At 36.2% G+C, this 139,333-nt stretch overlaps 1 long non-coding RNA gene across 1 annotated transcript; it reads right to left on the reverse strand.

Moving 5' to 3' along the window:
* LOC110259429 lies at window positions 10,278-119,391 on the reverse strand. Its single transcript, XR_002341835.1, has 3 exons — window positions 115,768-119,391; window positions 97,568-97,667; window positions 10,278-12,384 (listed from the first exon to the last, which is right to left on the reverse strand). It is a non-coding gene; the product is annotated as an uncharacterized LOC110259429 (long non-coding RNA).

Below are 139,333 nucleotides of genomic sequence, written 5' to 3' on the forward strand. Positions count from 1 at the left end.
AACAAAAACAAAGCAAGGTAAAGCCTTTTCTCATCTTGCATTGGCTAAACTACCTCTTCTGCATTTTTGTTTAACTTTTGAGTCAAAAGCATCTTACCAATAAGTATAAATGTTTTATACTCCATTATGAAAATAATACTGCTATGAGATAATAACCCATATATTAATGTCACATACAACTTTAGAGTTTACGTTTAATCCTAAAGTCTTTACCTCCTTTCACATCTATTTACACTATATTCCTATTTACCAAGTGGGAAGGGGGCTTATTTGTCTGGGTTGAAGTAACCTCATTTTAGCCAACAGCAAAGCTAATGATTATGATTAGAGAGAATGAATTCTTAAAGAACATTATCAACAAACCATTTGAAAATTTCTAGAAGCATCAAATTACATAAATATAATAGTAATACATTTATTTCTTTAATAAATTTAAATAAATTTATAAATTTAATACATTTATTAAAATCTTTTCTATGCTCTTTTATAATCATGGCTTATAGATTCCACAAGGCAAATACTTTGTTAGCTTGGCTTGAATTATGGCATATGCTCCAGATAAGCAAATTTGTACTTATTTTAAATTAGCATAAATTTCATTTTTTCTAACAATTTTAGGTTACCTCTATCTACATGGTAAAATTAATGATATTTCATTTAACATCTGTATATATTTATTTTCTATTCCTTAAACATTTCCCAGAACATATTTTGGCTATTTATGAACCTCAAACTTCTAATTGCTACTGTTGTCACCATTTGTGGAAAGAAGGCAAAATTTTTTTAGCAGTATGTGTCAACCAAACTACCAGGGCACATCTGATTTCTAAAAATGTTCGGTGATTATTATCAGTTATACTAGATGTGAAACAGGAAGAACAGCTTCATTTTTAGAGTGAAGACTGAACTTCAACACTGTCAGAGCAGAAAAAAAAATTGTTTCGACTCGTACAGGGAGCACATTTGCTGTGTAAGACAAAGATAGAAAAAAATTTAAGAGATAGAAGAATGTCATCTTAAGAAGTCCTTTTTTGACCAAGACCACATGGAAACCTCTTTACTGCAAAATTGTGAAATTAAAAAAAAAAAAAAAACAAAAAACACACACATTAATTCTTGGGAGGAAAGAAATTGAAATTTAATTATCCTCACATTTCTTTGTGTTGGATTAGTTTTGTTGTTATAAAAATGACTGTGATTCAAGAGAAACCTGGAGTTGAACTTCTTGTCTGGCGGACAGAGGTAGCAGTGACAGCCTCCAACAATATGAACAGCATATCAGTCCAATACTGATTACACTCTGGATAGTTCCTTATTTTCTACATATCAAAGCACCTTACCATCCTTGGCTTCAGTTGTAAACACTTGACTCATGAAACTGCCTGCCTAAGAATCCTATTGCAATTATAACACATCACTACATATTCAATGATTTAACACAAACTTATTATCTTATTGTTCTAGAGGTCAGAAATTCAAAATGGATTTTACAAGGCTAAAATAAGACGTCAGCGAAATTCACTCCTTCTTGAGGCTCTAGAAGGGAAATCCCTTTTCCTGACTTTTCCAGCATCCAGAGGCTGCCCAAATTCCTGGGCCCCTTTCTCTGTCTTCAAATCCAGCAGCGAAGAATCTTCAAATCTCTCTCAAGTACTCAATCTCTCTCTCTCTCTCTCTCTCTCTCTCTCCCTCCCCACCTCCACCTCTTCATCTCCTCCTTCCTCCCTTGATGTCAGCACTTGTTTAAGTGACTCTCCTGTCTTCCTTTTATAATGGCCCTTGGGATTACATTGGGTCTACACAGATGATCCAGGTTTACTTCCGCACCTCAAAATCTTTAATTTTACCTGCGACGCTGTTTTTGCCATGTAAGTTAACATGCTAACAAGTGCTGGAGTTTAGAAAGTGGTCATCTTTTGAGGGTGTTGGTATCCTGTCTACTACAATGTGCTTCTAAAGTATCAAAATATATTCTTCTATCATCCATCTATCTATCATCCAGCCATCATATATCTATCACCTACCTAACTACCCATCTATCTATTCATCTATCCATCCATCTTTATTTATCTGTCTTCAAAATGAGTCTTGTTTTCCTGTTAACATTTCTTCTAAGACTGTTTCTGATCATACAGAAACTGACTCTACTGTAGCAATTTTTTTCTGACCCAGGATCTATGAAGAAAGTCCTAGAATTTAAGCAAACTATTTTGCAGATACGGGATACTGAGCAGATTAAACTGTGCTTTTCAGTGGACCTGTGACTCGGGCTCCCAAAGGGCCTCGTCTGCTGCCTTATCATCTGAATTGGCTTTGGAATCTTTGGCACTGTTGCAAAGCCTCCATCTCCTCTTTCCGGATCACTTGACTTCAGGGCAATTATTAAAAAATTTTAAAAAATGAATTAACTAATTAGTTAAATGTCTTTTTTAGGAAAGGGCTTTTTTCCTATTATAATCTCCAAGTAGTGGGGAAAGTCATGGTCTCTGAAAATCAAGTACATTACTGTTCCCTCTGTTTTAGCTACAGTAGCAAGGCCAGTTGTGTAGACCTTGCTTGTGGGGAGGCTGCACTCCTACCATAAGGAGGTTCACTTGATATTTTAATTTTTAATGTTCTAGTTTATGGAATAAGTCACCAAAGGGGGAAAATTACTTTTTTATACATATGTATATTTTAATTTATAACATTATAGTTTTAGTTTATCTTTTTTACTCAATTTTAATACTTGAAACGTGTCAGTATTTGAATTTATAAAAAACACTTTCCCTTCTTTTATGACACCATACTCTATTAAACTTCAGATCAGAAAAAATATTCAACTCAGTATTACAGATGAGTAATTGATGGCACAGATAGGCCAACTGTTTGATTCAAGTTCACACTGTTAATGAATATTCATTCAGAAAATAAGGCCATTATTCTAATTCTCCAATACTGGGAGACTTCAGGAGTCCCATAATAATTATGCTTTAATTTTTACATACTTTTGTTTTTTGGAAAATGAGAAAATATTATCTTATATTTAGTGTTCTAAATAATTTTTGAGCTCTTACGAAATATTGTTCTTTTCTAAGCATGTATCTGTCTACTTTTTGTGCATTCAAACATTTTGTGTGCTAAGCATAAAAATATTTTTAGAGATTGGATTACCGAGGAAATTGTTAGAAATGTTTATGCTCTATCATGGGACTTCAACACTGTGGTCAGAAATTTCATCTGAAAATTCCAAGCTTATAAAATAAACATATATGCAAATCAGTAGATAAGAATAGATTTTTTTAAATGTTTCATCTGACTCATGAGAGCTAAGTGAACCATGAAATGTGAAAAACTGAAACAAATGAAACTGAGGAGTAAATTCAAACATGTATAGGCTAACAAATGAGAGTTTTATATTTTTTGTTGCATTTATTGGTTTTTATTTTTTACTTCTGTCTAAAGTCTACCTTTAGTAGTGGAGGATGATATGACAAAATAATCCTCACTGATGTCGACAGTCTGAATCTTGAATAAATTAGACATGTAGATACTTATGAAAATTTCTGGTGACAGTGCTACGGCCCTGCTTCTTTGTGGCCCTTTTCTCTGCTTTTGTTTTCCGGCAATGTTCAAATCTCTCTTGCTCATTGGATTTGAAATTTTTGAGAAATAGATACTATGTCTTAATCTATCTTTTTATTTCTGGGTTCTAGCACAGGGTTTGGCTTGAAATAAACAGTCAGCGAATTGTTGAATGATTAAGTGACTTGGAAAAAAATTTGCATGAGGACTTGAATGTTAATAAATCTTTTAGCAAAATTACTTAACTTCAAACCGTTTCCTAAGACTCTTCTCTAACTACTCTCTATCTTAATGGAATGGAAGTTAAAAGGGGAGAGGATATACATTTTAGCTTTGAAATTAAAGGGGAAAATAAGGATATCTTTACGAAATAGAAGCGACATTTTTAAATGGAGCTTGAAAGATGAATAGGGTTCTGAAAGCATAGACTGGAGCACTTAGGCTGGAGGGGAAAAACACAAGCAAGATTTAATAGCATAAGATGAATGTGTGAAGCAATAGCAGTAGATAGATTTAATTGGGGCCTAGGATCATTATATGGGAAGACCTCTGCAAACTAGGGCAACAGCCTTGAAAGCCAGGCAGATGAGTTTACCCTAATTTGTTAGAGACTTCATTAAGTTTTAAAATCATCTTTGTCTATACATACACTACTTTCTTTTTATTTGATTGTATTGGATGCACTTGTACGTAACTATAATTCTGAATACAGGGGATCCTTTCCTCATTTACTATTGAACTAGCAGTACATGATCTTGATTCTAGTGTAGACAGACATTCTTGCCTTTAAAATCTTCTTTCGTTTAAAAAACTGTTTACGACTGCATTTTTTTTTTTTTTTTTTTTTTTTTGCCTTTTGTCTTTTTAGGGCTGCACCTGCACATTGGAGGTTCCCAGGCTAGGGTCTAATCAGAGCTGTAGCCATTAGCCTATGGCAGAGCATAGCAATGCCAGATCCGAGCTGCATCTGTGACCCATACCACAGCTCAAGGCAATGCCAGATCCTTAACCCGCTGAGCAAGGTGATGGACTGAACCCACAACCTCATGGTTCCTAGTCGGATTCATTTCTGCTGCGCCTCGACAGGAACTCTATGACTGCATTTTTAAAAGGAGAAACCATTACATGTACTCTCATTAGTCTGTGATTAAACTATTCACATCTTCTTTCTCTAAGTAAATGAATGCGTCTTTGTTTTACTTCCTGACTCCTTAAAAGTCAGAGCCATTTTTATATTTTAAGCTCTTAGATTTAATGAAATATAGATAATGCCAAATTAAATGGTTTTCTTCACATGCTAGTGAATTTCACCTTGAAATATTAGTTTCATTTTGATTCAGTTATGGAGATTTCAGAACCCAGTCTACTGAGGTATGGAGTGGTTCAAATCATTCTGTAGACTCTTAGAATAAGTTTTTCTATGTTATTTTTAATTCTGTAGGTCCAGGGAAGCCAAGATCCACCACCTTAGGATTTGGAGTGGTCCCTTGGGTCATATTTTTAAACCAGACATTTCTTATACCTCTCCTCAAGACAACTACATGAGGAATAAAACTATTGGGTCAATTCCAAGATACTCTAAAATGGAATTGAACCGAGACTTAATTCTCAACAAAGGTAAGCTAGAATAAGGTCATTCTTAGAAAATCAGAGTAGGAACCATTACTCTTAGCATTATTCTTCAGATCATTTTTGTTTAAAAAAACTGATAGGGAGTTAAAATAAAAGAAATTTTAAAAGGTAATTTTCCAATTTCATGGCCATATTGCTCTCACTGCTGGTGTCAGAAATTGAAAAATGAAGTATATGCAAAATATCTAAGAAAGTGGTACAATAACAGAAATACTATTTCAAATTTACCCTGTTAGAGTTTTAAGCATTGCATTTTTCCCCCGCCCCTTCACTGATCTGGTTATTCTCTGTACTTGGCTACTTGATGGTGATCCTCTAGCAAGGTCAGCTGCTGACCCAGACCATGTAAGCTGCTGTCCCACACTTTAGCCATCAGACCCTTTCTCCTCTGACACTTCAGCTTTCATTTGCCCTTTAGCCTGCATTCACCAGACATGAAAAAATGACTCTCTCCTCAGATATGACAGGCAGAAAAGCCACCACTTACTCTAAGTGCACTTTGAATCCTTACAGAGGATTCAAGTCAAGGGAAATCCTTCTTGCTCTTTGCTGCTAACTTAGATGTCTGTTTATCCTTCATCTTCACAGCTGTCACTTTTTCCAACAAATAGTTACAAGAAAGACTGTGTGAACTCAATCCCAAGGGTTAAAATATTTTCCTCATTGTATTCTCCCTTTTCTTTTTTCTTGTCTGTTAAGTTTAAAACAGATTTACTATGGAAAAAAAATGGACTTCTGACAACACTCTGAAGTTTGAACTTTTTATTATTGTTATATTTTCTTCTCCATTAGGGCTGGATCCTGTGTCACTATGCCTGCAGTGAAGAAGATACTGCTCAAGCAGGCATTGTTATTATTTGGGGTTATAATATATCCTTTTTATGGGTTATTTTGCATTTATTTCCTGGAGATAATAGCAATATAATGTTGAAATATTCTTTAGTAGAAGTTTCTATTTATTATCCTCAGTGAGAGGAAGAATTCTGCCTGCAGTGGTTGCTCTATTTATTATATCTTTGGTTACATTCACTCAGCAAATGTTTATTGGAAGATGGGTTTAGTTTCCTGATATTTTTCCTTAATGATTTAGATGAGAATAATGGGAATTGTTAAATATTGAAGGAAAGGTTGTTTGAGGAGTGTGAACTTTTATTGCACATCTCTCTAACATTCCCTTATGTGCGAAAGCACAGGAGAGAAGGTGACAGACTTAAAGGTGCCACAGCCCCAAGAATCAGGAAACAGTTTTGACTCCCAGTCCTCCTACTACCATGCCCAAGAGCAAGACATTCCATTTCATTCCTTCACCCTTCAAACTCTTGGTCCATAACATAAATGAAGGGCTTGGCTATCTCCAATGTCTTTCTTAGGGGAAAAAAAAAAATTGCCTAGCAGTGTCAAACATTTTAATTGTGAAATCCTTGCTTAGGAATATAAATGGATATATGGGAATACATACAGAAATATATTGCTGTTCAGGAACATAAATGGATGGTATGGGGTAAATAACTGGAGCTATGATTTTACAAATCTCTAAAATATAGAATCCTATCTGGAAAAATAAATAAGGTGAATCTGACATAAATGTATGAATCATAGCTCCTGCCATCAGTACCATTTTTACATGAGAAGATTAGATTGAGTTGCCACCACCCAGAGGAGTCAAGTCACTTGCTATGTCAAGCTCACTGATGAGAGTGAAATGCAGTACACTCGGTGAAAATAAAGGGAATGCTTTGAAAATAAACACTGGAATGACAAACCAGCCTTAGGGAGGATAGAGGGCTTTACGTGTCACTTGACTAAGCCACAGTGTGCCTGGATGTTTAAAGAGATATTATTCTGTTGCCCTGTAAGGGCATTTTTGGACAAGGTTAACATTCCAATTGTTAGGCTAAGTTAAGTAGAGAGCCCCCCATCCCCTAATATAAGTGTACCACATCCAATCTATTACTTGAATAGAACAAAAAGGGCTGACCCTTCCCTGGATAAGAGAGAATTTTTCCTTTCTGACTGTTTCCAACTGGGACAGCAGCTTTTTCCTGCTTTCAGACTCAGTCTGAAACACTGTCTTATTCAAGGCCTTGAGCCCACTCTACAGTCTGGAACTCCATCAACAGCTCTCCTGGGTCTTAGGCCTTTGGACTCCAGACTGGAACTCCATATCTGGCTCTAATGTGTCTCCAGGTTGCTGACTCACCCTGTAGATATTGGGACTTGATAGTCTCCACAATCATCTGAGTCAAATTCTTTTAAAAAATCCTTTCCCATGTATTCTGATCTATTCCATATTTTAGAATATATGATGCATATCATATATGTGATTGCATGTGTATTTATACATATACAGTCTGTCTATTTATCTATTTATCTATCTATCCATGTTTCCTTTTGGTTTGTATCTCTAGAGAATCCTGACTAATATAATGGTTGAGGATAATATATGCAAATAAAAGAGATATTCATCTATTTTTAAAACTCCTCTAAGATTTACACAAAAAGAATAGAGAGTTGGTACAATTGACTTGATTCCTATGAGAAACATTTAGGCTTGCCTTATTTCTTCATAACCCAGGAAAGAATATCTAAGAAAGACAGTAAATTAGTACCTCACACAGGCAGTGTGGAGCCATTGTGTGGTCACTTTTCAACTTAACTATTGTGTTATGACAAAAGGACAATGCAGATTGATTATGCCATTATCTCTCATTGTGCGCCTCAAGGCTGGATGGCCAATTTGGGATGACTATTCAGCTTGTCTTTAGAGTTTAAAATGTGTTACGTGGCCTTACTGGGAAACACAACTGTACATGTGAATGAAAGTGAGTCAGAGGATATGAGTGGGAATATGTTTATCACTTCACTTTTGGAAGTCCTGGAAAGTATTCTAAATATATTAACCACTCACTGCCTTTTCTGAAAGATATGAATAAATCAAGGTAAGAAGATTAAGGGATGAAGAAGGGATAGTTGGGGAAAAAAGAGATATTTTACTACATCTGCTACAAAAAGCTATGGAGTGTGTTTTCAGTTTTTGAATAAGAAATAACGTTAGACTGTTCTCCATTGCGCCTATGTGGAGTGCTGATAGGGCTACAGGGTGAAAGGAAATATTTTGTTATATAATAGCTCCTTACTAATTGATAGCAAAGTTGTTTTAAAGTTGCTATCAATGAAACCCCTAAAATTTCTGCAGAAGAAAAAGCCATGTTTTCTCATGTGAAATAGGTGGGTCTAGAATCTAGCCCACTCAGCAAACTGCACCAACTAAAGACTGTATGTGTTATGTCAAGAGTAAGACGCTGAATATCTATAATGTTCTGCTGGCACAACGTTGACACAGAACAGTAGAAAATGAGCTCTTGGCTTAAAATACAGACCGGAAATCATTAGTCTGGAATACTGATTCTTTGAAAGGGATCCTGAACCACTGATAGACAGAGATAAGAATCAACCCTTGGAAAACTAAAAGTAAAGAGACATATATCTATTATAATTTCAGAACCATTATGTATCAAGGACTAAAAACAGCAATAGCAGCAGCATCACAGGCAGCAGAATGAGAAAGGACAACAAAAATCCTAGGTGCCCAGCACAAGTTGTTATTGCCCTGTTGTGAAGCAATAACATCCAACATAGCTGCTGCCGCTTGGTACAGGAAAGTGGTGAAACAGTCCCTTGAGAATCCATGTCCAAGACAGTCAAACTTCCTCTAATTAATATCAATCAATCATCAATCAATCTTTCCTTCACTAACAGGATTGCCAAGCCAGGCAAGTAGGATGTGTTGCATCATTCAGGAAAATGTGACCCCAGCTGTCATGACAGCCCTTGGGCAGTTGGTACAATTTGGAAACATGCTGTGATACTGTCACCAGGAATTCACTAAGTGCAGAGCATTTCCTGGAAAATGTGGATGCAAAAAATTAAGTGGAAAGGAGCAGATTCAGCCCAAGAGCAAGGCACAAACCTGGAACTAATGATCCAGTTAGGTTAAAACATAGGATATAATGGCCAGTGTTAGATGACTCACATGGTACAGCTCCTCAGCCATGGCAGACCCTGGCACAGGGACCTGTACACTCAGACAGTAAATCTCAATGCTGCCAACACAGGAGCCACTTGAGCTCTGTCCATTCTATTACAGAAAACCTTATGTGGTCCCACTTTGTACTTTGGATTTCTTAGAATCATATCCCTTCCTGTCTACCTTACTTAATAAGTAATTAAGCATTTGCCAAGAATTTACGAGCAAAAAAATCAGCACAAGGATATTCACATGGTTTCAAGGTATCACTGCACAGATCACTTAACAATCACAAAGGGGAAAACACTCAGCAGAAAAAAAGCAATGCAGGAGTACCCTGCATGGCTCAGTGGTTGACAACCCAACTAGGATCCATGAGGACACAGGTTCAATCCCTGGCCTCGCTCAGTGGGTTGGAGATCTGGCTTTGCTGTGAGCTATGGTGTAGGTCACAGATGTGGCTCAGATCCAGCATTGCTGCGCTGTGGTATAGGCCAGCAGTGTTAGCTCCAATTCGACCCCTAGCCTGGCAACTTCCATATGCCACAGATGTGGCCCTAAAAAAAAAAAAAAAAAAAAAAAAAAAACACAATGCAATTTTTCGTTGGCTCAAGAACAATGAGACAAATCAGCAAAACTGACTTATGTTTGCATTGATGTGGTGCTTTATGTTTGCACTGATGACAAAATTCCTATTGTCATCTATTTAGTACTCTTACCAAAAAGTCTAAAATTGAATTTAAATGTGAAAATAATCAAATAGGGATTGTTACAATACCCTACAATACAACTTATCCTAAACAGGAGTTCCCTTCGTGGTGCAATGGTTAACAAATCCGACTAGGAACCATGAGGTTGCGGGTTCGATCCCCACCCTTGCTCAGTGGGTTAAGGATCCGGCGTTGCCATGTGCTCTGGTGTAGGTTGCAGACACGGCTCGGATCCCGCGCTGCTGTATGGTGTAGGCCAGTGGCTACAGCTCAGATTAGACCCCTAGCCTGGGAACCTCCGTATGCCTCAGGAGTGGCCCTAGAAAAGGCAAAAAGACAAAAAAAAAAAAAAAAAAAATTATCCTAAACAATGAGACAAATCTAGAATGTACAATATCCTACAATGCAATTGACCTTAACTTTTCAAAAAGATCAATGTTCTTAAAGAAATAAGTGGGAGGACACCTGTAGATTAAAGAAGCATAGAGACATGATAATCAGAAAAAAATGTATGATCTCATTTACCTACATGGAAAGTTAAAGAAAAAAAGCTATAAAGATATTTGGGGAATGATTGGATACCCCTGACTCTGTAAATTAGAAAACATTCTCTCCCTACCTTCCCCATTTTGGGCTGCCCCACAGCATGTAGAGTTCCTGGGCCGAGAATCAGATCCAAGCCTCAGTTAGTTATGACCTAAGCTACAGCTGTGGCAATGCCGGATCCTTAACCTATTGTGCCAGGTCAGGGATCAAACCTGAGACCCAGCGCTGCCAAAAACACCTCTTATTCCTTTGTGCCACAGAGGGAGTGCTGGAAAATATTCTTAAACAGTGTTAAATTTATAGGATGTGAAACCAGGTAATGTGAAAAAAGACATGGTTGCAATGCAGTCAGAAGTAATATGGCCACAGGGGTTGGTGGTCAAACATTATGACCACAGATTTCTCATGCAGGGAGCACTCAGACCATTCTCTGTGATTATTGGATTATTTCTCCTGCCACCAGATGGGGCACCCACTGGGTGTGGGGGAGATTTCTCCTTCAAAGAGAGAAAGACAAGATCCTAGTTTTGTGGACCCTGAAGCTTAGACAGTTTTGAGAGCTATCTTTTATGAACAAGGATAGAAAAATCATGGATCAAAAATTAGGTAAAACATATAATATTTACTTCGAATGAGAAAAAAAATTTTTAAAGACTACAAACTAAAACAAATGAAGTTTATCAGCATCTTAAATTACCTTAAAATGAATTGTGTAGGACAATCTGGGGGAGTGTTCTAAGAAAAAGCATGTGTGAGGGAGGGCAGGCATCAGGATTAAGAGAAAGAGAGTCTGAAATGCAGCGCATCCACAACAAGGGTCATGGCCTACTTGACCTGGAGCTCTGGAGCTGGAATAGTCCCTCTGCACTGGCCCCATGTCAGGCAAGGGGCAAGGGAGACAGATACCCGGCTAGGACCTTGCTTGTCACCTGATTTGGGATATGGGCTGCCCCCAGAAGGGGGAATAATCTTAGATAAAGCAGCTCCCCTCAGGCTGGACAATTTCTGGAAAGTGCTGCAGCCATTAGCCAACAGCAACCACTATTCCCCACAGCTGGAAAAATGAGAGCTTCTGTTTGGAGAGAGAGATCTGGGAATTGTACCTCTATACACATTACAACCTAGAACAACACAAAATTCAAAGGGGATAAACTACTATACTTTTTATTAATTACTGAATTTTATAATATAATATTTTCCTTTTATTTTTTTGTTTTGGTTGCACACATATTATCTGTTTGCCAACTATTTATTAAATGACTTTCCTTAGAGACAAGAGAAGGATAATTTAGTTTTACCTTTAGAAAGGCTGTTCAACATAGAGCTTCACTACCTATATACATATATATGTTTATAATTTAGAAAACTATTTAGTTCCTTTCATATTTGAACTCTAAAACTTTAGCTATCTCAAGGTGCCTTAGGCAGTGATGAAGATTAAATATGGTTTGTAATGATGATGCTTATAAATCAATTAGTATTCAAATATTACTTGTAGTGAAGGTTATGAGTCTTATGTTAGGCTCTGCACCTTCATTTCGGGACACAAAGAAATTGGCACAGTGGCTGTAGGAATATTTGGAAGCCAGTTTGACACCAGATTGAGCAATAACTTAACTATAAATGGAAATGATTGCAAAGCAGAGATATATACAAATTACTAAATCCAAATTAAATTGATCTTAATTGCATCTCCATAACGCCTGCAGTCACTCAGAAGAAACCCATACAGAGAGGCTGGTGCAAGTGAGAGTTCCAAATCTGAAGCTTCTGTAGTTCGAGGTAAAACTGCTTCCACTCCTTGGGTTCCCAGCTTTCTGAGGTTTTCATTTCTTCATTGTCCTTCTATCCCATGATGCTTACGGTGCCCTTCACACACAGTCAACCTACACAGTGAGCAAACTACTAAAGTGCAACAAAATCTTGGGTTACAAACTCAGTGATAACAAGTAAAACAGGATGTAAACTCAAATCAGCTTGAGCTAAAGCACTGATCATTTTCATTCAGGTATTCCCAGCCCACGGCCATTTCTCCAGCCCTTCCTAAAAACCCTGTTGTGTGTCCTTTTCAGTTAGGTCACAATTACACTTTTCCCCCAGAACTATTGTTGTTTCTTTGGATTCAGTTTATGTCTAAAGAAACACAGCATTTTCTGTTTATTCTCTCTGTACCTCCTTAAGTTCCTCTAGGTTTCACAATAAAAGTTTTTCTCAAAGTCACCTGGATTCTCATTCCTTAACATCTTTGTGCATTTCTCAGAATTCTCTTTCAGGGAACATCACCCTCTTGCTCAGCTCCTTTCAGTGTTACCTGCATACACAGTCTTTCTCTTTAGTGAGTCCTAAAAGTACCAACTGTTTTAATACTCAGATTTCTAATGCCCATTAAGTATAGCTATAATAAAACCTATAAAAATCAATCACCAAGATTCCAAGGGAGAATCTAAGAGTTGCTGCAAGCAAAGAGATCTGTGAAATATATCCCTTTTAGAATTATGCTTAGAGTCAGATGGCTTTAAGAAATTTAATAAATTACTTCTCCAAAACTTTTAACAGTAGAGAATAAAAGAATAATTATACTTTATCCAAGACTCATCAAATTTGAATTCTGTATGAGACACTCAGAATAATGACTTTTGATGGTAATGTTTACCAGGATGCAGGTACTCGATGCAGTTCTTTTGCTCCTTGCAAGGAGATCTTGCACAACACTTTTTTTTTTTTTTTTAACATTCATTGTTTTGAGTCAATGAATATGGCTAGGATACAATTATTAATGAGCAAGATTAGTAACTGATTCCTTCCTTTTCTCCTTTCCTTTAATTTGCTAATTTTTATCACATTCTATTTGATATCCATCCTTCATTCCTCAAATAAAAGCACCAGAGAACTGGATGTGGGTTGTTTTCAATGAACAGCCTTCCTTGCTCTGAAAGTTTCTTAGCTGCTATAACGCTGAGCTACCAATTTGCCCATCCTACCTAAGGGTACGTGAAATGACTAGACCTTTCATTTGGCTACCATGCAGAAAACAACTGAATGAGAACAGATTTTAAAAACCTATTTTATGCTGCTTTAATCAGAACTATGATTTTCTGAGTTATTTTAACTTTAATACTGTTAGTGTGAGGCAATTTGTAGGAAAAAATTAAAATTTAAAATGAAAAAATACATCAGCTGGTCTTTCTGTTATTTTGAATCATTTTACCACATATCAGCATCACTGACATAAGATGTTCCTTCAGCCCCCTAGTTAAAAAAATTTTTCTTATTTATATATGCAGGGTGGGGACTATTTTAGCAAACCTAATACTATATTCACAAATAAGGAATATTAGAATTGTAGTTACTGCAATGATAAACCCTATGGCAAGTTAAAAAGTCTTTCAAAAATAACTTAATTATTAAGTTATGGACTTAATAATCAATTAACAATGAACAAAGGTCAATTAACTGCTGTCTCTCCTCTCCTCACCTTCCCCTAAATCCCCATACTGTGCCAATTAATATCCTTAGAACAAAACCAAAGAGGTAAGAAAACTGCTGAGTTAGCCTGTGCTCACCTGGGGGAGGGAAGACGGTAGGGAGAGAAAGGAGAAAACTATCAACTTTTTTTTTTTTTTTTTTTTTTTTTTTTTTTTAGGGCCACACATGTTGCATATGGAGGTTCCCAGGCCAGGGGATGAAATGGAGCTGTACCCACTGGCCTACGCCACAACCACAGCAATGCCAGATCTGAGCCACGTCTGCAACCTACACCACAGCTCACGTCAACGCCAGATCCTTAACCCAATGAGCGAGGCCAGGGATTGAACACGCAACCTCATTTTTCCTAGTCAGATTAGTTTCTGCTGCTGCCACAATGGAAACTCCTATCAGCTCTCTTTACTCTCCCTAGAGCTTCTCATGGATAAGGATTCCTCACGGGCAAAAACATTTAATGGACCTCTGTGTTTAATCTGTCTTCTCAGAATTCAGTCTATTAAGAGTCTCTACTCTGTCATTTAACTTCAGAGGTAAACTAAGGAATACTTCCTTTTGAGATCTTAATGGTAACTTAGCTTGAGGCTCTTAGGTAGGAAATTTTCATTTCAAAAGCCTGTCTCTTTCTTCTTCAACATGTTTAACATTGGATTATTTCCCCGGCTATCAGAGTTTACATGGGTTTGGCTGATGGTAGGCTGGTAAACTTGTTAACAACTGGATTTCCCCACCACAATTCCTTTTTCCCCTCTCCCTCAAACCCCAATTTGTAGTGTTTACTGATTCCATGGTGTAAATGCTCCCACTATGACTGATTTCAAGCTATAATCCTTGATGCTACTGAACCCAGAGTGGAAAGAGGAAAGCACATTCAGCTCTCCTCTGCCAGTATAAGCTAGCCCCAGCATGCATAGGTTTTGGCCCTTGACTAGAAAGAGATATGGAAGCCCATTAGAAGTTCCTATAGTCTAACCCTGTAAAGCCAACTGAGTCTCTTATTATAGACATCTTATTAGAAACTGACATCCTGGCAGACCAAAGGAATTTCATCTTCCAATAAATAAGAACCATAAGTTTTAGTCAAATCAGTTCATGAAATCTGTTTACTGGATTGTCTTTTTAAATTTTCCCTGGAGTTTTATAGAAAGAATGTATTCCTCAGTTAAAAGGGGAGTTATGTTTGATATGATTGCATGAAAGATATACTGCCAGGAAAGAAGATATGTTCTAAAAGAAGGTATTGCTTTTTTTTTCCTTTACAACTTCATTAAATGTTTTATATTAAATACCCTGGTTAATTACAGTTGTCAGAGACCTTAGACTTGGAAGAGACTTTAGATGATGAGGCAATGCCGAATAAAATTTCAAAAACTCTACAACTGTTACAGCTATACAACTATTTTGTTTAAATCATCACTACCATAATATACTGTTAAGCTCAATAATTTTACAGAGGTGTTAAATGAGTAAATACTGAAATAAAATTTGAATATTCTATATATTTGAGTGAGTGCTCTATAAACTAAAATTCTCCAATTTTACCCTGTATCTCAATTCACAATTAGATTCTGAGCCTATTTTTGTCACCTCTAGCATGCTGTTATCTATTTAGAAACTTTACCTTACTTAATTTTGGTATGGCATATAGTATTCCTAGATTATTATAAGGCACATCAAGGAAAATAGGAGATGCAATTTGTTTTAATTAAGAAGAAAATTAAAATCATTAATTTTTTCTTATTAAAATGAATAGACATTAGTCATGCATACACGGTCAATTCCTTTCTTTCCATATTTTTAATCAAATTACTGTCATACTTAGCATTCACACGGATTCTTAAGTTGACCTAAATCAACAGATTAGCTGTATTTGGTTTACCTTTATTTTACAGATATGACGTTAGTCTTCAGTGATTTGCATATGAACATATTATATGGATGGGTAATCACAAACTTTAAAAATTACTCAACAGCTTCTAATGTCTTTAGAACTATTATAGTCATTTTTCTTAGTGACAAATTTTAGGGTTACTATTTCATAATTTCTTAGATAACTTTCATGACAGAAAAATGTCATTAAAAATTCTATGAGATTTTTTTCATAAAGAAATGGTAAAATTTTGCAAAATAAATTTCCTAATTAGGTCATGATATTATAAAGGCAATGTTTCCCCAAAATATATTTAGGTATTTCTATGATTATCTCCCTTTTCTTTCTCCCTCTACCTTGCTCTCCTATGATACAGAATTTGGGATATACTGAAATCTAGCATGTAATTTTTTATGCTAATAATAAGTATCTGAATGATTATAAAGATTTGAGAGGGTATTATAGATCTTCTTTCCCCTTCTATTTCCATTTCTTTTTTCAGTTGCTAAGAGTCTTTCACAGACATTTGTTTTATGATACATGGGTCTAAAGCATTTCCCACTCTGAATTGCTACCATCAAAATGCAGCTGGAGTGAATACTTTTTTGCTTGAGATCTGGGCATCATAGTCCTCCTCTTCAGAAGAGTGCTATTTGATATTTAATACTTATATCCAGAAGAAAACACTTTAAGGTCTGTTAATAACATCAGTGTTACAGTACATGTACATTTTCCAATGAGTTTCATATCCAGTACTATATTAAAGCCATCAAAGAAGCAATTTAAAGTAGAATTATATATTTTGTGAATATTTTATAAGAATACAGAGCAAGAGACGTTAAAGTAGAAATACAGAAAACTGCAAGAAATCCAGAAGATATTTAGGTAAAATGATACCTAAATTTTAACTAAATGCATGAGTACTTTTTAAGTATATATGGCTTTCAGAATTTTTAAATCACTATTCTATTGATTTCCCTAGATACCATCCACATTTATAAGGCTTATGTTAAATTGCCTTGAAGGAAGTATATCTGTGAAAACGGTGGAGTAAGAAACTCTGAAACTTATCTCTTTCATGAAAGTAATGAGGGAACTGACGAAAATTGTTAGAGTCAACTTTGTCAGAATTCAGAATATTAACCGAAAGTTTATTTTTGGAATCTATTCTGTTTCCTTCAACTTTCTATCCATTCCTGAGCTAGTAACCTACTACTTAATTATTCTAACTTAAGAGTACACTTTGGTACCTAGCATGGCATATCTCACGTTATTATTCTTTTCCAAATGTTCTTGGGTTTTTATTAGGCTTACATTAGATTACTATAAATTCACACATTATTTTGGAGAGAATGAATATCTGTGATCTTAGATCTTACCAATTCAGAAATAATGTATAACTTCACATAATTCTGTCTTATACCCTTCTGCAATGGTTTATAATTTTTTTCATATAGGGTTGCATAGTTCTTGTTAAATTTATTCTTTTATTTTATATATTCTGTTGTGGAAAAGAGATTTATTATTTTATTTTAAATTTGGTTTATTTACTTCATGGACCTATTTTATATATATATATATACATATATATGTATATATACATTTATATGTATATATACACACACACATTATCTTTTTCCATGATTTTGTATTTATGCATATTGTCTGACAGTATTTATTTTGATTTTTCCTGTCATATATTCATACCTCTCATTTCCTTTTCTTGTGTTATCATACCAGATAAAGTCTCCAGATTGATGTTTGATATTTATTCACAGACTGATGAAATTTTTACAAACAACAGCAAACATCTAATCCAGCCATTTAAATTTAGGTATGTTAGAACATAGAGCTGGGTAACAAAGTGACTTGCTTAAATACATACAATTCATTAATGATATAACTTCTAATGTAAGTCTCCCTTTGGCATGCATTCAAGCTCTTTATTACTCTATTCTGCTTTTCTTTATGGGACAACCATTTAGTCCAGTGTGTACAGTGTCACTTTGCTTTATCAAAATATTGTTATTTAATTTTCACTCTGTTCAAGCCTGTCAGGTGCACAAAGCAGAAACTTCCCTCTCTACCACCAAAGTTGGTACTTTTCGGGGTTAGAAAAAATAAATGGTCAGGTGTATTCCGAGGTATTTGATTTTGTGAGGTACAATTTTAAAAGGTATCATTTTTTTGTATTCCTTTTCTAATGTTTCATTGCTGGTATACAGAAATGCAACTGACTTCTGAATGTTAATCTTATATCCTGCCACTTTGCTGAATTTATTAATCAGTTCAAGGAGTTTTGGGGTTGAGTCCTTAGGGTTTTCTAGGTATAATATCATATCATCTGCATACAGTGACAGTTTGATCTCTTCTCCTCCTATATGGATGCCTTTTATTTCTTTTGTTTGTCTAATTGCTGTGGCTAAGACTTCCAAAACTATGTTGAAGAGCAGTGGTGAGAGTGGGCATCCCTGTCTTGTTCCAGATTTGAGTGAGAAGGCTTTCAGTTTTTCCCCATTGAGGATTATATTTGCTGTGGGTTTCTCATAAATGGCTTTGATTATATTCAGGAATGTTCCCTCTATACCCACTTTGGCGAGGGTCTTGATCATGAATGGATGTTGAACTTTGTCAAATGCTTTTTCTGCGTCTATTGAGATGATCATATGATTTTTGACCTTTTTTTTGTTAATGTGGTGTATGATGCTGATTGATTTGCGTAGGTTGAACCATCCTTGTGAACCTGGGATGAACCCAACCTGGTCATGGTGTATAATTTTTTTGATATGTTGTTGGATTCGGTTGGCTAAGATTTTGTTGAGAATTTTTGCATCTATATTCATCAATGATATTGGGCGGTAGTTTTCTTTTTTGGTGGTATCTCTGTCTGGTTTTGGAATGAGGGTGATGGTGGTATCATAGAATGTCTTTGGGAGTATTCCTCCTTCTTCAACCTTTTGAAACAGTTTAAGGAGGATGGGCACCAATTCCTCTTTATATGTTTGATAAAATTCACCTGTGAAGCCATCTGGTCCTGGACTTTTATTTGTAGGGAGTGATTTTATGACCTCTTCAATTTCATTTCTAGTGATCGGTCTGTTCAGTTGGTCTGTTTCTGCTTGATTCAGTTTTGGCAAGCTGTAAGATTCTAGAAAATTGTCCATTTCTTCCAGATTGTCAAACTTGTTGCCATACAGTTGTTCATAGAGGTAAAGGACCTATATGCCGAGAACTATAAAACTTTAATCAAAGAAATCAAAGAAGATGTAAAGAAATGGAAAGATATTCCATGTTCCTGGATTGGAAAAATCAATATTGTGAAAATGGCCATCCTACCCAAAGCAATCTACAGATTCAATGCAATCCCTATCAAATTACCCATGACATTGTTCACAGAACTAGAACAAACAATCCAAACATTTATATGGAACCACAAAAGACCCAGAATCGCCAAAGCAATCCTGAGAAACAAAAACCAAGCAGGAGGCATAACTCTGCCAGACTTCAAGAAATACTACAAAGCCACAGTCATCAAAACAGTGTGGTACTGGTATCAAAACAGACAGACAGACCAATGGAACAGAATAGAGAATCCGGAAATAAACCCTGACACCTATGGTCAATTAATCTTTGACAAGGGAGGCAGGAACATCAAATGGGAAAAAGAAAGTCTATTCAGCAAGCATTGCTGGGAAACCTGGACAGCTGTATGCAAAGCAATGAAACTAGAACACACCCTCACACCATGCACAAAAATAAACTCCAAATGGCTGAAAGACTTAAATATACGACAGGACACCATCAAACTCCTAGAAGAAAACATAGGCAAAACACTCTCTGACATCAACATCATGAATATTTTCTCAGGTCAGTCTCCCAAAGCAATAGAAACTAGAGCAAAAATAAACCCATGGGACCTCATCAAACTGAAAAGCTTTTGCACAGCAAAGGAAACCCAGAAGAAAACAAAAAGACAACTTACAGAATGGGAGAAAATAGTTTCAAATGATGCAACTGACAAGGGCTTAATCTCTAGAATATACAAGCAACTTATACAACTCAACAGCAAAAAAGCCAATCAATCAATGGAAAAATGGGCAAAAGACCTGAATAGACATTTCTCCAAGGAAGATATACAGATGGCCAGCAAACACATGAAAAAATGCTCAACATCGCTGATTATAAGAGAACTGCCAAATTAAACTACCATGAGATACCACCTCACACCAGTCAGAATGGCCATCATTAATAAATCCACAAATAACAAGTGCTGGAGGGGCTGTGGAGAAAAGGGAACCCTCCTGCACTGCTGGTGGGAATGTAAACTGGTACAGCCACTATGGAGAACAGTTTGGAGATACCTTAGAAATATATACATAGAACTTCCATATGACCCTGCAATCCCACTCTTGGGCATCTATCTGGACAAAGCTCTACTTAAAAGAGACACATGCACCCGCATGTTCATTGCAGCCCTATTCACAATAGCCAGGACATGGAAACAATCCAAATGTCCATCGACAGATGATTGGATTCGGAAGATGTGGTGTATATACACAATGGAATACTACTCAGCCATAAAAAAGGATGACATCATGCCATTTGCAGCAACATGGATGGAACTAGAGAATCTCATACTGAGTGAAATGAGCCAGAAAGACAAAGACAAATACCATATGATATCACTTATAACTGGAATCTAATATCCAGCACAAATGAACATCTCCTCAGAAAAGAAAATCATGGACTTGGAGAAGAGACTTGTGGTTGCCTGATGGGAGGGGGAGGGAGTGGGAGGGATCGGGAGCTTGGGCTTATCAGACACAACCTAGAATAGATTTATAAGGAGATCCTGCTGAATAGCATTGAGAACTATGTCTAGATACTCATGTCGCAACAGAAGAAAGGGTGGGGGAAAAAACTGTAACTGCAATGTATACATCTAAGGATGACCTGACCCCCTTGCTGTACAGTGGGAAAATAAAAAAAAAAAAAAAGAAAAAATAAATGAATCAATCTATGATAAAACAACACACTCTCCAGTCTGGCCTAGGAGTCAGTACATATAGTTATTTATTACATATATAAGGTTGCCTACACAGTCTTTGCTTTACATATATTCAGATCACAAAAATAAGATCAAATCTTTTTCTCTAGCTGATTTTCAATTTAATGCAAGTTTAGACATAGAGTTTAAAAACTAATATTAACCTTTTTTTTAAACCTTAAAATGGTCTATCTGTAAAATTAAATAAGTGAGTAATTAGTGATGATTTCAGATTGTTGACAGCTTCAAATACTACATGCCTATGTCTAGGGAGAACAGAAATAGGTAGAGAAAGGAATGCATAAATCTGAGGTACTTAAGGAAGAAAGCTAATCCAAATCTGCCTCCTGGGGTATCCTGAAGATGTGGAATAAAAGAATGATTCTCTATCCTTATTTTACTAGTCAAGTGCTAAAATGTAAATAAATTATATTTTTATGGAACCAGTATTTTGTCCTTGAGATTTAACATCCAGATGCTCTTCATTATACTAATTCACTGTATTTGTTAAAGGCAGCAAAACTTGACCAAATTTTATGACATTGTAACAAAAATCCACCTAGTTGTAGCTGGCTGTTAGAATAATAATATACTTTTCAAACATGATTGAGAAAATATAAATGGACTGAAAGAGGGGAAGTAAATACTAGTAAATACTAGGTATTAACTTGATCCCATTAGAATTTTTTTTCTGGGATTCTAGGTTTGTCCATATGACATCACTTTTATATTCAAGGAAGTAGATAATTTGACTATAAGAAGTCTTTTTTTAAAAATGTGTCTAATGATTTTTGAAGTTCCAAAGACAATATTCTGCCTGCACCTGTGTGAATGTTTTGTCAGAGTCAATTATGGAATATGTAATTATATGGATATTCACTAATTAATGCAAAACCCAGTGGAACTGCCAGAGTGAAACAAGTTCTTTCTAGTACATGAGGACAGTTGTACTGATGGGTCAAGTTTCATTAAGCTAATGATGTTGATCATATGAAGGGTCTTTGGTGTATTGGGTTGTACTTTCACATTTTAGACCATGAATCAAACATTGTTCCATGCCATCAGAGCCACATTTCACTGTGACGGACAACATGTGCTCCAAGATACTCAGCAGTTTCTTTCAGTACAATTGTGCATTCTAATGAGACCCTGCAGTCAAGATGGCTATATTTCATGCAGTTGGTGTCTCTATCTTGCAATCATATCTCACTGGTGTTAGCAAAAATCTAACAAAGATAGTCATAGTCTACTTGTTCCCCATATAAGAGAGCATGATATTTGTTAAGATAGAGTTCAGAACCACAAACAAAATGGTAATGAACAAAAATCTTTTCTATTTCATTTCCTATGTACCATTTTCTAATCAATTAAGACCTGAAAAATTATGATACTGTCCCACTAGACTCTAAGACGCTAAGTTCTATGGCAGTAGAGACATTCTGTGAGAGTGCTGTTCATCACTCTGTCATCATGAACAATAAGTAAAGTCAGAGTGTTAAGATAGAGTCCCCAAACCATGTCTTTATAGGAAGTGTGGCATAGCGATAGTACTACTTTCCTACGCTGAAGGAGGAAAGAAATACTACTTTCTTAGTGCTTTCCACTATTCCTGTACATAACCACAAAGACATTTATGTAGCTTTCTATAACTCCTAGACCTGGGTAAACTATTAAGAATAGGGGCTCACTGTAATACCACAGTGAAAAACATGCTCTCTTAAGAGCCTTTTTTAATAAGTATTATTTTGTATCACTTTATGAAAATTTACTTCTTTTTCAGTCCATGTATATTTTTTCAGTCATGTTTAAATGCATATTTTTATTCTAACAGCCAGCTATAACTAGGTGGATTTTTGTTACAATGTCATAAAATTTGGTCAAGTTTTGCTGCCTTTAACAAATACAGTGAATTAGCATAATGAAGAGCATCTGGATGTTAAGTCTCAAGAACAAAATACTGGTTCCTTCAAAATATAATTTATTTACATTTTAGCACTAGGCCAGTAAATAAGCATAGAGAATCATTCTTTTATCCCACATCTTCAGGATACCCCGGGATACAGATCTTCCTTAAGTACCTCAGATTTATGCATTCCTTTCTCTACCTATTTCTGTTCTCCCTAGACATAGGCATGTAGTATTTGAAGCTGTCAACAATCTGAAATCATCACTAATTACTCACCTATTTAATTTTACAGATAGACCATTTTAACGTTAAAAAAAGATTAATTTTAGTTTTTAGAATCTAGGTCTGTTTTTGTTCATCATTTTATCCCTCTTATCTAGCACAGAACCAAGCATACAGAGGATCCTCAATTAATATTTGTGAAATGAATAGGGAAATGAATAGAGGTATGTTGAATAAAGACATTGAAAGAAAGCAGAATTTCCTGGCTCTTTTGCTTAAAGTTTGAATATGATCTGTGAGCCAAAGTTCATTAGTGGTTAAAAAAAAAAAAAATTGCTGGCAGCATAAGAATATTAGAACTTCTGTTAGCTACTGTATCTTTCTCAGCATTATTACTTGATAACCTTAACAATTTTCCCTGGGAAGACATCTTTTAGCACCATTGAATTGTGCTATATAAAGTCCAAAATTGTCATTGATTAGACCAATTATTATCTATTAAAAGTACTAGGTCAGCTAGACCTGTGGAAGGAAGTCCTGCTCGGCTTTTGTTCACACCAGGTTAGTAATCATGGTACATTATTCGATATTAATTTTCTTAGGTTCCTCCAAAAATTATTACAAATTGAAGACTTATATGGGTACCTATGTAGTACACATCATATGCAGAATAATTCTCAGCCAATGCAAATTTAAATATTATGGAAGAATTTCAAGGGTCCTTACTACAACTGTGCTAGTGGCAATAGTAGTGTTCATTTTCTTTTTGGTTCAATTCAAGACTTGAAGATAGAAGCAAAATTATTCCTCAAAATGTCAAACCCCAAAAATAATATAGTGATTAAATGAAACATTTGGGAAGGTTTTTACCCTTTGTGTCAATTGGCACACATACGTTTAACTGACTTTTAGGTGTTTATTTAGGAAAATGACACAAATAGCTCTCAGACTCTTAAAGCCTTGCTAGTTCAGCTCTCTGGTTACCTGGTAACTTTGTCAATTTAACCTTAATGTTATTAACTTTGTGTGACAATATTTACTAGACTATTGTATTGGAAGCTAAGAGGAAATATTCTCTCCTTGACCAGTCCTGGAACCCTACGTGAATGAATTAATTGATTGGTTTATTTACCATCTCTGCAAGGTATGAAAGTTGAGAGGGTTATCTTGTTTCAGAAGTTTAGAGCAGCAGTTTATGCAGAAGTCTGCTAAGGGCCACCATAATTATTCATGTACATCATGCATGTATAAGCCTTCCAAAAATAGTTTTCCTAGTATTGTGCAGTATACAGTGTGCACCATTCTACAAAGAAACCATGGGTCCCTTAGCTCTTGAAATGACAGATCCATAGATATGTTTTTATGGGGATCACAATCATTTAAAATGTATGGTCCTTTATGTTCCATTTCCATTACCTTAGATTCCTGAAGAAGGCAAGCTATGAATTTTAGATGCACGAAGATTGCAAGCTATGTGTTTCTGTACTTAGATCTGCTATCCCAGGTACACACATTCTTTTTGTTCACACCTTTTCAATGTAAGTGAGAAGCACTTCATTCCCATTTTCACTTTTTGTAGGTCTCTTATCTGTGGAAACTTACTAAATAAATTCTGTGTCTTTCAGAAACACCTACACCAAGACCAGAAATATATCTGGACAAATCTATATGGTGACAGAGGTCTAATGACAGAGTTTTGAGGATTAATGGATTTACTTATCACACATTTTTTTTTAGTAATTTATGAATGTCTGTTTACCTTACAAGACTGAAGCACTATGTAATTAGGAATTGTGTCTGTTTTGTTCACCGTATCTCTAGAATTTCCCAAAAAGAACTTGCCCAAAGTTTATTAGAAGAGGAACTTGTAGAATGAATTTTTAAAATATTTTAAAGATACGTAAGTTGTAAACAGAACAGTACTAATAGTTTAAGAGAATATCTAGCAAATCATAATATCCAAAAATTAAAGTGCTGAAATTATGGAATTTAAATATGTGAAATAAGTACACCTTTATGTATATTTTCTTTTTGTGTATATTATCTAATTATTCATATAGCTGTGGTATGGAGCAAACCCCATTTGAGGATTATTAAAATCCCTATCATTTTGGATTTCTCTATTTCTGTTTCTAGTTCCATCATGTTGTAATTAATGTATTTAGAAGTTCTTTTGCTAGTTTCATAATCATTTAGAATTATTATATTACCTATTTTATCATTATAAAATGATCTTCTTTGTTTCTAGAATTATTCTTAGCTCTAAAATTTATTTTTTATGATAATACAGCCATTTTAGCCTTCTTTTTATTTAGGATTAACATTTGTTTTGACAGCCTGGAAACTATATTTTTTAATTTTTTAAATTTTTTATTGTTATTTTTTCCATTGTACAGCATGGGGAGCCAGTTACACTTACATGTATACATAATTTTTTCTCTGATTGTCCTGCTGCAAAGTAAGTATCTAGACATAATTCTCAGTGAGGATTAACACTATATATTTTTCCATCCTTTTCTTTTTAACCAATTTGTATCTTTAATTTAAAGTGTGTTTCCTATAGGCAGCATAGAGTTACCTCTTGCTTTGATATCCAAGGTGACAATCCCTAACATTTAGTTGTGTTATTTAGCCCATTTATGTTTATTGTAATCATTGATAAGAAGAGGCTTAAGTCTATTATGTTTTAATTTTTTGTCTTATTTTTTCATTTTTATATCTATTTTCTGCTTTCATCTGCATTAATTTGTTAGATATAATTTTATCTTTTTTATGGTTATTTGTCTTTAAACTATCTTTTTAATGGTTACTTTTTGGTTTATAGTAAACACTTTTTCCCTGCTAATCAAAAGTACAGCATTCCTATGACACTTCCCTAAGTTGAAATAGTGTAAAGCAAAGAAGCAATTACCTTAGGACATATCTTGCTAAGGGATGCACAAAATAAACCAAGATAAAGCATGTTATGATCACAAACACAGTTCAAAATTATGGTAGCTTGATACTGAGATGATGAGTATAGTTCCTGAGAAAGGAGCTTGGCAGTGCCACTCTTGCTGTTTCAGGTGCCCCTGCCTATTTAACAGCTCACTGTAAAACAAATGCAGAATGCTATTTTTGCTTTTCACCTTTTTTTTTTTTTTTTTTTTTTTTGGAAAAGCAAAAAAATCCTCTTTGGATTTCTTTCCATTACTGAAAAGAGGTATTAATATAGGTCTTTCATAAAATCAAAGTAGCCTAAAATGAGCTTTTGAAAAGTGGGGATACATGTACATGCTTAGTTTATCACAGGCTATGTTCGTGTGATATTGTACCCATTTAGATATGCTTAAAGAAGTTAATAGTAGTATACCTTTATTTTTCTCCTTATCTTTTTGCTATTTTTGTCAGAAATTTACATTATATTATGAAGTCCTAATATATAATTATTATTATTTATTAAACAGTTATCTCTTAGGCATATTTAAATAATACTAATAAAAATTTCTGACATATGTGCACATGTAATTACAATTTTTGGCTCTCCTCTTTTCTGTGTAGATCCTCATTTTGATCTGGCATTATTTTCCTTCTGCTTAAGACATTATTTACTGTAGTGGAAGTCTTTAAAGATGAATTCTTTCTGCTTTTTCATCTCTATTTCACTTTTGTTTTGAAGAGTACTTTAAATGGGTATAGGAGTCTGTGTTAATTTTTTTTTTTTTGTCTTTTTGTCTTTTTGCTATTTCTTTGGCCGCTCCCGCGGCATATGGAGGTTCCCAGGCTAGGGGTCTAATCAGAGCTGTGGCCACCAGCCTACGCCAGAGCCACAGCAACGCAGGATCCGAGCCGCGTCTGCAATCTACACCACAGCTCACGGCAACGCCGGATAGTTAACCCACTGAGCAAGGGCAGGGATGGAACCCTCAACCTCATGGTTCCTAGTCGGATTCGTTAACCACTGCGCCATGACGGGAACTCCTGTGTTAATTTTTTTGTTTATTTTTCCTTTTAGTAATGTAAAGATATTGTTCCACTATCTTGTTTTCATTGCTTTTGGCAATGTCTGTTTACATTATAGTTTTGCCTCTATATGTAATATGCTTTTTTCCTTTGCATTCTATAAAGATTTTCCTTTTATCTCTTTGAGCAGTTTGATTATTATTTTAGTTTTCTATTGCTGCTATAACAAACTACCACTAACTTAGTGATTAAGAGGGTATAATTTTATTGTCTTACAGTACATCAGAAATTTGGTATAGCTCTCACTTAACTAAATCAAGGGATTAGCAGATAGCATCTTGTCTAAGAGAGAATCTATTTCCTTTCCATTCTGGTTGTTGGCATAATTCAGTTACTTGTGGTGTAGACCAAGGTCTCCATTTTCTCAGTGACTGCAATTGAGTGTTTCTACCTTCCAGAGGCCACCACATTCTTTAACACATGACCTTCATTATTTTTGTATTCCTATACGTATTACATAGCTCTGTACTGGGTCATAATCGAGTAGCTGGAAGTACTTTTGTCTTTTCGGGTCTCACTTTTTAGGTGAGATCAGAAAATGCTGAGTATAGGTTTAATCATTCTATTATTGAGGCAAAAATATTTGCAGATATTCTACTCAATGCCCATGAATTATTCCCCTTCTGGCTGGTGGGAACAAGCATTTTTCCCAGGTTTGTGAGAGTAACAGGTAGTATTATTTCTTTTCTTTCTTTTTTTTTTTTTTTCTTTTTTTTGCATATATTTCTTCAGTCTCAGGTACTTTCCTCGTATGTATTTGTTGATTAGTTTTCTGCTCAGTAGTCAATTTTCAGAAGACAGGAGAAAATGTTCATGCAGCTTTTTCCTGTCCAGTACTTTGTCATGTGAACTCTAGCCACCTTGGTTTCCCCAAACTCACAGTTTTGCCTCTTTACCTCAGGAAGCCCCTGGGATCCAATGGGATTAACTCCTTCTGATGCTGGCTTAGAACTCTCCAAGAACTGAGATGAATTTTAAGACTCATTTGTTTCTTGTTTCCAAGAGAGCATGTCAAGTGTCCCAAACGCCATTATTTCATAAATATTGTCTAGTTTTTAACTGCTAAAGACAGAAGAATCAGTTTTCAATTATTTCATCTTTGAGAATTATTGCTAGAGAATCAATGCAGAACTGTAGAGCACAACTTAAAGAAACCATCATGTCCTTATTTCTTAATTCATAATAATTTATTTTTATTTTTAAAATCTTGTTCTGATCATTTTTAAAAAGTAGGATGCTTGCTGAAGAAAGAGAATGAGTATATGAAAATGAACAACTCATGGCTTTATAGCAAAGACAGAAAACCTGAATCTGATGCATTGCTGAGTGATTATGTCTATGTTACATAGTAATAGCAATAATCATCATTATCTGAGATATCAAGAAAAGGCTTGTTTTGTTTTGTTTTGCTTTTAGGGCTGCATCTGCAGCATATGGAATTTCCCTATTTTCCTGGCCAGGAGTCTAATCAGAGTTATAGCTGCAGATCTACACCACAGCAACAGCATTGCAGGATCTGAGCCACATCTGCAACCAATACCACAGCGTGGAGAAACGTCAGATCCTTAACCCACTGAGCAAGGCCAAGGATCCAACCCACAGCTACATGGATACTAGTCAGATTCATTTCTTCTGCACCACAAGAGGAACTCCCAAGAAAGTTTTGATTGTAACCAATATCCTCTCTTTATAAAATTGGGAGTGTGAGATAATGTAATCTGTTTTTAAAGATTTGTATACATCAAAATGGATGAATCCCTAATAGTAGAAGAGGTTCAGATGCAGGTTTACCAAAATGAAAGACAAGTGGCCTCTATATTGGATAAAATATGGCTTAGATACTGGTACCATAATAAAAGCAGGAATTTCATTTGGTAAAAAGGTTTGAAAAAGGAAATGGATTGATTCTATTCAGAGTGGCAGCTAACAGAGTAGCTTTGGGGGAAATCATTCCTAAGTGCATTGGGCTGCTTCTTGCTTGCAGAACAGAAATTACTGACTATTGGTTAAAATGCCATGTGAATTAATTTTCAGCCTCATTTATTCTCTGGCTGAGCATAAAGGCAATTTCAAAGAGAGAAAAATGGCCCCAATATGTGTTGCCACAATCTTTTGAGAGATGAGGAATATTAGCAACTAGTATAATTTAATTCCTGATTCAAACAACTATCACTATTGTAGTTAACAGTTCTGGGTGTGTACATTTTCAGATTCATAAAACAGACTATTATTTAATCTTAAATTTGAATTATTTATTTTCAGATCTAATTTGCTTGTAACTCCTGTGGCACAAGACAATGTATTTAATCATTGAAGCTACCCTCTGTAAACCTCACCAGGGCCTTTGCTGGATAATTTTGTTAATTACCTTTTCTAATTAATACATCTCTCATTCCACTGTAAGAATCATTGTTAACTGTTAGTTACTGTTGTTGTTTTCTCTGACTCTCATGGATGAGTGATGGTTTCTCTAATTACTGAAAATAATTTCACCATATAGGATGATTCTTATGAAGATTAGACAAAGTCTAAAAATTATGATGAAGCAGGTATACTTATTTCAGCTCCTTAAAATAGGTGAAAAAGTGATATGGCAGTGACAACCTTTGCATATTTCATGCATGCCTCTAATAGTGAAGGAAATTAGGATACACTCATTTCTGTGTAATTTCATGGCAGTAAGTTAAAGATTGAAAAGAAGAATCTAAGATGATGTTTACCTTTTGCAGTCACAGAAGAATCCTCTGGGTAGGATAATTCTTCTCAATTTTTGATATCATTTAAGTTAGATGACTAATTCTTTTAATCTCAACTTCACCTTCAAGAACAAAAGCCCACCTTTTATTGGGCTGGTAGAACACTTTCCGTGAACTTTTGTTCTTCACAACCTGCTCTGCACTGAAGTGATGGAAAAGACTGAAAATCTTTAACTGTCAAGTTACAGTGAAAAATAAAGGAAATAAGATTCTTAAGTTGTTTGTACCTGTACCACCAAGTTTATTTCCATACTTCTATTTTTTTTTTTTAAATGAGGACTACAAATTGATTTCGCAGTCACTTTTACTATCAGAGTCCTTGGATAATCTGAGAGGTAATTGCAATATTCCCCTAAATTGCTGCATGGCTCTACAGAAAGCAATTTAACCATTCTAATTATGGGGCATTATAAAGGAGATTCTGGTGTGTACTGATTGAGGCATGAATGATCACAATTCTATATTCCTTTTAAACAGTTTTTATTTGTTTTCTTTCTGATGAATCTTGCTAGTTAGTAAAGTTACCAGTTACATGATTTGATTTCTGGCTTTGCCCTTTTCTACACACCCCTCCTCCCCAAATTTGTCCTCCAATTCATGATAACAGGAACTTCCGCTAAAGAACCTTCTTGTCTCCCACCAAACTAGTCCTGTGAAAAGATCTTGGCCTTTATAGGTAGACAGACTTATATTCTGACCTCACCTTTCCCAGTTCTCTAAGTTATTTTATTAGACTCTAATCAATCTGAGGCCAATTTTTCTCTTTGTAAAACTGGACTGGCATGCATATCAGATGAGTTAACATTTGTAAAACACCTAGCTTATGTCAGGTAATTTATTTAAATATTAACTGCTACTTTCTATTGCAGCTGAAGTAAACTGCTATTTATATTTTGCCCTCTGGATTTTCCTCTCTCCACTTCTGTGATGTTAGCCAGGGCTTTGTGCTTTCTTACCTCAGAGGAGTAATTGAGGCCAAGAAGTTACCTGGAATCAAGTATACTTCAATTAAAAATTAATTAAGTACTTTTTAAAGAAGTTATCTGAATATATTACTGGTATTACAGAGTATGAAATGGCAAAGTTCTGCAAAGTGGCTTAAAGATGTTATTAGAGTGTTAGTTATAATACACACTTTTCCTCTAGATACAATCCATATAGATGCCATATAATTAATGCAAACTTCATTATCAATCATATGTCTACACATGTATTTATATACACACACTCTATAAATATGTAAAATACCTCTAAGGAGCTCAAAGCCCATTTTAGACTTGGTAATTAATTCCCATGATGTAATCCTGGATCTGATGCCATGATGTTTTGGTCCTTACTGTTCCTCTCACTAAAGGATAGTTCTGGTCAGGTGTACTCTTGGAAATGGTGAGAAAATATGTTTTCCTCCTTGCCTTTTTGAGAGAACTCTTGATCCATATCCTACTTGAAGAAAATGGTATTGGAGAAGCTTCCACTAGAATTTCATGCTTCTTTTGACCTGTTCACCTGTAAACTGACATGGACCAATTTGGACAATCTTTAAATTCAATCTCATTAAAACCTGCTGGTCCAGCCACTGAACTCACTTTTTAACCTGGCATTTCAGTCAAAAATTGGCAAAGGAGACAGGAACTCAAGATTTTTACCCTATTGAGAATATCATCGTAATTTACCCAAATACCTCTGTGCATAGGAATCAGTGGTCCAGATTCTAAATCACAGTTGTTGAGGTCTTTACAGTATGATGATTTCTTTACATCCATAATACTCATGATGTTTCAGACTTTTCGGTTCTTACTGTCATCTATTCTGCCCATGGCTAAGTAACCAATAATTTGTGGATAAAGCTTAAGCTAGTTCTATCCTCTTTCAAAGAAGAAACTTCTATAGTTTTTCCCCCTTATTTTCCTCGATTTTTGGTACTCAGATTCTGTTCTCTTTTCTTGGTATTTCCTTGGAAAGTTGACCCAACTTTTTATGATTTTTCATATATGACAACTCACTGACTAAAATCTATGTGCTAGATCACTTTCAGCCTCTGTCAAGGGAAAAAGATGGAATATGATGTAACCTGAGGTTTTATATCTTCCCACCTCTGCTCAAACATTTCCCTTTATTTATGCCCAAGTTAATCATGATTTGCATTCTATTTGTTTGTTTTTATTTTTAACATTCCATTTGAAATGTATTTTCATTAGTCTGGTTTTTGAGATCTTTCTTGCTAGAGTCAGAAGTGATCATTTCTTCCATCTTATGAGATTTTTATATTTATTGAGCACATACTGCACATCAATTATTTTGTTAGACACTTTACAAATATCATTGCATTTAACTTTCCCTAAAACCCTGAATCAGTGGATTTCAGTCCTTCCAAAATCTATGTCCTGTTTCACAACATGTTATATAATGACGTCCTTACTGTCCCAACATTGAACTCACAGAAAAAGCAACATGCTTATACACCTAATTTGAAAAATTCAACATAAATTTATATAAAATATAGATAAAAACTATCAAAATATAGATTAAAAAACAAATTTATGTATATTTTAATATGTAAGCATTTCATAATGAACACAATAGATGAGTTAAGTAGTCAGATTCTTTCACCTATTTACAATCAATAAGATTTGATTTTAGAGAAATAAGATCAGAAACCAACTCCATGCATGCACTATAGAAGAATCCAAGAGAAGAGATATTGTTAGATACTAATATGAAAATAAATGTTAGGATTAATGTTCGCAGACATTGAATAAAGGATAAACATAGTAAAACAAATTACAAACTGAACTAGAGAAAATGAGAAAGTATGATATAATCCTGACAAATTTCACTGTGAATTTGACATTAAATTTTGGTGGGTTTTTGTTTTGTTTTATTTATTTTGTTTGTTTTTTACTTCATTAGGAAAATAAAAATCTTGACAGAAGAGCCATAAATTTGATTGTTGGGCAGTACTATAAAACAAAATTTGAAGTACTTATCTAACAATTGAGTTTTTCATGCTACTAGATACTTTCAAACAGGGATACAAATGTAATTATCTTTATATTATCTCTCTCCTGTGGATACAACAGGCACAAATATAGACATAAGAAAATGTATGGTTTTGCCAACTTGAAACTATTTTGCCTTTGGGGCTGTTATTTCTGAAATGATGAGCCATTCCTAGTAAAGTTAAAGAAATAAAACTACAGTCTTCCCTTGGCTTGCATATTAAAAATGGAAAATTCAGTGTAAATCAAATTTGTGCAAAAAATATTGGCTTATATGTATAAACAGAGGTCCAGACTCATATGATTGTAAACAGATTTTTAAACTACATTTCCATTGGGACATTCAAAAATCTGGAGAGATTCAGAATCTTCTCAGCACTGAAGTCATTGGCATCACTGTCCCTTCCTCTCAAATGCCAGCAGTGCCTCCAACCACTAAAGCAATCACTGCTAATATTGCAACATTCAAGTCTTTTTTCCCACTAGAATATAAGTTTAGAGGCACACTATCTTGTAATTATCTTTCTATGCCCTAAAATTACCTAGCAGAATATCTTATATATATGGAGATATATATCATAATTTTCCAATTAATTAATTTAGAATTTAATTAATCTATTCATTGAATAGCTTTGTCCACAATGGAGAATAAAATTTGTCAAACACTATACTTATGACATAACCCTGTTTCAGATAAGACCCCTAGTCCTATCTACGTTTATCAGCCATCAGATCTTTTTAACTCTCAGCAGATAGTATAAAGTGTGAGACCTGAAGGGTATTTTAAAAAATTATCTTTTCTCCAGAAAATTTGATAAAATGGGAATGTGTTCAAATACATCTTATCAGTTACAAGAAAGCAAGATATCATCATATTTGCCAAGCATTCCAGTCAACTGGGACCCTTCTTGATTTTAAAGGTGTATATTTTTCTGCTGCTCACAAATCTATGATCGCTCCCCCCTCCCATTTTGCTCCTGGATTAGAAATCCAATTATATTAATTCTTAGGTGATCATATTTTCTATAGTTCAAGACTATAAATATTAAAGAAGCTCTATACACTTGTTTTTTATTAGAAGTTACTCTAAGAGCTGTCTATGCCAGTGGAGGAGCATCATATAAGCACATGGAAATAGAATTGGCAGAGAATTGATTCATGGCTAAGAAATGGAGGTAAGGCCTTTCCTTGTTCCTACAGATATAAATAAGTGATTTTTAAGCTACTAGACTCTGTTGCTCAGACATTGGCAACAATGCTGCCACAGATTTTCCCCTGAGGTTCCTGTGGTAACTGTAGCTTAGTTTAGTGTCCAGTGTGGGTTGGAACATGTTAAACAGCATCATGTTTTTCTTTCCAGCATTTGACCAAATAAGTATCACTTGACTATCCCCCTTCTCCCTCTAAATACACTAGCATCAATCTGTAATTGTGGGCACGATCACTAACATTTTATTTCTACTCTCTTCCCCAAATTTAAGTTTCCATCATGGGCTCCACAAAGCATATCCTGTCAAGACCAGTGGTTAAGCACTTGTGGTGGTTTTCATTTGAAGTGTGCAGAAGATTTATAGGTTTTCATTAATGCTAATGGTTCATTTGAGTGGAAAGTGTTCTTAATCAAGCGCTTTTGAGTGGATTTCCAGATCTCACTCAAACACAGCTGGTTTCAAGGCAGAGTAACTCAGACTCCTTCTGCCAAAGTATATATGTTTCATGCAATTAAGGTGGGGTTCTAGAAGTACTGACACATTTTCTAAAAACCAGATATATTATTTAGTTTGCTTTTGTATATGTAGTAATTGGCAGGCTAAAAATGACTGAGGATTTTTTAGTCATCTTTCTCCCTTCTGGCTTGGCACTGACTGCAATAGCAAATGAATGGGATGGTGGGAGTTTATCTCATCTTGCAGCTACAAGGGCTTCTTGGCATTAGTTTCATAGATACCTAATTGTTGTTGCTATTCTGCCTTCAGGGTTAAATAGGTTCTCAGAAGTTCATCTAGAAATGGTAGTAGTCCAATGGAACATTTTAGTGGCAATTGGATCAGTTCTGCTTGACAGGTTATAAATTCATTTTTATTTCTAGATATGATATCAGATACTATGTTCCTGATGCTAAAGGTTAGAAAGCATGGTCATAAAAAAAACCTAATATGTTTTTAGTTTTCATCAGAATATCATATGCCCTTTTCGTAGCTGATGTAAATTGAGCTCTTAAAGTTGCAAGTTCAAAAATATACACTCAAACTATCTTAAGCAAAGAGGAAACATATTGGTTTACATAAAATAAAAGTTCAAAGGTAGAAGTGACTTCATGCATGTCTGGATCTACAGTCTTGAACACTGTTTCCAAGGTCCATTTTTCTTCATATCTTGGATTTGCCTTGCTCTATCTTAGATCTATTCTCAAGAAAGCTCTCCTTTGGGTACAAATATATATGCCAGCTGTTTAGGCTTATGTCTCCACAGTTTAAAATCCCCAAACAAAATAACAACAGAAAGAAAGAAAGAAAAGAAAGAAAGAAGGAAAGAAATGGAAGAAGGGAGGAAGGAGGAAAGGAGAGATGGAAGGAGGAAAATGTTCCTCTTCATAATCCTAGAAAAGATTCTAATAGTGTGTATTACTGGCTCTTAGGAGCTCATGTATTCATCCCTGACCCAGTCACTGTAACCAGAGGCATGATTCTCTGATTGCTCATCTATGGTGCTGATACCACCATAACTGCTTCATCTAAGCATCATGTAGTGTAGTCCTGGAGGAAAATCAAGGTGGATGAATGAGTGAATGAATACTGCTACCAGTACTCCAAGTAATCAGAAGAACCAAGAGACTTTTAACATATAATCATTATTCATATACTAGTTCAGTTAAACTATAGTCATTTTTTTAATAGATTAGGTAGCCTTAGGTCTCATCTTAAGGTTAAGCCTGGAACCAGGGAAAATATGAGGGTCCAGAGACACTTCAGGAAGTCACGTTACATTCTTAGAAGCTCCAGAAATTTCAAACTCTTATTTTCCAGTTATATAGTATGAAACCATGGAACCTATGGATGGAAATGCCCCATGTGGGGATAGACTACCAGAAACTCTCAGTCTAATAATTGTCTTTAGAGAAGATTCCCAGACCCAAACATTCCCAGAGCCATTCCAGTTTGGGTCTTGGACAGCAGTCCCTCTCTGACTTTGCCACAGTTTTGGACGTAGCTTGAACCTTGGGCTGAGTCTTTAATGAAGAGGAAAGACACCTAAAGATACCCATGGGAAAAGTTGGAGGGAAAAAAAAAAGGAAGGTGACCAGCCCTAAGATAAGCAATATATTTTTTTGAATATAATTCTGGGTCAAAACTGGTAAATAAAAAAAATGATCATACCTATTTTTTACAGATATTATTCTTACAGAAATATCTAACATTAAATATCATGGAACTGAGATATTTTATGGATAAAATATTTGAATGAGGATAGGACATGAAGGATGTGAAAAACATTTCTGTGGACTATAAAATCTGCTCTTGGGAGTTCCCGTTGTGGCGCAATGGTTAACGAATGCGACTGGGAACCATGAGGTTGCGGGTTCGATCCCTGGCCTTGCTCAGTGGGTCGAGGATCCGGCATTGCCGAGAGCTGTGGTGTAGGTTGCAGACGTGGCTCAGATCCTGTGTTGCTGTGGCTGTGGTGTAGGCCAGCGCCTACAGCTCCAATTAGACCCCTAGGCTGGGAATCTCCATATGCCATGGGAGTGGCCCTAGAAAAGGCAAAAAGACAAAAAAAGAAAAAACTGCTCTTGATGGAGATGCAGCTGAACAGGGTAATGCACAACCAGTAACCCACAATTATGACAGCTATACCAACTAGGAGCATGGCAACTAGGCATTTTATCAGGATAGTTTTGAAACTTCTCATGGCATCTGAGACAGTTAGCCTGAAGAAAAATAGTGGGCTTATTTTTTTCTACACAGCAAATATCTTACAAGTTAATTTATCATATTAATTGAGTGTTTATGATTCTCACGGAAATGAAAATTTACAAAAACGTAATCAACGAACAGAACCTCCTTAGCAATAATAATTCAGAGAGAGGAGAGGCTATTTTAAATCCAATATTTTGAATCCAACAGCTATAGATTTTTTTTCTTTCATTAAAAATTCATAATTTTTTCCAAGGGTTTTATTTTGAACACCATATTGCCTCAGACTAAATATGCTATCTGAGCTCAAGATGGACAGTGTTTTAAACTCTGTAGGAAGTCACAGTTGCCAAGAAAAGACTTCAAACTGGCAGGTCAATTAGGAGTACAAAACCCCTGCTTCGAGGCAAGTTTCCATGCTGACTCAGAGCGATGTGTCAGTGGCTCCTCTCTCCTGGCAAGGTAGATGACCTTACCAAATTTGCATTTTCTTTTAAGAAAAAAAGCCACTGAAGAATTTTACAATTCATTTTTAGAATGTAATTATGACTCCACAGATCACAAGAGTACTAAAATTTTTGAACTGGATTAAATTCTTAAATTTAATCATGATTATTTGGAAGTATTTAAGTTATTTTCATCTAAAGACATATTTTGTAAATTAGATATAGAGCACATGCTTATTCAATAACGAGTGGGTAAGCAGATCAACAACCCTGTTTAATATGTTGGCAATTGTCATTTCAACTTTCCCTGACTTAACTGGGGAGAAAATCAGCATATGTTTAAATAAGAGTCACAATCCCTAGCTTACAGGTATCTTTGGCTTCGGTCTTTGCTCTCTATTTTGTATTAGCAAAAGACCAATACATTTGGGAAAGAGAATGTTGCAGTTTTCTTCTTTTTTGAAATTCTACTAGGTAATCTCAAAGATATATTTTTAAAAAATCTTTATTATGGTATCTCACATTTTAAACCATTACTCTTGGATATTTTGAGTAAAGTTTTAAGATAAATTTAAAAGTAACAGAAATGTGGGTTTTTTTTTTCAAAGAACCCCACAGTGAATTATTACGTTAAACAAAAATCCTCTAAAAATATATTTTTCAGTGTAATTTTAGAATTTATATGGTACAGAAACTGATTCAAACTATCACATGTAAGGCTTAGGTGGTTATGAAAGAACATATGGAGAGCAACAATAGCAGCAGGGATTTCAGAATGAGAAGTAGAGTTGCTCTCATGGAAACTGGGACTGAAAGTCTTCAGGAATGAGGATGCCACAAATATAGCTATTCTTTATGTTCCCTGCTCCTACAATTTTGTCTTTCTTCTTGTATTTTCTGATCTCCTCTCACTAAGGTCAGACTTCTCCCCTTTCCAACCTGTGTGAATTCTCTGTCTCATAGCATCTTGTTACTCAAAACTTGGGCTTCTCATGAGATCTCAGGGCTCCAACTCTATCTCATTTGCATTCTTAGAGTTTCAGCTCCAACAACAAACTATTTCAACAGTCAATGACAGAGGCTTATTGGCTCTCTTCATTTTTCATAGCCTAAGGATCTGCTGCTTTACAGCAAAAGGCCCACCAAATCAAAAGCACAGGACATGTTACCTGTTATAAAACAGAACGTGATTAAGGACTATACTTTAAGCATACTCTGTGTATAGGACAGATCACCTCAAAAGGGAACTCTATGGAGTTCCCCTTGTGGTGCAGCAGAAAAAATCTGACTAGTATCCATGAGAATGTGGGCTCTATCCCTGACCTTGCTAAGTGGGTTGGGGACCCAGTGTTACTGTGAGCTGTGGTATAGAATGCAGATGTGGCTTGGATCCCACATTTCTGTGGCTGTGGTGTAGGCTGTGGGTTAGGCCAGCAGCTGTAACTTCAATTCAACCCCTAGCCTGGGAAATTCCATATGCTGCAGATGTGGTCCTAAAAAGCCAAAAAAAAAGGGGGGGAGGGTGGGATTCTCTATGTTGTAGACATTCTGAGGCTTGGTTTATCCAGTGAAATGTTTATAATTCTCTTAGATTTCTTTTCATTTTTCATGCAATAGGGGTTTTTAAATGGGTGTGAATGAGTTAATACTGTGGTTTCCTCTGAAGCTTCTACTCTCCTTTATCTACCCAAAAGAAGTCAACTATGTGATTAAAATGGCATTGTCCTCATTCTCACATCCAAAGGTAGACCTTTCCCAAATCATTCAGCCCAGTGCTTCTTGTTAGTAGTACCTGGTAATCTGAGACCTAAGGAATTCAATATTTCAGTTTTCTTGGGTGGTGATATATCCTAACTGAATCATTCAAAATAAAGATTGAGGCTATTGTATGATCATCAGGAAAGGTGGGTTTGTCACTAATCCTGCTTGATATAAATGATAAAGCATGTGGTTCTGAAACTTGATCACAGAATCACTTATCATGATGTGAGTCAGTCTTATGATAGAAAAAATATCTCCTAAGGCAAAAAGAAAATAATGACAAAGATCTCCGCTCTTGCCACTTTTATTCAACACAGTTTTGGACGTCCTAGGCACAGGAACCAGGCAAGAAAAGGAAAGAAAAGGAATTCAAAATGGAAAAGAAGAAATAAAACTGTCACTCTTTGTAGATGGCATGATATTATACATAGAAAATCCTAAAGATGCTACCAGAAAACTGCTAGAGCTCATTAATGAATTTAGTAAAGGTACATGTTACAAAATCAATAAACAGAAATCTACTGCATTTCTATACACTGACAATGAAACATCAGAAAGAGAAATTAAAGAAACAACCCCATTTATGATTGTATTAAAAAGAATAAAATACCTATGAATAAGCCTACCTAAGGAGGCAATGTACTTGTGCTCTGAAAACTCTAAGACTAAGACGGAAGAAATCAAAGATGACACAAATATAAAGATATGCTGTGTTCTTAGATTAGAAGAATCAATATCATCAAAATGACTATTCTATCCAGGACAATCTATAGATGCAATGCAATCTCTATCAAATCACCAACAGCATTTTTCACAGAAATAAAACAAAAAAATTTTAATTTGTATGGAAACACAAGAGAACTAAAATAGCCAAAGCAAGCATGAAAAAGAAAATTAGAGTTGGAGTGATCAGGCTCCCTGACTTCAGACTATACTATAAATCTAGAGTAATCAAAACAGTATGGTACTGGCACAAAAAAGACATATAGATCAATGGAACCGAATAGAAAGCCCAGAAATAAACCCAGTTCACCTATAGTCAACTAATCTATGATAAAGGAGGCAAGAATATATAATGGAAAAAGGTATATCTTCAATAAGTGCTGCTGGGAAAACTGGACAGCTATATGTAAAAGAATGAAATTAGAACACTGACACTGCACAAAAAATAAAATGGATTAATGACCTAAATAAAAGACAAATCCTATAAAACTCTTAATGGAAAATATAGGCAGAACACTCTCTGCCATAAATTGTAGCAATATCTTCCTAGAGTAGTGGAAATAAAAATAAACAAATGGGACCTAATTAAACTTAAAAGCTTTTGCATAGCAAAGGAAACTATAAACAAAATGAAAAGAAAACCTACAGAATGAAAGGAGATATTTGCAACTGATATGATCGAAAAGGGATTAATCTCTAAATATATAAAGAGCTATACAGCTCAATATCAAAAACAAACAAATAAACAGCCCAATCAAAAATGGGAAGAAGAGCTCCTATTGTGGCTCAGTGGTGACGAACCTGACTAGTATCCATGAGGATAGGGGTTTGATCCCTGGCTTCGCTTAGTGGGTTATGGATCTGGCATTGCCATGAGCTGTGGTATAGGTTTCAGATGCAGCTTGGATCCTGCGTTTCTGTGGCTGTGGTGCAGGCCAGTAGCTACAGCTCTGATTCAAACCCTAGCCTGAGAATTTCCATATGCTGCAGGTTCAGCCCTAAAGAGACTGAAAAAAAAAAAAAAAAAAACGGAAGAGGATGAAGATCTAAATAGACATTTCTCCAAAGAAGACATACAGATAGCTAAAAAGCACATGAAAAATGCTCCACATCACTAATTATTTGATTTGCATTCTCATTGCCAATAAAAACTACAATGAGGTGTAACCTCACACCAGTCAGAATGGCCATCACCAAAATATCAACAAATAAAAAATGTTGAAGACAGAGTGGAGAAAAAGGAACCCTCCTACACTGTTGGTGGGAATGTAAATTGGAGTATAGTAGGGAGGTTGCTCAAAAATCTAAAAATAAAACTACCATATGATCCTGCAATTCCACTCCTGGGCATATATCAAGAGAAAACTCTAGTTTGACAAGACACATGCATCCAAATGATCATTGGAGCACTATTTACTATAGCCAAGATAAAAAAGCAACCTAAATATCCATCAACAGAGGAATAGATAAAGAAGATGTGATACATATATGCAATAGAATATTACTCAGCCCTAAAAGATAATGAAATAATGCCATTTTAACCACCATAGGATGGACCTAGAAATTATCATACTAAGTTAAATAAGCCAGATAAAGACAAATATCATTTATCACTTATGTGTGTTATATTAAAAATGATACAAATGAACTTATGTACAAAATAGAAAAAGACACACTGACATAGAAAACAAGCTAATGGTTACCAAATGTGAAAAGGCAGGGGTATGGGTGGGGAAGAGGGTAAGTTAGGAGTTTGAGAAAAACATATACACACTACTGTATATAAAATAGATAACCAATAAGGACCTATTGTATAGCACAGGGAACTATACTCAGTATTGTGTAATAACCTATAAGGGAAAAAAATCTGGGAAAAAGAAACATATATGTGTATAAGTGAATCACTTTTCTGTATACCTGAAACTAACAAAACTGTAAATCAGTATAGTTTCAGCAAAAAAGTCAAATATGCATTAAAAAGATATAATGAGAACAAACTGGTGTTTCATAATATTATCAGGCTTCTGAATTAAGCCTCACTTCGAACGTATTTTTTAAACCCATCAGTTATTTAAGCTGATATATTTCCTTTATTATTTAACCTGGTTTTCCTTAAGTTACTTAAAAATGGAAGATTCTCAATAGTCTGGGTATTTTTTTAGGTTAAATTTCATTAAATAAGGAGGTCAGACTTTATTATAAATTCACTCCAAACAAAATAGCATGTTTAATGTAGGTAACATCTGGTAAAGAGTGCCCCCTTGAAGGGTAAAGTTGAGTGAGAGAGGATTCCAAGGAGGTTGGAAAAATAGCAGGACAAGATGAAAGAACAGTCAATTACAATGAATTCTGTGCAGCCTGGGATAGAATGTAAGCTCCACAGGAAAGAGAATTATTTTTCCACCCTGTGATAATGGATCCTTTAGTGGCTCTTGCACCAAATAAGCGGATTGATTATGGGTTACATTTTCAGTTATAGTTGTTCCTTTTGAAGCTGTTCTGCTTGTTTGCAGCTTAACCATCTATGGACCTGTGGAAGGTTACCAGTGGGCTGGCTTTTTATAGCTTCTTAAAGCAGAATGCTTTTTCTCTTGCAGATCTTAAATTCAGCTTTGGCTAGGTAGAGATGGTAGTGGTGAGCAAAGATCCCCAGGCTCTCTGCTCCTAACCAGAGGCTGAGTAAAACTGAAGTTTGCCGTGAGCTGTGGGAGAATGTGCTGGCCTGGGACATGGGTGTGAGCCCTGAGTAGAGCATGTTTCAGGGAGATCACCTGGGCAGAGGCCTAGAAGATAACTGCATAGATGGCTTATCTCTCTGGGTGGCTGGAGCAAGGCAATGGCTGCTTCTGTGTGAGCAAAACCAGAGAGGGGACTATCACACAGGATGAAACTTTCATCCAGGAACTTCAAGACTACAAAGTCCACTTTTGGAGAAGGAGAGCTTTCAGAGAAGCATATCAGACATCAAAGCTAGAAGAACCTTAAAAAAAACCTCTCACAATGTTTATCTCTTGAAATAGCATTTCTTTAGTGTAATAGATGTTACATAAAAAGAAGGCTTGGAAATGAACTTCTGATTAAATACATTCATAAAAGAATTACAATGCAAGACATTTCTTTACTGCCAAGATACTCAGGGTCTCATTAACATGCACTGTGAATCTACAAATTTAGTGTGTACTCTTTCCGTACTTGCTTAGACCCCTCTCCTTTTTTCTATTTTCAAAAAGATCATTTCATGGCTATAGAGCTCATGGAATATATCTTAGAAAATGTGAATTCAGTTTAATCACAGAATGTTACACATAAGCCTAGAGAAAAAACTCTGCTTAACTAGCTCACTCCAAAGTATGAAGTTAGTGACCCTGTAAAATTCAGATCTATACACTTAAGCTCTACTCTTTTTCTACCCTATGATAGTTCCCTTTTTCTGTAACATCTACCATTCACAGGTTTTCATTTATTTTAAGAAATATTCTTTATTCATGCTGCTTGGTGAATTTTTTAATGGAGGAGTTAATAACTGTTGACCAGGCAGACATGCTTCAAATTTCTTAGAGTAGATTCAAGTCAATGGATGCTTGATCATTCTAAAGGGATGTGGCCCATTTGTGTCAGAGAGACCTCTAACATAGCAGTAATAAATACTTTATGCAAGCATAACATCTTTATTAAATAGACTGAATGCTTTGTAAACAGGGGTGGTGAAGACATTGTTGGGGCATGAAAATTTGTTTCTTACATAAGATAGATTCAACTTTTGCTTGTTTTTGTGAATATACTATTTGACTATAGAAGAAAAAAATTGAAATTATACAATCAGATTGCCTTATATTGTCATTTTAAGGAGTAGTATAAAACACTCCATAAATGTAGCACAGCTATCTTTTTATCTCTCTGAAGCTTTTAGACTGAGCTCATGGTGTGCTGGAAGATTGGAATCTCAGATTAGATTTTAGTAAATACTACAAAGTCAATTTCAAATAATTGAGTAGTTTTCATAGTTCAATGAGGCAAACAAGATGAGACATATGGGAAGAGTTGTTTTGTCAGTCAACAGGAGAATATGAAAACTTGTCATCTCTAGCATACATAATTATAAACTGCAATTCTATGAAACTAATTAAGTGGCAACTAAATAAGGACAATAGCAACCTTACATTTAAATTTTACTGAATTTTAAATAGGAGTGTTTCATGTAATTGTTTGAATATAAAATAACAATGTCAAACTATATTAAAATTGTGACGTTATAAAACATTTAGAAACACATAGAATGAAGTTTGACTGGAGGAATTCTTTTCACATTTAAGTAGGAAAATCAAGTGACGTAGGTAAAGAAGGATAATGTTGTTAATTACTAAATCACAATAGATTAATGTTGCTAATTACTAAATCTCAATAGATTAAGTGGTTGGTTATGACTATTTAAAAGTTGCTTTGGTATAGGCTTGACTGAAACAGTGTGCAATCCTTCTGGGGAAAGATGAAGGAAGTCTAAAGACCAATGACCCTATTCCATGGTAAAGACTAGTTATGCACATTCAGCAGGTTAAACTCAGCTCATAAAGTTTGTTGTGAACATGGTTTGAGCAGCAGGACCATATAAAACGGAACAAACTTTGAGGAAGAAAGCCAGATATGTGTTCACTAAAGCAGAACAGGAAACTTGAACATTCTACTAGGTCCTGATAAGCTCAAAGAAATGCCTTTGCAGTGGAGGGTTGGGGGAGAGAAATCTGCAAAGCATATCAGAGACCTCTTATTGAGGGGACATGATGTTTAAAGCTGAGAAGCTAGAAGAAAGGTAACTGCAGAGAATAGGCAGTAGAGCTTCTCCATGACCTCTGTGAGCTAGAGGAAACTCTCAGATCTCTCCATCCTGGGGCCATCAGCCACCCCATCCCTATGGCTTTACTGCCCAGCATATACTATTTCAGTCTTTGAGGCTTTTGAAGATATGCAAGACAATTTCCAAACAAGACCTATTAAGTTGTTATGACTATTTAAACTCAGAAGAATAGAAAGTAAATAGAATGTTTACCCACAGGAACATGTTCCTCTCTAAATATATTAATACCTTTGTTTTGCCTTTTCATAGGTACAAGTACTCCTTAACCCATTACAGAAACATTTCTGTAGAAAAAAGAGAAGTCTGGTGATGGTATACTTATAAAAACCTCTCATATTTAATAAGCTGCTATCAGAGGCACATTTATTGTGAAGCTAACAATGTAGCAGTTTCTGGTCCCTCTCATAAAGAACTGGGATGAGTCCCTTCTGAGACCTTGGAGCCTCATAAAGTGTTCACAGGATCTTATACACTTGTGTCATATTCATAAACATTATGCACTCTTACATTTCTCCTAATCAGAGCCTCCACAGAATCTAGAACTTCCCCTGACCTCTGTGTGTGTAAGCAACATTATCTATACAATCTTATTTGGAATTTTGGCCCCAATGTCTGTAGCTTGCCTCTTGCCCCATGAGCACATAGCAGGTCTTGATTTTCGACTTAGTTGTCACTTCCTTGTCTCCCACAGAGCAGACAGAAAATCCAATCACTACACATGGGAGCCAAGGAAGAGCGGACAATTCTATTCAGGATTCCTCTTACAACTTCCTATTGGGCATTGCAACCCTGTGGCTGTCAATCTCCATGTTACTAAATAAGAGTGAGGCCAAGCCCTCCTGGATTTTGACTCTTCTGGCATCATATCTAACATGACCAATATAGAATTTTGCTATGGATGGTGCAGTAGTTTGCAAAAATGCCCCAACTCTCTACTCCTCCATATGTTCATGTCCTTTACAGTGTAAGTATGCGGTTATGCCCATAAAGAGATGGAGTCTATTTTTCCACTCTGAATTTAGGTTGGCCCTGTGATCTAACTTTTACCAGTAGAATATGGTGGGCAGAAGTGACGCTATGCACATTTCCAATCTTGGGCCTTAAGAGGTGTTTTTACTGTTTAGTTCTATTTGATCCCCTATCTTCACCATGAAAGCAACCTGAGATAAAATGCTAAAGGTTGTAAACTCAGAGCAAAATTAATTTCATCCAGTCAAGATTACCTTATATCAGCAGCCACTGAAGACCTCCCAGGTAAGTGCAGTCACATGGCCAGGAGTGAGATCAGCATAGCTCAACCTATAGACTCATAATAACTAGTAACTAGTAAGCCAGTAAGTTTTGGTATTGTTTGTTATACAGTAACCACTAACTGACAGCTCATTTCTTAAACCATGATGCTAAATGGTTTTATTTACTCTACAGAATATCCTTGAGATTGCTATACCTATGACTTATTATGATATTTGATGTGCTGATATTCAAACATTGCTTTCTATATATAGTGGGAAATTTTTAGAATTTGGAAACTTAACTCTTTTCAAAAATTCCTCCTCACAATATCATTTTCTCACTAGGATCTTAAAAAATTATATTAGAGATTAATAGAACAATGATCTCTTTGCATTAGTTGTATCTTCCATCATTTGCAGGGGGCATATGGCATTCAAAAATTGTGTGGGGAGCTTCCTTTGTGGCTCAGTGGAAATAAACCTGACCAGTATCCATGAGGACGCAGGTTTGATCCCTGGCCTTGGTCAGTGGGTTAAGGATCCCGTGTTGCCAGGAGCTGTCATGCAGATCGTAGATACCACAGGGATCCAGCATTGCTGTGGCTGTGGAGGAGGCTGGTGACTTCAGTTCTGATTTGACCCCTAGCCTGGGAACTTCCATATGCTACATGTGTAGTACTGAAAAGATTAAAAAAAAATGTGTGGTGAACCACAAGGCAATTGGATTTACAACACAAAAAGTATAACTGATAATCCTTCTTTATCACTATTGCTATTAATTGTTCATTACAAGGATGATATTAAAATAGAAATCTGAAGAACTTTTCAAGGCAATTTTTTATCTCTAAGTATAGCCAATATTGAGTAAAATTTTTGAAAGTTTTGAAGCTTAATGATCAATAATAAAAGTGATATGTATGAAGCTTTCTACATTTATAGAATACCATGCTAAATGTATCTCATTTAGAAACTTAAAAATGTCTCTAAGGCAGGGAAGGCATGCACTATGGTCATTATTTTTTATAAAAGGAGACTGAGCCTTACAAATACTTTTTTAAGTGGAAAACCTTGAATCCATTTCAACTTCTCTGAGTTCTAATCCATATTCTTCACAGGATGTGAAAGAATGGAGTAGGAGAAAAAACATGCACATAAACAATACAAAATGGAACATGCTAAAGCATACAGAAAAAGTACATACAGCATGATAGCAATTAGAGAAGAGAGGACGACATTACCTTTGGTTGAAAGATCAAAAATGGTATTTGAATTGGACTTAATGGAAAAGGAGGTTAGCTCAGGAATGCAACAGTGAATGAACATCATAGACATCTATAAATGTAACATACTATACTGACTAAACAATGGATTGAAAAAGCAAGAATTACAAATAATACTGAAAGAGCAATTGTTTAGATACAATATTATTTAAAAAATAAATAGCACACTAAAAATGCAGGATGCCCTTCTCAGTTGAATAAAGAGTAACTTTCCAAAACCTATTTCTTACTGAATTGTAAAATTAAGCAAACGTATTTAATGGGAAAATTTCAAAACATTCCAATTAAATCAGGAGCATGACAAGGATGTCTTCCAGGGCTCAGAGTTGGAGAAGACCAGTAAAGACAAGGTCAGTGTTTGCACAATCCTCCAGTGGGTGACCCCTTAAAATTCACAGCCTAGGTATCATGCTATATATTCTAGACAACAGAAATGAAGACATATAATTAATAACTATGTACAAAGGATATGAATATAAAAGGAGACAAAATTTTTAGTTTACAAACTATGCAATGTTCATTCCATAAATATCAAATGTATATCAGCTTAACTCCAGATCCATCATCTTTCATTTGCAAAAGTAAAAATCAATAGATACTTTTGGGATTGTAGCAAGGCTCTTGTAATTTTCCTAAGAAGGATGTTATCATTTTCATGATCTAAATAACAAAAACAAACAGTATTTTCTACCCTTACAACTATCAACTTTTATCACAAGTTTAGCCCTGTTCAGAACATCTCTTGGTTTGGGGGTGGGGGTGGGGTCTCTTGTGGGGGCAGAGTTATCACATGATTCAAGAACAGTTTTCTCCATCATCCATATTGTGCATACCCTTTTCTTCTCTCTACTCGTCTGCTCTGACTTAATTTAATAAAACTTATTCTATACATTTGAGAAGCTTTCTCACCAGTGCCACAGTTAAGAACGTCCTCTGTGAGGGATCTGCTTTCTGTACCATGGGCTCCTATGAAGTTCCATACTTGGTACCACCTGTCACACTGACATTAATTCTTGCTGCTACCAAACTACAGGCACCAGACCCACTTCTCTTGAGGTTCCTTTTATCAAGTGAGGTGTCTGTCTTCCCACCTAGGCCCTGGGTCCTGTTACTGCCTCAAAATGTATGCCTCCTCTGTATGTGCAATTGGCACTCAGGACAGGGTTTAGAGCAGTCAGTGCACTGGAACTACGTTTGCGAGCATATTACACTCTTGTCATGTATGATGTCTTGTATCCTCAATATATTATTGAGTTTTTAGAAGAATATTTTTCAAGCCTTTATATGTCAGACCTACTATTTCTGGGATGCAGTCCTAGCCCCATAACAGATGTGTCAGAGGATAAATCTGAGTGACAGATATGATGTTTTTTGAACTGTACTTCCTTCTCACAGCTCAGGTGAGGCTTTCTCATTGTTCAGAATTATGGGTTGTTCCCTTAAGGTAAATTCTTTCTCTAAAAGAGTCTTCGTACCTCATGCAGAAAATACTTCCAGTCTCTCCCTCTCAATCAGTCTTCCAGACATGCCCAGTTATGCCATAGTTAAACAAGCTTAGGCTCAATTAAAAAATTGTATAATTTCAGATCTTACAGGAAATTTTCTTGTCAATTATTCAACTTCACAAGAAAATATATAAATAGTTAAAGCTAGTAAGATACAGAAGATTCTCAAGCTGTTAAAAATGGAATATATAATTATAATATACATAATAATGTATAATGTGATAATAATAATACCTTCCAGCTAAATTTTGTAGAAGAGAAAGATCAGTGTCTAGAATATCAAATACTTTGTGTCAGAGTAAAAATATGTCCATAGCCAAGGCTTTGCTAAAGAGATAGGATTAAGAAATTCCCCAAATGAGAGACTTTTTAGGAAAATGCCCTTGAAAAGAAAGTTCTTATGCTTTATAGTCTAAGTTTTTTAGGGTTGAAAGCATGAGCTTTGAAGAAAGAGTTGAGTTTAAGGCCTTTCTATTATTCCTACTGACTCTCAGGTCATATGATCACTTCAATTCTCCAATTCTCAGTTGAATTTAAATGGGAGTTATAATTTCACAGAGGATTTTTATCAAGATTTAGTAGGATTATTGTCTTCATGTGCTTAGCGTAGTCACTAGTATATACAAAGTCGATTAATAGTCACTGTTTTTATTTTTTTTTATTCAAATAGTTCTTTCCAACTTCCTTGAAACTTCTATTGAGTTTTACTCGATTACCTGTAAAAGATGAGATGTATACATTCTTAAAGACATTAAATATTATCCATTCCTCTTTTGTTCGTTTCTCTTATTCACATAAAGTTAAAAGATGAAAATTGATTTGATCACATCAAAACACTATGGAATATTTTCTTCAAGTTTTCTTACAAGGATTTCTTACATTATAGGTTTTCAAACATGCCTTTCATGTGTGCAAAATGAGTGGACAAAGTGCAGCCTTATATCAATGAGAAGAAATGTGGAGATGATATATTTTAAATGTATACCACAAAAGTCCTATACTTTACTCTGGATTTTTCAGCTCTGGGTAGGATGGCAGTTCATAGCACTTTCCTGGTCATCTATGCAGGTAAGGCCATGGGGAGTTATAATTAACTCTCTAGATAATAAAATGAGGTCAATATTAATTTTTTTTTAATTTGAATACATTTGACAAATTTCCAAAAGGCAAGGGTCTTTTAAGGCAGAGTTGACATGGATGGCTGGACATGGCACACCACCAAAGCATGAACAATGTACCGCTAAGAACAGCTGAAATTGACCCCTTTTATCAGCATCCATCCCTTCGAAACATGTTGCTGGAGTTGGAGTCTCTGGCTCAGAGATTGATTCAGCTGTATTCAGAATAAAGTCTGAGATCATGCACATCAATTTCACTTAATTAGCTTTTTACATGACTTTCATGTCTGTTAAGTTAGCTAATTAACAACATGCTTCCAAATCAACTCTCCTACTCTTCTCTCTTGAGTTTACAGGCGTTTCCACTCTCATACTCACTAAAATCAGTTCTGTTAACGTCTCTTCTTCTGCAATGATTCAGGCTTGAGGGTAGTTCCCCATTGAGATACAGTAGCTGAACTATTAATTTTGCTCTATACTTTTCTCTCTCCGGGAAACAAGCTATTTAATTTGTGAGATCGCTCTGAGGCAGCGTGTTTATGTTGTTGAGCAGATTTATGTAGCGCCTATATTGAACAACTGACTATGCTGGCTGGAAATTACTATACTTGCCACAGATATGAATTTTAAATAAAATTGTTTCAATGCCTATTTAAGTAAATGAAAAGAGCCCTCTCCATTACCCAAATGAATGCTATCTCATGTTTCCATACATAGCTGTTCATTTTTTTCTTCTTCTTCTTAAAAAAGAGGTGTGATTATATCTTCATGACAGACTTTCCATCATTGTTGAATGCCTCAAATACATTTTGGTTGATTAGGATATTAATGTAAAATGACTGATGGTATTGGACTCTCTAACTCCTTTCAAACAACCATATGGGGGAACTTCTAAATGACTCCTGAGATATATTGTAGCTTATAATCTATTGGCTCAGCCAACTGGTCAATCTTTTTGTGGAAAGAAGTCACATTTCTCTCTCAGTTAACCTATAAGCTTGATTTTTAGTTCTACATAAACTGGCATTAATCTTTAAGGCTCTCCTTTTGAGCACAACTGGGAGCTATTTATATTACCTATTGTGAAGAAGAATGGAGAATATAAACACTAAAGATCTGAAATCAGTGTAGTCCTCTTAATTTGGATTAGCACACTGAGTTTTGAAGGATTTAGTGAAAGTTTGGGATTTTATCATAAAACAATTACTTTGCCCTTCAGACTATACTGTTTCAAGTATTAAACATTATCCTTTGTGAATAAACGCCAAACATAGTCAGTATACCCATAAATACTGCTAGATATTAGAATAGGTGCAATGAAAATTTCTATTGTGATTTACTCATACATCTATATATTCTATATTTCTATAATTTAAAAAAAGTCCTTTCCAGGAATTACTTTAGCAAAGTGTTACAAATTATAACATATTAAATATTGGTGAAAGGCCATTATTAATAAATCCTAACTATGTAGCTCATCAGAAAAACAGTCTTTAGAAAAACAAAAGAAATTCAGTCATTTAAAACTGACAACATGGAGTTCCCTTCATGGCACAGTAGAAATGAATCTGACTAGGAACCATGAGGTTGAGGGTTCGGTCCCTGGCCCCACTCAGTGGTTTGAGGATCCAGCATTGCTGTGAGCTGTGGTGTGGGTCACAGACATGGCTTGGATCCTGCATTGCTGTGGCTGTGGCATAGGCCGGTGGCTACAGCTCCAAATAGATCCCTAGCTGGGGAACCTCCATATGCCACAGGTGTGGCCCCAAAGGGACAAAAAGACAAAAAACAAAAAACAAAAAAACCCCAAAAAACTGACAATAGAAATTTGTTAATTAGGGGCATATTAATTCACTAAAATATAAGTTATGGATATGATTATGGTTTTTTTGTGGATGAAATTTGAGACTCAACAGGTAATATAGTAGCTGACCTTAGTGGTGGCAATGATGCATGAGGGATAAGATGGATGTTGAGACGATTTTGGCTAAAGACTTGATTTATAGCAAAAAAAGAGACTACACAACTTAAAAAATAGTTAGATGCCAGGTCAGAGCATACAGCTAAAGTTCAATGTGTATTTTCACTCAACTAGAACAAACAAACAAAAAATTTAAATTTGTATGGAAGCACAAAAGTCTCCAAATAGCCAAACAATCTTGAAAAAGAAAAACAGAACTGGAGAAATTAGGCTCCCTGACTTCAGACTACACTACCAAGCTAAAGTCTCCAAAACAGTATGGTACTGGCACAAAAACAGAAATTTAAATCAATGGAACAGGACAGAAAGCTCAGAAACAAACCCACACACTTTCAGTCAATCTACGACAAAGTTAGCAAGAATATACAATGGAGAAAGACAGTTTCTTCAATAAGTGGTGCTAGGAAAACTGGACAGGTACATGTAGATGAATAAAGTTAGAATATTCTCTAACACCATACACAAATTAAACACAAAATAGAATAATGACCTAAATGTAATACTGTATACCCTAAAAGTCTTAGAGGAAAACATAGGCAGAACATTCTCTGACGTAAATCACAGCATATCTTTTTGTATCTGCCTCCTAGAGTATTGAAAATAAAAGCAAAAATAGACAAATGGGACCTAATTAAACTTTAAAGCTTTTGTACAGCAAATGAAACTATAAACAAAACAAAAAAACAGCCTACACAATGGAGAAAATATTTGCAAAGGAAGAAACTGATAAGGAATTAATCTCTAAAATATATGAATAACTCACACAGCTTAATATCAAAAAAACAAACAAACCAATCAAATGGGCAGAAGATCTAAACAGATGTTTCAGTAAAGAAGACATACACATGGCTAAAAAGGCATATGAGAAGATACTCAACATCACTATTAGAGAAATGCAAATCAAAACTACAGTGAGGTGTCACCTCACACCAGTCAGAATGGCCATCATCAAAAAGTCTACAAATAACAAATGCTGGAGAGGGTGTGGAGAAAAGGTTACCCTCCTTCACTCTCAGTGGGAATGTAAATTGGTACAACCACTATGGAGAACAGGATAAAGTTTGCTCAAAAATCTAAAACTAGTACTTCCATATGATCCCATTCCTCATCATATATCCATAGAAAACCATAATATGAAAAGATACATGTACCCCAATGTTCACTGCAGCACCATTTACAATAGCCAAGACATGGAAGCAAACTAAATATCTGAAAGAAGAATGAATAAAGAAGATGTGGTACATATATACAATAGAATATTTCTCAGCCATAAAAAGAATGAAATAATGCCATTTGCAGCAACGGATGGACCTAGAGATTCTCATACCAAGTGAAGTAAGATAGCTGAAGAAAGACAAATATCATATGATATCACTTACATGTAGAATCTAAAAATAGATACAAATGAACATATTAACAAAACAGAAATGGATTTCAAAAACAAATTAATGGTTACCAAAGGGGAAAGTTGGAGAGAGGGATGGATTGGGAATTTGGGATTGGCATATGCACATTACTGTATATGGAATAGATGGTCAACATGGACTTGCTGTACAGCACGGGTAACTCTACTCAATACTCTGTCATACGGAGGAGTGGATCAAGAAGATGTGGTACATATACACAATGGAATATTACGCAGTCATTAAAAAGAATGAAATACCAGCACTTTTAGCAACATGGATGGACCTAGAAATTATCATGCTAAGTGAAGTCCAGCCATACAATGAGACATCAACATCAAATGCTTTCACTAACATGTGTAATGTGAAAAAAGGACAGACTGAATTCCTTTGCAGAACAGATGCTGACTCACAGACATTGAAAAACTTATGGTATCTGGAGGAGACAGTTTGGGGGATGGGGGATGTGCTTGGGCTATGGGATGGAAATCCTGTGAAATTAGATTGTGATGATCATTATACAACTATAGATGAGATACATTTATTTGAGTAATAAAAAATAAAATTAAAATAAATAAATAAATAAAGTGATTGGGGAAAAATAAAACAAAATATAATAAAATAAAATTAAAAAAAAAACCTATATGGGAAAAGGATCTGAAAAGGAGTGGCTGTTATATATGTATAATTGAATCACTTTCACTGTACAGCAGAAATTAATACAACATTGTAAATCAATCTTCTGTATATTGTTTTAAAATAAAAAAACCTGGAGTTCCCGTCATGGCGCAGTGGTTAACGAATCCAACTAGGAACAGGGTGGGTTCGGTCCCTGCCCTTGCTCAGTGGGTTAACGATCCGGCGTTGCCATGAGCTGTAGTGTAGGTTGCAGACGTGGCTTGGATCCCGCGTTGCTGTGGCTCTGGCATAGGGACCCTTGGCCTGGGAACCTCCATATGCCATGAGAGCGGCCCAAAGAAATAGCAAAAAGACAAAAATAAATAAATAAATAAAATAAATAAAATAAAATAAAAAAACCTAATGTACACACAGAGTTTGCTAGTTTCATATAAATTATGGTTTGATATATAAATATGTAAATATAAATGATTTGCGATTTAATAAGCTCATGTCTCTAACCAGGGAAGAGATTTGCCTTAAATAGCATTTAATAAAATATGCATTTTTAAAAATTGCCTTATATTTTAGCTAAGCAGTAAGCATTAGGTAGTAAGACATGGTGGAATCCTATTCAAATTGTCTGGATAAGGTAGGTTAGCATAGTGTTCAAACCACTGATTGTGAAATCTGACAGAGTTCCAATTTAATGAATATATACCATCTTAGGTAAAAAAAGAAACTTAACCTCCTGCAATTTGGTAATTTTATCTGCAAAATGGGATAATAATATATATTTCAAGATATTATTAAGGATTAAGTGAGGTGACCATTTTGAAGTTGAGAGAGATGAGAGAAAACATTCAATAAATTAGTATCATCTCAGATGAGTTGTAATCTCACAGAAGGCAGGGGGCATGACATATTTCTTCTGTATCTTTCATAGGGTTTCTCATACTGTCTGGCAAACAGTAGGCCTTTCTCTGCATACTTAGGAATTTCCTTATGTACTGACACATTTCTAATATGATTTTAAGATGTGCTTTCCCATAAACTGTTGACTAAAATGACTACACTAAAAATGCAGCCTTGTCATTAGTTTTGTGCCAGTTTTTCTCTTACAGTATTAAACACAAGTTTTGTTTGCAGACAGCTCAAGAGGGAGCATGGAAGAGTTCCCACTGTGGCTCAGTGGGTTAAGAATCTGACTGCAGCAGCTCAGGTCTCTGTGTTTGATCCCTAGCCCCTGGGCAGTGGGTTAAGGATCTGGCATTGCCTCAGGTGCAGCATAGGTCACCGCTGTGGCTAGGATTCAATCCCTAGCCCAGGAACTTCCATATGCCGCAGGTGATGCCATTTAGGAAAAAAAGAAAGAAAGGAAAGAAAAGAAAGGAAGGAAAGGAAGGAAAGGAAGGAAAGGAAGGAAAGGAAGGAAGGAAGGAAGGAAGGAAGGAAGGAAGGAAGGAAGGAAAGAAAGAAAGAGAAAAAGTAGCATGAGAAGATTTTTCTGTTCTCTCCATTTAAGAAAGGCCAGCTACACAATGAAAAACAAAATTGGGTTCAGTGTAAGCTACTCAGATGCTATTTCCCTTTCTTGAGGCTATCTATTCAGAACTGATGGCTTTTAAGAACATAAACTGTTACCCAATTTCCTTCCTCCTTCAGCAGGTCTGTAAATTGGCTAGCTGTGGAAAACATAAAGGTTTGCTCTCAAATGTTCTTACACCTCATGTGGCCATTTAATAAAACACATCCTACGCATAATTGGGAGAGCAATAGTAGAACTTTGCTGAGAGCTGAATTCTAGAAGGATATATGTCTTTCTAAGATGCTTATCCACAGTGTTTATCTCTTTGTTTATGGCAATTTTCACTTTCCTTTAAAGTAGGCCAAGTTGTAGAGACAAGAGGAAAACAATTATTTTACTATATACATATCATTGACAAGATGTAATGAATGTGATGGGTGTTTCTAATCTTGGCGAGCAATGCTCTTTTTGAAGTGCTTTCTGGAAAAGAAATAGAAAAGATTTTTGACAGCCAAACATTGTTGCCTCTTTTTATCTGATGAAAACCAGTGGTAACAATCATGTATAAAGATAATGGAAAATTCTTCAAGTAACTTAAAAACCAGTCCTCTTGAGTATTCTGTGTTACTTACATATCGCATATATTATTGAAATAAAAAGTTTGTACAGCGAAACAACAAAGATGTGATGTTCTCATTAATCATTTCACAGCTATGATGTTCAACTAAGATTTCAGAACTTCTCTGATCATAAAATTACTTCATGTTCAACAACATATAAGAAATATAGCAAAGTATAAAGAGGAATGTAAAATTGCCCATAACCCTACTATTAGGAATATCCACTACTGAGCAATTGAACATCCACTATTAGCAAATTCCACTATTGAGTCAATAAGTGTGAGTGTAGAGGTTTTATCCATGCTTAAAACTATGGCTACCCTGTAAAAACCATTTGGGTTTTTTTCTCAAATAATAATTTTGTATAACTTTTGATTTGTTTTTATTTTTCATCTAAGAAAATTGTGTTTAAAATTGTGTGTGTGTGTGTGGTTGTGTGTGTGTGTGTATTTGGAAACTGTTGCTAGAAGATCCAAGGATCTTCTGAGAATTTATTTCATCAGTGGAAAAAAGCTGATGACTAGTGGAGTCTTTATTTTTCCTTTTGGCTTTAGGAAGCCCAGAGTCAAATTGAAGTCTTAATCATAGCTAGACTCTTTAGGAACTGCCAGTTTGGCCTCTTTTGCCCTGATCTTGACCCTATACTTCCTTTTATGTTGGTTCTTTCTTCATATATATGGTATGCTACCAATTAATTTTAATATTTCATAATTTATTCTTAAATATAAAAGAAGTTAAATACTATCAAGTCCTACGGAGGCAGATTTTTTCTGTGTTATTCCCCACTGTATACCCAATACCTTGAACAGAACAGTACCTGAAGTGTACAGGAGTTACTCAGAATATATTGGCTAAATTAATAAATAAGAGAATAAATTAATGTTTGTTAAGTAAGGTGGAAAGTTAATAAAGACACATAGAGATGCAATTCTTAAAACTGAGTTACAGCAATAACCCATATTGCCTTGTCATTGACGACTGTGTAGTTACCTCATCCTCTCTTTTTTTTTTTATTTCTAGAATACTTATAATTAGGGTCAATTGTTTATACCTATTTTTTTCTCTTGGAGCCATCAAGGATGAGGCTATATTATTTATCATTATTTAAACCACTTCTAAATTATGTGTATAAATAGTCTATTGAAATTGTTTTTATTCAAATGCAGTTGCTCTAAAACTAATAATTTCCCTTTGAGCATTATCTTTCTCATTACCTCTAGTATAAAAAATTTCACAGGCTTATTCTTGCACACAATGAAATGTTTCCATGAATATTTAGGATGAAGTATGAGTGTAAAAAAGGGTTGACAGTATAATTTATTGTTCTAACAAGCACACTTCTGAGAGTAAACTGGTGAGCTATTAAAAATTTAAGCCGAGGAAAGAAAAAGTTCTCTTATGGCACGGTGAACTGAGGATTCAGCATTGACAGTGCAGCAGCTTGGGTTACTGCTGTGGCTCAGGTTCTATCCTTGGCCAAGTAACTTCCATATGCCACAGATGTTGCCCAAAATATGCATATATATATAAAGCCAGGACAACAGGTATAAACTAGGATGACCCACGTCAACCTGCAATGTGAGGTTGCCCTGGTCTAAAGAAGGCTAAGGCAATGAGATCCTCCTTTTGGAGAAAAGGTTTTGGCTGTGTCCCCAAGTCCCTGGGGTATGAATTAATGCTCCTTTCCATAAGAAGATATTAGCGGAAACATTTGTAAATCTGCTGTCATCATGAAGTTTCTATAAAGCAAAATGGAATACTCTATCTCTTTTTGTGTAATTTCATTCATATTTGCCATTTAAGCTCAACATCTCAAGTCCTCCTGTTATAGGCACATCTCAGAATTACACACCACTGGAAAAGGGTGACATTTTTATTAATTGCTTAACTAACCTCTCCTCTTCCAAAATATATGTGCTATGAACACAAACATGTTTTTTAATTTGTTCATTTGTTTGCTATCATATCCCTGGGGCCCACTATAGTCCCCGACACAAATAAGTGTTTAAAAATCTTTAACAAATAAATAAGTGAATGAATGAATCTCTTTTGTTTCACTCCCATTCATTAAACTAAGGAGTAACTGTTTCCATTTACTGATGAAAATTAATTTTGAAAATTATGAAAGATTTGGAAAGTCAAATCAATCTTTTTTATTTGCAAATAATTTTTTTCTATCTGGAAGTTCCAGTTTCTCAAAGAGAATTCTTACATTCTTGTTTTCATGATGTTATTTCACTGTTAGTTTTCAGGTAATGTACAGGAAGATAGGGAGTAATAAAGAGGTGATAAAAACAAAAGATTTACAAAGTAAAGTTAATTTTTAAAAGACTATCTTTCTCATTTTATGCAAGGTGCTTTTGGCTAATTAGACATTTTTTAAGAATGTCTATAATATGAATGTAAATGTCTTTGACTTTTATTTACCAAAAGCTTTTGACAAAGAACTGTTGATGAAGGAAAACTATAATTTACTGCAATCATTCAACCACTATGTTTTTAGTGTGTCTATTCATTTTGTCTGAGAAAATGATGTTCTACAAAGTATCTAACATTCGAGTCAAAGTTATCATTAAAAACATTTAAAATGATTCTGGAAATTAAACCAAAACAAACACCTATTGTAATTTGTATGTAAACCACAAATTATTCTATGATTTTGTTTACAAAGTACTCAAACCAAGAAATAAATTCAAAAAGAACTAATTCTAAATGTTATAGTAGGCAGATAGTTAGGTATGAGCAGAGAAGGGGGGCATGGTGCCAGATGGCAGGAAACCACACTTCGTGCAAATAGCTAGGACCATGGGCAGACAAAGAAAAGCAGGAACTTCCAGACTGACAGGAAACCACATATTTTGAGGTGATAAGTGTCCTGGAGGTAGACAAATTTCAGCCTCAACAGGATTAAGAGTCAAGAAGTAGAGGCAAATATACAGCAACTTTGTTTACAAGATGCAACTATCCTACACCAGGATACTACTGTATCTCAAATCCCTGGTTAATATAATTATCTCTAGAATGTTCTAGTTAAAATGAAATCATATTATCCCCAGGATAAATTCAGACATCAAGCAATTATCAACTATTGTTGTACAAGCACACATCTGAACCTCAAGAAGAGAGGACAATATACATGGGATTAAGTAGAGAAAAAGGGAAATGGATGACAAATAAAGCACCTTATAAGGAGGATTAATCATTGTTTTCAGACTGTAATCTCCATGAGGGAAGGAATTCTACTTTGACCATTATGAACCCACAGTGACATTTTATGTGTGTTCTGTAATTATTTGTTCCCATTAATTAATTAACAGCAAGATGGATGAATGAATAAGCAAACATGATTCCTGGTAGCAGTAAGAGGGCACAGAATCCACACAGGAGATGGGTTGTAAGGAAGAATTATACCTGAATTTAATTACTTGTTTTCTAGGGAAATTTGGGGTAGCTACTAAAAGTGAGTATTTTATCTCTACATCATTGCTAAGTATAAGAGACACCAAATTTCTTACATTTATGTTAACTTTGGGGTTATGATTTGTACATTCTGTTGGTAATGATAGAAGAAGCATTATTTGGTGAAAAAAAGGTGATTGATTCAGGCTTTTCCTTATCTGTGATAACTGGAGTACTCATTGTGGCCCTACTGTGCATCCCTGGCCCCACATCTGGAACCTACACACAGACTGCTTCACTCCTACTGGGGTATAACTCATAAAGGCCTCTAACCTGTAACCATAGCCCTTCTACAAATCTTCTTCGGCTCCATCAGTTTTGTGACTTCTAGCTTCTGTTTGCAACCACGAAGCTAGTTTCTAAAATTAATCTGCCTTCTGGAGTTTCCATTGTGGCTCAGCCATAAAGAACCTGACTTGCATCCATGAGGATGGGGGTTCAATCCCTGTCCTTGCTCAGTAGGTTAAGGATCCGGCATTGCCATGAGCTGTGATGTAGGTCACAGATGCGGCTCAGATCTAGTGTTGTTGTGGCTGTGGTGTAGGTTGGCAGCTACAGCTCGGATTCGACCCCTGTCCTAGAAAATTCTGTATGCAGAATGGTGGCCATAAAAAAAAAAAAAAAAAAGACAAAAAATAAAATAAAATTATTCTGCCTTCTGCATCTGTTTTCTTCCACAAGGAAGTTGAATTGGGAATATTCAACCACCCTGACTCCTGACATGTTTTTTAAACTTGCTCTGAGAGAGATTGCCACTTCTGTGGTGTTTAAAATGCTCTATTATATTCTCCAAGAAAATATAAACGCGACATAAATTTAATTAATTGTGGATTTTTGTCAGTTATTTAGAATGATAAAAAGAAACCGTGAATGTATTTTCCCATAGAATCTAATTGAGAAATTCATACACTTGGTTATGATCAACTATTTTTTATTGCTATTTTAATCTATGTAGCTATCATGGTACATGCTATGGTAAAATGCTATCATGATTATTACCAAAATCAAAAACTGCTTCTTAAATCATATTCTTTCATATTTAGGAAATCAAGACAGTCAGCAATGAGATCTTTTAAGCACTTCAGTAATTTATAGACTTGGATGTAAGAAATAAGCCAAGAAGGAGCCACTGCCTAGAGAAATTTTGTCTTATTACCAAATTCTGAACAGGGGTGAAGAAAGCTTCCAGTGGAAGCCATAACTCTGAAGCTCCAAAATAAATTAGAATCTTTTAATTTACAACTTGCCACTTCACTGGTTCTAAGACAATTAGAGTTAGGGGTCACTGATTGCTTGTTATTTCTGACCTTCAGCTTTTTGAAAATGAAAACATTAATAATAAAACTCACTTGCTTTAGAGTATTAAATTGAAAATTCCATTGAAAACAATAAAGAGCTGTGCATTTATGAGATATCATTGTTGGCAATAGGTTTTATGCACACACACACAGACACAACCTTAGTTATCTTAAAAATATTTTTTTTGGTAAATTTTCTTCTTTTGCAAACAGGTCTCAATTTCTCACAAAAGATATTGATTTATTCTACCTGCGAATGTAGACACTACAGGCCACAGATTCTTTCACAGTAGTTTAATTTTAATTCAGACTTCTGGCAGAATATTTAAACCATTTTGTTGGCAGCTACAGGATGATACTTGGTGAATCTGTTAAAGGTTTGAGTTTACTTGTGCTCTTAACCATCATTACTCTGTGGTGTGGTATGTTATATGTTCTTGTTTCCAGGTATTTTCTATGACTGCACTTACTGGATTTTTTTTTTTTTCTTTTTGTCTTTTTAGGATTTTTTTTTTTTTTTTTTTTTTTTGTCTTTTTAGGGCCACACCTGTGGCATATGGAAGTTTCCAGGCTAGGGATTGAATTGCAGCTGCAGCTGCCGCACTATACCACAGCCACATCAACACCAGATGTGACCCATTGTCTGCCACCTACACCCCAGCTCACAGCAATGCCAGGCCAGAGATGGAACCCCCATCCTCATAGTTACCAGTTGGGTTTGTTACTGCTGAGTCATGACAGGAACTCCCTGGATTTTCTAAAATCAGCTTTTTTTTTTTTTTTTTTTTGCTTTTTAGGGCCACAACCTCAGCATATGGAGGTTCCCAAGCTAGGGGTCTCATCGGAGCTGTAGCTGCCAGCCTACACCACAGCCATAGCAACGCAGGATTTGAGCTGCATCTGTGAACTACACCACAGCTAGCCGAAAAGCCAGAGCTTTAACTGAGCAAGGCCAGGGATCGAACGCACAACCTCATGGTTCCCAGCTGGATTTGTTTCTGCTGTGCTATTATGGGAACTACAAAATCAGTTTTACTACTAAGAAAAAATCCTAATGAATCATATTTTATGGTTAGCTAATGTAAATCATTTTATTCCAGTTGTACGTACTCCTTTACTTTATCATGGGCTTCTTCTGCTCTTCTCAATTTCACACCTCTATTTCTTCTCAAAAAACTATTTAGCTTTTCCCAGTTGGTTACATTTCTCCATTTTTCTTTCTATAATTTTGTAATTTAACTGTGTAAAGCAATTTCCCATGATTTTAAGAAAAAAGTATTAAGAAAAAGTATTAAGCTGAGATAATGTGGGCTTTTAAAGAGGATTGTTTTCTGGATTACTGCTGTGATTATTATCATCATCATCTTATAATAAACAATAATTTCTGCCATATCTATTGAGGAAATGAAATTAGTTGGTTGATAATAGAGGAAATAAATGAAAACTGGGAAATTCCTAAGCCTGAATTGAGGCGTATTAAGAACAGGACAAATAAATAAATAAAATGATGATTTATTAGGCTCTTAGTGTGGGACCTAATTCCATGTCTGGATGTTTGGAGCCTTCTAGTGCAATTGTCAGCTGTCATATTCATGCTAATTGGACTGATCAGATGTGATTATAAATCATATATATGAGAGTTAAATAGATGGGATAAAGTACCTAACTATAATAATAGTTTTTAATGTATTTAGTAATTATAATAATAATACATTTATTAACTTTGGGAGATAATCCCTTATGGGTCTCTTGCATTTCTCTGCTTCTTGCAACTAGAGGTGATAATTGCCTCTTAGTTCTTGTCTACCTTCTCAAAAGCATTATGGAGGAACAGCCTTGGTAAATAGATATTGTATCAACCTTCTGAGCAAAGAATTGGCTTGTTTTTTCTCCAGTACAATAAAAATCATATCTTCCTCCAGGACAAAATCAGGTAGGTTTGATTGTAGCAGATTATAAAAAATACAAGTTTTTTTTTTTTTTTTTTTACTCAATGAATATTATTACATTTTTAGTTGTGCAATGACCATCACAAACCAATTTTATAGCATTTCTATCCCAATAAAAAATTCAAGTTTCTTATGCTGCAGAATCCTCAGCAGTAAAACAAATCCACTTTACCTGGGCCTCCACATCACTTGGTGGGACTTTGCTGGAAAGAACAAATGTTATGTGCCATGAATAATTATTTGTTTCTGACCTGAGCGTTTCTTGTTTGATATTAGCATCTATAAAGCTGTTGCAGGATAATTCGTTAGCTTATGAGTATATTAAATTTTCAGACCTTTTCACAGTTCTGGACATATTCTGGTCAAGTAGGCTTTAATATTATATGCAGTTTTAAAATGAGTAAACTAAGGCACAATAAGCTTAAGTAGCTTTCCCAAGGTCCTACATACAGTAGGAAAAGAGCTAAAATTCAAATCTTAAGCTATGGTAGTTTGGTTTTAGAACTCATACTTTCAAATATGCAGTACTCTACTGGTCACATTCACTGCTAGTTTTTTTAGTGTTACATGGTTATTGATAACCTGACTATATGTTTACTTACAAATAGTATTAGGTAGGGTAGGAAAGGGCCTTGGACCTGGGTGAGCCAAAACAGGCCATTTATTGTTACCAAAAAGCAAGAGGTCGGAAATCAAACAATGAAGACAGACACAGGTACCAGAGAAATACTCTTCCAAACATTTCCCTATAACTTTTCCCCATGTAAATTAGGTGTCCCACCCACAACAAATCAGAGGATCAAAACACTCCCCCCATACAGAGATAAAAAAAAAAGCACAGAGCAGGGGGGTTGGGACAGAAGATTAGTGGGTATGGGGCAAGAGAATAGGGGTCCCCAACCAGGTCTGAGATATAGGGATATAAGGAAAGATGCAGTTGCAGCCAGGGCCAGTCCCTACCCAGGGTGGGCAGCTCTGAGGGTGTAAATAAAACTTGCTGTACACTGCCACATGATTCTCAATTGCCACCTTTGAGGCATCTGGCAGCAGTGTTTTTTCCCTCAACTGTAATGGCTCATTAAAAGAACCCAGATCAGAGCTGTTACATTGTGGTGTCGGTTTGAGGGGAAATTCCCTTTGACCCAGAACCACTCTAGTCCTGAGCTGATCTCTCCTGTGTAGAGAGACCACCTGTCTCCATCCCTGTGCAGCAAGACCACTGCGTCTATTCCACTGCTGCTGCAGCACCTCCTGGATGGAACAACCTTCCACCAGACCACCTGCCTCCATCCTTGTGAGATGAAGCCTGCTGGCTCTCCCCCAGTGCCGCTACAGTGCTTCTCAGCCTGCACCTCCAAACCCTTTCTGTGTGCAGGCAAGGACAGAAAAAGAGCACAAAGCAGACAAACATGACAATAGTATTCTAACTATGAGATTAGTTTTGACCTGTAAGTTTTTCACACAGAAGTTTTAAGATATTCTTCCCAAGGAACAACAAAGTCAGATTTTAGCTAGGTTTTCTTCGTCTTTTATCAACTCTACTCTTCCTGAGTATTTTGTGAGTAACTAAGATCTACCCTACAATTATCCAATATCTAACATGGTTAATTTATGGAAGATGTGATGCCTTCCTGAAAATAGCAATGCTATCTTGCTATGCTTCATTCCTTTTTGCCCACGACTCCTTTCTCTGAAACATTTACTCCATTCTCTGAATTTTTTTTCTCATTGCTGTACTATTCTCTGCAGTAGAAATTTATTGATTTTGCCTTCCCAGCATTAACGAGCTCTTCTTTGTGTTAACTCCTTATTTCCTTGACTCTCGGGTCATGTAGTTTAGATAAGCCTCCCTCAGCCCTTGCTCTGTAGAATTGGGCACATCACCCACAACTTGCCCCTGAAATTCCCACACGGCCCTCTCCACACTGACTGATTCTGAGTAGATGTGTAAATCAGCCTTGATCAGTCAAAGTTAATGGGCATTGACCTCGAGGTTTTTGCTTGAACACTTGGTAGAAAAGCCAAACTGTGGCCAAGTTTGCTAGATTTTGAAAGTAAGCCTTGGTCTGATAGTGGCCATTTTGGCACTGAGGAAATTTCTGCCCTTAGAATAAAGCCAATACAGATTAAAGAAGGGTGAAGATAGGGAGAATAAAAATTTTCTGTTTGAGCCTCGGGATCCAGCTGTGCTATGCTTTAACCTAGAACTATCCCTAGACATTGTAGTTTTGTCATGCCATTACATCCCCTCCACAAGTTATTGTTTCCTTAAGTTGCTTTGATCTGGAGCATTGCTACTTGCAACAATCTTCAGATTTTGCAAGTAAATGAACTCCTAGTTTCAAAGTTCCCATTGTGGCTCAGCAATAACAAACCTGACTAGAATCCATGAGGATGTGGGTTTGATCTCTGACATCACTCTCTGGGTTAAGGATCCAGCATTGCTGCAAGCTGTGGTGTAGGTAGCAGACCTAGATGGGGCTTGGATCCCTCATTGCTGTAGCTGTAGTATGGGCCGGCAGCTGCAGTTCTGATTCAACCCCTAGCCCAGGAACTTCCATATGTAACATGTGTGGCCCTTAAAAATTTTTTTAAAAAGCAAAAATAAATAAATAAACTCCTAGTTTCTTATACAATATTTTATGTTTAATCTATCTCTCATTTTAGAATATTAATAGTTGTCATATTTTTCCCAATTTTCAAATGTCTCTAAAGATGGTTTATTTTTAGAAAAAGAAAACCAGAAGAAAATTTTATTGTGTTTATTTAGTATTCATTTACACTTGAGTCATAGCAATGTAGACTACTTCATAATTAAATAAATGATATAAGAATAATTATGCAGGACCATGAACTGATGGAAGAATAGTCCCTGGCTGAACTATGAATGAATGTGGTAAAAACCCCTATTTATTCAGCATTTAACACTTTGCTCTAAATAATGTAGTCCTGATATTATTATTATTATTATTATTATTATTATTATTATTATTTTGCTTTTTAGGGCTACACCTGCAACATATGGAGGTTCCCAGGCTAGAGGTCAAATCAGAGCTGCAGTCACCAGCCTACCACACAGCCACAGCAAAGCCAGATCTGAGCCACATCTTTGACCTATGCCACAGCTCAAGGCAATGCTGGATCCTTAAACAACTGAGCAAGTGAGGCCAGGAATCAAACCTGCATCCTTATGGATACTAGTCAGATTCGTTTCCCCTGAGCCATGACAGAAACTCCCTATTACTATTTAGAAAACAGTGTAATAGGTGAATTGATTGTGTACTCAAGTTTTGGATTAACAAACACAGTGTCAATATTTCAACATACTGTTTAAAGGCTTGTTTCTCCTATTCAATCCCACATGATAGAAAAAGATTTAAATAATTTCTGTTTATCAATTGTCACATATTTTGCTCTAATTACCAGAGGTACTCATGCAGGTGATGTACTTCTCATTTATCCTAAAAAAAATAGTCTCTTACATTTGGATAGCATAGTATTTTTTTGAGTTTCGAATAGACTATAAATATTCTCTTTTGATTTATATGTGTATTTTGTAAGAGAGATGGGAGAGACACTAAGATCTCCGTTTTGCATTGGAGACAAATGAATTATATATGCAAATCTAAATTTTTAGTTGCTTAGTCCAACACACCTCTAACTGCAACACAAACATAAAAATAATTTGGCATTGGTAGATCAAATATAAGTATTTTCACCTTAGCATTAAATCTAACCCAGTCCGTGTACACCATCATATCCTCAAGGTATACAGTCAAGGACAGGATCAGAGCTGCTATAGTGTACAATATGAAAGGAAATAAAAATGCAAAGATTCACTCATTTATTGAATATTCAAAAAATAGGGAGCATATTACAGCATATCAGGCATTACTTCAGTGCGAAATCTCTGTGGTAAATAACTCTGACTTTTTAAAGATTATCTTTTTTATGTTTCTCTACCTTTATTAGATCAACCGAAAAACAACCTGTTATTCAATTATGAGTCTAATTCAAATGCTTAGTTAACTAGGAAATTAATCAAAAGGACTATATAGGATGTACACAGTACTATGTTCTAAAGTAAAACTATCCAAATAATGTGTAATTTTATCTGAGTACAAAATCATATCAGAAACAAAAACAAACGCACATACATACACAGAAAACATTTTCAGCTTCTGCATCTGCCCAGGTGAACACACTGTGAACCTCTTGATGACAGACATATTTACCCTAACTTTTAAAAACTTCAGGGTGCTTTTTGAAGGTGGGATAGGCATAGTCTTTCTGCCAAATGAATTAGAATAGAAACAGAATAGATAACTATAGCAACATATTAAACCAAAATGTCAGTTTTCAACTACAAACAAAGACTTGCTACAACCTTAGGCACTCAACCTTCCAAATGATGCCAATTAAGTTCACCCTCCCTGCTGAGCTCTGAAAAGGAGAGGCACCATGGGGATCAGAATTAAAGCACTTAATTACTTTGTGTTTTAAATGCAAACTATCTGTGGAAAACAGCAGGCTGGTCTTTTTTCCTCTCCACTCAACAGAAGTCCCTTAGGTCCCTGGACAACTCCACTAATCTTTTGAGTTTAAATACTTTTCAATGGCCTTGAATTCTGCTACAAAACATCTTTACCCTCTCTTGGAAAGGACTATACACTTGGTTACTATTTAACTACTTATCTATTAAAGTAAATGCCTGAGAATTAAAGCTCCCTAGAGCTGGCTGATGAGCTTTCACATAGAGGAAGTAGTGTAACACATCTGGAAATTAAGGGCCAAGGGGAAAGAGGCTAGAATAAGTTTCCAAAGACACTTCTTGGAATTTGTAGAACTGCCATTATAGAATGAAATGTTTTCAGAGAAATCAAATTTATATTTCATTAACATTAAAATCCTCCTGAAGTCTTGATCTTCTATCCTAATGTCATTAGCAGAGAATGCCGAAATTTTAAATAAACCATGATAACTATAGAAAATGACTGAGAAAAAGCTCCACAGATTTTAAATTTATGTATTTGAATTGCTTCCTATTCTTTTATCTTCTGTGCTTATAGCTGAGTGTTTTTTTGTTTGTTTCCTGAGCACTTCTACATTTATTTTTTATGTTCTTTTATATTTATAGCAGTACTTTGAGTAAAGAAACTATCTCAGTTTTGCAAATACAGAAAAAACAGAAACAAACAAAAGTCATCTTGGCTTTTAGTTGAGGTCACACAATTAATTAATGCAAAACTGAAACTAGAACATAGATTTTCATAGATCCCAGACTAAGAACTTTGCATTGGAGTGTGTGGCTTCTTATTATTTAATTATATAGGCATTATAAAACTTTATATTAAGTGCGAAGTGTGCAAAAGTGACCACCAGTTGCTGACACTGGGTAACTCTTTTTAGATGATTTGGTAAAAATGGTATGGAGAAGTAAAATTGTTCTGATTTTAAAACTGTATATGTATAAACTGAGACACATTTGCACTTATCATACTGAATGATCAAACATCACACAGAGGTGGAAGAAAGCCAGGTTAATAATAGTAAAGGTGAGACAAAAATGGAGTGATGAGGAAACTTGGGAGGTCAATGTGCTTCGTCAAAACTCCCAAACTTACTTTCTTTTCTAAATTGTCTCTGATCGCTGTAATTTGTGGTGGCAATGGTCAGCCACAAATCGTCAAAGATCACAGCACAAAGGTGAAGTGATTCACTCAGTTTTTAAAATCTTAGTACAGAACTCTGAGATCTTCTAATTAAAGAACCAAGATAGACATCTCCTCGACCTTCACTTTGACATCTTCATATTTAAAGCAATTCAACTCTCACTCCCACGCTCAGGTTAATTTTCACCAAAAGAAATGGTTTTGACAGCTTCTAAAAGTCACTTTAAGCTCATATAAGGAAAGAGTAAAATTTTCTTCTTTTACTGATACAGGTGTCCTCCAAGATAAGATTTCCCGAGAGCTCTGGGACTTGTTAAGATGTGCCAGAACATAATGTGCAGCAAGGGGTTCAGGGCACAGGCTTAGAGTCAGAAATGTGTATGTAGCCACTCTCATCCTTCTGCTCATCATCCATGTGATCATGGAAGAAGTACTCAAGTATCACTTAAATGTAGTTCTTTCTTCTGTGAATTAAAATAACACCAGTACTTAAAATTCAGGGAGGTTGTGATATCAGTAGTGAGCTGAACAGTGGTCCCCCAAAGGATATGTCCTTGTTCTAATCCCTATGAATGATACCCTTACTTAGAAAAGATCTTTGCAGACATAATCAAAGATCTGGAGATGAGGACATCACCCTGGATTATCTGAGTGTGCTCTAAATCTAATGGCAGGTTTCCTTATGGGAGACAGAGAGAAAAGACACAGAAGAGGAGCAGACTGTATAACAATGGGAGAGGGAGATGGAAGTGGTGTGGCCACAAGCCAAGGACACCTGGAGCTACCAAAGCTGGCACAGGTGAGGAATGGATTCTCCTTTAGAGTCTTCCCAGTGAGTGTGACTCTATTGACCCATTAATCTTGGGCCCCTGGCTTCCAGAACTGTGCCAGAATACCCTTCTCTTCCAAGTCAACTAATTTATGTTATTTTGTTGTGGCAGCCACAGGAAACTAATATCATGTTAAATGAGATCACTGTGAAGAATGCACTTAGCATATGACCTAGAACATTATATCAATAAATAGAAGTTATTATTATGCAAAGCCTGAGCAGTAGAGCCTAGAATCACTGCCAAAGGATATACATACATACATACATACATACATATATATATATATATATATAGAGAGAGAGAGAGAGAGAATTACCCAGTTATTGAGACCTTTTTGTGGGCCATTTTTCTCCTGGCTGTGGGATATGCCTTATACACACGCCTTCTACCTATAAGGAAAATAAATATTATGATTTCCTTTGACATATAAAGAGACTGAGACTCACAAAAGTGACATGATTTACCCAAGTTCTAATGAAAAGTAGGAGAATAAAGATTCAAACTGTGGGAAAAGCATTTGTTCCTCTTTGTTCCATGCTGTTTCTGTCAGATACAGGGTGCGAGAGTAGTGAGTGGGGTTTGGAAGGGAAACGAAGCCAAAGCCAGCAGTCTGTGTAATAGTTTGTCAATCTTTTTTTCTTTCTTTCCTTTTTTTTTTTCCCTTTGGCTGTGCTTGTGGCGTGCAGAAGTTCTGAGGCCAGGGATCAAACTCATGCCACAGCAATGACAACACCAGATCTCTAACCAATTGAGCCACCAGGGAACTCCAATTTGTCAAACTTAAGGGTACTGGAACACTGCATAAGTCAAGCAAAGAAGCAATGGGGTGGGTAATGGTGAAAGCAGACAAAATGGAGAGCATTTGAAACAGAACAAAAGTGACATTTGGAAGCAGCTCTTAAACAAATGACAGTCTTGGTAATTGGAAGCAGGAATTAGGTGGAGGTAAACGGTATACGATGTTAAATTACTTTGGCAGGCAGACATCTAAGATTCCGGCTCTCCTGGTATATATTCTCCCTGCAGTATGGGTGGGAACTGTAAATAGGATGGGATGGCACTCCTTTTTTTTTTCTTTTTCAGGCCACACCTGTGGCATACGGAGGTTCCCAGGCTAGAGCTCAAATCAGAGCTACAGCTGCCAGCCTCTGCCACAGCCACAGCAATGCCAGATGCAAGCCACATCTGCAACCTATGCCACAACTCACGGCAATGCTAGATCCTTACTCAACCCACTGAGTGAGGCCAGGGATCAAACCTGCCTCCTTATGGAAACTAGTCAGATTTGTTTCTGCAGAACCACAACAGGAACTGCTGGGATGGCACTCCTAATTAGGCTGCCTTGTTTGGCAAAGGTAAGTCGATTTTGCAGATGTAATTAAAGTCCCAAATCAGTTGATTTTTTTTTTTTTCAAAAAGAAAGATTAGTCCTTGGTGGGCCTAATTAATCAGATAAAGGCCCTTGAATGAAACATTGGACCCTTCTTGGTATTAGAAAAGATTCCCCTGCTGCCCTTGAAGGAGCAAAGAGCCATGTAGTCAATTGTTTTTGGTGAAGGACATACAGTACAGGGTTGCAGGGACCTCTTTGAGCTGAAAGTCACCCTGGTCAACTGTCAGCTATAAAACAGGTACCCCAAGCCCACAATGGTAAGGAGATAAATTTTGCCAACAACCTGAATAAGCTCAGAAGTAAATCCTTCTCTGATCAGACTTACTGATGTGAAAAAAGCCTTGCCAACATGGAGAATGTTGCCATGGAAAACCCTGAGTGGAGGAGGACTCAGATAAGCTGTGCCTGGACTCCTGAGGTTCAGCTACAATGAGATAATAAATGTGTTATTTTAAGCTGGTAAATGTGTGGTAATTTGTATCACAGCAATAGAAACCTAATATAGACACCTCTCAAGTATCAATTGCTTTGATTAAATACATGATTTCTTCAAAAGAAACCAGCACTGTGTTACAAACTAGTCTAGACCTGGTAGGGTTTACCGACAGTGCTGGATACTTAGGTTTGACACTCCCTGCTTTGTTCCCAGAATACATGCATCCTCTGACTTCCTCCCCTCACCATACATCTTTCACCTTCTGAACATGTCATTAGCAACTTCAACTGCCAGCCATGAAATCTGGATGCCACCTTTGCACACATATGTACACACACACAAAGACACATACAGCACACACAAGCACACACATTCATACGCAAGCACACACGAAGACACACATGGACACAACACATTACACTGGAGTTCCCATCATGGCTCAGTGGAAATGAATCTGATTAGCATCCATGAGGACGCAGATTTGATCCCTGGCCACGCTGCTTGCTCAGTGGGTTCAGGATCAGTGTTACCGTGAGCTGTGGTGTATGCTACAGATGTGGCTTGGATCTGGCGTTGCTGTGGCTATAGCTTAGGCTGGCAACCACAGCTCCAATTTGACCCCTAGCCTGGGAACCTCCATATGCTGCACCACCAAAAAAAAAAAAAACAAACAAAAAAACTGCATTGTATTGCATGTGCACATACAGCATACACACACACACACACTGTCATTGTCACTGAACATAGATCATGCTTTTTTTCCTCCATGATAGCCATGTTGGTCTTTATTTTATTCCTGTTTCTCTTTAGTACTAAAAACCCACTTAAGGCCAAATGTACCCCTGCAGTTGTATAGTTATGTACTTTTAACATTTTTATCACATCATAAAATAACATAGTGACAGTACTTTAATGTTCAAACTGCTGCATTATTAATAGGAGAGATTTTGCTTTTCCAGAAGCATCCTGAATTTGTTGTGATCCACAGTCATTATGGTCCAATAAATATGATGTGGGTCAGACTGGAAATGCAAAGAATTTGGTGAACTCTGAATGTATTAGGTGCACTTTGAACCATTTACTGTCATAATTACAATGACGCTATTTCAAAAAAAGCATCTTAGAGCTTGAAAGCAAATCTTCTTAGCACCATAAATGGTTATCCTATCTTGCAGTAAAAATAACAGAGTTATTGGCAAAGGTTGTAACTTGTTAATTTCATATTTTAATTTCCCAAATCCAACTGTGGTTGAATATAGAATGATATAGTTTGAGCATAGACTGGTGATTAAACATTCAGCCCATTAATATAATCCAAATAGCTTATTTATAACTCGGCTATATTAATTCATCAAGTTCGTATTAAAATCTTTCTCTCTTCTGGATGAAATTAAATTAATATTTCAATACTTTTTTATATAGTGGATTTAAATATTATTGAATAAATATGATAAATTAGTTCTGTTTGCAAATGTGTTTTAAAAAGTTATTACACAAAGTAATGAAACACAAATGCCTACATTATACAAATAAAAATAACACAAATAGACTAATAGTACAAAAAGTTCCCTAATCACTACATAAAATAACATTTAGAAGTGCTATTAATGAGTAAGTAAAAGCCCCAGTGGCAATAACTTTAAGTTATTGGTCATTTATTATCAAATTAGCAAATATTTCCAAGGATTATAAGTTTTATTTTGGAAGTGATGAAATAGGGAACCTATTTAGAAAGTGTGTATCAATATAATTCAAAAAACCTGAAAAACGTATGAAGTTGGACACAGTTATTCTAATTTTTCAACTGGAATTATGATTTTCAGAAAACAATGCAGCAAAGTTAAAAACGCCAAAGGAAAAAAGGCAGAAATGTACAATTCTATATCCAGTTGATTTAGAAAAATTAAAACATGATAATCTATTTTAAATAGAATTCAATGCATACCACGTCATTCTTGAAAAAGATAACTTGTGAGTAATACATGGGGATGTTTATATTCAAATACAAACACTCATGTAACATTTGCTATGTGATTTTAGGTTCAGTACAGTTCCAGAGTTTCCACTTTGATTAACATTCATCATTATTTTTTCTAAGTATAAATAAAATGCATGTTCAATGTAGAAAGCTTTGAAAATACAGCTCTGAGGACAAAAAGTAAAAAAACTTGCTGTTTTAATTTTAAGTGGCCATTGCATTATATAATTTATCAATATTTTTCTATTGATTTGTAAATATTTTCTTTAAATTCTAACATTGGATATATCAAAATATGACTCCTAGATGTTTTGAAATAGTAACCCATAGAGGCACTTAAGGTAAAAAACATTTTGAACTCTTCCTGCTTCCTGGCCTGCTCAAGCAAATATTTGATAAATAAATACAGACATCTTTAGCTATGATTTGTGGCTGAGTTTTTCAAAGTTTTCAAAGGTTATAGTATGGCTAGTATTTGGTGATAGAGTGAAAGTAGAATTAGAGCTCATGTTTCTGTTTGTCTCCAGTACACTCATTCTAATATATTAAACTTGAAGTGAGTGTAATTTTTATAGAATTTAATTTCTTCTGATCTCCCAACTGTTGTTATTAATAGACTTATATGAAGAGAAATTGAGAATTCCATCAACACTCCTTAAGAGAGGTTTCCAATGTAAAATTGGTCCCACTTCCTCCCCTCCTATCTTCCTTCTCCCTTCTCATTTTCTCTTTTCTCTTCCCTTTCCCTCCTTCTTTCCCTCTTCCTTTTCTCATGCATTCAACCAGTATGTATTTGGTTGTACTGTACTAGGTACACAGGATGTAAATGGAAACAGGATAGCTTTGTATCTGTCCTCCAAAAACTTAGTTAATTCTAAATCAGAATCAGCAGTCAGAATTGTATCTTAAAACAAGTATTTACAAAAATGTGTGGTTAAGTGATTCAATAGAGAAAGAACAGAGGGTTAAGAAAATGCTTAGCAGCAGCCTCAAATACAGCTGTAGGCAAAGAGTACTGCTCAGGGAAGAGTTTCTAGACAAAGTGGTAGTTAGGCTGAGATCTCAGAATCATTAAGCTTTAGATAGGTAGTATTTCCACTCTCTAAGAATGCAGGTAGTTGTTTATCGAAGTTTCTACCTCATTAGATTGTTGGCTCCCCTTTGCATGTCCAGTACCCACTTGGACAGTGCCTGGCAGACAGATGCTGTTTTAACAAATATTTGATTAATTAATGCAAAGATATATAAATTAATAGTATATTGGTTAAGCACAATTAGATACATTTACTTGTAAATTAAATAAAAAACATGGATTTTAAGAACTCTTAATACCTCTTAAATATCCCCACTGCTAATCTTAGATTCACTATTTTTTATCTTTTTATAGTTTATTCTGTTTCTCCTTTTATTCATTTTTAATTTTTTGTCCCTATAGTGGACTTAAATCAATATACATTTGATTTTAACCTTCTCACAATATCATTTATCACAGTGTCAATATTTATTCAAAGTTTACTGACTTATTTTAGGCATAATTTTATAAAACATATGAATTTATAAATCTTCTGAGTTAATATTTGCAATTTACTTTTGCCAGTAGGAAATTAGTTCAATAAAATTCAGCAAAAAGTTATAAAGAAATTTCCATAATGTTTGAGTATTAAGTAATTACCTTGAATATTGCTTTAAGAAACTTGCATATTAAATGCTGCACACATACAGAATTTACACAGATTTATGCTGCTTTCAGCAGAGAGAGACCATTTAATTAAAGAAGAATGAAAATCATTTAAAATTTTATCAAAACTTATTTGGTAATGTGATGATATACACAAAGTCATTAGACTCATAAATAAAGAAAGTAAATTTAAAAACAGCAATGTTAATTGATATAACACACCAAGGCAACAAGGTATCTAAAAATGCCATTTAAAAGATGTTGGAATATAGTTAAGAAAATAAGCTTGTTGGGCTTAAGCCCAACAAGATCTCATAAGTATTTTTATGATTAGGGTAAGTATTGAAAATTTGTTTATGTAAGTTCAAATTGGTCTTGGGTATTTCATTTTCTTGTTATTGGATATTCTCAGTTATCTGATAATTTAAATGCAGGAAAAGGAAGATTAAAGCATGCCAAAGGTGAAAATGGGTCATAATTTAATAAATACTATCACACATTGCTTTTGAAAACCAAATTATTTTTGAGAACTTCAGGGGCAAAAATATATGATTTATATAAAAGTGAAAAAGCAAAAATCTAACTTAGTTGCTCCAAATATAGGGCTGATTTTTTAAGAGAAACAAATTTCTTTTCAGGAAAATGGATATGTAGCACACATACACACACACAAATTCACACATATTTAAGAAAATCCTAATATGTCCTATATTCAATTTTCTTTTAATAAATTGCTTGACTGTAGTAGGACTTTTCAGGAACAGATTTTCTTTGGATTTATTTACCATTTCTAATTTTTGTTCTCCTGTTATTTAAATGGAATACTGAATTATAATAGCTTAACTTAGAGAGACTGAGTTAATACCTTGGCTAGAAATGCTGTATTAAATACAAGGTAGAAATACTCAAATAGTTTTCCTAATACTCTTATATTATATATTTCATTTGGTAAAACTCACAGAACATACTTACCCAAATAAAAAGGCAAAGGGGAAGGAAAGATAAATAGAGACATGTTACTATTTATCAAAAAAAAATTCACATTATTTAACTAAAATATGCACAACTTTATCCTTCCCACATGTGGAAGCAAGCACGTAGTGTTAAGAAAACAAATCAGAAAAAGAGGTAACAAAGACAGGCTTTGGAAAACTATATTAGGATAATACCCCAGGTCATTCACTATCAAATATATTTTCAGAGATTTTCTCTAAAGAAAGTCAGAAATGGGGTTCTATGATTTAAGGGCATGGATATTCCCAATATAGGGAATATAGGGTCATGGAGTTCTAGCACAGCCATCGCTTGCGAAGACACAGTAAAATAATCTCAGCATCTAGAATCTGTGCCAATGCAAGAGATAGACAGGAGAAAGGTAAAGTAGAGATTCGAATTGATCAGCTGCCATGTGGTTCAACTCTTCCTACACAGAAAGTGCAAAGGAGCACAGCACTTTTGTGGCTCTACTTGGAGAGAGGAATGGAAAATTAAAAAAAAATTAGTTCACAATTTTGCTCAATTGCAAAAAGACCACAGTGTGTTATTTTAACTTGTTATTAAAATGATGGTGTGCTCATTTCCAATAATATTAAAAAGCTATTCTCTTTACATGGACTATACTTTGAACTTGGAGATTGAGGAAATAATGATAATCAGGTAAAATATTCTATTTTTTAATATAATGGTTTTTTTCATTATAGCTGGTTTACAGTGTTCTGCCAATTTTCTACTGTACAGCATGGTGACCGAATTACACATACACGTATAGATTCTTTTTTTCTCACATTATCATGCTCCATCATAAGTGACTAGATATAGTTTCCAGTGTTACACAGCAGGGTCTCATTCCTTATCCATTCCAAAGGCAATAGTATGCATCTATTTTTAATTCATATGGAAGCACAGCATTAGGGTGTGAAGTAAGGGAAAGAGAAGTATATATCAAGTTACTTTATTATTTCAAGGTTTTTTTTCTTATTTCTAATACAGAGATAATTTTTTTTGTATCCAAGTATGTTTGAAGGAAATGTCAGCCTCATTGTCATTAGATTGAGGATTAAAAAATACAGACTTTTTCATGGACTCCTTTTCTTCAAATTCAGATCAGGAGAGAATGAAGATGATTATTAAGATTCAACAAATGAAATCATTGAAATATAAGCTTGAATTACTATTCAAGCTGGCAAAATTGTGGCCAAACACTGGTTGAAGGTTAAAGACTGACAAGTAAAAAGTAAACTTTTACTTTCTAATCTCTTTTGATAGATTTCTGCACAATAAAACATATCCTTAGGACATGACAGGAAAAGCAGCAGCTTATTCCTTAGCTACAAAGAAAAGATGTGGTACTTGGAGATTTCAGTGTAATTCCTTTCATAATAATTTAATGCACTTACAACAAACTGAGGTAATTGGATTTTAAGACTTTAATTTGTCAGCCATAGCAATTTATAATTCTTAGCAAGGTTCCAGTCATTGATATATATCAAAAGTATCCTTTTGGTATCAGGGGAAGGGGCTGATGTTCTGGGTAAGAGTAATTTTGCCATAACCAAGAGATCAAATTACAGAGATAACCTTGAATTAAAGGTGATTCAGCAAGAGAGTGAAGCTGATGTCCCTGAAAAAGAAGGACATACATGCAGTTGCACTAGTCATACATTTGTTATACAACTGGTGAGATTTATACTTTAGAAAAAGATAATTATCAAGTTTATTTTGGTTAACCAAAATTGGCTCTGAATTCAATACTTCTCTTTGTAATTATAGACTTAACCCAAAGTTGATTAAGCATTTTATCTAATAAATAGGTGAATCTTCGAATATGGGTCATGAACTAATATTCTCGCATATCATTGAAGTTTAAATTTCACTGTAATTTAGCTTTTGCTGGTTTTGAGCAATTATAAAATACTCATTTTTTTTCATACACAGTATATCCATAAGTGAAAAATGGCCCTTGGCATATATTGAATAATGATTAGGGTAACAACACAATTTATATTCCAACCCAGAACAAGCTTGAAAGTAAACAGGGTGTCCAAAATATACAATAGTTCATATAGCTCAATATTAAAAAAAACAGGAGTTCCCACTATGGTACAGTGGGTTAAGGATCTGGTGTTGCCACAGCTGTGACACAGGAAGCAGCTATGGCTTGGATTCAATCCCTAACCTAGGAATTTCCATACGCTTTGGGTGTGTGGCCCCAAAATTTTTTTAATAAAAAAAAATAAAATAAACAACCCAATCAAGAAATAGGCAGAAGATCTAAATAGACATTTCTCCAAAGACAGATGGCCAAAAAACACATGAAAAGATATTCAACATCACTAATTATTAGAGAAATGCAAACCTAAGGTGCAATGAAGTACTACCTCACACCAATCAGAACTGCCATCATTAAAAAGTCTACAAATGACAAAGGCTGGGAGGGTATAGAGAAGAAAGAACCCTCCTATGCTGTTAGTAGAAATCTAAATTGGTACAGCCAACATGGAGAATCATGTGGAGGTACCCTAAAAAATTAAAATTGGGAGTTCCCGTAGTGGTTCAGTGGTTAATGAATCTGACTAGGAACCATGAGGTTGTGGTTTGATCCCTGGCCTTGCTCAATGGGTTAAGGTTCCGGCATTGCCATGAGCTGTGGTGTAGGTTGCAGATGCAGCTTGGATCCTGTGTTGCTGTGGCTCTGGCATAGGCTGGCGGCAATAGTTCTGATTAGACCTCTAGCCTGGGAACCTCCATATGCCACGGGAGCAGCCCAAGAAATGGCAAAAAGACAAAAAAAAAAAAAATTAAAATTGAACTACCATATGATCCAGCTATCCCACTCCTGGGCATATGTCCAGAGAAAACCATAATTCAAAAACACACATGCACTCTGATGTTCACTGCAGCACTATTTGCAATAGCCAAGACATGGAAGCAAACTAAATGTCCAGTGATGGATGAATGGATAAAGAACATGAGCGCGCGCGTGCGCACACACACACACACACACACACACACACACACAATGGACTATTACTCAGCCATAAAATAGAATGAAATAACGCCATTTGCGGCAACATGGATGGACCTGGAGATTACCATACTAGGTGAAGTTAAGTCAGAAAGGGATACCACTTATATGTAGAATGTTAAAAAAAAAAAATACAAATGAACCTATATACAAAACAGAAATAGACCCACAGACATAGAAAACTATAAAAGGGGTTGGCAAAGGGCAGTGAGAAGATAAATTATGAGTTTGGGAATAACATAACACATACTACCATATATAAAATAGATAAATAACGAGGAGCTACTGTATAGCTTAGAGTATTATACTCAGTATTTTGTAATAACCCATAATGGAAAAGAATCTGAAAAAATATATCTGAATCACCTGAATCACTTTGTTGTACACCTGAAACTAACATATTGTAAATCAAGAATACTTCAATAAAGGAGAACAAAAAAGAAAGTAGACAGTAGTCTAGCAGTATATTATCAAGGTCAGCTATTGATAATTATCCTAAGATATCGAACCTAAGTCATATCCCTCTCAGTTCCATAAGGAGTGCTGTAACAATTATGATAGATCTATTTTCCATGAAAATATTTCATGGTGGTGTGGAGAAAATCACAAAAACAAAACATAACTTTGATGTGATTGTGAGGGTTAGTTTTACTTTGGTTTTCAAATGAAACTCAGTTTGTGAAATAAATATCATCTCTAAAAATGTTCCTAGGCTTTAACTTATAGATATCATATTTAATGTTCTAGAGAACTCAGTTTTTTAAGTTCATTGCATTTTTTATTTAAAAACCTATTATAAATTTAATTAGGGTCTTGCATTGAGATTTTAGATGATAATAATATACACTTTATATTTAATAGCCAATAGAAAACTTGCCAACAAATTCATGATTTAGAATATCAATCAGTGATTATTAGGGTAATAAAATTGAGATGATATTGAAAGATGTTACCTTTTAATTTTGTTAAATTGTGTCGAGTATTTTTACTTGTGCCCTAGGTTTATAATAAACCAAGTTACAATTCTGCATTGACGTAAGCAATTTATGTCAATGCATTCAAAAATCCTAATGGAATTATCCTTCAAAAGAGACAGTATCAGAAGTTCCCATTGTGGCTCAGCAGTAATGAGCTTGACTAGCATTCATGAGGATGTGGGTTTGATCCCTGGTCTCGCTGAGTGGGTTAAGGTTCTGGCATTGTCGTGAGCTGTTGTGTAGTCTGCAGACTCAAGCTCAGATCCCAGGTTGCTCTGGCTGTGGCTTAGGCTGGGAGCTGTAACTCTAATTCAGTCCCTAGCCTGGCAACTTCCATATGTCATGTGTACCACCCTAAAAAGCAAAAAAAGGAAAAAAAAATAAAAAGAGAGAGAGACAGTTATCTTGTTCTTTGGTTATTTTTACTCCAGAAATGATGATAAAGTTACTAAATTAAAGAGTTAGAACTAAAACATTTACTCTGATTAGGCAATGCTAAAATCTGCTTCTAAATAATTATTTAGTAGTACATGAGGAAGTATAAATGCCAGTTTTAGTATTCAAGAAACAACCTCACATGTTGAAATTCTCTACTTTAGCTATTTCTCTGTTATCATGGACCTTAAAATTTTGTGAGGACTGGAATCTACTTTTACAGGTGTCTTGATTTGATAGCATCTCTAGGGAATGCATCTTACAAGGCAAGCTTGAATGTTAGCTTTTTCCAGTCCCTATCCGTCCCTACAGGACAGCATGTTTCTGGATACTTTAGGAACTCCCTTCTCTGAATATAGTGCTTGACTCTATAATCAACTATAAAAGTCTGACAGAGCCAGTTATGCAGAGACTTGACTTGCTTTGCAGACCTATCTGGACAAAGTTCTCTGTTGGAGGTCCTGTGTTATCCTTCGAAATAAGGTGGAGTTTTGACTTACTTTTCCTCAGTGTGCTTGGTGCATACAAAACCCTTTTCAAATATATGTAGACTGGAAAGTAATTACTTTTTTATTGTCCTACCTCTTGAACTAAATTTCAGATTATGAGAGAAGTTGCTTAACTAGAACTGAGGAAGAATTCTTCAGTAACTGTTGGACATTTTACAGTTATTTTTCTCATTCTGCTGCTTAAATTCAAACTATTCTATGTAATTATTTAATCAATCCTAATGTAGAGAGATTTCTAAATAGTCATTCAAAGGTGAAACCCAGAGATCCAAAGTCATACTTTATCAAAATACACTGATTAAAAGTTTCCCCTTCGAGTTCTTGCTGTGGTGCTGTGGGTTAAGAATCTGACTACAGCAGCTTGGGTCGCTGTAGAGGCACTGGTCTGATCCCCAGCCTAACCCAATGGGTTCAAAGATCTCCTGTTGCCACAGGTGCAGCAAGTCACAGCTGGGGCTCAGATTCAGTCTCTGGCCTGGGTGCTGCAGGTGTGGCCACAAACAACAACAAAAACTCTACCCTTGTCTTTTATTTTATTTTTTTCCTTCAGAAGGAAATGCTAATCAACTGGAAAGACAAAACAAGTGGGGACACAAATAGATTTTTTTTTTTTTTAAGTATAGACTCTGGTAATCAAGACATGCTTACCAGTTTGTGGTTTAACACTCTATTTCAAATCTGTAAGAACACAGAATTCAAATTCTCAAAAATAGTACTTAAGAGCTAATGAGAACGAAGAACATGTAAGAACGAAGAGAGTTATAAATGATAAGAATGTACAGAAATGGCCCAAATCACAGTTGAAAATAGCAGTAGTTTTTATTAAATATTTCTGTTATTACCTGTACAATCTCATATAGTTTAAAAAGAATACTTGAAAGTCTGTACCACTGATGTCCTCATTTTACCTGTGTAGAAATAGAAATTCAGAAATGGAAAGTATTCCCCAAAGTAACTCAACTCAGGTGACAGAGAAGAGGTTCCAACTGAGGCCATACAGACTTCCACCCAACTCAAAACCCTGGGAGACATAGGAAGTGGCATGGAAACCCAGTCCCCCACCTTCCTTGCGACTGCATGATGCCCCATTTCCGAGGTGAGGAAAATGAGAAAAATATAAAAAAGTGAGGCCAAGATTTTAATTTTTGTATAATTCCAAACTGTGAGGATTTTCCACCATGGCGTGTCATATAATAAAAGCACAATTGGAGTTTCCACTGTGGCGTAGTAGGTTAAGGACCTGACATTGTCTCTGTGAGGATGCAGGTTCAATCCCTGGCCTCGCTCAGTGGGTTAAGTATCTGGCGTTGCTGTGAGCTGTGGCGTAAGTCACAGATGCAGCTCCCATTCAACACCTAGCCTGGGGACTTCCATATGCTGCAGATGCAGTCACAAAAGGAAAAAAATAAAAAATAAATTTTAAAAAGCACAGTTATTCCTATATTTAAAATATTCTAGGTTAGATAATAATGTTTTAATTTTAGCAGTGGAAAAAAGTACTATATTTGGAGATGCACAGGGTATAAACCATCCAACGAATCTAAGAGTTTCTACAGACCATTGGAATTCTAAGGTGAATAGTGACATAGGAGACATTCATTTGGAACTTAGTAAGAAGCACAAAATGTTCACATGCATTTGTGTGCATTCCTCTGCTGGTGGTATTTTATTTTATTTTATTTTATTTTATTTGTATCAAAGAACCATGGTCAAATGTTTTGACATTAATCTTCTGAGTAAAAATGTTAGGAAATGTTTTTTTATCTCATATTAATATAAAACCTTAAAATGAACAAATTTTACCTTAAACTGAAAAAAAATATAATGTTGAGAAAAATTTCAAAGATGATCATAGTAAAATTTAACATTAGCTGTTCTCTGTGAAATCGAGATATCAGAAGATCAGACTTCAGCTCCTCTAAATTTTCAGGCCTACTGTTTGGAGACCATGAATGTCCTTATATAAAGTAACTGTCCTACCTTTGCCTTCTTATTTTTGTCTTTTTTAACATTTGAGATAGATTATAGAGGTATTGTTAATAGCAGCTTACACTTGCAGTATTTTTTGTTGTTGGTTTGTTTTTATTTTATTTTTTTAGAGTAGTTAGTTTAAGGTTCATAGCAAAATTGAGAAAAAAGGTACAGAGATTTTTCCTGCCCGTTTTTGTTGTTGTTCATAGTGGTGGTTTCTTTTTTTTTTTAATTTATTTTTTGTTGTTTTTAAATAGAGTGTGAATTGCCTCATTTCATTTCATTCTAAAAGCAATCCAGTAGCAATCTACAGATTTAGTGTGATCCCTATCACATTGCCAAGGGCATTTTTCACAGAACTAGAATACAGAAATTTTAAATTTGTATGGAAACACAAAAGATCTTGAATAGCTAAAGCAGTCTTAAAAAAGGAAAACAGAACTGGAGGAATCAGGCTCCCAGACTTCAGAATATGCTACAAGACTACAGTAATCAAAACAATACGGTACTGGCACAAAAACAGAAATACAGATCAATGGAATAGGATAGAAAGCCTAGAGATAAACCTATGCACCTATGGTCAACTAATCTATGAAAAAGGAGGCAAGAATATACAATGGAAAAAAGTCTCTTCAATAAATGGTGCTGAAAAAACAAGGTAGCTACTGTAAAAGAATGAAACTAGAACACTCTCCAACACCATAGACAAATATTAAAATGGATTAAAGACCTAAACATAAGGCCAGATACTATAAAACTCCTTTTTTTTTTTTCTTTTTTCTTTTTTTTCCCAATGGCTTCACATGCAGCATATGGAGGTTCCTGGGCCAGGGATGGAATCAGAGCTGTGGCTGCAACCTATGCCATGGCTGTGGTAATGCTGGATCCTTTAACCCACTGCACTGGGCTGGGGCTCAATCCCGGGCCTCCTCAGTGACCTGAGCTACTACAGTCAGATTCTTAACCCACTCCACCACAACAGGATCTCCAGCAGAACACTCTTCGGCATAAATTGCTCCAATATTTTTTTGGTCCACCTACCAGAGTGATGAAAATAAAAACCAAGAAATGGGACCCAATTAAAAGTTTCTGCACAGTGAACGAAACCATTAAAAAAGAAAAAGAAAGACAACCCACAGAATTGGAGAAAAATCTTTGCAAATGAAGCACCTGACAAAGGACTAATCTCCAAAATACACAAATATCTCATGCAGCTTTATACCAAAAAAACCCAAACAACTCAATCAAAAAATGGTCAAAAGATCTAAATAAACATTTCTACCAAGAAGACCAAGAGATGACCAAAAGACACATGAAAAGATGCTCAACATTATTAATTACTAGAGAAAGATAAATCAGATCTACAATGACATACCTCACAACAGTCAGAATGGCCATCACCAAAACACTACAAACAATAAATGCTGGAGAGGGTGCAGAGAGAATTGAACCCTCCTACACTCTAGGTGGGAATGTAAATTGGTCCAGCTACCATGAAGAACAGTATGGAGGCTCCTTGAAAAACTAAATATACAACTACTTATAACTCAGCAATCCAACTCCTGGGCATCTACCTGGAGAAAATCATATTTTGAAAAGATAGATGTACCCCTATGTTCATAGCATCACTATTTACAATTGCTAAGACATGGAAACAACCTTAATGTCCACTGACAGAAGAATGGATAAAGAAGTTGTGGTATATATATGAAATGGAGTATTAGCTGTAAAATAATGAAATGATGCCATTTGCAGCAACATGGATGGACCTAGGGATTATCTCACTAAGTAAAGTCATAAAAAGAAAGATAAATATCATATATCACTTATATTCTGAATCTAATAAAAATTATACAAAATAACTTATTTATAAAACAAACTCAAAGATTTCAAAACCAAATTTAGGATTACCAGACAGGAAACAATTGAGGGTAGGGATAAACAGAAGAGGATGGGATTAACAAATACACACTATAATATATATAAAATGGTTAACTAACAAGGACCTACTGGACAGCAGCACATGGACCTCTTTCAATGTTGTATAATAACCTATATGGGAAAAAAAAAGGATACACGTATATGCATAACTGATTCACTATGTTGTGAACCTGAAGCTAATCCAACATCGTAAAACAACTATACGCCAATAAAATTTTTAAGAGTACAAAAAAAAAGAAAAAAATGAAAGCAATCTTGTGTGGTATGGGTGGTCAAGACTGACCAATGCAAAACCATGGTTTATTTAGTTTGTTAACCACCTAAATTCACACAAGTGGTCTAACATGTTCTTAATGCAGTAATATTTTGGTAAATGTTAACCTGGCTCTCAGGTGGAAAAAAGGGCTTAATTTGCACCCATTGATTTCAGTAGTGGAAATATTCCTACCATGGCTGATTTTAGGCTACCACAGTGATGTCATTGAATATAGAGTTGGAAGGAAATGCTTTTAATCTGTTCTTTGGAGCCAGGAAAACTTGTTCCAGTACACCGTGATTCACATGGAGTAACCAAACTAGGGATCAGCATTTTTTTTTCTCTAAAGGGCCAAACTGTGACTATTTTAAGCTTTGTTGATCATACGGCGTCTGTCACAACTACTTAACACAGCTGTTGTAGTGCAAATGAAGTTACAATCTATAAATGAACACAAGTTACTATGAGAGTGTGTTTCTGGACAGTGAATTGTGAATTTCCTGTAATTTTCTAATGTCATGAAATATTATTCTTTTGATTTATTTTGACCACTTAAAAATGAAAGAAGCATCTTTAGCTGGCAAGATGTATGGGATATAAAAACGAGTGATAGTTGGCAGATTCCTAGACTGTAGGAAATTAGTTAAACTCGGGAAGAATGGGTGGAGGGACCTTCCTTACTGGTCCAGACACATCAGTGTCTAGTTTCTTGTTTTACCTGAATCTTGTGCACTTTGGGTTCATGGTCCTTTTTGTGCCTCAAAAGACATGAGTTCCAAAGACACTTGCTCACTCAGTTCTTTCCTCCTCTTCCTCTGTTTCCAACAACACTTCTAGTGCTTGCTGAATTTGGGGGCTGTCAGTATGAAGTAATAAACTGCATACCTTTGTTATAAAATGTTTATGAACCCTAAGAAAAATACTTTACATCTTAAATACAAACACATAAACACACACACACACACACGCGAAATAACTGGAACAAGCCTTATCACAAATCAGATTCTACCCATACCATTGGCAATTACTGTTATGTTTTCTGTTTTATTCATTTGCCATTTCATTCTATTTGATTTTTTTAAATTGCTCATGGAGACTCATTACTGGGTCAACACCTACAGTTTGGAAAACCCCAATTTAGTTAAACTGATTGACACCACATTGTGAATATTCTATAAACTAGTTTCATCCTCCACCCATCCCAGCCTGGTTCACACCACTCCCTTGGCTATTTGCAGTTGGTAAAAGGCCAATTAGTGATAAATTACGGAAAGTATATGAGAGGTTTTTTTCTGAGTGGGGATTTCTAACACTACTCCTACTCAAGGAATTGATGGGTGTCTTTTTTCTCTAATCAGTGATCTAGAATTCCCTCTCTGCAAGTAACTCTTCATCCTATAAACTCATATTATAATGACACATTTTTTTTTGTTAATACCACTATGACATGTAAAACATTGTCCTGATTTACAGAGGAATCTAGCATAATATTTATATGTTTACATACATTTTACATTTATTATTCAGGATTCTGTCATTTTTTTCTCTTTCTACACTCTTTAATATACTTAAAGTTATAGATAAGGCAGTGTATGATGCAATTACTCCACCAACTTCATCCTATTGTCTTATATTTTATCTAAAACATACATTTTAAGGAGTTCCCATCACGGCTCAGCAGTTAGCGAACCCGACTAGCATCCATGAGGACACAGGTTCCATCCCCGGCCTTGCTCAGTGGGTTAAGGATCCGGTATTGCTGTGAGCTGTGGTGTATGTTACAGACTTGGCTCGGATCCTAAGTTGCTATGGCTGTGGTATAGGCCGGCAGGTGTAGCTCTGATTCGACCCCTAGCCTGGAAACCTCCCTATCATGGGAGTGGCCCTAAAAAGACAAAAAAATAAAAATAAAAAATAAAACATACATTTCAATTCTTCTACATGGATTATGAGTAAGCTCATAAAACACAACCAAATCAACAGAAAACCATCTTGAAACCATTATGTCCAGCCATACATTGTACCTAAATATTCTATAATTCCATTCAGCCTTTCTTTCTCTGGTATATGTTTCCCTAATGGCAGTCATTAGGGAAACGTAACTTCTGATTCAGACTGGGAAAGAATTTGAGGAAGCTGTTTACGGTCTGATGGAAATTTTAAATCATGTTGGAAAAAAAGATTCTGACTTATAACTCGAAAACTTTTGTTCAAACCATATTTTAGCCTAAGAACGTATGTGACCTTTAGCATGTGTAGGAAAATGTCTTTGCAGACCCAGTTTTTTCCTCTGCAGAATCAAGATAATATTACTGTACCTATCTCACAGGCAGTTGCTGGTGAGTCAGTGTTTAGCTAATACCTGTAAATTCCTCTCAAAACTTGAAAGCACCCTGAAACAGAATACATCCTTTATAGACAGAGGTCTATTAAGTAATTTGTGTCACTTCTAATTTCACTTTGAAGAGGAAGTCACGTCTCACCCCCCACCCTGCAGTTTTGTGAAGGCGGCATAGGCTCCATACACTCCCTGTAAAGAGGCAGGCTGGGCTGCAAGCCAACACTGTATGCCTATGTCCCCATTCTGAGTGCAGCATTTTCTACCTTTTGGCAGCTTAAATGTCTTAAATGCAGGAAGACTGTAGGACTCTAACAGTTGGTGGAGGCAGAAATTTCAGCAATCATAATAACTCGAATATATAGGCAAAATTTTTAGTGTTATCATGACTTACTGCTAGAAGACACTGAATAAATGCATTAGACACACATCAGCTCTTTTAATTACCATTTTAAAGCTCCACTAGTTCTTTTATCCTTTATGTTTAATAAGCTATTTTAACAGTTTCATATTATCTTCAAATTAAACTTTTCTTCCATTAAAAAATGAAACCTTTAAAAAAATGACTGAAATATTTCAGTGCATGGCTGGAATATGTTTCAAAGTGGAAAAGTCAGAGATGATTCTCCTTTGCTGTTCTTTCATATGTATATTTACACGATAAGGTGGAAGAAACTCCTTTACGAAATGTATACATTAGAAAGCAAAATCTTGAGACCTGCCGTGGGAGAAAAGGAGAATGTAGTCCTATACTATCCTAGGAGCAACTCTGAGGAAAGAGCTTGTGTTGTTACCAGTTCCTAGGTCCTTGAACATAAAATATGATTTTATTGCTTTACTTTATTTTCAGATACAATTATGCTCGGTTCTCGGCGCAGAATCATCAATGATCCATGCAAAGCCTCTTTTGTTTTCCTTATGTTTATTCCCTTTTATCCCCCCTATTACTCTTCTAAATTCACATTTATTCCAGTAGTTGTTATGCTAATGTGTTTAATGTGTATTTGGTGTGTGTGCGTGTTTTGGCAAATATGTACATGTGTTTTTAATGCACTTATGTGGTACTGTGCTATATATGACAGTAATCTTTCTTCACTTTTATCATTAAATACTATGTTTTAAGAACATTCATATTTCTTTGTGTACCTCTAATCCATTACTTCAATACTCAGTAGTTCATATACAATAATTCATGCTACACATTGACTTCATTTTCTTTTCTACCCTTCTAGCAATGCATTCCCAAGTTGCTTCAACTTCTTATTACTATAAATATTGCTGCAATCTACATAGCTCTCTGAGGACTTGTGTGAGAATTTCTTAGAACTATACATCAAGAAGTGGAATTCCTGGACAGTAAGGCACACATTATTTTATGAGGAAATGACAGAATCTCTCCAGAATGAGTATTACAATCTGTATTTTCACTAGCAGCACGTGGAAATTCACAGAGCTCTTATTTATGTGAATACTTTGTATTATCCAGCTTTTAAGTTTTTTTGGCCATTAATAGATACCTCATGGTCTTCACATTTGTAATTCTTTATTAACTAATGATTGTAAGCACTTTCTTAGCTTTTTAAAATTTTCTCCTCTAAATCTTTGCTCCCTTGGTCAATTTCAATTTGTCGATTTTTCTATTGGGGCTGATTTGTTGATTTTTGGAAATTCTAGCTTTTGTTGCTCTGCCATCTGTAGATTTTCCCATTCTGTTTTACATGTACTAATTTTGTTCAGTGTCTATTTTAGATAAAAATTCTTAATTTTATGTAATTGAACAAGTCGTTTCCCCTATGATTTGTGCTTTCGAAATTTACGAAGTTTTTTCCTATCATAAAGATATTTTCAAAACAATTCTTACTGATATATTATAGTTTTATCTTTAATATTTAGTATTTAATTCTTTTGGAATCATCTTTTCAATGTGCTAATAGGTAGCGTTCCAATCTTTTTTATCTATATAATGAGGCATTATTTAGCACTGTATACTACGACAATTTAGGTCTATTCATTGATCTATTGGATCACTTTATTATAAATTAAGGTTCTATATGCTCGTGTTTCTGTCTCTGAGCTCTCTCTTCTATTCCACTTGACTATTGTCTATTTCTACCTGATACCATACCAAATTCATTATTACAGCTTTCTTTTTTTCTTTTTTTTTAAGGGCCGCACCCTCAGCATATGGAAGTTCCCAGGCTAGGGGTTGAATTGGAGTTACAGCAGCCAGTTTATACCACGGTCACAGCAACACCAGATTCGAGCTGTGTCTGTGTCCTATATACCACAGCTCACAGCAATGCCAGATCCTTAACCCACTGAGCGAGGCCAGGAATCAAACCTGCATCCTCATGGATCCTAGTCAGTTTCATTAACAGCTAAGCCACAAAGGGAACTGCCATTATTACAGCTTTCTAATCCATTTAATTATTTGGTTGGTTAATTTTCTATATGTGAAAGAATTGTCATATGGTCCAAACTTCCACCTAATGCCTAAATCTTTTTCAACATTCTAGATGGCTTAACTTCAACCCCTGTTTAAACAATTCTGATACTTTTCCAGGGATTCCATCTTGTTGTGATCTTTACACTTCGAAATGAAATCAATTTTCTGTAACCCCCACACTTTCACCACAGCTACTTCCTCTAGAGGAAACCAAAAGGTTTACTTCATCTGAAGCATGACAATGCTTTAGCTATTGTCATCATCTTCCAAGTTATTTTTTTTCTCTAGGTTTAATATTCTCAACAATTTTATCTGTCCTCATGTGCCTTGCTACTCAGACATGTCTCAGTTCTAGTCATGCTCCTCAGTGCACAGTCCATCTGACCTTTGATCCTTTTAAAACAAAGGATCAACTGGAAAACAATTCAGTTGTGGTGTGGTAAACACACAGTATAGTGAAGTTATAGTCTTTCCTCATGTGGACACAAACTACTGCTGGGTGCACTTTTCAAGACAATTCTTAAAAATGTAGCACATCTTGAAAAACAAGTTCAAAGGTCCCCAAGTCTACCATCGTCACTAGAATGAATCTTAATTTCTTCAAACAGAGAAGAGTGGAATAGTATTTTTAGTATAGTTAAATTTATGATTTCAAAATCTTCTTTCCATAAGTTAACTATCAGAAATCTTTGACTTGCTACTTTTCAAGACATACACCAAGATTGGTCATTTCTGTGGCCACACATCCCCGAACTACTGCTAAGTACTGTCAATCTATTTTAATTTCACATGAGATCTAGTTTCCTTGGACCACTCCAAGTCAAATTGGCCATAATAATGTCTCTTAACTATTTTTTACCAAGATCTCCTCACACATCATTTCAGCTCTCAGCATGGAAATTTCTGGCAAAATATTAGAAGGATGATTTGCCCCCTCCAGGCAAGAAGAGAGAGAAACTTAAGAACTAGTGACAAGTTCCATGGGAGGAGGACCCAAAGTGTGACAAATCCTGTCAACCATGTGACACACTGCTGCAGGCCTGTCAGCTCACCTTCCCTGTGCTATTAAAGGATTAGTTGCATCACATCCTCATGCAAATTCCAGCTGTGTTCCCTGAAAGCCGTGTGGGGTGTGCTATTCATTGAAGAAGTACTTGTAATGAATTCTCTTAGTTTTTGGTCTCCATATATTCTTGCTAATGCTGCTTGAAAAATAAATACTTTTGCTGCTTTGAGCTTCAATATATTTCCCTAAGCAATTTCTAGCCTGTTTTGACAAGTTCTCTTTAGATTGTGTTTGGACACTCTAAGCAATTTAGCTGAATGCATTTAGGATCAGCTTAGAAATCTGTTCAGCTTCCTTTGATTGTATTCTAGCATAATTTATCTCATCCTTCAAAACCCGAGTTGAAGGTCATTTCCTCAGTGACGCCTTCCTCTCGCCTAGAATAAATACTTTGCCTTTTTACTCTCTCTTTGAAGACTGTTCACACCAGGATTACAAGATTCATTTCTTCATTCAGAAAACTTGTAAGTGACCATTACAAATCAAACCCTGTGCTAACCCTTTGCTTTAAAGAAGCTTAAGGAGTTCCCGTCGTGGTGCAGTGGTTAATGAATCCGACTAGGAACCATGAGGTTGCGGGTTGGGTCCCTGCCCTTGCTCAGTGGGTTAAGGATCTGGAGTTGCCGTGACCTGTGGTGTAGGTTGCAGACACGGATCGGATCCCGCGTTGCTGTGGCTCTCGTGTAGGCTGATGGCTACGGCTCTGATTCGACCCCTAGCTTGGGAATCTCTATATGCCGCAGGAGCGGCCCAAGAAATAGCAAAAAGACAAAATAAATAAATAAATAAATAAATACATACATACATACATAAAGAAGCTTAAGTCCTAGTTGTAGAGATACTTACGTAAACACTGATTGCAACACCGTGTCATTAAGTACAAGGATGAAGGCAGTGTAAGAGATGCAGTTTTACAGGGAAGTGATTAAATTGCCTTGAACTTGAGTCAGTTAAGACTTGACAGATGAGATATTTGACTGGGTCTTGAAGAGAGAGCTGTACATTTGCAATCTAGTTTGTCTGGCATATAGAGCCTTTCTCCACTAGTAGTGTGCTTCTTGGGCTGGGAAACATGAGTTTTTAATCTGTGAATTATCACCTTGATACAAGGAAATCAATATATACCAAGTGCTCAAAAACATTAAACACAGTGTACATTTTTGTGCCAGGAACTATGTCTACTTCAACTGCATTGAATACCTTAATTTCAAAAAAATTTCCCCCCTATTTATTCACCTAGATTAAAATACATAGTTTTTAAAAACTCACGAAAATGTAAAAAAGGAGGCATTCCCGTCGTGGCTCATGGTTAACGAATCTGACTAGCATCTGAAAGGACTCAGGTTCAATCCCTGGCCTCGCTCAGTGGATTAAGGATCCGGCGTTGCCGTGAGCTGTGGTGCAGGTCACAGACATGGCTTGGATCCTGAATTGCTGTGAGCCTAGCATAGGACCTCCATACACCATGGGTGCATCCCTAAAATGACAAATTACACACACACACACATTGTGCTGAAGATAGGCTCCCATTATTTAGGAACAAGACCTACACCTAGAGGAAGGCCCTTTTACTATGTGTCTGTTCCTGTCCTCCCTGATAACTGGTCTTGAAAAGGACCCCAGCGTTACACAGAGCTCAGGTGCGATTTTCCACTGGGCTTTGCTTTCCTAGGCAGCAAGAGTTGAACATGCAAACATTCTTTATCCTTCATCACAACCCGACCTTTATTATTTTCCCCAGAAGCTATGCCTTTTGTCCTGTAACAGCTCATCCATCTAAGTAATAATCATGGCTGAACGTGCTATCCCACCTACGCAGCACATCTGGGTTGAAAGCAGGCATCTACCGCAGTTTACCCAAAATGGTGGCCTCACAGGTGGGATTTTTCAGACATCATGGCAGTTCAGTAGGATCAACATGGTAGAGCAGGAGGACTTCTAGATATAGCTGAAAATCTGTCAAAGCCTTTGACCACATTCAGTGATGCAAAGCAATTTTTTTTCCCTAATGTTCAAGGAAAGAGGAGGGAGGGGCATAAGGGAAAGTGTGACTCTGACCGGAAAACAGACAGCTTTGTCCTTTCAACTTCCTCTTCAAACTCTCTCTAACATAACCACACATTCTTCTGAGGGTTTGGTCTTTTACATGATTAGACTTCAAAGAAGTTGCTAATCATGTAGCAACTTGGAGTCTAATTATGCAGTCTATCATACTGACTCTCACAACCCTTTAATGATTAGTATCCTCAAAATAAAAGCCATATGCCAGATGTTATACTTGTCAACTTAGTTATCTCATTTACTCAATACAAAACTCCTACGGTCTTTGTATTACATAGGTAAGTAAACTGAGACTCAGTGAGTTGATCTCATCATCACACAGGAAACAGGCACTGGAAACTATGTCTAGTTCAGCCTAACATCTTAGCTCATCTCATTAAATCACCCCACCTCCTTAATTTAATGCATGCCTATAGAGATGTAGTATCAATTAAGTATATTCTTAACATCATGAGCCAGACATGGGAAAAGCGCAGTTTGCATAATATTCGGAGGGAGGAGGAAGAAAGCCAATAGTTGCATTAGTGTGTGAGGAGGAAGTTTGGGTGAAGGTGAGTTGTTGCCTTAGTCAGGAACAGCTTAGATCAGGCTGTGGAATGGACCTAGAGAGAGGAGGGTAGTTCCCTGACACCAGCCAGGGAGACATAGGGACAGAACTAAATCAGGATAAGGCAGTTTTAAGACAACTAAAACCTGGTTCTTCTGACCATCTTAGCTTTAACCAAGTGGTTTCGCTTTCAAGTAGTACTGGGTGACCAGGGACCAGTACTAAATAAAACAAACTTTTGTTTACCAAAGGGAAAAAGCAGGGGGCGGGGATAAATTAGGACTTGGGGATTAACAAATACACAGCACTAAATAGAAATCAGATAACTAAGGACCTACTGTATGGCGCAAGGAACTATATTCAATATCTTGTAAAAACCTATAATGGAAAAGAATCTGTATGTATGTATATATTGATGTGTGTGTGTGTATGTGTGTGGATCACATTGCTATACACTTTAAACTAACACAACATTGTAAATAAACTAGACTTCAATAAAAAAACAAATAAAAACACAGTATAGTTCAAGGGTAATTTCAGTTAGATCTTCATCTTTAGGGACCCATGTACCATCTGAACCATGGCAAAACAGAGCCCTTAAGACGGCTATGAATTGCATTCCTGGAAATTTTGTAAGTCTCCCAGCATTTAGACATGAGGGGGAGGTGGAGGGAAGTTGGGAGAGAGGTGGGCAGCAGTGCTATTCTGCTACTGAGGGGAGTACCCATAGCCTCAACTGAGAAGCAGGTGAACTTGGACCATGGAGATTTCTCCTTTTCCAGGTGCTTTCTGGCCCTCTTTACCTGTATCAGGTCAGGGGAGTTAAACATGCCCCCTGCATTTGTTCCTTGACCTGGCTGGGGTTCTGAGAGGGCTCCTGGAAAGTAGATCACACTCCCCCTCTAGCACAACATTTCATTTACTGAATTGCTTGAGATCAAGGCACTAGAATGGAACTGACACAGTGATTTAGGGTGAGTTTCCATGCATCTTAAATGAAGAATATGCCATTTTACATGCACTGATTGAGCAAAAATACATTATCTAACTACCACTTCTCTATCCTCTATTTTAAATTTTCATCAATATATCTTTCAATTTCCCAAGTGTCTGTTAATTCTGTGAGGCATTTTGAAATCAAATTATTGGTAAATGCCTTGGCCCTGAAGAAATGATTTACTTGGTGAGGACTCCCCGGGCACTGCAGTGAAATGCTGGTGCTCTCAGGGCTGTGGCCAGAGTCTCAGAAGTTGGGGGCAGGGACATTGGGGGGGGTGCAGCAACTATTCTTAAACACATTGTAACTGAGCAGGAGTCAAGCTTGGTGGTACTACAGTAAGTTAAGCACCTACTAGGATGTCTCAAAATTTATTCCCACAGAAAGATGGTTTGTGACACTACATGAGTCATGGAATTTGAATTGAATAAAATACATGTTTGGTGTTACCTTGAAATATATTTCTAGATTACTGTGACCACTTGTTTTATACATTTATTTCTATTTATTTATTTAGACCATGCCCGTGGTATGTGGAAGTTACCAGGCAGGGAATGAACCCACTGCACAGCAGTGACCCAATACACAGCAGTGACAATGCTGGATTCTTAACTTGCTGTGCCACAGAAGAACTCCTATTTCTTTTTATTTTATTTATATATTTATTGCAAATGTCAAAAATAGATGATAATAGGATGTATAGTACTTTGATTTTTTTTCTCTTCTAGGAAAATAGGCTTAAGTATAATACTGAAGTATAAACAAAAAAATCCACGAAGGCAAAGGTGATCTAGTGAGAAATGAGCAGCAACAAGACCCATAAAGGTAGTCCACTAAGAGTGCCCCTGGCCCAACATGATGCTCTGCCTCTAAAAAACTTTCCATGGGTTCTGTACTTTAACCTTTTTCCTGTGGCCCTTTTTAATGAGGCCACAATATGTCCTGTTAGCCTAGACAAAGAGGTGGGGTTTTGAAGCATTAATACAGATCCAGCAGAATCACAGGCTTTTTCAGCCTCATGAGTACACAGAGCCCATTTCTAAAGTAACATTCCAATAATCAAATGAAGTCGAAATCTAGCCACATAACCCTATGTCCAAGATATGAACCATGAAGAATGTTTTGCTTGGTCCAGGCCACAGTCCACATGGACGCTGGTTTGACAGAATTTTGACACAGCTGAAACATCCAGGCTAAAGTTTTTCTCATTCAAATCTAAACAAACCAACCACTTTCAGAAAAGTAGATCCTTAACTTCAAAAAAATTATAGGCTACAATTTGCAGAATAATATTAATTCTGTGTTGCATTACATGACTCCTTGAAAATATATTTTAATCCACACTAATATGCATCTAATATCTGCTTTATGCATTAGTTTTATTTGCTTGGCTCCTATAAGCATTTAAGTTTGTAGCAACTAGGTTACACCAAGGTCAACTAGGCAAGGAAGTCATACTGGTGTGAAATCCAAGTAGCTGGGGAGAACTCCCAGCATGGAGAACTCCAGGCTGAATGAATAAGAGGCAGTGGAAAGTTACATGCACAGGTAATTTAGATGTACCAGTAATGCAGTCTAAGAAATGTTGAAAAGTCAGTGGTTCAAACATTAATATTATACATTTAGCTATGTTGCCCACTCTTAACTACCTTAACTCACAAGATATTTTTTCTAATACATCACAAAGTATCATTCTCATCAGAATCAAAAATTGATTTTAGAGGGACAGCTAAACAAAGTTGTACTGTAGTAAGAACCATGGACTGGAAGGAGTATGACTTGTTATTGGCCTGTGGGAAAAGTGTAAAGTCACCATAATTTTAAGGTATAGCAGTCAATTCAATTAGATACCACTCAAAGGCCTTTCTTTTGAGACCAGCTTCTTTATCTTGAACCTGACCTTCTCCCTGAGTGTTTGTGTTTAAATTGTTTATTGATACCATGTATGATAAATGTCACAGCTGGTAAATATGCCTGACTTCATATTATACATCATGCAGGTCTAATGTTTCCGACCAAACCCCAAAGGGATGAATGTTAGTCACAGAGCTCAGCATTAGGGAAATAATTGAATTTGTCTGGCTATGCAATATAAAATGATTTGAAGGACAAAGAGGACTAATAGTCTGAAAAGGCCGAGTCAACAAGAGAAGAGTATGATGTGAGAATTTGCTTTCCTCTCAGAGTATGCCATGCCTCTACAGAATGACAGGTGAAAAATCTTCACAGTTTTTATTTTCTGGAGATCTTCACAGTTTTGTCTTAATTTTCTGGAGATTTTGGACAAATTTATTTCAACAGGGATGGGAATGATAAAGAGAAAAATGAAGTGACTGCCCTTAAATGAGTGGGCTAAGGGTATTATTCTTCATTTTATTTTGCAAGTGGTGTAACTACCAGGTCCACGGCCCTGTCAAAATGATAAAAGACAGACCAGCCTATCAGAATAAAGTTGCGTTGGGACCATGAGGCTTTAGGGAAAAACAGTTATGGGTGCAAACATATCAGGTTAAAACCAAAGAACCATTTCATCTTCCAGGATATTATAACCTTGAGCCATTTTACCAGCTTCTAAAATATTCTGCACAGTTCTAGGCACCTTAAATGTGTTCTATTAATCTGTCCAATAACCCAATGAGGAAGTTGAGCTATATCCCTATTCCATGGAGAAGAAACAGAGATTGGAGGGTCTAGATAGCTTGCCCAAGATCACATAGCTAGTGGTAGGCACAGGATCTGAACTTAGGATTTGAATTCAGAGCCTCTACCCAAGTGGCTTCTTCACTGTGTTTCTGACCCCTCTACACCTGGTACTTCTCATCTTCCCTGGGATCCATCTGAGAACACCTGAGAAACACTTTTCTTCTCAAAAGTCATACCATTAAATCTACTGGGACTAGGACCTTGTCCTTAGAAGCACTTCTAAAGAAAGGGGTGAGGACTGCTCCTCACTTTTTGCTCTTACCAAAGGAGAATTAGGCCCCATACGCACAAACACACACTTAGGTAAGTATCTGAGAAAGAAAGGATCCAACCCAGGTCTTGGGAACCCCTCTGGTTCCTAGACTGTATCAACCGATATTTCTTTAAAAACAAAAACAAATTAGTACAGTTGATTTACCATGTTCTGTCAATTCCTGCTATATAGCAAAGTGACCCAGTCATACATATATGCAGACTCTCTTTCTCTTATTATCTTTCATTATGTTCCATCACAAGTGATAGGACATAGTTACCTGTGCTATACAGCAAGAACTCATTATCTATCAACTGATGTTTCTTGATGATCTACTATTTTCCAGGCACTGGGGCCAATATAATTTGTTTCATCTCAACCCATTTCCTCTCAAAACACCATGTATACCTTTAGATAAACTTTACACACTTTAATGAAGAGAAGATTTCCAATGAAGCATTAAAGAATAAGGGCCATGTTTTTAGATCTATCTTTTTAGAGAACTCTTCAGAGTGGGTGTATGGTAAACGTAGCTGGACTTACTGAAAAGTCAGTAGAAAGAGACAAGCAAAACCACCCGACACACACATCTTTTTTCTTACCTTGCTCTGATGAGCTGAGGGTGATTTAGCTGAGATTCAACTTGATCTGCCCCATTTAAATCCACTTTCTTGCCTTCTTCCCACTCCACCCTCACTCTCCCTGAAACAATAAAATTTATCCAAGGTGACTTTTCATGGTTTAAACATTTCTCAAAATTCCCTTAATAATATAATCATCATGGGACTCGTATCCAAATTTGTTTGTGACTACTGCCTGTATTGACATATAGTTTCCAACATCCCCTAATAGAGTAGAAACTCCCCTCCCAAATTGTTGAGATAGTATTATTTTATAAATGTTATAGAATTGAAATGCCCAGATAGATTCATGGCTCCTCATTGCCAGTAAAACATTCATTTGTACTATTGACTTTTCCTTGACTTGTTTATACCTTGAGGAAGAACAGCCTGAAGGCTAGGATTGGAATGCATTTATTTTGTTAACAAAAAAGCATATTGAAAGCCCTCTGACCTTAAAATAAAAAGGAGTAACAGAAATGTGAAGAAAACATACTATCATTGTTAGTGGAAAAATTATATTGATGTAGGTATTAAAATGTATGTACTTTCGTCTCACAAGATTTTCTTTAAAGATCAACCTTTTTGAAAACAATCTTAAAAACACCTTTTGGATTTCCTTTGCTATTTTCTTTGTTACCTTAGAAGGTTCTTTCAGAAAGTACCAATTTTATTTTAAAGTTTTAATCAATATTTCACATAGTGAAATCCTTTTCTTTGACACAATGAGTTATCAAAGCATTTTTTCTTCCCGAGGCAGTAGCTTTGAGCTGTGACCGACAATAGATCTTGTGGATACTGTCCATGTCAAGATTAGATCAGACACCATGGGGATTCCTTCTCATGTTTGAAACTCTTAAATCAGCATAAGCAATACACAAATTTCTCCATTCTAAAGGTGAGTTTTTCTCAGTGGAACGACAATTGCTGATGGTATTTGATTTTCATGACTTCAAAAACAGCGTACAGCTGTGCAGTTGGAAATTGTACCTGGATATATACTTATCTCTTTCCTTTTCTTTGAAAGTAGTTGTCTCCAAACACACAGTAAAAATTTCTCCTTAATATACTGTCTACAGTTTAAATGGCAAATGCATTTAAATTTCTCAGGTAAAAAAAAAAAATGGGTCCTCTATCAACACAATCTCTTTTCTTAAAGAATAAAGATGATTACCAGATGTTTCTGCATGCAGAATTAATATTTTGGGGGTGGGTTTATGCCTGAAAACATGTCTCAGCGAGAGAGAGAGAGACAGAGAATTGCTAGATTCTAGTTTGTTTTTTGCCAATAGAAGAGATTTTTCTCTATTAAGACACTGAGAAGGGTTATGGTATGGTATATTGTGGTATACGGGTTGAGCGCAGTCTGACATCAGACTTCTGTGGGTCTGAATCCTGTCTTTGCACTTATGAGCTACATGACCTTGGACTAGTCACTTAAGTTCTCTGAGTCTCATTTTCCTTCCACAATAGTGCTTTACTCAGTGGCCGAGTACAACAATTTAATGACATAATCCATATGTGCTTAAACCCATTCTGGACACAGAAGGGGGTGTTTTCATACACATTGGCATAATTATTATTTATGCATTGTCTGATGTGCACAGAGGCAAAACATTTGCTTAAAAATGGTTCAGATAATGAAGAAAGGAAGAAAAACTTTATTTTCATCGCATTTCCCCCTAATTTCTGTCTTTGAGTCTTGATGAAATTATTAGCTCTTTTTCTTCCCCCAATGACATCTAAAAGATAAAATAATGTCATTTTGCAAGAATAAAAGCAATTGGGATATAACTAATATAGCCTTCTAAGGGTAACATTTTACACAAGGTTTTCTTAATCAGTTGATACTCTTTTAGTATTACATAGCTTCAGATTTTATTATTTCAATGTTCTGTGACCAGTCAACCAGAACGATTCTTAAAGAAAAATGCCAAAGCTGGTAGGTTCCAAGAAAAATGTACAGTTAAGCTATGAGGGAAATTTGTTTCTGATTCACCTAATACAGCATTAGGCTCTGTTAAGCGAAGTAGTGCTGTCTTGGTTATTGATGACCATCTGGATGCTTCCCTACTTTAGAAGAACTGGGTAAGTAGATGATGAAGTCATTTTCTAAGACTTGGCCCATTGCCCTGCATTCTCTTCATTCTGACCACGCAGACAGTGGGCGCATGTGAGCAAGAAAGGACGTGTGATGCTGACATGAAAAATGGAGTTAATGATCCAGGAAGATGCATAATACAAACACAACCATTTCAGCAAAGCAGAGTTTGCATCTTTTGTTCCATAAACAATGAGCATCCACTCCAGAAATTAGCCAGCTTTTACAATTTTAATTTAATTTGAAATGTTAAGTGGATTGTAGGTATCTATTTTGCGTTGAAAGCTGGAAGGAGAGTACATCAGCAACAAAACTTCTGGGAAAGGGAGTTTTTCTGCATCTAGAAAATTCTCACACATGTATGACTTTAGTACTTTTAGCTATGGTCTAAATCATTCCTTTACATAATCCCATAATTAAGCTAGGCTCTGCCATCATTTTCTGCACAATGATTCAGAAAATACTCAGAGGAGCCACTGATATCTTAACTACATGAATGATAGAAATACATTTTTAAAGAGAAAAGTACATAAAATAGTTATTTGGAGAATTAAATGCTTACAGATAAGGAACAAAGGAGAAATACCCTATCTTTCCCTTGGCTAGGATTATTTCCAGAATTTTGGGGAATTATTATATCCGAAGTCACATTTTCATTTTCTGAATGAAGCTATTTCTTTATGGATATACAAGTAGATTAGAGAATGACCCTTTTTGCTCAGGAAATGACCCTTAAACTATGGCTTCCTCCAGACATCCATGACTTCGAGGTGAAAAACAGCCACCTGTCCAGATAGGTTAGTCCAGATTAGTTCCCCTCAAAGAAATATTTTGTTTGACTGTAAACAAATTATTTAAAGACAAGCTTCTAAGCCAGTGATAATCAGAAATTTGATTAAACAAAATGAAACAACTCTCTATCATTTTGTCCTCATCATGCTGGAGAGTGGTTTCTATTTTACACAGCCTAAGGTGAATGAGGTGATATACTTTCATGGGATCACATGCAAGTTTATGCCACAGGGGCAAGTGCCTACAAAGATGAAGAACTGCCCTCACTATGTGATGCTAAAATGTAACTGCCATTCCCTATCTGCAAATCCACTGTCTCCACATGGTGCCTGTTCTCAGAGAAAGGTTACTAAAGCTTAGAGCATAACTGTTGGTAATAGAGCTGTCCTGGAATAAACTGAAAAGCTTTTTACCCTCCTCACTGGCAAGCATATCACATTTTCTTAGTCTAGGAATGACTATCTTTCAACCACAGTTGAACCACTATCTATGGATTTATGAATGTTATGAATCATGTTCATAGTTTAAGAATCTCTGTATTTAGTCCAAAGGCTATTTTTTAAATATTTAGAATAAATTACTGATAGAGAACTATAAATGTTCAAGTTATTGAACATTTTTTTCTGAAAGGTTATTTAATTTTATTTTTGAAAGAAAGAAACATTAAAAAATAATAGTGTCTGATAAAGAGAAATTTTCCATGGAGGGTTTAGGGGCTTCTAGTGTGGAACACATGTATTGAAGCATAGGAGTGAATGGAGAAAGAATGACCAAAATGAGGGAGTAGAATGACTTAGGCTAATCTCTTCTCATGAGCACACCAAAATCACAATTAACAGAAGAATAACCACTGAGGAAAAAAAGGTGGGGGGGCATCTACCAGAAAAGAACTTATACAACAAGGGACATAAAGAAGGAACCACAACAAAAATGGTAGGAGGGGCACATTTGTGATTTAACTAAATCCAATAGCCCCCTTGTGGGCAATCCACAAGTTGGAGATTATATTACAGAGGTTCTCCCACAGGAGTGGAAGTTCTGAGCCCCATATCAGGCCCCCCAGCCTATGAATCTGGTACCCTGAAAAGGAGCCCTCAGAGAATTTGGCTTTGAAGTCCAGTAGGGCTTGACTGTAGGAGCTCCACAACATTGGGAGAAACAGAGACTTCACTTTTGAAGAACACACAAAATGCCATATGTGCCAGGACAGAGGGCAAAAGCAGTACTTTGATAGGAACCTGGGCTTAGAGGGTCTCCTGGGGAGGCAAGGGTCAGCCATGACTCACCCTGGGAACACAGGCATTGGTGGTCAACAATTCAAGTAGCATGTATCTGCATGAGGTCTCCTGGAGGCTGACACTGGTACCAACACCTGACCCCACCAACAGCCATTGGGCTCCAGTGTTGGGAGGCCTCAGGGCAAACAATAAATTAGTTGGGGATACAGCCCCCCTCATGAGCAAAGAGGCACCCTAAAGACTTTCTGAGCCCACAGCTGCCTCTAAACAGGGCTCTGCTCACCAGAGAGCAAAATAAAAAAAACAGCCCTACCCACCAGTGGGTAGGTAGTGGCTCCTCCCACCATGAAGACTGCAGAAGTCCCTAGACCAGACCCATCCACCAGAGGGTAGACAATAGGAGTGAGAAAACTACAGTCCTGCAGCCTAAAGATGGAGTCTGAAAACACAGGTCACACACTACCCTGGGACTAGCTTGTCTCTGGCCCTTAGGAGATAAGAGGGGAAGATACTGCTGGGATGCATAGGATATTTATAGAGGGCCAATTCTCCAAAGTCCAGAAACATAACTAACCTATCGCATACATAAAAATATAAGTAGTAGCGTTCCCACTGTGGTACAATAGGTTAAGAAGTCCTCTGCAATGGCCTGGGTAATTGTGGAGGTGCAGATTTGATGCTTGGCCCAATGCAGAGGGTTAAAGGATTCAGTATTGCCACAGCTGTGGCTTAGGTTGCAGCTGTGGCTCAGATTCAGTCTTGGCCCAAGAACTTCCATATACAATGAGTGTGGCCATAAAAGTTAAAAAAAAAAAAAAAAAAAAAAAAAGGACAGGTAGCAATTTAAACAAAATGAAATGACATGGGACTATGTTTCAGACAAAAGAACAAGATAAAAACCCAAAAGAAGAATTCGGGACATGGTGGTATACTAGGCAATCTAACTAAAAAAGAGTTCCAAGTAATGACTCTAAAGATGATCAAAGGAGAATGGATATACAGAGTGAGAAATTAGAAGTTTTAACAAAGAATTAGAAAATATAAAGAACAACCAAACAAAATTGAAGAATACAATAATTGAAATAAAAAATACATTAGAAGAAAATAAATAGTAGATGAAATGAGGCAGAACAGATCAGTGAGCTGACAGAGTAATAGAAATCACCACCAAAGGAAAAAGAAAATCAAAAAAAGTTTAATAGATCTTTTGGGGAACATAAAGTATGTTAACATGTTAACATTCATATTATAGGGGTCCTAGACTGAGAAGAGAGAAAGGGCCTGAGAAAATATTTAAAGAGAAAGTAGCTGAAAACTTTCCTAACCTGGGCAAAGAAATTATCACCCAAGTCTAAGAAGCACATAGAGTCTCATACAGGATGAACCCAGAGGAATACAGCAAGACACATTATAATTGAAATAACAAAAAAATAAACATAAAGAGAGAATATTGATGCAACAAGGGAAAAGCAACATATAAGAAACAAAGGAACTCCCATGAGCATTTCTGATGATTTTTTAACAGAAAATCTACAGGACAGAAGGGAGTGGAATGATGTACTTAGAGTGATGAAAGATAAAAACCTAAAACGAATAATGCCCTACCCAGCAAGACTCTTGTTAAGATTTGATGGGGAAATCAAAAGCTCCACAGACAAGCAGAAGCTAAAAAAAAATCTAGTGCCTCCCAAAAAGCTTCACAATAAATACCAAAGGAACTTCTCTGGGAAGAAAAGAAAAAGACAAAATTAGAAACAAAAATTTATGAAATGTAAAATCTCACTGGTAAAGCTAAACATACAATAAAAGTAGGAAATCATCCACACTTAAAGCTAGCTGGGAGGATAAAAGATCAAAGCAGTAAAATCATCTGTAGTCACAGTAAGTAGTTAAGGAATACACAAAACTGTTAAATGTAAGCTATAATATTAAAAACAGTAACCATGAAGTGAGAAGATTTCAGAGTCAGAGTATCTAAAATATATTTAAAATTAAGTCATCAGCAACTCAGAATAAGCACACGTGTGTGCACACACACACATATATAACAAGCATGTATATTATATATTCTACATAAACTTTATGGTAACCATGGAACACTGAAAAAAATGAATCCAAACATAAACTAATAACCAAATCACAAGAGAAGAGAATAAATAATGGGGGAGAAAGGACCTACAAGAACAAATCTAAAACAATTAATAATTTGGCAATGGGAATATACATATTGATAATTACCTTAGTTGTAAAGAGACTAAATGCTCTAACCAAAAATCACAGATTGACTGAATGGGTACAAAAAAAAAAAAGGACCTGTATACACATTGCGTAGAAGAGATTCAATTCAGATCTACAGATACATAGAGACTGAAAGTGAGATGATAGAAAAAGTTATTCCGTGCAAATGGAAATCAAAAGAAAGCTGGAGTAGCAATACTTAGACAAAGTAGACTTTAAAATAAAGGTTGTTACAAGAGACAAAGAAGAATACTACATAATGATCGAAGGGTCAATCCAAGAAGATGTAACAATTGCAAATATATATGCACCCAACATATGAGAACCTCAATATATAAGACAAATTTTTAGCAAACATAAAATGAGAAATTGACAATAACAAAATAATAGTGGTAGATTTTAAAACCCCACCTACATCAATGAACAGATCATCCAGATAGAAAATCAGTAAGCAAAGACGGGCCTCAAAAGACAAATTAACCCAATAGACTTGATAGTTACAGAACATTCTATTTGAAAGCAACTAAACATACATTCTTTTCAAGTGCACATGGAACATTCTCCAGGATAGATCTTATCTTGGGCCACAAATCAAGCCTTAGTAAATTTAAGAAAACTGAAATCATATCAAGCATCTTTTCTGATGCAATGCTATGAGGCTATAAATCAACTACAAGAAAATAATGATAAAAAATACAAACACATGGAAGCTAAACAATATGTTACAAAACAACCAATAGATCACTGAAGAAATAAAAGATGATATCAAACAACACCTAGAGATAAATGAAAATGAAAACATGATGATTAAAACCTATGGTACACAGCATAATCAGTTATAAGAGGGAAGTTTATAGCAATACAATCTTATCTCATAAAATAAGAAAAATCTAAAACAACCTAAATTTACAACTAAAGCAACTAGAGAAAGAACAAACAAAACCCAAAGTTAGCAGAAGGAAAGAAATTATAAATATCAGAGCAGAAATAAATGAGATAGAGACAAAGAAAATGATAGAGGAAGTTCCCATTGTGGCTTAGTGGTTAATAAGCCTGACTAGTATCCATGAGGATGCAGATTCAATCCCTGGCCTCTCCCAGTGGGTTAAAGGATCTAGCATTGCTATGATCTGTTGTGTAGGTTTCAGATGTGGCTCAGATCCCGAGTGGCTTTGGCTGTGGCTGTGGCCGTGGCCAGCAGCTGTAGCTCCTATTTGACCCCTGGCCAGGAAATTTCCATATGCTGCAGGTGTGGCCCTAAAAAGCAAGAAAAAAGAAAAGAAAACAATATAAAAGATTAATAAAACTAAAAGTTGGTTCTTTGGAAAGACAGCAAAATTGATAAACCTTTAGCCACACTCATCAAGAAAAAAGGGCGATGACTCAAATCTATAAAACTAGAAATGAAAAAGGAGAAATTAATGGGACAGCACAAATACAAAGAATCATTAGAGACTACTACAAGCAACTGTATGTTGGTAAAATGAACAACCTAGAAAAAAATGGACAGATTCTTACAAAGTTACAACCTTCCAAGACTGAACCAGAAAGAAATAGAAAATATGAATAGACCAATCACAGGTACTGAAATTGAATCAGTAATTTAAAAACTCTCAACAAAGTCCAGACAGTTTCAAAAGTGAATTCTGCTCAACCTTTAGAGAAGAATTAACTCTTACCTTCTGTAAGTATTCCCAAAAATTTCAGAGGAAGGAACACTTCTGAACTCATTCTATGAGGCCACCATCACTCTGATACCAAAATCAAAGATATCACACACACACACAAAGAAAATCACAAGCCAATATTCCTGATGAACAATAGATACAAAAATCCTGAATAAAATACTAGCAAATTGACTTCAACTATGCATTAAGAGGTTCATAATCATAAAGAAGTAGAATTTAGTCCCAGGGATGCAAGCATTTTTCAATATCTTCAAATCAAACAATATGATACACCATATTAACAAATTGAAGAATAAAAGCCATATGATCATCTTAAGAGATACATAAAAAGCTTTTGATAAAATTCAACATCAATTTATGAAAAAAACTCTTCAAAAAAGTAGGCATAGAGGGAACATACCTCAACATAATAAAGGCCATATATGACAAACCCACAGGTGACATCATATTCAACAGTGAAAAGCTAAAAGCATTTCCTCTAAAATCAAGAACATGACAAGGACACCCACTCTCACCAATTTTATTCAACATAGTTTTGGAAGTTCTAGGCAGAGGACTCAAATGAAAAAAAAAGAAATAAAAGGACCAAATTGGAAAAGATGTAAAGTTATCTCTGTTTGCAGATGACATGATATTATATATAGAAATTCCTAAAGATGCTACCAGAAACCTCCTAGAGTTCATCATTGAATTTTAGTTACAATATTATACAAAATTAATACACAAAAATCTCTCGCATTTCTATACACTAGCAATGAAAGACCAGCAAGAGAAATTAAAGAAAAAAATCCCATTTACCATCACATCAAAAAGAATAAAATACCTAGGAATAAACCTGCCTAAGGAGGCAAACGACCTGTACTCCCCAAACTAGAAGAAACTGGATGAAAGAAATTGAAGATGACACAAATGGAAAACTGTTCTGTATTTTCGGCCTGGAAGAATCAATATTGTTAAGATGACCATAATGTGAGAAAAAAGAATATATACATGTATGTGTAACTGGGTCACCATGCTGTACAGTAGAAAATTGACAGAACACTGTAAACCAGCTATAATGGAAAAAATAAAAATCATTATATATTTATATACTAAAAAAAGACCATAGGGCCTAAGGCAATCTAAAGGTTCAATACAATCACAATCAAATTACCAATGGTGTTTTTCACAGAACCAGAACAAATAATCTTAAAATTTGTTTGGCTACACAAAAGACCCCAAAGAGCAAAAACAAAATGAGGAAGAAGAATGGAGCTGGAGGAATAATTCTCCCTACCTTAGACTGTACCATAAACCCATTTTGCTGATTTTACCCTCAATTTTTCTTACATAAGAATTTCCTGATCATGTCTAGATTGTACTTTTCCGTAATACCATCTTCTTCATGTTCACTACATTTCCACCAGCCCTGCATTTCCTTGAGGACTCTAGAACCTGGATCACCATCTTCCTTTCCACCTCAATTTCTAACATTATGATAGACAAATTAAATAACCATGTGAAAGATCCAGTCAAATTCTAGCTTTACTATATTTTAATCTCATCCTCAGTGATATCATCACCCTTCCACAAGTTTTTTAAGGTCAAACTTATCAACTTCATCTTTTTCTTAATCAGACTTAATTGTTACACCCATCTTAGATTCTGTCAAGAAAGCCAGATCTTGTATCTCTCTACTCTGTCTGTCCAGGCTTTTCCGCAGCATGGATGATCTAAGTTCAGGTTTCAGATCTTCTGATGAGCTTCTATCATCATAATTATTCCTAGTATTATGTCTATAGATTTATATTCATTTCTTTCTTTTTATTAAACTTTTTTTTTTTTTGGCTTTTTGCCTTTTCTAGGGCTGCTCCCATGGCATATGGAGATTCCCAGGCTAAGGGTCTAATTGGAGCTGTAGCCCCTGGCCTAAGCCAGAGCCACAGCAACGTGGGATCCGAGCTGCATCTGCAACCTACACCACAACTCACGGCAATGCTGGATCCTTAACCCACTAAACAAGGCCAGGGATCGAACCCACAACCTCCTGGTTCCTAGTCGGATTTGTTAACCACTGTGCCACAACGGTAACTCCTATATTCATTTCTAATATGTTGACCTCTCATTTCCCAATGTGTTTAATTCTTTTACCCTATTTCTTTCATCATACCACTTGGAAAACCTTAATCTAGGATCAGTCCCAATTATGCATTCTTTCTTTACAAAGAGACTATTTAAAGCTGCTGAAGGAATTACACTATCGAGTAAATGAGTATCAATATAAATTATGATTTCTACGTTACCAGGATCTAGTGATGCTGAGAAAATCTTGCTAGCTCTCTCTGACATTGGCTTCAGCATATGTTTTACTACTCTTCTCCATTTCATGAACCACAATCCTACTATCCCTGAGTACCATGTTATCTCCATTTATGTGAATTTGTGTGTATTTAAGTGCTAGCGTTAGAGTTCATATACGTGTTGTATATGTTTGTGCACATGTGTGTGTGTGGGTTTCTATGTGTGTAGTTCACTTTGCATGTTTGTGAGCTTATTTCTCTGTGAGTATTGCTATGATATGATCTTAAACTTTCGAGAGAAATAGAAGCTATCAATTTACTGCCATCAAGCTTATAAAACTTGTAGTTCCATATTCTTTCTTTTTTTCATCTTATCACACTAAGAGAGTTCATCCTACTGCTAAGATGAATCCCTCCATTTGAGCACAGAATCTCATTACTTTCCCTCAGGAATCCTAACACAAAACTCCTAAGGAATTCTGTTTCTTTAGATAATTAACAGGTATTCTGCAAGAAAAAAATGCTCTTTGATCAAATTAGTTTGGGGAAATTCTGGGGTACATAAAATCAAATAGGTTTACCACAAAATTCATAATGGCTTTATTAAAATAATATTATATATAATGACTATTTCAAAGAGGAACTGATTAGGTAGAATTACCCAGACTTAAAATGTGAATCCAAGAACATTATCACAAGAGTATTTTCACCCCAGCCCTTCTCTTCAGCTTCTCACTTCTACCAACATGGTCACACACCCTAATCTTTTTAACCCCAAATAACAAATGATGTGCCAACTTTTCTTCTCTCTCAGCAATCGTCTCTCTTTCCACTAACAAATTCCACAAAAGAGTTGAGACTTTGTTACATGAACCTTCCTCAGTCTGCCTTTATATCCATTGTTTTCATCCCTGTGGTCTCTGCAATTTCATGGTTACTCTCTTCTTGTTGCTGATTGTAATGGGCAATTTCAAATCCATTATTTACTTGACCTCCCAGTAGCTTATGATCACATTGGATGCTCCCAGGTTTTTAAAACCCTCCTTTCTCTTGAATTTGTTGCCTGCCCTCAACAGTACTCAACAACCTTTAGCAGTTCTTCTTTATATTTTTATACCTGTGTGAGAGTGTTTTCTTGGGGTTTGTAGATGACCACTCCTCCATTTAGATGCTTTCTCTTCTACATCACTTATCATTTCCCAAGCCTTTACCTAGTTTCACATGTATTGATTTCCTAATCTGTATTTTCAACAAGATCCTGCTGAGCCCTAGATCCATATATTAGTTATCTATTAACTACTCCCACCTGAATGATTCTTAGACATCTAATGCTTAGCAACATCAAAATTTACATCTTGCTTCACATCAGTTTTCCTTCTAGTTTCCCTATGACAAAGTTACTAGTCCTCAAGTCAGCCACTAGGGTATTCTCGATTTCTCTGTCTCCCTTCTGTCTTTACCATGCTCAATCCATTTCAAATTCCTATTTAATCTACCTCTAATTTATTCCTCAAATTCATTATGTCTCCAGATTTCTCCTGCTAATGCCCTAGTTCAAACCATTACTGCTATTAGCTAGATTCCAGCACATTCTCAATTTGGCTTATCCTCCTTTAGTTTGGCCCTCTCTGCTTTAGTTTTAACTTCATTATTCTAATTAAAACCCTTAAATGACTTCCCATTGTCAATGAAAAATAATGGTCATAAATCCTGGAAATTAACTATTCTTATCATTAACATGTGTGAAGTCTACTGGATACCAAAAATTGTCTGATTAGAGAAAATTTCAGATGCTCATTATTTTCATCATAAAGAATAAAAAAAATGCAACACATAGTTCCATTGTTTTAAATGTTTTAAAATTAAATAGGTATTGTTTAGCCAGGATACAGTACCAGGGCAAAGATGGTGCTATAATAATATTCCTCTATAATGGGAGTGGAGAATATGAATCCTGGTTGTCATGGAGAATCACTTTATAGAGAAGATGGCTCTACTCCTTCCCTTGAACAGGCAACTGGAATACATAGATATTACTATATTTTTATCCTAAGGACTCACAGTAGATTAATGGAAAAAACAGAATTTCTGAAGTGTCTGACTACCCATTTGCCTGCACTGGCAGCCATGGCCACAGAATGGACCCATAGTGAAAGATATATGGAAACTAATTGGTTGAAAACAGCAAGTTACGTACTGAACAAATGGAAGCTTGAACCCTTGCTCATTATACTTTTAGCAATAACTTTATTGATTAACATGGTTTCAGCTGGCAAAAATTTTTGAACTGTCAATGGTGAAGCAGTAGTCACATAGCAATCTACTCAGTATTATGATATGGATCACAATTAACATATTTCCCTATAGGTGGACTCACTAATTTTAAGTGAAGGTTTTAAATCTCTGGCTGAACTCGTAGTCAAGGTAGCTAAGATTCACTTTCAGCATCAGTGGTCTCATTCACAGTAACCTGAAAAATTATGATTTTTTTTTTCATTCTCTTATCAGAAAGAGTTCCAGAAGTTGTAAAAGAAGAACCTATATGCTAAGTTCTTCCTAACTGAGCCTTGCCTGCTCTATTATGCTTCTCTGATATTCTCCCCCGAACAGGCAATTATGCCTCCATGTCTTATTTTCATTTTTTTCCTTTAATCACAGAACTGAGCTGTTTTGCATATCTTATTTCTTCATTGGAATATGATTTTCTTGAGGAAATGTATTCATCACAAGAAGATATGTGATATATTTTTAACATTTCTCCAGAATCTAGTGAAAAAAATGACAATAAGCACCCATAATGCTTTTGAATTTAATAATTATGCAGAAGTGTTGCATAATCCTTACTATCATCTCTAATATTAATGTTCTTATTTGATAACAATGTCTTCTTTGATTATTTTCTTTTTAAAAGTTGAAACTTTTTGGAGTTTACCAAATTGGTTGAAATTGTGATTCTTTTTTTTTTCCTGGAGTTGAAAGTAATACATAGTCTTCATTCATTCAAAACCCCACATACATTTAAATAGTGCTTATAATATATCAGGCATTGTTCTAGATACAGAGAATCCAGTTGTGAGTATGAATTAAAAATTCTTACACTAGGAGTTCCTGTCTTGGCACACTGGAAATGAATCCAACTAGGGACCATGACGTTGAGGGTTAGATCCCTGGCCTCGCTCAGTGGGTTAAGGATCCGGCATTGCCGTGAGCTGTGGTGTAGGTTGCAGACGCGGCTCAGATCCCATGTTGCTGTGGCTCTGGCGTAGGCCAGTGGCTACAATTCCGATTAGACCCCTAGCCTGGGAATCTCCATGTGCTGCAGGTACGGCCCTAAAAAGACAAAAAAAAAAAAAAAAAGAAAGAAAGAAAAATTCTAACTCATGCAACTTACTTGCTGGTGAAAAATAACTAATGAACAAACACAAATTTAAATATATAAGGTCAGATGATGAGTAGTAAGAAGAAAAACAAACTAGGTAATGTGCTAAATAAAGGTTGCCATTTTACATTAGGATGATGATGAAAAAAGTTCCCTGATGAGGTAAAGAGGCTATTAATGAAGTTGTTCAGGAACAGCTGAATACATAGAAAAGTTGGAGGTGTGAGCTGACATAAATATACTAAGAGAAATGTCCTTGATAGCAACTTTATTTTTGCAAACTCTTAGAACACTAGTGGTCAAACAGAAACAACCCTTTCTCCCTAAAAAACAGACATTATGACCAACATTATATTAAAATTTTAGACTTTTATAGGAATAGGTCTATGATTAAGTGTGATTGTTCACACAGCCTTTCAATAGTCTCTGGTTTGCAGCATTTAGCTACAGAAAAAAAAAATGCCATTTCTTCAGATATTATTTCCATTTCAAGAGTCCTCTCTCCTACCACCACCACAAAAACTGCGTATGATTTGCTATGATCAGTTAGAGTTCTCATTAAAAAGAAATTCTGGAGTTGCATGATGGTGTAGTGGTAACGAACCCGACTAGTATTCATGAGGATGCAGGTTCATTCCCTAGCCTTGCTCAGTGGGATAGGAATCTGGTGTTACTTCAAGCTACGGTGTAGGTCGCAGATGTGTCTCAGATCTTGCATGGCTGCGACTGTGGCTTACGCTGGTGGCTACAGCTCCAATTCGATCCCCAGCTCTAGCCTGGAACTTCCATATGCTGTGGGCGTGGCCCTAAAAAAAGACCACAAAAAAATGTGTGTGTGTGTGTGTACATACACACACATATACACATTTCTATCTTCTAAAATGTCAACATATGTTTGAATGTCTGATGCACCAGAAGAGGTACATATTCATTCATAGGCAGACACTAAGTTACTTTTTAGTAATTGTATGAAACAGCATGGGTGCCCTTGAACAAAATGACAAAGCAGCAAACCAGTAAAGAAACTCTAATGCAGAGGGGAAAATAGTACACACTGTTTGGCTTTTCTTTAATACAGACCATAATATGGCTTTAGAGAGGCTCATTAATAAAATACTTTTGCAGGCAAGTTAGAAAAGCGATTTTCTGTAAATCATTGGAAAAATAAAAAATGAATTCTATAACTATAGTTTCCTTCCATGCATTATATTACCTATATGCCTAGGGAAGAAAGAACTGATTAGGGCTCCTCTAAATGGGTCATTAGTTAAGCAGAAGACATGTGACTAGGAAAGTCATTTACTATTTTTTTCTAGTAGAATGTTTCCTTAATGCATGGTACAACCTAGCCAACACAATGGGAGCATTTTTGACTATCATTTTATAAAAAAGGCAGGAGGGGGAGGGAAAGCAAGGCTTTAAGAGCTGTCATTTACAAAAAATTTAAACCCACAGTTATTCAGAAATAACAGAATTACCATAATTATTAAATAGAAAAATAAATCCATTAGCTAACAGAGAGATGGCTAATTCCAAACTGACTGTTTCACAACATAATTTACCTTAAATCAGGAAAGAACAAAAACAATTTTGTTAGATGAACTGTCCTTTCTTGTGGGTCTATTTTTTTAATTGCTTCTGTTGTAACAGATAAATCGGGTCAAATAAAAAAAGATGGATTAGAACTCATAACTATAAAACAATAATAAATGTTTAAAACTGAAAATCAATCATATTACATACATTAAAGTTCAATGCATGCCTCATATGGAAAAAAAATGTTTACTAGGTTACTCAGGCTTTTTTTTTTTTTTTTTAACTTTCAGGTAAAAATACTTTTACTATGGTGCTAGTCAAATTCAGTTCAAGCCAGAGCAATAAGCCTGTACTAAGCACTCTTTACAAAGTGCAGTGCTAGATAAAATGTGGGGATATGAAGGCACTAAGACATGACAGTTGGCCTCTGAGGGATCACAGTCTAATGTGGGAGAAAGAAGTTTAAAGCAATTAACCATAAAGTAAGACATAATGCATTAAGTGCTGTAATAGAGATACTACGTGACAGGAGAGCAAAGGAAGAATTACTTCTGACTAGGGAAGGAAAAGGATTCTTGAAAGTGATTTGGGGATTGATTCTTTTTTAAAAAATTCTAATTTTGATAGGTAAAGGAAGGACGAAAACTTGAAGACAGAAAGGAGTTAACATGTCCATCTTGAGGACAGAGAACTCTGGAGGTTAGACTATTGAGAAAGAGCAAGGATGTATATAGGAGATGAGGCTGGAATGTGAGGCTGAAGTGAGTGAGACCATGGGGGACTTCAGATAGAAGCTTAAGGAATCTGGACCCTATCCTCTAAGAGAAATTCACAAAATGTTTCTAAGCCAGGTAGTGGCACCATCTGACCTGTGTTTGGGAAAGTGAGTTTGGTGGCAAAGGAAGTAATAGATTGTAGAGACAAGAAATTCAAGTAAGGTATCATTTCACAATTTGACACTAAAGCAAGAGAAAGTTAGAGATAAACCACAGCTGTAGCAAACCAAATATAGGGTAAGGGATAAATTGAGGGAAAGAAACAGCAGGATCTGATTTGGTGGAATGTAGGATGAGGGAGAAACCGGGGTCAAAATGACTTTTAGAAGTTCCCATAGTGGTGCAGCAGAAACAAATCCAACTAGGAACCATGAGGTTTCGGGTTCGATCCCTGGCCTTGCTCAGTGGGTTAAGGATTCGGCGTTGCTATGAGATGTGGTGTAGGTCGCAAATGCAGCCTGGATCATGCTTTGCTGTGGCTGTGTCATAGGCTTGCAGCTGTAGTTCTGATTTGACCCCTAGCCTGGGAACCTCCATATGCCTCAGGTGTGGCCCTAAAAAGCAAAATAAAAAAAAATTTCTTAAATGACTTTGGACTCTGATGCATTTTACAAGGTGTAAGCTGAGAAGGTTTCAGAAAGTCAAGATAAAAATATTATTTGGTATAAAAATATTGAAAGTCTTGCTAAAATTTGAGATGCTCGTGATTTGAGGTCATAAAATCATCTAATCCAGTGGTTCTTGACTCCAGTTGATCCACTGAATCAGAAGAGGACCAGTATTTTTAAAATCTTACTATTTGTCCTCCACTGCAGGGGACTGGATTCAAGAAATCTGACAAGGCATTCTTTTATTATTTTTTTAAATTTCCCCAAGTGATATGAATACACACCCAGGTTTAAAACCTCTAAAATAATCTCTATCCTTTCATTTAAAGATTATCTTGATATTCAATGGGATTTCAATCCTTTTGAAAGGTTTCCATTTCTTGGCAGATAATGCTCCTAGGTCTTCTCCCTGTGTATCTGACTACCTTCCCTCTCTCCATCTGCTCTCTTCATACATTTGTCCAATGAATCCAACCAGTAATGTGCCAGGTATTGTTTAAGAAACTGGGAATACAAGGAGGACTAAAATGTTGCTGCTGCTTGTATTAAATGCCTTTTCAATGATCACATTTCATGGATTTAGTCACACATACTTACGCTTAACTCAAATTTTATCCCTAGGCCAGATCTCTCCTACTTCTCAGTACTACTGTAATAGAGGAGAACAAATCTGACTCTGTATCAGATGTTTCTTTTACTTTAATCTTTGTATTCTATTGCTTTGGGTACCAATTAATCACTAAAAGGATGTTGCCTACAGTTTAAAGTAAACGTAATGACCCATTTTCAAGAACCCTGCTCCTCTTTCCCCCAGTGCCTGAATGTAAAACTAAAATACCTTTTTTCAGCTCACAAGAAACATCCTGACCAGGGCCGCCTGTGAATGGTTTCAGGCAAGGAGAAATCAACACATCCCTTCCTGAAGTCTGGCCAAAACCAGGAGATATTTGCAACAATTTACGGCTTTTTTTACTTTACCTCCTCACCTCCTTCCCCTTTGTTATGTAGAAGGAACTAGCACCCAGACCCTGATAAGGCACTTCTCTAGCACATGACTCCGCCATGTTCTCTCGGACTCCTGGTTTTCTGAATAAGACCATTATTCCTCACCCCAACAACTCATCTTCTAGTTTATTGTCCTGTCATGCAAGGAGCAGAATGAGCTTGAACATTTCCACTTTGCTTTCTAGTCGTCTCATCCTGGATGCACCACTGCAACCACAAACTCAGTGTCTCTAAATTTAAATTCATTTTCCCTCCACCTCTACATCCCCAGTTTTACAAACATGCAATGAGTATCCAACATACATCTTGTACATGCAAAATCATCCATCTACTCTCTCAAATTTAATTTCTGGAGGCAGATTTGCCTGTCACCTCTGAGGTGAGACTCTCACTGCTGGGCTATACCTCACAAACCTGCAAGGCCTGTGCTTGCCCAGCTTCAAGACCAAAACGAGAGCTCAGAGTCAGTGACAGAGACATCAGTGGTTTAATGGATGGGGGAGCTTACACATCTGAAGCAAGGTGCTGGAGTGACACTCTACCTTGCGTGGCAGAAGGCTGGCCGGATGTGGCAGCAGACTTGGCTCCCGGGGGCGGGGAGATTCTCTCTTATAAGAGGAAATGAGGTCAGGTTGGCTCTTTGTTTACTCAGGGAAACCAACAGAGGCACGCCCCCTTTTTGCCCCTTCGATAAGATCACCAGCTGAGGCCTGGGGCAAGACGGTAGGAAAGTCAGGTGTGAAGGGTGTAGGTGAAACAGGCACTGGTTGAGCAGGGCTTCTACAGAGAGCAAGAGAACAGCCACCTTGACTGGCCTGACCATACACTCATCTGGGCTGTTCATGGCCCCAAGTACAACACAGGATTGCAACCGATTAAGGTCTCTTTAGATTTTCTACGGGAAGCGGGATCCTCAATTCAGGACCACTTTCATTTTTTTTCCTTCATTTCTCACTGCATCACACATACACAGAGAGCTAACTGGCAGAAATTTTCTCTAGTCTGGACAGTAGGGCATTCTCCTACCCCCTCATTTTGATTTTTCACCTCAAAGGGACAATTACTAATGTGATATTTTCCTCAAACACTACATGACTAAACTTAGCTTTGGGGATACACAAAAGTCAAAGACCAGCTATTTCTTTTTCTCAAATCCTATCCTGTGGTGATGAATATACTGCTTGGATGAAAGATTAAGGTGGAAATAATAGGAGGGAAAAATTCTACTAATAATACTGAACTCTTTCCAGCTGTATTTAATTTCTTGGTATTTTTGCTTCTCATTAATGAAATAAGGATAGTTTTACCTATCTGTCATGGTTATTATAAGGATGAAATAAGAGGAATGAATAAACAGCACTTAACTGTTACCATTCTTATTCTTTCTGATGGTCAAAGACTTCACTTTGGACATTTAGTTATTTGTTACAATAAGAATCTGGCAGATAGTAGGAAGGTTTAGTAAATATATATATATATTAGTTATGAATCAAATTGCCATGAGGATCATCATCAAAATACATCTCCTGCAAAATTACTCTCTTTGGGGCTGGGCAATAAGATGTTCCATAGCAATTCTGAAGGACTGATGAGATGTCTTGATAAATTGCTATTCTGGAGCAGAAGTAAGAGCATCACAAAACCATGAACAAACACCAACCTCTTAAATAAGCTTGCATCCAGCCCAGCTCCATGCCAAGCAAAGTACTCAGCTGTAAACTAGAGGTACTTACTTGCCTTCTAAAGTCATCAAAGAGCTTAGCCGACCAGCAAATGATAACAATAAACAGCTAACCATGCATGAAACAAGAAATCAGAATTTTCTCCTTATATGCACGCTTAAGCTAGGAGAGATGCCAGTCAATAAGCTTAAAAAAAAAAAAAAAAAAAAAAGCCAAGGCAACTGCAAGATGGCATTTGGAATCTTCATCAGGACCTAAGAAAATGTGCCTGGTGTTTTATATGATGGAGGGAAGCTATGGCTTTTGCAGGCCCTGGGAAATGAGCTTCTTCCAATAAGCAGGGCAATTGACCTAAAGCAGATTCAGCTGATAAGTGAGGGTAGCCCTGCCTTTGTTTGGCCAGGCAGAGACCTCCCTCTTGTGCTCCTGTTGGAATTTTTCATGCAAATTTGGGTTGTTTGGTTCAGCTGCTCCCCTTGGCAAAAGGGTTCTGAAGTTCTTCTCACTTTTGTCCTGAGTGCCTAACTGGGATGACAGGCTTTTTTGTAGGAGTGGTTTTAGAAGGGAGCACCTTGCTCACCTGGGGAGGGTGGGGCTTAGCTCCTCCAGATTCTACATTTCCCTCTCAGCTCGATTATTTACTGAAAGTTAAAAATGAAATCATGTGTTTTCGCCCTTGATTAGAGAGAAGATAATGTTTTGTTGGAAAAGTCAGCTGCAGAGATTCAGTCTGAATGTGGCTGCGGCTGCCGCTGAAAGGTTTTGATTTGGCTAATCACAGAGGTCTTCCTCGAATACTAACTAAGGACTCCAAGCAGAACAAATTCATTCCTGATGAAGTCTTGCAGCCAACAACGTGGAATAATTTGAATCACAGACCTGTAAAATTTGATCAGGATGGAATTAAATGACTCTCCTGAATGATTTGGCAAGTCTGTTTTCACAAAGGCAGGGTAGTCAAAGTGGGTAGCCAATGAAGGGCCGTTTTCATCTGCTGTCTTGCCCTGTGACTGGCTGCCAAGAGGAACTCTGAGGATCCTACCACGGTGAACATGTGTACTGGCCTGGGTCACACTTTAAGACACTGTGCAACACTCACACCTTCTCCTTATTACCAATTATGGCTCCAACATTTACAGAGGTGTCCAGACCTTATTAGGATTCATTTATGCAAGGACCACCTCTTGGGGGTAATAATATTTTTACATTTATTGCTATCTGCCTGAAATATAACTTCTTATTTCTCCTTTATATCTCATGCAATTTAAAGAGTACAAAGCACATGAGAGGAAATTGGAAAGTAGCATAAAAATATCATTCCCAACCTTGAACTACACTGACACCAAGGTACAAATTTTTGTTAAATGGCCTTGATGTAATACACTTAATAACTCACTTCTGCTCTCATAGTTTACTGGTCAGCCAATATCAGTTTGGCTTTCTGAGGTTGGGGTTGGGGGTGAGGGGATGGAGACAAAGAGGAGACAGAGGTCCTCAACTTCCAGACTGGTGCCTGTGAATTACACTGTAAAAAGGAAGCAGTTGGTACCACAGTGATAAAAGAATTTCTTTTGTGTCTTCAAGGATATGTTAGAAATCAGCTTTAGAACATTTTACTCCAAAAAGTTGGAATATCTGAAAAGGTAGTTCTTCTGGGTTTTGTTTTTATTTTTGTTTTTAGTGTTATGGCCTGTTACACTGCCTCTTACAAACAAGGCAGGATGAGGGAAGTTTCTGAGAATGACATATAAGGCACAGCTAACCAAATTTTAGGGGAGATGTGTAATGGTGAGGTGAGAGGGCAGGATGGCAGTTGTTTGCAAAGGAAAGGAAGATTGGGAGAAAAAAGCATACCCAAGATGGATAGTACAACAAATAATTACGGAGTTTAGAGAAATGAGCTAAATAGATGTAAGAGGACTATAAGATTAGGTGATTCAAGAAAATCCAGGATATAAATTGCTGCATTTTTGAAACAAACATACTGCATTGATTAATCTTAACATTTTCGAAGTGCTTGGTAACAAAGAAATATTATTGCTAGAACCAGGAGTCAAACACTTGGCTTTTGCAGCAATGAACAGGCTCTCACTTCAAGCTACTTCTCAGAAGTCTCACTTCTGCATGATCCCTGCAATATGAGAGAGATCTACTGGGCTAAGGTACAGGCCAAAGGATACTGAAGCCTAAAACTTTGATATTTGCATTTAAGAATGGGCATGGTTACTGTTTATAACATTCTCTAAATTCAGAGGGAATTCTTTTTAAACTAAGCATTGCTGTTCTAAAATACTGCAGAAATTCCCAGGGTGGAAGCCCATTATTTTTTCTTTAGGTAAAAGCCATTCAGAGATAAGCATGAGGATCAGGAAATTAGATCAAATCACATGACATATTTTCATCTCACATTCATACTTATGTTACTTTTTCTACAGATGTAATGGCCTAGGTAATGAATTACAGGATTTTCCCTATCATCATTCTATCCTGTAGCTTAAATTATTGTTTGAAAAAACCTGTTTGCTTATATATACATATATATCCATTTATATATATATATATATATACACACACACACATAAATATATACATTTAAATATATGTATATCTAGGTTTTATATATGTACATACAAACAAAACATGCATATTTGCATGCATGTTTATACATCTATAAACTAAGATTAACATAGAAGCTGAAAAAAGAAGCATTTATTCTGAGTCACATGGTATAAAGATATAAGAAAGTACTTTGTCTCCTTTACTGATCCTATGTCAGTATTGATTTAAGGAGAGAAGAATGCTTTAAATAAGTCTTCAAGAAATTTTTTGTATGTAGTTATACTTAACATGTCAGTTTTTCTTTGCTATAAATTATTTAACAACAAATTGTGGAATAAAGCACTGAAAATGAAAATTTAGGCAAATTGGGAAGCATTCCAAATGATATTCATGTAAAGTGATAGACCCATTTTGTCTCTGATATACTGAGTCAAATATTACAAGTTGCTTGACATCTCCTTGGCACTAGAATAGCTGGAGATGGAGATGCTAATCCTGATGTAATTCTGATAAATTCTAACATCTATAACCTATATCATGTATGTTGATATTTTCATGTGTAAACTAATGGCAAAATTATAAAGAAAATATTTTGTTTTCTGATATTCTCATGTTAAACCCAAAGATAAAAAGTGTTGATTACTAGAAAGATTTTGGATCCTTCAGAAACAGTCAGTAAATATTCTGAAGAATAGCTATAGACTATAAATTCTTGCTGCATTGGCCCCTGTCTCCATCATTGCCTTTAATCATGATAAAATCACAAATTTCATGGGCTGTCTCTTCTCTTTGGTTTCTCTTGTAACTGCTCCCAAGTCTTTTCCTTCAATTCCTGTGAAGTGTACTTAGTTTTTCTCCTACTGACTCATAACTTCTTCGTTTCCTGTTTTGGCTCGTCTTCCCCCTACATAAATGGGGACTTCTGCCAAGTTTCCATTCTCTTTCTATGCTTTCTCCCCTCAACTTTTTATATAGTTCTATGGCTTCAAATTTTACTACAAGTTGAAAATTTTTAATGCTTTTCTTTAGCCGCAATCTCTCTTATGGCTCGAGTTCTAATTTCAGCTCCCCACCCATAAATTTATGCATCCTAAGTCATATTTCTGGCATCCAGAGCTTGCTGACTATGTGGGGCTTAGGGTATAACTCTTCTTCCTTGGTGCGTTTGCTTGCATATTTTCCTCCTAAATACCGATCACCTCTCTAACTAAAACTTCTAGGCTTAGATCAATACATGCAATGTATGCACAGACTACTTAATTGCTCCAGGTTTAAGTCAAAAAGCTCTAGTAATTCAACTTATACATGAAGCTCTTCATTTACCTCTTCCAGTCTGATCCTGTCTGGTGTCCTTTGCCTCAGTGAATTGTATCACTCTCCATCTCGTTTTACAAACTATAACATGGGAAATATCTTTGACTCGCCCATATGCAATGCTGCTCATCATCACTATTGGCTTATTCAAGGCTACCATTGTCTTTCCCCAGACTACCACATAGCTTCCTAACTATTTTCTCCACATAAGCACTTCTCTACTCTTTTTTTTTTTTTTAACTGCAGTTAGAATCAAACTTCCCCCCTTAATTTATCTAAAATTTTATCCATTCTTAAAATCTCAGCTTACAGTTCACTCTTTCTTCACCTCTCCCCTGGTTTCCATTAGCCCTCAGATTGTATTTTAGTTTTTACAGTAGCAATGTTATGGCAAACTGTGTGTTTGATTATACCCATCTCATAGATGTGAAATCTAAGGCTCAAAAAAAGGAATGATATGCCCAAAGTCACCAAACTGTCAGTAACAGAGAAGAGCTTTGAAATCGGGTGTATGTGACTTGAACTTCATCCTTATCTGTAATACCACCTGCCTCAATATTCAATCATTCTCTAACACATTAGTGTTATTAGCTTGACACCTATCTTGTGCTTCCATTCTTTCATATTCCCACCTGGTGTAGAAACTCCTTAAGAGAGGAACCATTGCTTCATTCATTAATGTAATAGATGCTTTCATCTATGATATGCCTGCTATATCATGAGAACTTTGGGAATACAATGCTGACATGTCAGATTTAATAGGTTGTGTGGACTCTCTGGGAGCACACAACAGGTTCTCTTTCAGAACATTTTAATAACTATTAACAAACTATGAATATGCCTTATTTTTATTTTAACACTATTAATAATCTTCAGCAGATAGAGGACTTAGTGAGTGTTGTTACTGGAAGCTTGAAAAACTAAATTATAGTTGTCCATGATAAAATTCAGGTTTTAGAAGATAGAAACACCTTCTTACAAAGAAATATCCCTATAAAATACCCAGAGGAGCAGCCAAGTTTTATACATCTTTTAAAATATTATATAAAGTTAAAAGCAGAAATTCATCGACTGAGCTGGGGAGTGATTATGTAAACAAATATTAATATTTGTGAGATAATAGACATCATTTTCATGTAACTAATAAAAGGTAGGTTTGGGGATCAGTGGCTCAAATGTTCAATAAAAACTACAACAATTAACATTTGGACAAAGTATGAGGGTAGGGATACTCTGAATATTAAGCTCCTCCTCCTTAACCCCTTGCCCATGGGACAGAAAAAAATGGATACTGGGCTCAAGTAGGGGGTCCACATTAGTCTCGAGAAATTGATGTATCCAGAGCCGTGAATCTGTCTAGGAAGCTCAGCATTCGAGTGAGGAGCAAGATTGTCAAATTAAAGGAATGGGGTGTGGGGTGTGAAGTGCAGAAGAGAACAAATAGTATGTGGAGGTGAAAGTGAATTTGGTTTTGTTTAGGGATGAACTGTAGAGATTGCTGCATGGATTTCTGAGTGAGAGTGAGAGAACTGAGCTGGGAAATGTTGTGAGGGCGAGAGAATGGAGGGCTTTGCAAGTGAGGTTAAAGAGTCTTGAATTTGTCAGAAGGCTGATGGTGTTATAAACAAGGGGTGGATATAATCAACTTTCTGGTTTGCATTTGCTTCTGTGTGAGAATGGAGTCAGAGGACCAGGGAGACCAGCACAGAAGGTCTTGTAGTTATCCAGGTGAAAGATGATAGTATCTCAGACTATATAGTGGTAAAGGGATTGGAGACAAATCTGTGTGGTCAAGAGGTATTTAGTTATAATTAACAACATCTGGTTATTTGTCAGGCCTGAAGAAAATAGAGGACAATAGTTTGCCCTTAGTAACAGGTGGGAATGATGATACTATTTGTTAAATTAGGAAACATCAGAAGAGGAAAATGGGTAGAAATGGCAGGAAATGTTTAACTTTACATTTGCCAATAAGCATTTGTCTATCTGAATCTGGAAGTGAGGAAACAGGTTTGGGTTGAAATATCAGTTTAAAAATATTGATATAAAGAGGTCACTGAAGACTGGGAATGGAGAAGATAACCTACAGAGAGCATTTAACAGGAGAAGAGACCCTCCTGTGCTTTGCATCGTACACCCTGAAAGGGTCTCTATTCCACAAGTCCAAAGTTGATTAAGATTTGATAAAAATAAATAATAATGGCTTAAAGACTTAATATAAGATAAGACACCATCAAACTCCTGGAAGAGAACATAAGCAAAACATTTTCTGACATCAACCTCATGAATATTTTCTCAGGTCAGTCTCCCAAAGCAACAGAAATAAGAGCAAAAAATAAATCAGTGGGACCTAATCAAACTGACAAGCTTTTATACAGCAAAGGAAATCAAAAAGAAAACAAAAAGACAACTTACAGAATGGGAGAAAATAGTTTCAAACGATGCAATGGACAAGGGCTTAATCTCTAGAATATACAATCAAACTTATACAACTCAACAGCAAAAAAGCCAACAACCCAATTGAAAAATGGGCAAAAGACCTGATTAGAATTTTTCCAAGGAAGATGTACAGATGGCCAATAAGCACTTGAAACAATGCTCAACATCACTGATTATTAGAGAAATGCAAATCAAAATTACCACGAGATATCACCTCACACCAGTCAGAATGGCCATCATTAATAAGTCCACAAATAACAAATGCTGGAGGGGGTATGGAGAAAAGGGAGCCCTCCTGCACTGTTAGTGGGAATGTAAGATGATACAACCACTATGGAGATCAGTGTGGAGATACCTTAGGAATCTATACATAGAACTACCATATGAACTAGCAATCCCACTCTTGGACATATATCCAGACAAAACTTTCCTTAAAAAAGACACATGCACCTGCATGTTCGTTGCCGCTCTATTCACAATAGCCAAGACATGGAAACAACCCAAATGTCCATCAACAGATGATTGGATTACTAAGATGTGGTATATACACACAATGGAATACTACTCAGCCATAAAAAGAACAAAATAATGCCATTTGCAGCAACATAGATGGAACTAGAGACTCTCCTACTGAGTGAAGTAAATCGGAAAGAGAAAGACAAATACCATATGATATCACTTATATCTGGAATCTAATATATGGCACAAATGAACCTTTCCACAGAAAAGAAAATCATGGACTTGAAGAATAGACTTGCGGTTGCCAAGGGGGAGGGGAAGGGAGTGGGATGGATTAGGAGCTTGGAGTTAACAGATGCAAACTATTGCCTTTGGAATGGATTAGCAATGAGATCCTGCTGTGTAGCACTGGGAATTATGTCTAGTCATTTATGATGGAGAAAGATAATGTGAGAAAATAGAATGTGTACATGTATGTACAACTGGGTCACCATGCTGTACAGTAGAAAAAAAATTGTATTGGCGAAATAACTATTTAAAAAATAATAATATTAAAAAAAGAAAAATAAATAAATAATAAAACCCTCTCACTTTAAATCTCTTCACAGTGCAATGATAGACTTCTGCAAATTTAATTTTTTAAAGTTTGCCCCATCATCCAATTTGATCTGCTCTGTCCCTGCTGTGTAGTAGTTATCTGGCAGTGGCCTGACTTGGGACAGGCAGCAAAGCTCTTTCCTTGTGGCCCAGGCCATAAGATATGGCAAGGGGTACCTCCAGGAGGGCCCATGCAGGAAAAAAAAATGTGTCCTCTTAAAAATAGTAGGCTTGTAATAGGCTGATTAATTAAAACTTAATAAGAGTTTACTGAATAAATGGGTACCTGAGAAAAATCTCTTTTGCTTTTGGGGTTTTGGAGTGGTGGTAGAACAAAAGCAGAAAGAAGAAATAATTCAAATTTCACAGAAAATAGAGGAAAATTAAATTACTTGGGACAGAAATGACTAAGTCGAAAGGTCCCATAGGCCTGAAATAGAATGTTAATCATTGCCTTCGAGGCTATCCACATTTTAGTGATAGTGATACTAAATAATAAATATTGCTAATAAATAATAAAAATTTATTTAATTGAATCCAATACTTCATTGCACATTAATTTTTATCATGATTCATAGTACCTATATATTAAAGTCATCTAAAAGCAACTGGGTAAAGACCTGATTTTGGATCCCCTCTCTGTAACTTATCACATGAATTTAAAAAGTAATTTAATTTTCCACTCAACTTTGCTGTGAACCTAAAACTGCTCTAAAAATTAAGTCTATTAATACAATATTTACAACATTATAAATCAACTATAATAAAAGCTTTCAAAAAAAATTCTTTTAAAAATGTGGAGTTCCCCTTGGTGCAGCAGGTTAAGGATCTGGCATTGTCATTGCTGTGGCTTGGGTTGTATCTCTGGCCCCAGAAACTTCCACACCCCAAAAAAATGTTAGAAACACATTAATTTTTTATGCTGTCATGTTCTACATGTTAACCCAGGAAATATGTGTCCTGTTATCCCATCAGAATGATGCTTTCTCATGAAATTGTATTTTTCTTGACCTTTCTCTCTGCAGTAGAGGACCTCCTTCAAGAAGTCTATCCCTAAAGTATCACTAAGCAGTGTGATCAGAGATGCGTCATCTATTAAAGGTAGGTTTCCTTCCTAAATCACCTATTCCCAGACTCTCAGGTGCCCTAAAGTGTAGCTTTGAAATAGTAGGTGACATTCTGCCACTTATTCTGTTTTCACACAGTGGAGCCCTTGATCATGTTGTCACTTCACATGAAGAGACTCAGATGGAGAATAAGGTGATTTTGGCTGTTTTCTCAGAAATGAACAAAGAAGTTCTGTCTGGGAGAGTCAGATCTTGAATTTTCTAACCTGATTGAGCAATATTTTACCTGGCTGCAAAACGACCATATGCTATACATTTTCCAATTGCCTTTAGACTTGCTAAATGCATTTATAGACCGAGAACAAGCACTAGGAAAAATGTGGTAGATGAAATGAAGTCTTTTTTGCACTGTCCCTTTTATTACTGTGTTATAAAAACCTAGGCTCAAAATAGATTGGGGTAGATTTATCTTTTAATGAAAATCGCTGGGAGGTTTGAAGTCACATGTTCTTATCTTTTTCTCTACTGTCTCCAGTGCAGGACTGACCTTGTACTGAGAACTAGAGGGAGCTACAATGATACTGTGGACTGACGTCCTTTCGAAGGGACTTTTAAAAGAAACAGTGAGCTCAGTGTACTTCATTGTAGGCTCCCTTGTCCAAGGTTATGCATGTCAGCTTTTCCAGAGAGCAAAGAGCAGCTAAGTTCAGGGCATTGTGTGCAGCAGAAAGGAGCAAGTTCTCAGGACATTGTCAGGAAGCTGGCCTCAGTGCTCAGAAGGTCCTTCCGCAGCACTTATAGGCTCCAGGGCTCACCTGAACTGGTAGGAGGTAGGAGGTTGGGGAAATCTACCCCTGGGTCCTTTCCTACCTTTCTGCTGCTGGAGCTGCACAGAAAAGCAATAGAGTAACTGCGATGCACATGCCGCTCCTGCTGTCACGGCTCCTTCCTAATGCTTGCAACAGGCTCTCAGAAACCTGTGTGGTATGAGAATGATTTCACCAACTGTTTCTTGTCTTGGCTTTTCTTCTTACATAAACCTGTGGGGAAATAATTTGGGCTTCTTCACTTTTAGTTCTTCCTTGAATGTCAAACTTCATAACAGATTGGGTGTTGGTGATGGAAGGAGTGAAATAGACATAAGAAGAAAAAGTAAACAAGGGAATAGTTCTGAAAGAAAGATTGTTATCAGTCAGCACTTCAACAGATATCTGTAAAAAAGAGCCCACCAAGGAAATACAATAATGAGAATGCAATGTCAAAATGATTGTAATTTTATGCCTAAATACACTCAACATGATAAGGAATTCTTTTAATCTTAATTAGAAGAGGTAGTGGCATTTAAATTTTTCCCCACTAACTGCATAGTGCCTGGAACTAATTGCCTTCCAAGAGCAATAGATAATAGAGAAAACATGATTGCATCATATGTTCTGGAGAACATAAATAGCATCACACTGATTTCTTGACCCCCTGACTGGAGCAGTTTCTCGATAAAGCTGGTAGTAATTAAAATGCCATATATCGGAGTTCCCGTTGTGGCATAGCAGAGACGAATCCAACTGGGAACCATGAGGTTGTGGGTTTGATCCCTGGCCTCGCTCAGTAGGCTAAAGATCCGGCTTTGCCGTGAGCTGTGGTGTAGGTTGCAGATGCGGCTCAGATCTGATGCTGCTGTGGCTGCGCTTCCAATTGGACCCCTAGCCTGGGAACCTCCATATGCCATGGGTGTGGCCCTAAAAATCAAACAAAACAAAACAAAACAAAACATATAGCCACCTATCTTAAGGGACAGTTTTACATTTTACATATATAACTGTATAATCACTTCCTATGAATGAATTCCATGTGCAAATACAAAGCAAATTTGAAGAACTGATTTGGATAATTTCTTTTCCATCTATATTATCCCTGAATGAAAGCTTCAATGAAATTGTGTGCAGCTTAACATTATAAGCATTTCTGTAAATTGGCAAAACAAATACATCTTCTTGTGTGGATATGCTTGTCTGGGACTAACCTATTGTAGTAAAACCTGCCTCCTGCCCTACTCCTGCGCTCCCTTTTTAATTGATTCACAGAACCACTTAGCATCCAGCCAGGGATGGCTGAGCAAGCTTGATTAAACTTAAACTCTTCTCCACTCACCTGAAACTCACAGAACTCCGGCCCCCACCTCAAAATCTACTAGAGCTTCCCTGAAACTAGGCATTATATGAAGAAAATGTATTTTCTAGAAAAAAGTAAAATTCCCTTTCCTCTTCTTACTTGATTTTTCTCTATTCTAACATTGTTTCCTTATTCTTAATTTTTCAGTTACACACTGTAACTGAAATTCAATTGAGCCATGAAAATTATGTTCATAATCAGATCTGGTCGAAAACATTGAATTTTATCTATATTTGGTGAAAACATATGAAGGTCTTTGATAGCAAAATCTTAAAAATCCGGAGTAATAAGTTTAAAACTAGAAAAGAAACATGGCCAAAAACCATCAGTGTGGGCAAGGTGTTATCTTCCAGATCTGAGAAGTACACCTATGTTCCATCCTTTAGTGAATGAATTATTTTATTTTGTTATTTTCTAAATTTATTTATTTTTTGGCTCCACCCGTGGTGCATGGAAGTTCCTGGGCCAGGGACTGAACCTGCACCACAGCAGTGACCAGAGCTGCAGCAGTGACAACGATGGATCCTTAGCCCACTGGGCCACGTGGGAACTCCTAGAAAACCCATTATAAAAAGCAAAAAGACTTCTAAGTCTTAGGGCTTCTTAGAGGAGCATATCTGACATTATAAATGAGGGAAATATAGGCAATGCCAAGGTAAACAAGTGTATTTGGTCTTATTTGCATAGTGAAGTTCTGTAAGGTCAAAAAGTCTATGTTTCCTGTTTGTTGCTGTTTTATTTTAAAAGATGACCTATCATAAGCCTGACTTATAGTGCCATAAAGTTGTTGAGAATGCTTGCCACAGAGGAAGAATTTTATAAACCTCTATTAATAGGGTAAACAAGTGAGTGAAAGATACCTTAAATTTAATGTATGATTATGGTATGAGAAATCTATGAAATGAAAAGGGTGAGCTCAACCTTTAAAATTTACAGCTTTAGATACTTTTAAAAATCAATACTCATGGGAGTTTCCTAGTGGTCTAGTGGTTAGGATTCTGCCACTGCTGTGGTCCAGGTTCAAGCCCTGGTCTGGAAACTGAGATCCCATCAAACTGCTACATGCCGTGGCCAAAAAACTGAACTAATGAACTCAGTCCTCAGTTGCACAGAATTACATTGCACAAAATTATGTTTTATTCATAAATAATGGGTTTGTGGAATTAGACATAGAATGTTTTCCTACCCTAATCTCTTTTTGGCCATCAAATTATATGGTAACCACCTAGGTAACCCTGCATCTTCAAATATTTTTTCACTGTTTCTTTTTCTCAAAAACCATTTTGAACTCCAACTATGTGCCAGATACTGTCTTAAATGCTACGAATAGAGAAGGGAATAATCAAAGCAACACCAACATCTCAATGCTTGCTAGTAAAGGGAAGTAGGTGAGGTATAAGAAGGAACATGTAGATGGTGGATGCTGATGCGTGTTGGAGAAAAAAATGAAACAGGAAAAGGAGATGGGTATGAATTAATATAATGTAACTAGGAAAAGGACACTGAGACTGTGACATTTGGGAAAAGAACAAATGATGAAGAAAAGTGCCATGGAGATATCCCAGGGGAGAGGGAACACTAGTACAGGAAGAGGGTGCATTAGTAGGAGGCTCAGCAGCAGAAACGCTCCTCATGATGTGTGGGGAGGTCAGTGTGACTGGCCTGAGTGAGGCACAGGAATGGTGTGTGTGAGAGATCAGTGCTGCAGATCGTGATGTGCCTCCGTTAGGCCTGGCTTGGCATCTGAGTGAGATGGCAAGATTGACACTGTCACTCTAAAATGTCCATTACTTAGGTATACACATTTTATTTTAGCTTCAAGCTTGATTTGATAGTTACTTTTTGGAGCCTGAGTTCAAAACAAACGAATCCCCAGGGTTTCAGCTTTCTCCCAGAGTTAGGAAGGCAGGTTTTGTATTTTTTTCACATAATTGTCCATATTGTCAAGTTCTATAGGAGTGAACATTTGACACAAGGAAGTGGGATTAAAGCAAGGTAATTTAGGTCTAAATTGGACCCAAAAGATCTAGATGCATTTCCCATAGTGATGATCATCCTGAAAATCCCAAGACAGATTCCTTGGTGCAGGGGACTCACCACAAGGATGGGGTAAAGAAGAGGGCAGGAGTCGTGTCCCTGTGTCCAGGCCTTCTTCCCAGAGCCAAGATCAGGGCTCATCACCTGCTATCTGACTTTTCAGAAGTGTCTGGAGTCCAAGGGGAAGGAGCACTTACTTGGCTCTGACAGCACAGAACAAAGAGACCAGCACCTCCTGCCCTCTGAGCCCTGGAGGTCTGTATTCTAGAACAAGCACTGACAGGGTCCACTGTGTCCTGGTACAGCTACAAAGTCATATGGGCAAGCAGTTTGTGCCTCAAAAGGTATATACCTCCTTCCCTTCAGATGCAATGATATTCATGCTGGAGCACTTGCAGGTAGTTTCTAGTGCATTTCTTACTCATAATTGCAAATAAGAGTTGAAGTTTAAGCACACAGTGAAACATTTTCTGTCCTTTATGACAGAAAGACAGACTATTTAAAGCCTGAGAGTTGGAGAAAATGCTGGATTACTCAATAAGAAGACAGCCAGTCTCATGGAAACACATTTTTTTTTTTTTTAAGGATTGGATAACTGATTTAAAAAAATATCAACTCATCTTGGAGACTTATCTTAATTTTTTAATATTTTTTATTATATAGTAGTGTTTCTATTTTTGTTTATTCGTTTGTTTTTTAGTGCCATACCCTGGGCATATGGTATTCCCAGACTAGGGGTGGAATTGGAGCTGCAGCTGCCTGCCTACACCACAGCCACAGCAATGCCAGATCCAAGTCATGTCTGAGCTATACCACAGCTTATGGCAAAGCTGGCTCCTTAACCCAATGAGGAAGGCCAGGGATCGAGCCCTCATCGTCATGGATACTAGTTGGTTTTGTAACCCACTGAGACACAATGGTAACTCTTCTATTTTTTATTCTATATGGAAGGACACCATACATTTTTTTAGTGTTAGGTTCTATAAAGAATGTATCTCCCGCCTGGCAAGAGCTAACGGCTGCTGTTTTGAGCTGCAGCAAGTTGCTGGTATGAGAAGAAGCTAATGCTGTATGAAAGAAAGAGTTAAGTTGAGAATGCAAAGGTGACAGTAAGGATCTGTTCAACAATGATGGATGGTTAATAATTAACTCATTTTTACATTATTAGTGTCCTTACTATTTATTAAATGTCAAACTCTACAGTGAGAAGATAATTTCAAACTTCTAGCATTTCCATCATTAACTATCATTTTTTTTTTTTTTTTGTAGAATCTAATACATCCTCAATTGTAAGACTACAGTTTTAGGTGAAGTTAAAATAAAACAAAACTTACAATTAATCTATAAACACCACAAATGCTAAAAAAAATACTCTGACTTCAGAGATGTTAAAATATTAAAATAAGCATGACTTGGAATCAAGGAAACACAGTAATTAAATTGTTTGTCCAACTCAAAGTATCAGTGAACCTACTCTGTGCCGGGTACTGGGAGAGGCACTCTAGTCGTATCACACAGAACTAATACCAGACAATCTCTGCCCCCAAGCTGTCAACAGTTTAGCAAATTCAATAAGTAATAACAATAAAATTTGGAGAGTACTTGGATATGGGAAATAGAGTTTGATGTTTGAGCTGTGACCCAAATGATAAATAGATGCTAGTCAGATAGTATGTAGTTGGAGCCAGGAAGGGGGTTCTAGCTAAGAGGATTAAACCAGAGCAAACTGAAAAGAAGATGGTGCTGAAAAATTCAGTATGGCTAAAACATATGTTTGGCCCATAAAGTTTAAGTGTCAGGAATGTGGTTAAAGAGACAAGTTCCTGAAGGAGTGATAAGGAAAGAGTATTGGAAAATCACATTTAGATCTGTAATAGCTAGCATTTAATACAATCAGGATCCTAGTCGCTGTGCATGTACCTTCTCCTTGAGATACTTTTTTTCCCTTTGGGTTGAATGGAATTGAATGTTTGTGGTCAGGGAAATATTTACATGGAGGATTAACCTGTAATTAACACAACTTTTTTTTTTGGAAGTTCCAAGGCCGGGGATCAAACCTGCACCACAGCAGTGGCATGAGCCACTTCAGTGACAAAGTGACAATGCTGAATCCTTAACCTGCCATACCACAAGGGAACTCGATTAACAGAATTTTTGACTTGAGACTTATGGGTGTGCAGGTGGCGTACATCTTGACACATGCAGGGAAATTTCAGCTTTGTACCTGGAAAGCTAGAGGCAGGATGTCATCTGAAAACTATTCTTTCATTGGAGTATTCCAATAGAAAATATTTTAAAATTTACGTTCATACAATATAGAATACTAAGTAGTGGAAAGTAGCTCAAATAATGCTACATGTATCAACATAAATATACCCCATATATATCATGCTTAGAGAAAAATCTGTGGGTAAAATGATATGTAAAGTATGATTCTACTTTTACTGAGAGTAAAACCATGCACAACAAATTATTTATGACAATGATATAAACATGGTAAAATTATCATGGAAAATCAAGGGTTTGATATTCTGTTTTTAATGACTGTATGTTAATATATATGTTAAGTTTTCTATTAATAAATAAGGCCATACTAGAATAATAATAGTATTCTATCCCATTATACTATCTCTTTCTAATATCTAATGCCCTCAGTGCACAGTACCTTACAAATTCTTCTCGCCATTACAATTATTTTCTAGTAATTATCACATCCTTGCATATCTAAGTGTCAGACTCTATGAGGGTGTTATCCTCTCTAGTTAACAGGTAGTTTGAAAATCAGAGATTTCATAGCAAATAAGCTCAGGAGAGGCAGGACAGACCAAGCCTTTGTCTGTAGCCCTGGGATCCTTCCTGCAGAGACACAACCTGATTATTGACTGTGAAAGTCCGCTAGGATTTATCAAAGAAGAACTCTCTGGAGCTGTGCTCTCCATGTCAATAGTCATTAGCTCTACTTGCTATTAAATACTTTAAAAATGGTTCAGGAAAATCCATAAGTTCAATATTTGGGAAGTGTTAGCTATTTATTCCTAACCGGCAACCTCATTTTGAAAAAAAAAAAGAAATGCTTCCTTCGAGTTTTACTCTCTTTGGAGCTAGCCTATTCAGATGATAAGTTTTGGGGCTGGTCATCAACTTTCTCACTTCAAAGGAAAAATGTATCTGCATTAGTTCATAGGGAGTCCCTTTCTTTATCTTTCCCTGTCAACTGCTTCTAAAGAAGTGTTGTTTCTTTCTCAGCTCACATCGATGGCCTTCCAGGGGATTCCCTGTAACCAAGTGACAAAGAGGGAAAATTCTGGTCTGGTCAATTTAAACATCTGATGTAAGCTGAAAATGTACACCTGCTATACTTCTGCCCAATCTAGGTATGCTCCTACAAGACAGTGATGAGAGAAAGCTGTCCCAGTGAGAAGAGTTGGGCATTATATCCTTGGCCATTCATTTTGTTGAATTGGGACTTAGACAAAGGTTGGAAGACAGGAAAAAAGAAGTCTGGAGTATTATATGCAGATAGATTTAGGAGAAGGCATCAAGTTTGTGGCCTACTCTGCATCTCATATTCATGCCTGCCAGAGACAGAAAACCTCTATCACAGAAGAGAATTGTGACTTTTAGGTAGACAGTGTAGCCCATCCTGTTGATGTCAGTCAGCTCATTTCCTAGCCAGCATGATGTTTTTGCAATGGGAAGATGAAGAGATTGTCCATGGTGGCTGGGATATAATTATGCATGGACCCAACAGTGTGGGTTCCCTCTCACCAAGGCAGATGAGCTACTGCTATGGCTGAATGGATAACCTGTCAATGGCAGCATCAAGTGCAGGTCCTCAATATGGTACCAATTCAAGTTGAACAATTTGGAGACATGTTGAAATTAGACCCTTTCAACCTTGGAGGCAGCAATTTAATCTCACCAGAACTGCTGTAATTCTGGATAAGGATTTGCTTTCCCACACATGGTATATCTGCCAAACTTACCATCCAGGCTCTCACAAAATCCTTATTGGAATGGGATTCTACGCATTTCCTCAGACCAACAAGACAATTTCATGGCAAAAAAGTTGAGGCAACAGGTGACTTGCCATTTCCATGGAATCTATTTGTCTCATTACATACCTTATCACCACAAAGTGCTAAACTAATATGATAATGGAACTACTTCTTGATTGTTCACTAAAATGACAGCTCAGAGCCAGGACACCATGCAGATTTGGTAAGCTGTCCCTTAAGATGTGCAATATCCACCAAACTAATGGCCAATATATTGTGCTGTGTTCCTAATATCTAGCACATCAGTTCCATAACCAACTAATAAAAGTACCATTGGCTCCTCTTTCCATTACCCTTGTCAATACATTTTGGACGTTGTGTTTAGGTACTCACAATTTAGACTCTGTTGGATGATAAGTTCATTTCTACTGGGGGAGTGTTCTTCCAGAGGACACAATAAAGATATCACTAAACTGGAAGCTAAAATGACCACCTTATCAAACTGGGCTGCTCATGCCAATGATCCCACAAGAAGGAAAGAGGTTATGATGCTGGCAGGGTATTGACACTGATCATGATAAAGAGTTAGAGTGGGAGCTATTTGATGGGAAAGAGGAGGGCATGTCTATGTGTGTCTTGGTACTTCAGGGCCCAGAAATAAATCTTAGTAGACCACTGCAGCAATAAAGACCCACCACAGACAAGTCGACTAATTCCTTGAAGACTTGAGTTGCCCCTTAGGCAAGAAACCACACTAGCTGAAGTGAAGAAGTTCTAAAAGGAGATGATGAATACCAATTACGACTTTGAATGATACAATGATGGAACCATAGTTGTCAAACTAATCCTCATACTATGTAGGTTCCATTCCTGGCCTGGCTCAGTGGGTTAAGGATCCAGCACTGCTGCAAGCTGCAGTGTAGTTCGCAGATGCAGCACAGAACCAGTGTTGCCATGGCTGTGGCATAGTCCTGCTGCTGCAGCTCTAATTCAACCCCTTGCATAGGAACTTCCATTTACTGCAGGTACAGCTGTAAAAAGAAAAAAAAAGCGGAGTGGTTATGGAGTAGAATTAAACCCATGCAGATGTTGTACTGGAAGAACTATATTAAATACCTTGAGATTAATATAAAAGCCCTTATTAAATCCCATTTCTTCTCTACATCTCTCTCATTCCAATCACTAATTCACCAAACAATATTGCACAGACCGTCAAATGTACATTGCCCCTCTTGTGTACTGCTTGGGTGCTTTTCTGACATATGCTTTGGGACACTTGTGGAACCAGCTTAGAATTCCTGTGTGCAACTCAGAAGTTCAGGGAGTTTATGACTCATAAAGAAACTCTCAATGGGAGACAGGATCAGATGGGTAATTACTTCCTCTTTACTCCCCTTGAATCCTGAGATCCTTATCATAAATTTTGTCCAAGTGGGATTGCACACTCAGTATTCAGAGAAGCAGTCAATTTGAAAACATATCTTTATATAGGCTTTCTCTCCTTTACCATTACACTTTCCCTCGTCTTAGCCCACTCAATCTTCTGTAACAAAATAATGGACAAGGTGGCTTATAAACAAACAAACAAAAAATTATTTCTCATATATTGTTGCTTCAGGGCACCAGTTCTGGAAACTGGGAAGTCCAAGATCTAACCACCAGCAAAGTCGTGTCTGGAGAGGGCCTGCTTGCTGGTTCAAAGACAACCCATCTTCTTGCTGTGTCCTCACATGATGCGGGAGGTGAGGAATGTCTCTGGGGTTGCTTCTGTTGGGGCACTAATTTCCTTCATGAGGGCTCCACTCTCATGACCTGACCACCTCCTAAAGGCCTTCCAAATACCATGACATTGGTGATTGAATTTCAACAGAGGAATTTTGGAGGGACGCAAACATTCAGTCTATGGCACCCTTGTTCCTCACTTCTACTTCCTAGGAGTATTTGCTCAAGAGACTTTGCATTAAAATCCCTTTGAGCTGTGTTTTAAAGAGAACCTACACTATGAATATGGCATAAAAATGAACAATTTTCTATGAATGTATTCCTTTGTTGTAATATCTCCACATACTCATACATCTGCCCTTTTAGGAAGCATCAAAATAGATAAGAACTCTAGAGGTGAGAAAATGAAAGAAGACAAGAAAAATCCTACTGAAACACATTTTAGATAAGGACATCAAAAGGAGAGCCCATCAGGAAGAGAGAAGGTACAGTCCTTGAATGAGAAGTAATATTTGAAGGTCCCCACATCCCACATCTTGAAAAGTTTGGGTACAAAGACTTTGAAATTCTGGGTTCATCCCAAAATTAAACTTAAAAGTCATGGTAATTTGGAAACATGTACTGAAGTGACAGAAATAAGTCATTTTAAAAAGTCATTACTTGGAAGCAAGCACAAGATGCTTTATTTATGTGCCTTCAAGTTGGAAACACAAAGTGTATATGAATAGAGACATTTGGAAATGGAGGGTCTTCTGTAGTGGATAATTTCAAGAGGTCTGCAGTTACTTAGTTTTGATGTATTTAGAGTGTATTTCAGCTTTATTTAAACTTGTAATTCAACAGTGACCCTGGGCGGAAGTATGGTCAGGAGCAGGGGTGGAAATTGTACAATTTCTAGAAGAAGAGATGGTTGCATATTGCAGTTTTTTAGAATTATGGCTTCTCAAACCCTACAGTTCACTAAAAATAAAAACAAAACAACACATAAACAAAATCACAGTTAGCTTCTGTTCTTTAGGTCTTCTGATTTAATGGTGTATTGCTTCTCTAGATTTGACCACCTGACTGCAACTCATGCCCAAAAGAGCCTGTGTCCTCTGCCTGGCTTCTTCTATGCTCCCCTGAGGATCTGGGCAATTTAGGAGTCAAATACTTGCCACCAAAGTATATACTTTTTTCTTGTTTTCATTTTCATGTTAATTTTGAAAAGCATGAGGAAAGGCATTCCACGTGTTTCATAGAATGCCTAATAGGTAGTATTACTTTATAAATATGGAAAGAATGTAACAGTTTATAAGATAAATTATTTTTAGATGTTACATATCATCAAGATTTGCAAATATACATATATTCAGAGTTTATAAACTCACATAAGAAAAACATGCCATCAATATGTAGAGGATTAAATAAAATTACCCCATAAATGAATGACTAAAATACTGATAAAAAGTAGGACTGAGAACTATGAATAGAAACAATTATTCTAACAACTCATAAGAACATTAATAACAATTACAACAATAGCCACAGAAAAGCAAAATGTATACTTGCTTTTCTTCTACTAAGCCTATGTTTTAACTTTAAGAGCTCGGCAAATAAGGCCTTAAAATCCCATATTTTAAAAAAGCAAAATCTTGACTTATTAGGAGAGACTTCAGAAATAGTGCTTCACACATGGATGTGGTAAACATCAAACACTGGAGCCAACATCTACCCTGTTTTTATTCTTACCTGAGAAACAAATGATCTTTATAAACACAATGACCTTTCGCCCAATCACGATCAATTAACATAGAATCCAAAGCAGGACAGCTCCAGGGGTAGCGATTTTTCCTGGAAAATATCTTCTACCAGCTGAGTGTGTTTACATTTTGGCAGCACAGGCAGATATGCTCAGAGACAGCCCACCTGTGTGGCATGGAGGCTGGAACGAGGAAGGAAGCTGGGCTGGACAGACAGCAGATAGAGAGTTTACTGTGGTACACTGAGTTGTTCTAGGAAATGCAAATTAGCAACTCATAGCATTTTTTTTTTTAACATCCTGTACTGTTAATGTTTTAAAGCTAACTAATTTGTGCATTGCCCAGAAAGAGCAATTTAGGTTTGGGACTGCTCTTAGGAATGTAGTCATTGTATGACTACTATTTAGGAAAGAGTTACTGCTATTGTTAAAATTAATATAAAAATTTAATGAATAAATATATGTTTAAAATATTTTCCTATTTGGAAATATTATTCAAAAATATTGTGGCCTATGGTTAAAGTAACAGTGAATAAGGTGAGCATAAACTGTTCCAACTGAAGCTCTTACCTGTTCTCTCCTTTTGTATTGTTCGTTACATTCAGGAGTGTCATCCAAAATCTACTCTGAAGAACACAATTTCATACTTAATAGAAGTTATATGCAAAATTATCTATAATTTTTTAAACAATAGCAATTTCTTTTCTTTCTCTTTTCTTTCTTTTGTTCTTTCTCCCTTCCTTCTTTGCTTCCTTTCTTTCTTCTCTCTTCCTTCCTCCCTCCCTTTCTTTCTCCTTCCTTCTTTCTTCTCTCTCTTCCTTCCTTTCTTCCTCCCTTCCTTCCTCCTTCCTTCCTTCCATCTCTTTTCCTTTCTCCCTTTCTTTATCACTTGCTTCCTTGCTGCTCCTGTGGCATATGGAAGTTCCCAGCCTAGGGGTTTAATTAATGCCACAGTTGCCAGCCTACACCACAGCCACAGCAATGCCATATTTGACCTGCCTGTCCATGACCTACACCACAGCTCACAGTAATGCCAGATCCTCAACTCACTGAGTGAGGCCAGGGATTGAACTCGCATCCTCATGGATACTAGCCAGATTCAATTCCACTGAGCCACAAAGAGAACTCCCACAATTTTTCTTTATTGTAAGATTTCTCCAATCATTTTTCCATGCTAACATATTTTTCCGGGATCTCCAAGGAAGGGGATATATGGAGTTGTTACCCATTGAGCACATTTTTGTGGAGCATGTCCTGGACCAGTGTTTTCCTATGTTTACTTGAGAAATTATACTCTGGGGATTGAGTCAGAAATCAGCAATCTGGAAACAAAAATATTTTTAAAAGAGAGATATTTATCTTGGCATTCAATTCTTTCACATAACTTGTTGATTGATATTCCAGTAATTATAGCACTTAAAAGACTGAAATCCATATTTTAAGAATGGATTGAACAATACTTACATTTTTATATCTGAGATTATTTATTTATTTATTGCTTGTATGAGTTCATGCATGATGAGCTAGTATATAGGGGAAATCACTCAGCTTCTCCTTAATATGGAGATTATGCTACTTCCATTTTCAGAAAGAGAAGTGATTAAAAAAACCCACACAATATAAAATGGATGAAATTAGCCACCTGCAGAATTTCAACCTTAAGATATTTCTGTAAATAGTTGCTAATGGAGAGGAATGAAACACCCAAATTCAATCCAAGTGTTTGTTTAGGAACTGCATAATTAGACTTTAACTGTAGTGCAATAAGTAAATTTTGTGATACATAAATTCAGATTCTATCATAAGAGTAAACCAGCTTAAATGAAAAACAAAAACAAAACAAAACAAAACAAACCCACAGGAAGAGTCTGGATCAAGAATCAGCAGTGCTAATGCAGTACCATCCAGGAGACACTGCCCTGAAAGAGTGGTTTTTCTTGTCTTTAGAAATGATCATTCTTTTTCATTCATTAGTCTTCCCCAAAGTCTAAATTATATACCCTGACTATGTACTTACCTCAACTTTGGATCATGCTCATTAAATAATGACTTACTTGTGAACCAAGTTTCCCAGGGTACTTCCTACCAGTGAAAAAGTATTGGCATCAAAACCTGAGGGTTAAGAAGGTGGACACTGAAGTCAGGCAGACCACTTGGATTCCAATCCTTGTTTTCCCACTTCTGAGCTTTGTGACCTTCAGCAAATCGCATGCTCTCAGCTAATTTCATCTGTGATACTAAGATATTGCAATACACATTGCACAGGCTCATGATGAGGTCTGAATAGCCCCAGAATATATAGGGATTGTTCATTGTATGTGAAT

The sequence above is a fragment of the Sus scrofa genome, chromosome 2, assembly GCF_000003025.6.
Source record: "Sus scrofa isolate TJ Tabasco breed Duroc chromosome 2, Sscrofa11.1, whole genome shotgun sequence".
Lineage (NCBI taxonomy): Eukaryota > Metazoa > Chordata > Mammalia > Artiodactyla > Suidae > Sus > Sus scrofa.